Raw genomic sequence first — 144,179 nt, forward strand, 5'->3', positions numbered from 1 at the left:
TGATGTGTTATTGGTTGGAAAGAATATCAGAGGGTTACTTACACAACCAACTCAAGAAATGTCCACTACTGGCCATTGAGTAAACGGCTTTAGTTAATTGGGCTTAGTTTGTTTCTGCCCCTTAGCAGGATACATTGAACCATTCTGATTTGACATACCTAAGCTCACATGGCATCATGCATACATTACTCCAGAGTTGTGTCATAATGGATCTTATTCAATTCAGTTCAGTTCAGTTTCATTTATATAGTGCCAAAATCACAACAGTCGCCTCAAGGCGCTTGATGTGATGCAACCACTGTGTATTCCCCAACTGGTTGGCAGTGGCACCTGGAGATTGCTGGCATTTACTGGGTAAAATCCAATGCAACGAAGGTGCTGCATCCAAAACCTTCAAGTGATTGCTTTGATTGCTAGCAGATTGCCAAGGCTACCTATATATGGAATACTTCCTAACTACTAGCTGAGCAGTTGTAAAATTTGAACAAGTGGGACACAAACCAGAAATGGAGAAGGTTTGTCTTCAACACTGGAGCCAACATTTCACAGTTTCACTACAGCTCGGAGAGTGGCTGGCCATTGTTTGTAGAAAAGCCCACCACTTCTATTCAAACTACTACAGGAACATGCTAGAAACCAAAGCGATCATTAGGAAGTTTTTGCTAACTGGTTGGAGAACCTGACCCATTTGTTGTGCCGCATGACTGGGATTTTAGAAAATTCTTTGCAGCAACTGCCATTGTCCTCCAGCAGCCACTTGCAGTCAGGTAATATTCATTTTTCCTTCACAGCCAATTGTTACCAGATGGTTGCATTGATCCTGCATTGTTACCACAATATTCACATATTCACAAGGCCAGATAAGTTAACTTCACATAGTTAGTAGGTAGGTCAGGTATCTTTTGGTATGTTTTCAGGCATCTCATTTTGTTATGGTATTTTGCTTTGGCCTAGAGAAGAAAAAAAAAAGCTTTGCTGAAATGGACTCATGGGGTGGGTTAAAATAAATTCTTTGTTAAAGTTAGGAGACATAATGCATACTGAACAACTCATGCTGTAGACAGTTATGTCTTACCAGAAATGCAGAATATTTTTTTTTCATTCTGTGCACCTTTAGCGCCATTGTGCTATGCCATTTGCCTGAGCACCATAAAAGCCATCCATGTGTTGGGTGAATAAACCAAGGTTGGGCTTGTAAAAGGCAGAAAACTCTTAAGCTGCCATTCAGACACGTAAGACTTCAGCACCTGTCAAGGGGTTACTTAAGTGTCAGCCTGTAACCATGCAGCTAGCCTATCCTACATGGTGCTTCGTGTTATTTAGTACTTTATCCTGCGTGAGGCCATTGTGCCTTCTATTCAGAACAGAGTAGCACTCCATCTCTCATTTGAAATATTGGGCTGGGAGATGCTCTTGCCCCCCAGGCACGACTGTATTTCAAAAACTGAAATTTGAGTGAGTTTTTCTGAAGTTCCCTGTGGTGCTGTTCTTTTGGACCGCAACAGGCCACAAATCTGGCAGGAGCAGCTTTTGCTCAGTGAAAATACAGAGGAGCATCTACCCATTAAAGCACAAGAGGAATTTGGTTAGAGAAGGAATGCAATAAAGTATAAAAGAAAGCCAAATTTGACTTTACACAAAGGATCTAAGAATGTCACAGAACCAGAAGAGGGATATAAAGGAACAAATAGATCACAATCTTCTTATTTATGGGTTATAAAGAAAGGAGTGGTCACATCCTGCAATAGGGTGTTGGTTATCGCATAACATAGGAATTTTCTTTCTGCAGACTTCAAAGAAATGCACTGCACATAAGATCTTGCAATTTGTTAATGCTAATTTCCAACTGATTTAGAAAACACATTTGTTTTGGCAGTTTTATTACTTGTTATTTGCATGTGAATTAATATGTTATAACATACCACCCTCCCTTTTGAAAATCTGCAACACTGACAACTGAGAGAATTATAATGGAAGGCTTAAAACATCTGGACATTTGGGATTACTTAGCTCCTTTGTTTAGTCTAGTTGAAAAATGGCTTAAATACTGGGTAATGTAACAAAAATCCCATTGCTGGGAAACACTAAAATCTTGTTTATTGGCAACAATCATATGTATCCAATTACTGTTTTTAAGAATAATAACATTTTAAAGGAAAGATAAAACAAAAGGCTGTCAAAATGTGAGTCTTGATTAAGAAGGCTTAGGGATCAGTGGTTGAGACTGTGACTCTCTTACAACCAGTTTACCAGATCCGTCACTCCAGGTTTTTGCATTTCACACATGACATTCTTTCAATACTAGTTTTTAAATCCCATTCCTCAAACAGAAGCACTTTGCAGTCTCGACTTGTAAATTCCTCTGCTCTGGCTTTAAATGCATCTCAGTGCTTTGAAAATGAATAGACCACCATGTGCTTGGAACATACCTTCGCTTGCAACAGGTTCTCCTTTTTTTTCTGAGTCCTACCCAAACACTCACCCACTTACTCCTCTCCACTCTGTGACCAGAATAGCAGCAGCAAAGTGACATTGACGAGCCCTCTGGGCCTGCAGGCTGACGCTAGCCCACCCTGAGATGGGGCTGGTGGAGGACCACCCCGGCACTCAGCTAAGCCCAGGGTGCCTGGGCCAATTTATGACACCTACAAGGCGAGATTGCAATGTAGACACTTCAGAAAGCAAGTGGCTGAGTCATTTTTTGATTGTTTTAAAAGGCAAAACATTGCTTTATTCCTGTTCCAGCAATCACACTTGTGTCGTCTTGTAATGTATTATTACTCTTCCAGGCCACTTTTGGTGATTTATAGCTCAAAGTTGTGCTACAAATATTTGTCAAGCAGTTTTACACATTTTTAAACAATCCATTATTTTCATATAATGTTCCCTGGCCAGTTTGCTTACTACAACTTGCTAGTACCAGGTTGGGACCCTTTTACCTCCTGAACTGCTTTAATTCTTTATGGCACTGATTCAACAAGGTGCTGGAAACATTCCTCAGAGATTCTGGTTCCTGTTGAAGTGATAGCATCACACAGTTGCAGATTTCTTAGTTGTACATCCATAATGGGAATCTCCCAATTACACCACATCCCAAAAATCTCTTGACTGTGGAAGTCAGGTAAGTACAATACAACTCAATGCCATGGTCAAGAAACCAGTTTGAGATTGTGTGACATTATGCTGTAAGAAGCCAACAGAAGATGGGTATATGGAGATAGTCAGCAGCAATATTGTTTAAACAATGCTCAGTTGATACTGAGGGGCCCCAAGTGTGCCAAAAATGTCACCCACATCGTTACATCACCATGAGCCTAAACTGTTGATACAAGACAGCACAAATCCACACTTTCATGCTGTTTGTGCCAAATTCTGACTGTGCTATCTGGCTTCTTTCTTCATCCTGGCGTTGTTCCCGCTGGTGCAGGATCCGCTCTTTGGCAAAGGTTTCTCCATTTGGTTTTCTCCAAGGCATCCTCAGGTGATGTGTTGACGGTCTTAATGTCCTCCTTAATTTTCTCCATCCTATCTTCGGTCTGCCTCGAGGCCAGCATCCTTCTGGGTCGATCGTCATAGCCGTTTTTGCTAGAGTTCTCATCGCTTTGAATCACGTGTCCATACCACCTCAGGCGACTCAGGGACTCAAGCATCTTTTCCTTAATTGGGGCTACGCCTAGTCGCTTCCGTATGTCTTTGTTCGTAACACGGTCCCGTCTTGTAATTCCCAGGCTCCATCGGAGCATGCGCATCTCCATGGTGTTTAGGGCCTGTTCATGTGTGGTCAATGCGGGCCAACATGCGGAGCCGTACAGGGCTATAAGGCGGACCACTGTTTTGTAGATTTTTCCCTTGAGTCGATCTGGCATTCTTCTGTTGCAAAGGACACCGGTGACCTGTCACCATTTTAACCAGGCTGCATTTATTCGTGCTCGGTCATCGGAGGTGATATTTCCATCGTAGCTGATGACTGAGCCCAAGTAGCGGAACTCTTCTGTCTTCTTCAACTTTTCGTTGTCAATTATGATGGTGCCATCAGTTTGGGGGCCTCCTTCCAGGTATTTGGGTTTTTTTTCGTGTTGAGCCGCATACCATATTCATCGAACCAGTGTTGAGTCGGCGTTTGGGTCTCTTCTCTGTCTTTGCTGGCGAGGAATATGTCATCGGCAAAGAGGAGAGACCATGGATGAGGTAACTGGAGGTTGGCCGTGATGGTATCCATACATAGAATGAAGAGGAGGGGTGACAGAGCTGATCCTTGGTGGACACCAACACTAACTGGGAAGGGAGGTGATAGTCCAGCGGTGCATCGGACTGAACTGGTGACGTTGTCATAGAGGAGCTGTGCTATCTGACTTGCACTGGAAATCAAGACTCAGTTTTTAACTTCATAATGTGTATTTATTAGCATGCTATTATACTTATGTATTGTTTATGTCTAGCATATTTGGGGATACTGTTGGAATTTCTGAAATTCTCTCTGGGGATGAATAAAGTATGAATCTATCTATCTGAACACCAAACTATGCCTGTTTCCTATTGTTAGCTGACAGGTATGGCACCCAGTGTGGTCTTCTGCTGCTGTAGCCTATCTGCCTTAAGGTTCAATGTACTGTGCATTTAGAGATACTCTTTTGCGTACTTGGTTGTTATCTGAGTTACTGTTGGCTTCCTATCAGCTTTATGCAGTCCGACCATTTTCCTCTTACCTCTGACATCAACAAGGCATTTTCCCCCTAAGGACTGCCACTCAGTCGATATTTTCTCTTTTCTGGATCCTTTTCTGTAAACCCTAGAGATGGTTATCCCAGCAGATAAGCCTGTCTGTCACCAACAGCCACACCACATTCAAAGTCATTTGTATCATGTTTCTTCCCCATTCTCATGCTCAGATTGAACTTCAGCAGATGGAAAATGAAGTTGCGAACATGTGATTGGCTGATTAGATATTTGCATAATGAGCAGTTGAACAAGTGTAACTAATGAACTGGCCAGTGGCTGTGTATGTTAGCTATTGTCCATTGATATTTTATATTTATTGTACATGGATCAAATATATACACAAACAGACAAGCACAGGTGGTTTATGCGTTATTAGTTTTACAGTCCAGTTCATTACTGGCTATGGTGGGCCATTCAGATCAATTTTATATATAAGAGCACAGTATGTGTTGAATTGAAATCGAAAGTTCCACAAAAAAAGGGTGTTGGTCTAGCTTGCTGGGTTGAGCAGGCGATTCATATGCTGCAAGGATATTGCAGAGGCCTGGGTTTGAATCCACCCTGAAGCCATTTGCTTTGTGTCTTCCCCCTGCTGTCTCCAAGGTTTCCTGTCATCGCCAAAAATGAACATGTTAAGAATTAGTAAATTAACTGTATTTCACTTTGCTGCTGCCAGGTACATAATACATTACATGTCAGTGGCGCTTATTTGACTGTCTGCCACTCCAATTACCAGCAACTCAACTCAAAACTGAAAATGCTAGTCACGTATTAGTAAGCAATACACATTTACCAGTTCGTGCAATGATACAGGCCATTAACCTTAGTTGAATTTATGACCTCTAGATATATGAAGTTCAGCTTAATTACAAACACACACAAAAAAATATGACTCAATCGATTCTGATGACATGTGCAGTTTAATGTAACATGTATGAGGATAGCTTTGCATTTAAGCCTAATGCAATGGTATCTTAGTCTCCACTGATTCTGATTATTCCTGTAAGTCAATTAAATGTAGCCCAATGAGATATTTCAAACTGTCATTAAATAATCTAAAAATAATCCTATACTAATGCTTTACTGTTATTATTAGTAAATCCTGAAATGTATTAATTGCAGTGACTCTTCAATGGTATAGGCAGTAATCAGAAGCACCCCTCCAGTCTGACTGAACAAAAGCAGTGAAATTAAGACCAGACCAGGCTGTGGACAAGGCTTAATCCACAGCAGACTCTCCCCTCAGCTCGAATAAAGCTTTGCAGCACAGCTCTCCACTACGTCTGCTTGCTCTGGTAACAAGCCTCTTCTGTGACTGGGGAAGAAAAAAAAAAACACAAGTAAGGGAAAGGTAGGGATAACCTTGCTCCCTTCCTCTTCAAATAGAGGCATGCTGAGCTTCATTGGAAACGGTGGTGGTAGAGGTACACTGGGGAGCATTTGAGTCCCTCTCCCCTTCAATCCTTAGTTTTTAACCAGCATGTTCTACGAGTCAGTGTGCACGACAAGCCAAAAAAGGTAATGAGGAATGTCAGCCTAGAAACAGAAAATCACCTCTACCAAGACCAAACTGTTCCAGAGGACTGGCTTGCATTCCACAGCAACTCTGAGTGATTTATTGCATCTCACCCCTCCCCAAAAAAAGTCTCCCAAAAAGACATCTAGCTACACAGCTGGTTAATGCCAACTGGTTGTGACTTGTGATGAGTAATGACATCCCTTTGAGTCAGTAGCTTTGTTCTGCCGTGTCTGGATGATGGATCATTCTTTTAAACTTGTTCTCAAGATGTGCAGATTATCCGTTTCATAACAATCATTTTTTCTAAAGAGAGGCGAGAACTATAAGAAGTAATTTCTCCCTCCGTTAGGTCCGTGGTGTTATCACGTTTCTGCGAAGCACGAGTCGAAGCCGTAGTTGTCCACTTTTCACTGTGCTCATCAACAGTAGATCCAGGGTCCATACAAACCCAATTAAGAATCAATTTGAGCCAGTGTCAGACAGTCTGGCGCCTGGAGAGGGGTAAATGCTTTTAATATGAACATTTTATCGTTGTCTCACAGTTCTTCCATCGTCTAACAGTCTGGCATGTGTAAAGTATCTGTCATGAAGCCTTGTGCTTGAATCCTACCACAGTAGTACGTCCACAGAACTCAACACATGGCATGCACATGAAAGGAAAGGTAGAAAAACTGATATGTGAAACAATCCTGTTTGAAAGGCATAAATCATAGAATTTGCCAGAAGCCGTGATTGGCGTATTTATTCTGCCTGCTGTTCAGACTCAATTTACTTTCAGGACGAATGCCATGGCGTGAAATGCATTCTTGAATTATGTCAAACATGTTTGACTTGGGTCCAGATTGATACGGTCGCCATGACATCCTAGCTGCTCTTATCTGGAAAAAACCAGATAAAAAAGTAAATCCCTCCTCTGCTTCCTCCCACCTCACATCTATCACAGCTCAACCATCAGTGAGACTAATAGAGTTGATTATTTATAGAAAATGCATATTTTAGCTCTTTGCCGTTAATGTAATTATGATGATAGTAGAATCAGGACAGGCTGCAGAAATATACAGCAAGGTGCTGCCGAACAACCGTATTCGGTACTCAATGTGTTAAAGCCAATTGGTGCCGTTTATAGAGGAGCTATAAAATTAGTTTATGCCAGGTGGCACACCGTACATGTAGCTTCAATCTTTTTGTAGAACTTCAGATAACAACAAGAGCAGGCAATGAGAACAAGATGCCTGAAACCTGTACCACAACAGTCTCTTTAGGGCATCTCACTCAGTACTGACCTGTGGCTATGAAATGCTGTGATTATCACTTTAGTCAATGCTGCACAGAAAGGAGCTGTGCAGAGATGATGGCCTCTAAGAGATGAGTGGTAGTCAAAGAAACATGTTGTTTTCTTGATTTCACTTGAGCACGAAGGTAATTTTCACACAAAGCTTCCTACGGGCAGGGATGGTTTTCATGCAGTTATTGATTGACCAATTAGGATCGCTTATTGACTAGATGCATACAATTTGGCAAAAGAAAAAGCTAATGAGATATTTTACCCACTGTTATACATTTCTATTTCTAATATGGTGTTAACTGACATATTTTTGATTAATCTGTCTTGAAAAGTATCTACTGAAAACATGCTTTTGATACCCAGTGGTCAAGATAACTAGTTCTCCCGTTGATGGTAGACTTTAACTAAAACACTAAACATTGTGGTTTTTGGGTCCATATCCAAAACCAAGTAGAAAGAATTACTGCAGTGAAAAGAACCATTTATAGAAATGTAAAAGCATGAAAGCAAAAATGTAAGCCACCTCACTAAATACACACTTGGGAGAGCCCTTCGATCATCAAGTAAAGTCTCTACACTAGACCGAAAATAAATTGTAAATCAAATTATTGTGCATTCAGTTGTTATTGTCCCACTCTCAGAAATTCTTTTCCAAATGATGTAAGCTTTTCTACAACATCATTTTCTTTTAAAAGTAGAGAAAAAACTTATTTTTGTGTGGGCATTCAACAACTTTAAATTTATATCTTTTCCACAGCAGGCTTTTTGTTGCATTCATGCTGTATCATTTAAATGGTTATTATGTGCAGCTGAGTGGGTAGAACCGCTCGTATAATCTTGTTTTTAGTTATCCGGATGGTCAGACATATTGTAAATTTATGACACAGATGATATCTCCCAGATGGTGAGGAGATATGTACACATGCCAACCAACTGGATGGGTGCAAAAGTTCTAATAGTTTTGAGTCTTCCTATAAAACTTAATTTATTACACAATTTAAGTTTATGAAGTCTGTTTAAAAAAAAAGCCTAGATTAATCAACATTCATTTATTAACAATAAATTAGATTTGTTTTATATATTTCTGATATATCTGTCCTGGTGCAGATGTAGTCCTTTTAAAAGTAGAAAATAATCCTTGGACGTATTAAAATATTATATTTCTTTCTTGGTACTATTTGACATGAACTCTGGTTTTAGTTAAAGTTAATCGCTAAATTCTTTTAAATAGAACAAAGGATTATGCTGGTTTGCATTTTTTTTCCTTTGGCAGTTAATAGTCACCCCTCCCCCCTTAAAAAAATAATGATAATTTATGGTGTTCCCCAAGGAACAGTTGTGGGGCCTTTACTTTTTTTATTTTATGCATTTTATCCCCAGATAGTGCTATCAGGGGGTTTCTTTTCACAGCTGTACGGGTCCAGCCGATGCTTCTTTTAGATGTAGTTTAGATATCTGTGCTTGTACCCCCATAAAACCTTTTACAAGTCTACCAGGATTTCTCTGAGTGACACAGAGAGACTAACGTATGCTTTTATTTCTCGAAGGCGAGCATTTTGTAAAGCTATCCTATCTGGTCTACCCCCAAAATGCTATAAATCAGTTGCAATAGATTTAGAACTGTGCCGCACAGGTGCTGACAGGGATCACAAGGAGAGAACATACTGCACTAAGTCTTTACATTAGTTGCCTGTCAGTTTCCGTATTGATTTTAAAGTTGTGTTACTTTAAAGAACTTTCAGGTTTCACATCAGCCTACATGTCTGACATACCATGGACCAGGATGGTCTCTCAGGACTTCTAGCAGCAGTGTTTTAGTTGTTCCAAAGCTCAGGACAGAAACTTTTGTTTTAGTTTTTATGCTCTGAGCTGTTGGGACAGACACACTAATATATTATGAAGATTTTTAAAAATATTGTTTTATATCAAATTAATTCATTTTTATTCATATTTTAGCACCTCTCACTGATATTATTGTGTTTATTTTGTAAGTTTTATTACTTTATTACCTGCAAAGCACTCTGAAATGTACTAACCAGCATAACAAATACTTTACTAATAAAGCCACTGATTTAAATCCACTAATGCAATCTACTGAGTTAATTATAAAACTAGGTCTACACTCTTTGTTTGTGTCTGTTTTCATTTGGCAATGAACTGCTCCAAATATATAACACAACAGCACTTGCTAATTTAGGCTATTTATCTGGTGTCAGTTCAAGGTTAGCACTAGAGCTAATCACAGATATAATGACAAAATACAGTGATGTATCCTTTAGCATCGTGTATGCTACACTACAAAACACCTCCCATTTAATTCAGCTGAAGTCTAGTGGTGAACACGAATAAACTATTCATATATTATCAGAGATGGGACGTAATTTAGCACAAATGCACTGTTGCTGTACTTAAGTAGAATTTTCAGGTATCTACTTGGAGTATTTATTTTTCTTAAAATGATTTACTTTTCCTGCCTACTCTTGACATTTTCAAAACGTGTTCGTTACTTTATGTTGAAGACAAGCCTTCAAATATCAAAGCTATTTGGTCCTAAATGGAGGGAACAATAACATAAGAGACAATCCTGTTGGTGTATCCATCACCTAAGATTAAAGAGGCAAAACATATAGTTTATGTATCATCTTTACTCAGGGGTTAGGTTGGGTCAGAACGATCTAGAGTTCCATTTATTTTTGGTGCAGAAATTTGTGGTTGCAGAACTTCAACATCTATCTAGTGCCACAGAAGAAGAGCTAAAGGGAGTAAAGTGTGTTTTTTAAGTGTCAGGTAATTTTAAATGCATCATTTCTATCAGCTCAACAAATATCAGCAAGCCTACAAAATGTTTGTGTGCAGTTTGATGCACAGTGTGTCTGCTAGCTTAAGGTACAGCCTCTGTATTTCCCAGGGCGAGAAAAGAGTGAGCGATAACTTCACTCACAGATGGAGAAAGATGTAAGAAAGACAGGACAGGAGAGGAAGAAGAGAGGTTAGATTTAAAGGTAAGGACCGCTCGGTGACATTTGATAAACTGGAATTTTAAAGCTTGTAATGGCTTCATTTTTTTGAATCTTGCACCGGATCTTTATATGATGTGAAGTTATGTTTTTTCATGTTGTGAAACATCCTGCAAACCAAACTAATGTTTCTGCTATCATCCTGTTATTGCAGTACTGGTTGTGGTGTTCATGGCCAGTTAGGTCACATCAAGTGTAGCAGAGATCAATTTCAATTTCAGCTAATGATGGTTAAATTCATTCACTGAAATCAATCTTATATACTGTGTAGTATAAAGACAGAATAAGCAGTATACTGTCAGTGTAAAGGGTGGAAATCAGCCAAGATGACATCTGCTTAAATCTTCCCCTGACTATACTTTATGTTTAGGTGTGGAGGCAAAAAAAAAAGAGTTTTATTCCCATGTCTTAATATAATTTTATTATGATACTGATAAAAGGTTCAGTCATCTTTGCAGAAAAATAGCTGGTGGAAATGTCAATGTGGAAAACAAACTGAGATATACTGACTGTGTTATTCAAAGGCTGCATGAAAATGCTCAGCAGTTTAGTGCAGGATAAACAGTTTAGATTGCTGTATTGTGTTGAATTTACTGTAAAGCACTGCAATGGACTGGTGCACAGCAGTTGTGGTGTTTATCATCAGAACTACTTTTCACTCTTGTATTTTGGGTGCATTTCAGAGTCTGTACTTTTACAGTTTACTGACTTACTTGAGTAAAGAAGTCAAATCAGTGCTTTTTTAACACAGGTGTCAGTGCTTCTACTTAAGCAAAGCACGTCTGTACCTTTGCCACCTCTGTGTATTATTGCTCTTCTTGTGCAGAATTAGCCAACAATCCAATATTTGTAGCCAGGTGCATTCATTTTGTTGGACAAAAGGCTAATTTGAAATTGTGTTTATACAAAGGAAAATTCAGAAGTTGTTATTTTTGCCGTCTTTGGACCTGCAAGAAAGCCTAGCAGGAGAGTCAGAGTTAGTACATGGTCGTATGAGGATCAGCCAAGTTTAATCAGCCAAGTGAAAACACCTGTGTAGGGCTTATTAAAATGACACGGTGTTCAGATATATTCCATGCTGCAGCTTTTCAGAAAGGCTTATAAAAGCTTCACATTTTTGAGAAATAAATTGCGGATGCTAATTGAACCGAAGCTAGCATGGAAAGAGGTGGATGTTGCCTCAAAGTCCCACCTCACTTCAAGGCTAGCTGTGTTCCTCCTGCTTCTATTCCACTTTGCATTTTTGCATAATGGGTTTATTGCAACCAATTTTCCCTGTGAGCTGCTTTGCAAATTATTGACTTCCAACAAGCCGTGAGTGGATAATATCTTCCTGTTTGGTGGATTTATTATTTATTGCGTCTCTGTTTGTGTCAGTGTAACCGTATGGCATGTGTCTGTGCTTCAGGTACCAAAAATAGAGGCAGTCCCAGAACAGCAGCTTGAGTGACAGGATTCCTTTCAGTGGCACGCAAAGATGTCCCATTTCCCTATTCCCTAAAAAGTCAGCAAAGATATCTCAAAAATGTGTTACTGTATTGCTATTTAAATGATACAACAGCAGAATAAACTGCCTCTATTTGGAGCTAGTTATTTGAAATATATTTTTAGTGCTACGTAGTTTTCTCAGCAGCTCAAATGTGTGAAAAAAGTAACTCATCTTGAATCTGCTACTGTTGTATGGAATCATTAGATTCTATAAATCTTTTCTTTTTCTCTTCCTGTCCTTTCCCCCCCCTCCTGTCTGCCTTTTCACGCTGGGACAATGAGCATCTGTTTCCATTTTTCAGCGTTTTAGTCTCTATGTGAAAAAACTTGCTGCACAACAGAGGAACAACACATACAGCTACACATAAGATAAACATTCACCATTGGAAACTAAATTAAAACAAAATGTTCCGGAGTACTTTACCAAGTGCTTAAAAATGCTTGACTATAGATTGAGATGCCTTTTTCAGATAACCTTGTTTTCTGGGCTGGGACACAGTGATATTTTTGGAGCAAATTCACCCAGTTGGAAGGCAGTGGCTCTGGTGCATTACGTTTATTTGTTCGGGGTTTTTCCCCATATAAGAGCATTTTTACAGGCTTCCTAAGGACAGAGGAAAGGCAAAGTGTTACGAGCCAAAAAGATCTAGAGTGGAGACAAGTCTGGATCCATGTTGCTTGTCAGATTTTATCTATTGTAGAGAGCTGAATCTGCTTTCTATGCTTGATCTAACTTCTGTCAGTGGAGTTTGCAGCTGACACAAGTCTCACGGGAAACAACTGAGGACTATATAGTTTCACTGTGGTTCTACCAAGAATACAACATAGTTCTGAAACTCAGAGCTTCCTCTAAAGGACCTTTGAAGTATATATCTAAATGAAGGCATCGGTGAGTGAGTGTCACTCTATGTTATGATTCACAATATGCAGCTGCCTGTGTGCTTTTTACTAATTGTTTAGTTGACATTTTTATGTGAGCTGAGTTGCTTGCACATTTCCTTTGTCAAGTTCAAGCTTAGTTGTTACTAAAAAAAAAGTAGAAGCATACTTGCTGTTGTAAACCCCTGCAGGTGCATTCAGCCAGTAAAGGGCAGGTCTACAAGTAGGTCATTAAACTATTAATTTACTTCCTAATTTATGTTTAGTTAAAGTTTTTGCTAAACATAAATTAGGAAGGCTTCCTCCCCCAAACCAAGAACATTCATGATAGCCTATGTAACCTGTCTAAATTCTGGCTTTTACCCAAAGTACAGTGGGGCAAAAAAGTATTTAGTCAGCCACCGATTGTGCAAGTTCCCCCACCTAAAATGATGACAGAGGTCAGTAATTTGCACCAGAGGTACATTTCAACATGAATCCACATGGTAGGATTTGTAAAGAATTTATTTGTAAATCAGGGTGGAAAATAAGTATTTGGTCAATAACAAAAATACAACTCAATACTTTGTAACATAACCTTTGTTGGCAATAACAGAGGTCAAACGTTTACTATAGGTCTTTACCAGGTTTGCACACACAGTAGCTGGTATTTTGGCCCATTCCTCCATGCAGATCTTCTCGAGAGCAGTGATGTTTTGGGGCTGTCGCCGAGCAACACGGACTTTCAACTCCCGCCACAGATTTTCTATGGGGTTGAGGTCTGGAGACTGGCTAGGCCACTCCAGGACTTTCAAATGCTTCTTACGGAGCCACTCCTTTGTTGTCCGGGCGGTGTGTTTTGGATCATTGTCATGTTGGAAGACCCAGCCTCGTTTCATCTTCAAAGTTCTCACTGATGGAAGGAGGTTTTGGCTCAAAATCTCACGATACATGGCCCCATTCATTCTGTCCTTAACACGGATCAGTCGTCCTGTCCCCTTGGCAGAAAAACAGCCCCATAGCATGATGTTTCCACCCCCATGCTTCACAGTAGGTATGGTGTTCTTGGGATGCAACTCAGTATTCTTCTTCCTCCAAACACGACGAGTTGAGTTTATACCAAAAAGTTCTACTTTGGTTTCATCTGACCACATGACATTCTCCCAATCCTCTGCTGTATCATCCATGTGCTCTCTGGCAAACTTCAGACGGGCCTGGACATGCACTGGCTTCAGCAGCGGAACACGTCTGGCACTGCGGGATTTGATTCCCTGCCGTTGTAGTGTGTTACTGATGGTGACCTTTGTTACTTTGGTCCCAGCTCTCTGCAGGTCATTCACCAGGTCCCCCCGTGTGGTTCTGGGATCTTTGCTCACCGTTCTCATGATCATTTTGACCCCACGGGATGAGATCTTGCGTGGAGCCCCAGATCGAGGGAGATTATCAGTGGTCTTGTATGTCTTCCATTTTCTGATGATTGCTCCCACAGTTGATTTTTTTCACACCAAGCTGCTTGCCTATTGTAGATTCACTCTTCCCAGTCTGGTGCAGGTCTACAATACTTTTCCTGGTGTCCTTCAAAAGCTCTTTGGTCTTGGCCATGGCAGAGTTTGGAGTCTGACTGTTTGAGGCTGTGGACAGGTGTCTTTGATACAGATGATGAGTTCAAACAGGTGCCATTCATACAGGTAACGAGTGGGGGACAGAAAAGCTTCTTACAGAAGACGTTACAGGTCTGTGAGAGCCAGAGATTTTCCTTGTTTGAGGTGACCAAATACTTATTTTCCACCTTAATTTAGGAATAAATTCTTTACAAATCCTACCATGTGGATTCATGGATTTTTTTTTTTTTTTCACATTCTGTCTCTCACAGTTGAAGTGTACCTCTGGTGCAAATTACTGACCTCTGTCATCATTTTAGGTGGGGGAACTTGCACAATCGGTGGCTGACTAAATACTTTTTTGCCCCACTGTACATGAAGTATATGTATATTTTTATTTTAGTCAGAAGAACTATGCTCATAAGGGAAAGTCACCAGAAAGTCATGAGGTCTGCAGATTTGGTTGAATATGCTGGAAACCACCACAAAGAAAATGAAGCAGCAGTATATTTTGAGAAATTGCTGCAGTAATTTTTCATTCTCACACAGGGAGAGAAATATGGTGTGAAGTGACACAGTATATGTAGGTCATGAAACCTTCTAAAATTGTCAGATGTTGCCAATCTATGGTTACATCCAAACTGAAACCCCCAAATTGCTGAAATAACAGTGAAATAAAAGTGAATAGGGGGATATACGCATATATATGACACCTAAAGAACAGAGTTCACCTTCCTTTTATCTGTAACGTATTTACTTAGAAATAAAGTTTGGCCTGTGCAACAATCCTAAACATGCACAGTTGATTATAGTATTATTTTTAAGTTTGATTTAAAAGTTTCACACTACTTAGTACATTTAGTTTTACATGTTTTTCACCACCCAGTTAGAAAGTAAAATCACTCTCAATTACAGATGCACCTTTAGAATATAAACTCTCCCACAACATGTCTTTGTCCTGTCTTCCTCCCCTCAGCCTGAGACTGTTTCTTTCAGAGGTTTCTTCCTGTTAAAAGGGAGTTTTTCCTTCCCACTGTCACCAAAGAGCTTTTAGGTGTTTCTCTCTATTATTGTAGAGTCTTTACCTTACAATGTAAAGTGTCTTGAGGCAACTGTTGTCATGATTCAATAACATAGAATCAAACTGAAATGAACTGGTATCACCCTTACTCTGCCATCTCATTCAAATATCCAAAACTTTGAGCCGAAAAACAGCAGTATGTCCATTTTTTTTCTACTTACTCTAAATTGAATCATTACCCCATACCAAGTTGAAAACACGTGCTGTATTTCTCCATGGAGGTAAAGGTTTATCACCTTACTTGTCCTTAATTTTGGAAATTACATATTTGCTTTCGTTTGGATGCTCTTAAAAAATGTTTCCTTCGAATCGGGTGGCATAGTTTTCAGATATTTGAAACTAGCTGCTTGGAATCATAGGAAACTGGATGCACAATCTAAATAATGGGTTTAGGAATACACTGTGCAGACTGCAGTCCTAGTCCTCAGTGTGAATTAAGACATTGTCTTGTCATGAATGTAGTAGAGTTCAGTTGTGGTTGAGCTCCTTCCATCACGGAAACTGCCATTATGAGGATCGTGATAATTCCCATCGTTTTTCATGCTGCCCTGTGATTACAGAACTATAGAAAGCTGGTTTGTCCAATAAGCTCGGAAATTAATGCTGAAAAGAATTTCTCCTTGATGCGGAAGAACAGAGAGTGTTTATGTCTGCGTGGAACAAGAGCTTTTAACAAATCCTGAAGAAAATCCTCAAAAAGTCAGTTAAGATCCTTTGATTTTTCCTCTTTTTCTCAATAAATAGCTTTTCCCTTTTCAAGGTTTGAGATCGCCTTTGAATTTGTGGCTTTTGATCTTAATGAGTAAAACCATCTAATAATGACATATTTACCACAGCGTTCGCCACAGCATTCCAGCTACTCTCTTATTTACCACATGAATGTTTGCTGAAACACCCCACATTATTGCATGAGGTTTTTCACCATAATGTGAATGGCACTTTTGGAGAGGGAACACACAGAATGCATGAGAGGACAAAATCAAAGAAAAGATGTCGAGGTGGAAGGACTTGAATTCTTAAAATGTGCCTCTCTGTGAGGTCGCTGTGGTTGAAAAGCCACAGAAAAGTCTACCACTGGAAGGGAAAAAAAATTTAATTATCACTCCTATAATCTAAAATAACATCTAAAAATTTAATTCGCAGGAAATGGATTTGAGGTTGTTTTATAATGCCGTTGTTTCCTTTAATTTTAAAGTAGAGAAATCAGCAACGCAGGTACGGTTTTATAGCGTCGGATTAGTTGCAGCTAAACAACAAATGAAATGCATACACACAACATAACCACAAAGCTGAAGTACGGTATGTGTACTGATCAAAGTAAACCATGCCTGTGCTTGTTTGTTGATTAAGCTGCATTGAAGAGGGAAGCAGTAACCTAGCAATCATGAGCGATCCTGTAATGTGTACAGAGTATGCCTGGATGGTAGTAATTCTCTCCTTTGCTAATTAACAGCAAATGAGCAAGCAAGAGCTATAGTGAAAAGTAGCTAAGCTATGGCAAAACGTCAGCAGCCTATACAGGAAAGAAAAAAAAGAGCACATTGTTTTTGCTTTAATTTTAGCCTGGCTTAAACTGAACATTCATAAAGACCTGTAATTTACAGCATGGACACTGCTCCGATCTCTCACTGTGAAATGTATTTACACCCTTTAGATGAGTCAGCAGCAACACTGAGACTTGCTTCTTTCTTCTTCTTTTTTTTACTGCTTTTGTTTTATAACTCAGGGCTTTGATTGCACATTGAATACGGGCAAGAACGACAGGCTCCAGCGAAAAAGCAAAGCCAAGCGTTTTCTGACAACTTCATCAGTCCTCGAAAAGAAAAAGAAAAAACGTGGGGAGGAAAAAAAAACAGAGACGAGGGCCGGCTGTGTGTATTTACATATATACTGCGTTGACCACAATGAATAAAACACCAGCGAGCCAAGCTCTCCTGGGTCAGTTCAGATGAAATAGAGAGTTTACACTTGCTGTTGTAGGCCATACATAAACATTGTTTCTCTAAATAAAAATATGGGCCAGTAGATCAGCATCATTACATCTGCTTTCTTTTACTCTGCTTTTCTTTATTATGTAAAACTATGCCTCGGAAAACATGCGATCTCGGCACTAATCCTCTCGCTTTACACCTGGTGAATTTGACCCAAATTCACATTTCCCCTGTGCGACCAGGGGACTGTTTCTTTCTTTTTTTTTATTGAAGCCACGTGTAACAGAGACCACTGACCTAGCTATGTACTTTGGCTCAAGAGAAGACGAGATGAGAAGAGATATTTCGGATATTAATGCATCCAAACTTGGCAATCAAGCGTTTTGTTATATATTCTCATGCAAAAAAAAGTCCCTCGGTTGATTCTGCAGCACCGAGGTAGCTCTTTTATTACAATTCTGCAAAGTAAGGCTCTAAAAATAGGAGGAGTGGTATAACATCATGTTCAAAAGAAAGCCGCATGTGGCTGAACTTTAGAAACCTGAGGAAAATGTTACTATAAACCTGCCTCCAGCTGGGCAGATCATTTTCTTCCAGTGCATCGATTGTTGAGAAATGACAACAACACAAGCTTCGCATGATATTTAGAGGGAAAAATGACAGAGCTCAGACAGCATGTCAAAAAAATTGCATGTTGTCTAAGCAGAAGGATTGCTGTTCAGAGGCACCTCTGCTCGTATCGAGGACACAGCTGGTAGTACAGCACAGGTAGATATTACACGTCTCGTGAACCATTAGTGCACCGTGTTGCTTTGGCTTATCATGGGTGTAATGCTTCGTAATGATAGCCTTAGTGCAATGACTGAATAAATCAGAACATTATGAAATCCATTTATATCTCCTTTTTTTTGTAGTTCCTGACAAAAATATGTAGCCTGCAGCAGGCATATCCAGAGCAGTCAACAAATCATGACTTCATAATTGGGGATCTGCTGTGCACAAACTCGCTGTTGTCCAGTTTGTCATTAAGATTATATCATATTTGTCAGCAAATGGCAATTTAATGCTAATGTTTTGCAGCTTACAGTAAAATCCTAATGGGCTTTCAGCTTTGAAGTGTAATTTCATCGACAAAGCCGAATCATTTCCAGTCAACTCAGTTATAGTTTCATGTTTTTTGGAGGTTGCCAAGTCAGTTACAATTCGAGTCCCCGCTCGCGACCGTAAAATCAGGATTCAATTTGCCCCCCTCTCCATTGTGACCAAGAGAGCAAGTATAGTGTGCTTTAAAAATGAAGGCAGAATCAATGCAGTAGAAAATGTCTGCGTCGTACATCATTCTTAGTCAAGTCTCAGTGGAACAGTGACAATACATTACACATTATATATTCATCTTCCTCGAGACAGTGCCTATTAACTCCATGCCTTCTTTCTTGAGGATTTGAGTGAGGGCTTTCACTGCACCTGCATGACAAGATCTTAGCACCCTGATGTTTTTCTCTCCTGTTGCAATAGAGTATTACAACAGGGATAGCATGTAGTTATGTGTTTTAGAAGCCTCATGTGAAAACTGGAATTTAGAGCACATGTGCTTTTTGAGCAAACAAACGATTTAAATCTTTTCTTTTTTTTTTATGATTGCATCATTAGTGCAATTACTCTCAGTCTACAAGGCTTCATTCAAGCCAACCAGTTTGTAAGCCGTACTATTGTATTCTCGAAATCTGAGTCTATTCATTTGATTCGCTCTTGGCAGCATTGTTTTCCATTCAATTGTGTATACAGCATAAAAAAATAAGTAAACAAACTCTCGACTTTTTCTTGGGTTTTTGTAATGTCTTACACCGAAAACCAAATATGTGATTGTTGCTGTTACTGTCAAGGGCCAGTCGTTATTTGATTATGTGCTGTACAGAGATGAATGGAAATCAAACAAACATCCACGTTCTTTATCAATTTAGGGTTGTGGGCGGCAGGAGCCTAACCCCGCTGCCATAGGCTGATAGGTGAGGTTCACCCTGGACAGGTTGCCAAGCTGTCACAGTACAAGATAATATGCAGTTAACACTGTTTTCAAAAATGTGAAATACACATGATTTGTATTTGTGGAAAACAACACACCAGTATGGACTTTTGCATTTGCACATTTGAAGCTAGTGTAAAGTCAAAGTGGAGAAAAGTTTTCAGAGGAATTTCTGCAGCCCTGTGAAAAACTAAGGAGCGTCCATGATTTGGTAGCTTGTAGAACCACATTTGACAGCAATAACTTGAAATAATCGCTGGAATATTTTGCCATGCAGAGGAGTTCATGGTTGACTCGGTGACTGGCAGGTGCCCAGGTACTATGGCTGCAAAACAAGTCGAAATCATCACGCCTCCTCCACCGTGCTTCACAGCTGGTATGAGGTGTTCGTGCTGTGCATTATGATCTTTGATCTCATCTCATCTGTCCAAAGTACATTGTTCCAGAGGTCTTGCGGTTTGTTCAGATACAACTTTTCAAACTAAGCCATGCCACAATGTTCTTTTTAGAGACAAAAGGCTTTCTGCTGGTAACCCTTTCAAACAAGTCATGCTTTTTCAGTCGTTTTCCGACTGTACTGTCATGAACTTTAACATTTAACATGCTGAGTTGTAGCTCTTGTTTTTCTTTTTGCAGTTTCTCTGATCGCACATTCTGACCCAGAGGTGAATTTGCTGGGACATCCACTCCTGGGAAGACTGTGGCATTGTGTTAACACACTAGTCCTGCAAATTCCCAAAACTTCTGTTTTTATAGATGTGCGCACACTTACTGATGATCTGTTCATCAACTGAATTTGATTAGCACACCCTCACTTAATTCCAAGTCAAGCAGTAAGGGCAAACTTAGGACTTCATAGAGTCCTTTCTTTTTCTCATGACTGTTCTCACTGCCACAACATTAAAGCGGGGAGGAGATTCAATTAAAACCGTAATGTAATAACTCTGATCATTTCATTACAAAGCAATGTTCTGCTAGGTTCTTGCATTTATGTGCCTGTTACTTTTACGTGCACTTAACATTCATGCAGCCAGTGGCACTCCCAGTAGGCTGCAGCCTCATCTAAACTGTGATTTAGACTCACAGGAAATCTACATCGTAACTTATGACGTAACTGGAAACCTCTTTTAACCCCTTGCCTAACCTTCCACTCCATTCAGTCGTTGTGGACTGTGTCAACCTGACGTGTCGTTACAGTTCTCTGGAGGTGCACGTCAGGTTATGTGGAAGGTTACGGCGTAGGTTTAAAAGGGGTTTCTGGTTACGTTGTAAGTTACGACGTAGATTTCCAAATCAGGCCTGAGACTAAATTGTGCCCATCCACACCATAAAAACCTGCTTAGGACCTGCTTTAAGAACATGACAAAGAGCTTTACCCAGATCTCAACTGGATTTTGCATCTGTGAGATGCAACAGAACACACCCAATCCTTAGTGACCCCACCCTACAAACTGCAGCATGCAAGGACCCAGGTGCCCCACGCCACAGGACACCAGAGATCAATGCTCTAAAGATTATTGACGTAAGACCTCTGGTGTTTTGGCCCAGCAGAGGGCCTGCTGAGCATATGCCTAAATGCTCCATATGATACGTATTAAAGATACGCATATATTACATTTGAAGTGTGAAACTTGGGAATCCTTTGTCACATAAAACAAACTGCATGAGTTCAGAGCAGAATTTACCATGTGACATTTCGTAATGGACTCTAAATGAAATTAAATGTATTTGAATACGTCCCTGAAGATGTTATCATTAGCGGCATTACTCTATTATCCGAGGTTTCAAATGAGCATCTTCTTTCTGTGTCGACAAGATTAAAGGGAGGAACTGTACGCTGCAGTTTCTTTCCACGAGCATATGGATGGATATTGAATGTTTGCACAACATCTGCTCTGAGGTAGTGACTGAATATCACTGTATACGCTGGTAGTTTTGGTAGTTTTTGCTGGATTTTTTTCTTCTTCCATGATGCAAACTGGTCATATTTGAGCACACTTTGCTTATTCAGTAGATGCACTCTGTCCCTGTTTAATTAGATATCATGATTAAATGAGTTAGCTCCAGGAACTGGTTTGTAGTAGTTTACTAGTCTACACTTGAGTATGATAGCTAAAAGAGGAGAGAAGAAGTACAGAAACTGATTTTTACCCTTCAACTGTGAAAGCATGAACTCGAGAACAAGGGGACATACGATTCTCAAATTGATACCACAGATGTAGCTACTAAAAGTCTTGGCCAAGTTCAGATATCAGTGAACTTGAGCTGAAGGTAGACTAAGTTTTCTGAAAATCTTGGGAATGCGGTGACTTGAGAACAAGGCGACCTAGGATTTTGAAATCAATACCATAGGTGTGCCTGCTAGGAGACTGAGGGGTAACATTGGTGGTCAGTGGTCAGTATTTTTCTCTTTTTGACTGCTTCTATTTAAAGGTTTCTTATTCTGCTTTTTTTTCCAGTCTTTGGCCTGATTCAGTTAGAACAATTCTTGCTCCGGCCTCATTATCCTGTGTTGTTGTGCTGTTTTTATTAATACTAATGATCCAGGTGAAAACTACTGCCCACAATACTGAAATTCTAATAGGGTTAAAAATAGTATCGTATTTATATGCCTGGAATAAGGTGGATTTTGGTAATGAATGGTCTTGCACTTTTCTTTTGCTTTTTTGCTTCCTTTCTCCTGATTACACCGGGGAATGCTGATTAAAATATTGCGCTTCGTGGATTGTTAAAAAGTCCATCTTCACAAGCCGGAGCAAAAACAGCAGAACACGCTCGCGCTTTAACGCATGCATAAAATCTGAACACCCGGGAGATAAATGTTTAATATTAGCCTTAATGCGCGCGGTCATAATTGGCATTAGGATCCTAATCCGCGCGCTCCCTGGCGATCCGCTCCAGGTTTTGCGCGCTTTCCTCAACAGCCAGCTGCTGCAGAGCAGGGGACCGGTGAGCCGTTTCTCCTCGCCTTGTTTGCCTCCAGTCCGGCTGTAGCTCCGACTGTCTGCACGGCGTGTGGATAAGGCGCAGAGGGAACAACCGAGGGAACGCACTGAAAACCAGCCTGAAGAAGTCCTATTAGCCCCCTCCGTGCTTTATCTGCGAACCCGACCGCTGGAGACTTTAAGAAAGACTTAGCAGTGCGGGAGCAGAGCTCGGAGTTTGATTTTTTTAAACGAGACTGGGGCGCATCTCCGTCTCCTTGAAGTGATCCCTTTTTTTATGCAGTCTATCCGTAGCGCTCCCGTCGGAAGGAGCCTGGGTGCATGCACAAGAGGAGGAGGAGGAGGCGGGGGAGTAACGATCATTACTTTTGAACAGACCCTTCGCCATGGAGCTATTCGTCCGGTCCCGGGCGCGTTGGCTGGAAGAAGAATAGATACCTGGCACGGGAAACCCCACCTTTCTCTTCCACTGTGAGGAAAGTGGAGCATGCAGCCGAACCCCAGCCGTCTTTGTGCGACCCGCTGTTTAGTTTCTGGGGGCCTCTTCTGAAAAAGAAAAGAAGGGAGAGACGGAGAAGAAGAAGAAGAAGAAGGGGGCTCCTGGTGTTGATCTGAGATTCACATTCCGCGCCGGGATCCGTATTTTGGCACGGCGTATACCCTCTGTAAGTAGCCTTTAAAAGCGGATGTTTTGAGTCTTTCAGGGGAGATGCTGGGTTATGTCTCGCTGAATCAATACCATTTATTTACACTCCCAGGATAGGATAAGGCAAATGTCAGAAAACGGGCCCACGGGCTCCTCCGGTAGTTTAAAACTGTGGTGATGGGATCAATATAAAGCCCAGAGTATAGGCGACGTTATTTTTAGGTGGCTTTCGCATCCAGACTTTAAATTAATGTGAAGTTGCTTAGTTACTGAGATGTATATATAATCCCATGTAATTTACCTTAAATGCCCACTGAGAGGTGCTTTTTTAAAAAAACTATTATTCTATGACAGTTCTTGGGTTTTCACATTACAAATGGGATTTTCTTTTAATCAAGATTCACACATGACAAGAAAATCCCTTAGCATGAAGCTGAAGCCTGTTTTTCTTCATAAGGAAAAAACAAAGAGAAGTTGATTTATATTTATAGGATATTCAAGAGTGATATTTAAAAAAAAAAGAGAGCGCTCACACAAACATCTCCACCCAGTCCAGGACACCAGGAGCTAAGTAGTTGGATGTCAGTTACTGTCTCCATTTACTTCTCCATTTTGCGGCTATAAAATAAGATCATTTCACAGGGCATGTATAATTCACAGACCAGAGTCAGCCATGTGTGATGATGGGACACACTCACAAACACACTCACACTCTCTGTCTCTCACGTACACACACACACACACACACACACACACACACACACACACACACACACACACACACACACACACACACACACACACACACACACACACACACACAGTTTTTACAGGCACCATCTCCCAATCTCACGTGAAGCTTTTAGAGATAGGGAGGCACAGACTAAAGCAAGAAGCCAGAGGAGAGCATGACTGTGCTGGGCAGACGTGGGAAGGTTAAATAACGTTTGCACATAATCCATACTGTCTATACCAGATCAGGATGGTGGTGCAACATTATATAAGCTAAGTTGGGGAAACTGAGAGCTTCCCTTTCATATGCTTATATAACAGCTTCATGCAGAAAAGTATGGATGAGCTGGCCTTAAAAGAAACCTGACAAAATTCACAATTCAGTCACGAACTACAAAGGGGGGGAAAAAGCGAAAGGAAAAACTGCAGCATTATATAAGCTATATGCACAGTGTGACTAATTGTCTCGCCACCAGACAAATCCAGGCATATTTTGGGGCCGTGGCGGATAAGTTTTTTTGTGTCGTGTCGGTCAAAGACAAAAAAAAAAGTCTCCCCCGGCTGGGATGATGCTCAGAGCGTCTGGTTAATACTGACGTACCCATCAGTGATTGCTGAAGATGAAAAGGTCACTTCCTCCCCTGCCGATAGGAGGCTTTACTGTTGAATATAGATGTTGCGCTTAAAAAAAAATGCCTCAGTTCGGGGGGGGGGGGGGTCTGTGTCTTGAAACAAGTGCTTGGACAGTGAATGGTAGGAATTCAAGGAGAAGGAGGGGAAGGGAGGAGGAGGAGGGGGACAAATGGTCTGTTGCCTCCCTCTACCCTGTCTCTACCTCCACTCCATCTCTCGCCCACCCCAGACATGCTGGTTTAGTCCATTTGTCTTGTGTTTTCTTGGGAGGAAGTGCCATCTCATCTCACATTGCGCAAATGGTTTCAGTGCATGCTAGTGTGAATTCTAGCGGGTTTTTGTAACTGCCAATTTCCATATCAAAGTGTCTGCATTTCAATAGGGAGAACTTGAGCTACCAGCCCCCTTCCTCTAAGCAGTTTTGTTCTGATAGAGAATTGCTGCTGCTGCTGTTGGAAGCTACTGACAGGATTGCTGGACACTGCAGTTGGTCATGGTTTATGTGTGTGTGCGAGAGGCAAGTGTTTGTCTTGGAAACAGATTTAGTGTGGATTGGGAGAACTTGCTGGCCGTAAGCTTAACACCAAAAGCCGCGTATTTAGCGGAAATTTTGGACGCCGTTCAGAGACGTGGTCATGTTAAAAAAGATTTTGCCTGTTAAAACATTTTCGCTCAGTATTTCTCGGGGCGAGCGTAGACCAGGAACAAAGATCTGTGTTTCAACCTCTTTAGGAGAATGGGACACCATCAGAGCAATCATGGCGATTGGGGAAAAAAAGAAAAGAACAGAAGTTGCTGAAAATATGTTTGCTTGTTTTTCACTGCCGTTTTGGTCACCGCGGCCTGCATCTAAAAAGGCTCCAAAATCAATTTGCTTTCAGTCGCTTTCTGACAAAATAAATGGTTTAATTCCAAAACCGAGCGAGCGTAGATGTAATGACACGGAGCGTTCAAGCTTTGTGTACGACTCTCGAGAACCTAGCGGTGTTGTTTTTCTTGTCGCAGAGATAATATTTATTTCCAATTCTGTGCAGCTGTTGTTTGTCAGAGAAGGAATGCGGCAAGACGCTGTTTATTTTGATGGATTCGTCTTTTTCCCCCCCCTTTCCCTTCTCCTCCCTTTGTGTGAGGATACGTGGCCTAATGTTCACAGCAATTTTAGGCAGGTTAAGTAGATGAAAATAAACACTCGCACGTTTGCACTGCAAAGAAGGAGAGACACGGGGAAAAAAAAGCCATTTCTATGCTTTGTGCGTGCCCTTACTTTGAAAATAGGATCAGCATAGGTTAATAGTGAAAGAAAGTGCAGTGTGTGAGATGTTATTACACAGAGACAGGGAATGGAAATGCCATTGGAAGCGCGGTAGGGGTCGGTGGCCCCTTCGTGGTCATCCTGCTCCTGGGTAATAACATGAGCCAACCACTTCCCAACCTTCAAGAGGAGAGACCTCGCTGCTTCCTCTCCTTCCTATGTTTGGACAAAATATGATCACAAAACTTGTGAAAGAGGCGAGAGTAGGAGGCCACTTTTCCGTGTTGAACCAAAGAGTAGGATAGAGAAGGCTGAGGAGGTGGGGGGGCGGAGGTGGATAAAGCAGGACTTCACCTGCCATCTTCACTCACGGCAGGCGGGTTTGACAGCTGACTTGTTCTGTTCCTCTGACTGGCTCGCTGCGAAAAAGTTGGACAAACAAATGGACAGGAAGAAGGTCTGAGAGGGGCGCAGGTGGGATTATATTCATTTTAGTGGAGAAGCACACTTTAGATGCTTTTCTCATGAATGGTTGAATTCTCCTTCCCTGTTAGGACTGACTTACTCCTGTGTTGTCTACAATGGCTTCTGACAAAGCTCAGAGAGCAGGGCTGCCTTCATTGTGTATGTGTAGGAGGACAGGGCAGCAGCAACTGTGGTGAGTTTGGTGAGTCAGGAAAGAAACAAGAGTGGGGAAGAAACCATGCTGCGGTGTGCTGAGCCGAGCCCGGTTCTTCAAATTATTAAAAAGCTGCTGAAGAGGAGAAGTACATGCATTCTGCTCTGTTGAGGTTGCTATCAGTGGAGGGATTTGACATCAGTGCTCCTTCTAAGATGGATTTTGTCCTGGCTGAGTGTTGCTGCAAAATGGTCTCAGGTCTGGAGAGTAGTGTCTGAATCTTAGGGGCTGACACCAAACCTGATATTTACCGGTGATGCTCACATTGAAGCGGTACTCTTGCCTGTTAGCCAGAAGGAGGGAGGAAAATGCACAACAGAGGAGTGTGGGCTTAAAAAGAAGAAAGCAAAGGGCATTTTGTTTATTTAACAAAGTGCTTCGGGGTGAGTTTCTCACTCGCTGCAGAATCCTATCATAGCCATTTTGTGGCTCGCCTCAAAAATAAAGAGACAGATGACTGGAACGAATGATTATGTGTTAGGGTAGTTAACCCGATGGATAGATATACGGTCTCGCTCCTTTTCGCTGAGATCTGAGGGAGAAAAATTCTCTCCCATACTACCACCTCCTGCGTTTAAAATGACAGTTAACTTTCCCCCACTGGTTTAAAAATGGATGTTTAATGATCAACAGAGGCTTGGCGCTTAGGTCTAGTAGTCACGCTGGCTGTAGATGCGCTCACCGCGGAGAAAGCTACCTCCTCTGTGTTGTTAGGGGACTCTGCTCAAACAGAGACCGGTTCTTGAGTGATGGATCGTCAGAGGTCTCTTTGGGGTGTGTGTTAACCCTTTGGAGTGTGCAGATCTCGCCCAGTAGGGGAGCCGTCAGCGGCATGTGATGGATGTGTCCCAGGTCTTTAAGCTCCATATATCAGAAGATTAGCACTGACCTGTGCTGTCTGGGCAGCCCTCAGAGCTTCTTCTCCAACACTGGCTGGCATTAGCATATTAGGACACTGCTCTGTCTCAGGGGGATACGAAGATAGGGTTCTTTATTTGGTTCTGCCACAGTATAGGTCACAGGAAGTGTGCAGATTAAAGGCTGAAGGCTTTGTGTTGGTATTAGGTGTATCTGACAGGTCATCTGTCTTGAGCCGAGGAAGCGCTTCTCTCTTCTTCAAATTCCTAAATAGTATCATATAATTATCCCAGAAATTGAAGCTCAGGCCATGCTTCACTGCAGAAAGATCTCCTTGTTCATCCTTCATGGTATTCATGAATCACATAAAAATGGAAATGAGCTGATGTGGGGTAACATCGTTATTCCTCAAAGAGATCGGACCAGGTATACACCCACACCCATGTTTTATTTTCCAAATGAGTAATCGTCATGGCCTCCGCGCGTGATGGACAGCACGAATTCTGCTATTAAGTGCTTTCGCACAAACATCACAGGAGCATTTGCTTCCCGAGAAGCTACTTAGTGTATTACAAAGCTAAATTGAACATAATATTGGGGTTCTTTCACTTCCTTCAATTTTGCTGCAGATTCCTTCAAATGATCATAAAAACGCTTCCACCGTTAGTGCTCTCATGCAGTGCATTTTCTGTCCAACTCTTAAATGTCACCTCCCACGGTATTGCTGGCATTTGTTCTTGTTGTGTCTTTATGTACAGAAAGAATACTTTGAATGCCAATTTTTCAAGGAGCTGTTTTGCTACATTGGGTGAAAAAAAGAAAAGAAAAATAAGAGGAGAGAGGCACGGGATCACCTGTAGTGCGCCGGCTCTTTGTCTCCCATGTCTAATGGCTATTTGATGCCTACTTGGTGTCACTCGGTGCCTTGTGATGAAGCCAATGTATTTTCAAGGTGAGGAGATATTGTCAAAGCCCTTGAACGTTCCTCGGGCTTTGATTGGCAGGCGTTGTCACAGAAGATGAGGAGTGGTGGGAGTCGCACAGCAAAGAGAATCTATTACCTAGGATTGCGAGGCGTGCTTTCACAATGTGTCAGTGCAGTCAGCCATCTTGCGCTCTCCGTGTCAGGAACAGTCCCCTCATCGGCGCAATGAGGGAGCAGCTTTCAAGTTTAATTTTACTGGTTACCATAAGTGATGTTATTGATGTTTTTCTTCTTACTCGGGTTTCGTAGCATGATGAATTAGCTTGTGAAACCAAAAACATTTAGGCGTTCATCACCGTCAGTGTGTAATCTATTTTGTGATTGCTGGCAGTCAATATTAAAAAAGAGACAGAAAGAAAGAAGGAAAAAGAAATGCAAATGGCATTCTGGCAAAAAAAGAGAGAAGAAGAGCAATATAAAACTCAAAATTCAGCCGAGCCCTTTCTTGCTGATTTCCGACATTTCAAAAGCCTCCTTAATACACACTGAGAGGGGCTGCAGGCTCTCAGGGTTGCAGTGAGAGAAGGAAGCCTGTTGTTGATCAGCCAAGCAAATCAGATCTTGATATTTGAAGAGTGGAGTTGTGATTGCTAATCACTCCACTGCTGAGTTTTAATTAGGAGACTCATAAGCATTCTGTCATTTCTCAGCAGAGCATAGTCAAGCATCAGATGTACTTAAGAGAACAAATAATTAGTTGTCTTAGTAGTTGGGGCTACCAAACAAGCACGTGCACGGGTTTTGTTTTAGCTTTTTATTTCATGGATTAATTAGTATTTTATACTATGTACTTGCAATGATTAAAAATATTACTGCTAACTGTGCTTAATGCGAGCCCGTGTGCTTTTCACATCTTAAATCATATCTTGATCTCATTAAAGGATAAACTGGGGTTGTTTTGAGCCGAGCAGCAGCCGTGCGTGGACACTTTGTGCATGTGCTTATCACCAAAGGAAGCTTTAAACTATTTTCTTGGGGTTATTGCTATAGATTGGACCGAGCTTATTTTGAATGGGTAGGTTTCTGTCCTGTGCTCCTAAGACCTTTGTTAGGACATTTTAATTACAGCAGAGCTGGATGTAATTGATCTAGGCTTAGAGGGATTTCACTGTCAATGAGAATGAGCCTGGGCGTTAATACAGCCGAGCAAACGCTTCCACCTCTGTGCCACACTAACACACTCACACACACACACGGTGGAGACAAGAGGAGATATGCGGTGGCTGTCCTTTATTTCAGAGGGACCTCTGTGTTTTCCGTGTAACGGTTAAATCAACCTTGCGGGACTGGCTTACATGATAGTGCAGACGAGTGTACCTCTGCCTTTAGTTGAACATATCTGTTGCCCACATTGTTGGCACCTGGAGTGCTCTCTTACGGAGCACTTTCTTCACTGGTTCCATGTTGTCACCCACAACCTTGAAATTTTTATAAGGCTGTTAGATAATGCTTCCCGATGAGGGTGAATTATTGATGGTCTTGTTCGTATGAGTGGGACAGGGCAGGCTTTTAACTCTCTGAGCTGCTGGGTCTCTTATCCGGTAACTAAGGGACACCGCACAAACACCCAGAGGAATGATGTACTGGAGGGAGGAAAAGAAAAACGGAGGCAGGGGGCTGAAAATAAAATAAAAGAAGCATGCATCCTTTACGCTACTGTTGGGCTAAGCCACAGCACAAGGGAAATTTGGCAGCAGAGAAAAGCGTTGCATCGACTGAAGCCTTTTCTTTGTTTTTTTTTGTTTTTTTGAAGCATTGAAAAGTGATGTGGTGGCCGCGTATTTTTTGTTTGCAAGGATACACACAGAAGTCTGCCTTTTGCGATTTCTTTCCTTTTTTGCAGAAACACATGCTTCAAGTTTAGTACATGTGTCAACACAGGATGTGATGTCAGGAGAGAAAAGCGGACAAATAAAGTTTGTAACCCGGGTAAGGCTGCAGAAACGAGTTGATTAATTGATTAGGCGGTCAAATAAAAAGTGATAACTGATTGATTATCCCAGAGAAGTAAAAACACAAAGCATTCTTTGGTTTCTGGCTGGATGTTTTTGGCTTTTCTCTCGCTTGTAATCAGAGATAATTCGATGTGTTTTGGGCTTTGGACTTTTGATTGGACAAATCAGGCAATAAGAAGATGTCACACAGATGGATAAATGAATAACATAGACGGGATAATATACAAAACGAAGATAATGATCAGTTCTTTAACGGATGGTTTTAGCAGGCTCTTACCAAATGTGAAGTCCTTGTGTCCTTTCACAGTTTCAAATTTGATAAATGTGGCTATAAACACTCAAGGTTTTGGTACATATCTGCTCCAAGGCAGTGTAAACAGTATTTATGAATGCTCTTGGAGGCAGAAACCACACAGCCTTGAGTCTTAATTAGTTTTTTGGTGAAAGTGAGGTCTGAGCTGTTCATTTGACCCTGAATGGCAAACTGTGTAACCTGCTGCACACACAGAGCTCTTCTCTGTGTCTGTCTCTACTGAAAACGTAGCTGCATTCTAGTAAAATCAGTCCTCAGCCATTAATTGTACACCCGCACAACCTGACAGCTGTCCTGATTCTTATAGCTCGCACTTTCATCATTGTCCCAATTCATTCTCTCTCCTCTCAACTGGGCCTCGTGTTTGCATTACAATGGAGCGAGCAGGACGAACTGGTGGAAATACCGGTAAAGCGTATAATTTAGCAAGCAGAAATCTGCAGCGTTGTGCTTGAAGCTACATTTTGGATTTTATTCTAGCGTCTGCTTTTTTTCAGCCACAAAAAAATCTTAAGTTTGGCCTTAAAAAGCAGCCTGTCTTTTGTCAAATCATCGCAGGTTTGGTGCATTTAAAGCAAGAAATCCTATTCTGAGTTTAGAGACGCATCCAGCTGTTTAGAGGCTCTGCGTTAGTCTTTTTCGATGTGTTGGAGGTCATGTTGCATTCATTCGTCAACCTGCGGTGGTCCGTCTTCACAATGAAAATTTAAAGTAGTTTACAGCTCAATCAGCGATAGTCACTCTTGAATAATAACCCCGAGACTGTCTCAGCGAAGGCAGGAACAGCACAAGAAAGCAATTATGTACAAAGAAAACGAGAAAAACAAGTCCAACCAGCTTCCATGTCCCACTGGAAATGCTGTAGATTGATGCCTGTGAGTTGGTTTCCAAAGGAACAGACAGAGGGGGTGGACAAATTAATAGAAACCAATACTGAGAAAAAAAAGAAAAAAAAAGGATTTGTGAAGAAAACAAGCACAAAAACTGTCCAGGCCTCCACGTATGTGCATATTAAGTCCATGGCTCATTTCCAGCTCAATACAGCCAAGTTGTGAATGTGGGCAATATGGCTAAAAGATATTAGCTTGAGCATGGGTGAAATACTGAATCTCTGCAGAAGGATTTCTCTAATCGGTGCTTTAATTCAGAGGAATCAGTCTTCAATAAATGATGGTAGATTTGAACAGACAAAGTCGAGATTACTAGGAGTTTGAAATGATCATTATTATTATTTCTTTTAAACAACATTGATTAAAATTCAGATCTTGAGTCAGAAGAATATTCGGCTCCAAAACTGTCCCTTTGGGACATGCCGGGTGTCTGTGAACTTAATCATATTTTCTGGCTTCTCTCAAACACCGCCACAACTAACATGCCATCAATCATACCCAATTTTCTCTTTTGCTCTTTTTTCAATTAAAGTCTAACTAAATTTCAGTTGCTTCTCTGATGAATGGCGCTTAGCTGAATATACAGTAATGAGTCAGCTTCAAAAGAGACTAAGCACCACATTTGAACATGAAAGTAGCAGGTCTGAGCAGTCATTACTTGAATTAGCAGGTACTGGGCACAGAAAAGAAAATTAATGTTCAACACTGTGCCAGGTATTGTTCATAACTGTTATGGTTGTGTAGCGATAATGCATTGTTTTCAAGGTCTTTCCTGATTTTTGAAAAAAGACAACTAAAAACTATTAAAAGAAATAAGAAGCCAAACTGTGGTGAAGTAATTTAAACGCAAGAAACATGGGTCAAAACAATCCAATAATCAAAAATTTCATATCACAGCGGCTCAAACGACTGCATGAAAAACAAAAGTGGGCTCTTGTGCTCAGAAATCCCTTCAATTTGCTGAGCGTTGAGCATCTTTTAGATTATAGTGTTGGTTTCACAGCCTGCAACTTCACTGTTTTGGTCCACTCTCCGTGCTCTCATAGTGTCATTTACTGCAGCAGCAGACAGTTGTTTTTCACCAAAGAGGAAAAAAAAAAAACCCTACGCACACTACCTGCCCATCAACAAACCACAGACAGACAAATTTAGCAACTAGCCAATAATGGAGCATTTAGCAGCTTAAGAGCCAGATATTTCCCTCGGGAGTTTTGGAGACCACGGCAGAGCTAAAAGAGAGGGGTGTATTGGCCAGAAATGCGACTCCAAATGAATGATAATGCCGGGCTCTAACTGCTGGATGTGTAATTAGGCAGTTGTTTGCTAACAGATTGAATAAAAACACTTGGTCATCATATGTCAGTGTTTTGTTTACAGCTCCATCTGCGGGCCCTAATCCTCAAGTCGGACTAAAAAAAAAGAGATAGCAAACTTTTAATAAAAAGTGCCGTGGACGGAAAAAAAAAAATGTGGTAGTGAGGTTAAACAGGCTCCTATCAGATGTGAACAAAAGCACAAAAACTGAGATATTTACTAGTAAACAGCTTAAAAGTCTAAACCGTAAGTTCGCATGTTGCACACCATGATTCGAACAGGCACAAATCGCTTTCATCCAGTGCTCAGCCATAAACTTGCACTTAGCTACCTGGCATCGGAACGCAGACAAAATAAAACGGTGCTAAATGTTTTTCTCGAAATCTAATGAGTTTACCTGCAGAGAAAACCCGTATGTGTCTGCTGTCGACTGTTAAACATGGCGGTGGGTCCGTAATAGCATTGGCAGCCGTCTCGTGGGACTCATTAGGTCTGACGATTACTCCGCACAGTGGTGTAATGGCCAAGGTGTATGAGGCAATTTTACAGGACTACTGTTGCTGCTCCCCGTGTTGCGGCGGTTTTATGAATTAAATCAAATTCCTGGTATGGTTTCCCCTGTCACCGGATATAAACTTCCTTTAACATTGTGGAAAACCCTGTAGAGAAGAGTGTGGAGTCAGTTTCCACCTCCCTCCATTCTCACCCAGTCAGAGGCTTTAGTCCTATAATTATACACGTTCACGCTATAGTCTTAATATTTTCTCATATCAGCACATTTTTTATGTCTCCAGTCACTGAGCTTCAGTTATATAAGAGGAGTCCTTAAGGGTTATTTACTATTCCATGTGGTGCTTGATTTGCATTATGTGAGTGCGCACTGGAAAGTAGGTCAGTATATCAGTAATATTAAATATCAGCGCAATTGTTTGACAGTTTTGGCTTGTTCGCATTCATTATTGCAAGCTGTTTTTCTTTTTTTAATCAATCAGATTATTTTAGGGTTAAATTAGTACATTAGTGCTGCGCCTAACAATTATTCTCAGCATCCTTTAATTTAATATAATTTTCTTACTACATTATTGTTTCTTTAAATGTTTCATGTGTGTTGTTTTGCTGAATCTCGTGTATAAAAAAGCACAATTAAGTGATTATAAAACACCTGCTGTTAATGCTCTGCCAGGTGACTCATTGCTTTAGATTATTATTATTTTTTATTTATTTCTTGTCATATTGTGATTTACACCGAGTTGCCATTTTTTGTATTTTTACCTAAAACGGATGTAGCTAAAAGCACGTTTCTGTTATAACCCCCCTCCACCCACTTCATAAAGGCTGTAATGCAGAAAAGGGGTTTAGTGAGTGTGTAATAGTATCAGAAAAAATATATATGTACGTTTATTGGACTTTGTTTCCAGAAATTTCAGAAAACAGCAATTGTGTAGGTGTTTGTTGGAATAGGAGTAGGAAGACTTCACAATATCTGCAAATGAAATGGCAATTTTATTCACACAGTACACTTCAATATGTTACGCTTAACATAAAAGATAAGAAAATAAAAACCTGAATGGCTCTACTGTGCCTTAAGGTAATAAAAAACAGCAAAAAAGACTTTATAAAGAAATAAAGAATAAATAAAGAAATACAAGTTACCATACATACTACACACACACACACACACACACACACACACACACACAATAGTTATTAAGTGCAAGCCTTTGAGAATAAAAAAGGTTTTGAGTGAGTTTTTAATGTAGACACAGTTGAGTTCAAAGGTCACTTTTAAAACTGTAAACAGTAACCAAAAGGAGCAAAAATACTTCTTGTTTAACTTGGTTCACACAAATGCAGACTTTTACTTTGGTGTTTTACATAATAACTAAGAAATATATATATATATATATATATATATATATATATATATATATATATATATATATATATATATATATATATATATATATATATATATATATATATATATCCCAGCTCAGTTATTACATTGAATAAGGCGCTTTAGAGAATTTGCTTCTGGAGTGAATCACAGAAAGTTGATATTTTTTCTGTCCTGGCAATGACACCGATAATTATTTCATTTTTTATTTTGCATTTTTAACACGAGCATTAAAGAAAAGAAAAAGAACCAGTTTTCAAACACGAGTAGTGAAAACACCACCAGATTTTTGTGACTGTGACATATGGATTTCCTGATTTTAAACTGATTTGTGATTAAAAATCTGCCTATCATGAGCACACAAACAAACAAAAACTCCAAGATGATCTCAAAAAATCAATGTGTATCCGTGAATGTCACTGACTTCTACGACCCTGATCTAATAGAGACCTCACAGACGTCCCACAGCGGGGAAACACACCATGTGCTGAACAAACACACATTATGCAAAACAGACTGAATTTTTGACCAAAAAAAGCCCTTTAAATGCACTTTAAATTGGACAAACATGGATCGCGATGAGGCCGCAAGGATAGATACATCACAGTATGTGTAGTGAGCCATGAAGATCTCGTTGTGGCAAAGCAGGAACTGCATTAAATTGTTCCCAGTTGAGAGAATCCATATAACTTTAAATAGCTTCTAAAATCTGTATGAAAATGCAGCGAGCATGAAGTGTAAACCAAGATGTCAGGAGAGACATAACAGCCTGTTTGAGTGATGTACAGTGTCATGTCCTTGTGTTAAAAATAAGATCCGGCTCTGTGAGGAACATTAATGTAGCAGCTCTGTGGGTGAAACACAGCGAGGGAGGGACTGCACCACTGGCAGATTAGAGGAAACTTTAATCAATGTTAAATGAGGTTTAATCCAAAGTTAACTTTTTATTCAGTAATAATTAAACTAAATAATGAACTAATGCGACTGTGCCAGATGACAAAGTAGACATATAATCAATAATCATGATTCCTTTCATTTAAAAAAAAGTCAAAACACTTTCCCTTTTATAGTCTTTCCTTTGATTTAAACGCAAAAATGATTCCTTTCTTTTTGACAGTCCAGCTGAGAAAACCCGAGTGAGATGAAGAGAATACCTTTGCCCTGACTTTTACTTGTCAGGCTACACCCCTGCTCTCTGATCGGTAGTCTAGCGAGACAGGATGTGCTAGTAGAGGCTAGGAAAAAAAATATTGAGAACTCTGCTCTTTTATTTTACTCTAAATATTCTCTCTCTTAAAAAGGTGCCAAAACAGATCGGCATCAAAGACCAGACAGAAGCATACGTTTGATCAATAGCAACATACTATTATTAACATTTTTTAATAATATATATATATAAAAATTGATATAGAAATGCTTATATCTGAATCTATATTATCTTTGCTTGGCCAAACAAGTAGTGATGCAGTAATTTGCAGTAAAGGAACATGTTAGATGTATTTAAATATCTAAATGTGCCTACATGTGCCATCTCACTTAATAAAAAAACATATCAGTGCCAGAGAATTTTTTTAAAGCTTCTTTTACTGTAACATCTACTACTGGGGTGTCAACTATAAGGTTCAGGGGCCAGAATCAGCCTGGGAAAGATTCAAATCTGGCCCACTGGAAAGCTTTGGAAAATGTGAGGACTGCATAGGTTTTGAGGTTTTACAGTTTTTCCTGTTGATAAAGACTCCACAGTATTCCCATTCATACTATGCCAAAGTAGTAATAAACAATGAAATGACAGAAAAAAGCCAGTTTTTCTAGTTTTACTTTAGTGGATCCACAGTTAAAATATTACATATAAATGCTGGGCACTAAGCTGCCCTCCATTCATAATAGCAAGGCTACCAGAACTTTTTCTGTCTCTTTACACATTTATCATGTAAAAACACCGAGACATACTGTTAAAATTGCAGCTTCTTTTTCTTATATTAAAATATCTCACGGATTAAATGTTCACTTAAATGCCGTTTAAAACGGAGCATGTCTGTATATTTCAGCCCCATCTGAGTCTTGCCGTGTCAGTAACTTGTGTGGCTTTTAGTGGTTTGACCTACCAGTGGCGAGTAGAAATAAACTCTTGATAACACCTTAAGCCGGGCCTATATCCGAAATGACAACCCTCAGATAGTTTGCAAAATAGCGTGCCTCTCCCCTCGGTCTGTTCTGGCCCAGACCCCAAAGCTGAGATCACTTCGGGCCACATGTAGGATTTCTTCTCCTTTCTCGTTGTTTAAACAAGTTGTTGTCAGAGGTGGAAATTAATGCTGGATTATTTCGATTTGATGGCAACACATGAATGAAGTTTTGCAAAGCTGGAGGCTGATTGCGCCGTCACTCCTCGCCTGCATGTTGTTCATTAATGTCACAGATGTTGTGTGTTAGCGGTTAACATCCTACTAAAACCTAATGCAGTCTGAATGGAGCTACAGTGTGTAAAAATTTAACATCGAGTCAGTGCGCAACCTCCCCCCCCCCCTGCGAAAAGGTGTGAACATCAACATATCACCCAGTGGAAACGTGCTGAAAGTGAATGAATCTGTTGTGAATGCGCTGCTCGTGTGTAGTAAGGTTAGGTTGAGGGGTGGGGGGTGATATTGCCAGGCCAATCGCGTTTTCCCTCATAACAAATGCAGCTTTAATGCTGTACGAGGTGTGTGGGTGTGTTTGTGTGTGGATAAAGAGCGAACGGGTTGGGGGGCGGAGTGCTAGCATTATGCGTGGAGGAGGTGAGAAGTGAGGCCTTCAGTAAATTTATGAAGAGACTGATTGAAAGGAGAAACCGCTCTTTTTCGTGTCAGTGTCAAGCTGCTCTCTGCTCCTCTCCAGTGACCCTACTGCTCAACCAACTGCTCTGAGGTCAGCCTATTCATTTTGGTGCCAAGCAGGAACAGCTACGGCGCTCAGTAGTAGCCTGTAGCCAGATATCAGTGAATAAAACTGACACCTCGGTCATTGTCTCCCTCTGTTTTTCTTTGATCTCTTCAAATACGTGTGGTATGATGTAGCTTTTACAGATCCAGGGTCAACTGGGGGAATCGGGGAGCGTCACAGCAGTGATGATAAAGCCAGTGCTGAAGCGATGGCTCATTAAAGCCGTTTTCTTGGCAGAAAATGAATCTCCCAACAATTTTGATAATGTATTAGTTGTTTAAATCGGTTATCAAGCAGAATGCTGAACATGCACTGCCGTAGCTTCTCAAACATGAAGATTAATTAAGAAGAAAGAAGCAAGAGAAGCGCTCGCTGTCTCAAATGAATCTTTCAAAGCCACATTTTTCTAAAGAATTACAGTGTGGAAACACACAGTCCCCCGAAGACCCAAACAAACAATGCAATATACATGCAGACTGGAGCAAAACATCATTTTCTGTTACTCCTGTTACTCGCAGCCTTTTTTTCTTTTGATACTCCAAACAAATTCATCAAAACCCAGTGAAATTGTTCGATTGAGATATTGTTTGTTCGCTTTAGAAACACAGAACTAATCTTAAATCTACTCAGGACACTTGGAAGTCCTCACTCTTCTTTGTGTGTACAGCTTCACATCACTCACTTTTTTTTTTTTTTGCTTGTTTCAATATCGTCACCGTTAGACTCAACTGGAAGCTTTTTTTTTTTATCGGTGACATTTCATAAGCTGTGGTAAAAATAATTGTTAGGTGTTAATTTGATCGTTGACAGACAAAGCAGACCGGGGATGGTAATTATTTTAGGCAGCTGTCATTATTTGTTGACAGGTGATTTCAACTACCGGCGTCAACAGAAGATTCCACTTTTTACCCTTTATCCAAGTGTCTGCTCCCCCGCACGGCTCTTTTTGAAAGCTACACACCATCCTCTCTTCATTTTGCTTGACACTAACCTGGCTGTTCAGCCCGGGTCTTCTTTGTTCTCTTCACTTTGCTAAGCTTCTTTGCTCACCCCTCTCTGTTTCACCATGTCCATTTGCCCGCTGGCACTCTATCTTATCTACTGGCTCAATCTTTTGGCCAAGAGCCGCTGAACACACCAACTGTTGTGCTCTCTCAATAAAATAGTGAAGCTTTGCACCTTTCAGGTTTTCTTTTTGTGTGTTTGTGTATATGTGTGTGTTTGCACTTTTTGAGCTGCACCGACGACCATTTCTACTTAAAAGCATGCTATCCACAAAGGTCTCTTTTTAATCTGGAGCCATTTATCCCAAAAAGAAAACAAGACAGAAAGTGGAGCTGCCTTCAATTGCAGCTTTGCATATTTACATGTTACAGGAACGTTTTTGACCTCGTCATCTGCAAACCATCTTTAAAAAAAAACTACCTGTTGACATATGAATTATTTATGGGCACTGAGCCTGTTGTAATTATGAGGGAATAAGTAGCACGTGCAGCCTAATGGGAACTCATGCAAAGACATATTTTCACAAAAAATTAGCGTGTGAAAACACACTCATTTGCCAAAACATTCAAGCAAACTTCCCAACATCCGTGCGTCACGAAGCAAAGCAACCTACCGCTCTATCATTTCCTTTTCTCCGCTTTTAGAGATAAAAAAATAACTCAAAAAATTTGCTGTTACGTCTGGGCGAATCGTCAAAAATCTTATCTGTTTAGCCAAAACAAGATTTCGAAAACCCGCAAACGTCAACATTTGAGCCACATCTGGAACCAGCGCTTTAACGATTAAGAGATCATCTGAATATTTTGCTACTATTTATTGCTGCGGCTCCATGTTTACTAATATACGTAAGCATATTTAAGTACTTAAACTGCTCTTACGCTTTTCTACGTCCGACTCCCCGAACAGCATTCACCGAAAACACCTAAAAGAACAAACATTTGTAAAGCTGAAAACTGTAAGTTCTTGTTGTGCTTACAGAACGGCAGCTGAAGACAAAAAAAGGAAGATTCGGCCCTATTTGAGATATGTGTCTTTAATTGTTTCCTTGTGTGAGGCTGTAAACCCCCCTGTTTACTGCCTGTTAATCCTAACAGTGCTTTATCTTATCAGCAGTGTTGATAAAGCACGCTCTGCAGACTGCGCCCGGTGTCACCGCGTCTCTATTTCTGGCAGTTGACGGCAACTTCCCTACATCACTGGTGGAGCCAAGGAAATGACATCATGTCGCTGCAGGGGTTGAAAGCGCAGCCCTGACAGGACTGTCATGACAAAAGAGTTCCTTGGGAACATCAGGGCGCACCGAGGACAGAAAAAAAAACGAGTGTCTGGAGGCTCTGTTTTCTTAGTTCCTGTAGTTCGCATCTTCCACTTCTAGCTCATCAACAATTTTCTGATGTTTCAAATTCTCCTCTCACATGTGTGTCTTTTTCTTTTTTTTCCCTTTCTCTTTTTTGTCCTGAATGTAGGGCAAAGGGGCGGGCCAGAAAGTTCTTCAAATTAGTAGTTATTCAAAGAGTGGAAGACGGATCATTGTGTTGGGAAGATCCAGCTCTACAGGGCCGCGGCTCTATTTCACTTGTAGGTTTTGAGCTTACACTTGGAGTTGCGCATTAGTTTTGTTCCGCTCGTACTTGATATGTATGTATGCGCTCTTTATCTCTCTTCTCGGCGTTGACAATTGAAAATAAATTAACATTCCTGGGCTTTATTTTTGTCTTCGCTAAGCCTGTGGAGAAAACTTGGAGGCAAACCCAGGAGGTCAGGCCATACTCACAGCCTGTCAATCCTCCTCGGTGACCCCACCGCCCCTTTCTTTCTCCCCCTTCCATTCTTCTCCTCCTCTCCTCTTCCCTCTCCCATCTATTTAGTCCCTCCCGGCTTAGAAACTCCCAAACTCCCCCTCTTCTCCCACTCTCTTTCACTGGACGCCTCTCCAGCTTGAGTGAAGCAGATACAAGCTTTGTCAAAGGAGCCTCACATTCATTCAGCTGGCTGTTACACACAGCCTAGTATTTCATGTGAAGACATGTGGGCTGTCTCCTTCCATCCATTTATTTTAATTATGTTTTAATTGCTCGCCATCCTTTTTTCAATGCTTGCTTATTATTTCTATCAGGCTGATGTGAAAAATTTGCTGTGGACTGTGATTTTCTCCATTATCCTAACTGATGATAGATTTCTCTCCCTGGGTCTCCACACTGTGTGTGTGTAAGAGACAAAAGAAAAACAGATGTCGTGAATGTTTGCATAGCATTTTTCATTTCATTGGTGAAGTTTTTTGTCTCGTTTCCAGAAAGATATACTGTTAATAGAGGACGGGGAGGGAGAGAGGGGGGGAAAAAACCTCAGGGAATAGATTTCCTTGTATTTTTGTAGGAAGAGGAGCTTAAAAACGCAGATGAAAATTAATAACTTTTGTGTCATTTGTCTCCTGGTGTATATTATAGATTTGAGCTCATTAGATGTAGTGTAGGTGGTGACAGTTAGTCATAACTGTGTTCCCTTTTTTTTTTAACATATCGGCCTCTGTGGAGCATGATTATCATTATGCAGAAATCACTGGCCGAGTAACAAGTAACCTCAATTCCCCGGCTTCGAGGTGGGGGGTGGGTGTACATAATTCCTCGGCACGATCTCCGAGGGGTTAACGATGCCTCACTTACCTCTTAAAATCATTTTCTGCTCGAGATCATCTTAGCCCCCCACCCTTCCCCTTAGACAAACGTCAACCCCCTCTTCCCCGCTGCATCCCCTGATGTGAAATTATGATACGTCTGTCAGCGCTTGTGTAAAGCATCTCAGTGTTAATCGCCTAATCCCTTTATCTCAAGTCCGGACCGATTCAGTGCAGAAATCCCACCAAACAAAACTGTGTTTTTAGGAAGATGAGCATGGCTGTGTCCTGCACCAGCTTAAGGGAGAAAGGAGACATGTTACTCAGCAGGGCGACGGCTGATCGGGAGAAAGAACCCCAGGGTGGTGAGGGCGAGCGTTCAGCCGCGAGGCCTGGCGGGCTCTCGCCCCCTGGTGTCTGGAGGGGCCGAGTGGCTCAGCAGGCCCAGCGGGCCATAGGGGCAGGGGGGTGCCCCTCCTTTCCACCCCCCAACAGTTTGCAATCTCCTCCTGTCAGCCACCATTATGGTTACTCCGTGGCCCCCAGGACTCATATTTGTGGATGATAAATTGCTGTGGAAGACGTCACATGCTCTGCCCGGTATTGGAGCTGGTGGAAGATCCGAGATTATGAGAAGCCTGAGTAGACGTGGTGTGAGCTCTCCCATGGAGGAGAGCGAGTCCCCTCCACTGTGGCCCTTACCTGATCTGGTTTGGCGCCATTGGCAGGTAAACAACTGGAAGACAAATAAAACCACAATCCCACGAAGCCACCCAACTTTAACTGATAAATTATAAGCTAGCCGAGTGAGTGTGTGTGCGAGTTTCCTTGGTGCACACTCTGCAGCACAACTGCTCGGCCAGGATGACCTCAAATTAAAATAAATACGATCCGGCTCCAACAGGCTAGGTGGAGGCTTTTTTTGTTAAACTGTTATCCCTCCACCAGGCTTTGGACACGTATAGAACGAATCTAATAGTGGCTTAAATTATTGCTCAGTATGCTAATGTGGAAGCTTTCCATGTTTTGTGGGTTTTTGTGTTGCCAAAAATATCCAGGCGCATTGGTGAGGCCCAGAGAGCGATCAGAGCTGACTGCTCTGCTGCTCAAATTTAGGTTCATTATAAAATAATCAGGGCGGTTGACGGGTGGCTCTGAAGGAGCGGCGTTGAGAAGCAGGAAGCATTCGCTCTCCTTTGCATAGCGACGGCTGCAAAGTTTGTGTGGATATGTGTGCATGTCGTGGGGAGATGCTTAGATGGCAACCGCCAAGAAATAAACAAGATCTTCCTGCATGCTTGTGTAGGTGTGTGGAAGTTCCTGTGTGTGCGTATCCACGTCCTTTGCTGTACATTTGTGCATGAATGAGTCCATATGAGTTTTTGTGTGTGTATGTGCGTAATTTCACATATGACACAACTCACCCATCCTCGGTGTTTGACTTTGGTAAGCAGCTTATCTGTCTGCCGTGTTAGTCTGTCTCAGGCTCTAACCTTTCGCTGCTTTTGCAGACAAAGGCCTGTTTTTGCCACCCCTCGATAAGGAAGGAGACAAAAGTAGCTCTCAAAGCAGCTGTGTCTCTAACGGCGTCCTTTGCGAGCGTGTTGCCGGAGTGACAAGGTTTCTCCCGCGGGGATCCTGGGAGTAAATGGGGAAGGTGGAACGGGGACGTGTGGGAGAATGAGGCAGTGTAAACATTTAGTCGTAACATGCCGCCGCGTGCTAAATAAGCGCAGAGCATCAGGCGCGCTACGCGCTTTCATGCCGCTGCTCTCGAAATCGTTTTGAGAATAAAGTTTGAATATTTCTGTGAAACTTGAAATCAGAGAAATGCTCTGTTTGCTCAATCAAACAGCAGTCAGGATCTTCTCTTTTTTTTCCTCCTGTGGTGTTTAGATATTTGCTTAACTGCGTTTAACAAGCAACTCACACATGAACTGGTGTAGGATGCAGATTGTAGAAATTACGCCAATTAAACCAGCGAAGCGCTAATGATCTCATAGATCTCACCAACTTCCTCCATTTTTATGCAATCTTCCTCTCTTTTTTCTCCCCTTTTTTTCCAGATGGAAAAAAATGACTGGTGAGGCTTCTCCAAAAACCACTGATCGTTGACGTCGCTTCAGCCTTCAGCTCTCCCTCCGCAACTCGCCGAACCAGCACTATTAGCCATCAGGCTCCTGGATCGTTTGCATACAGCAACACAATGGCTTCTGCACTGCGGAGGTGTCCGGTGTTTCACTGCCTCCTGCTCCTTCTCTTTTGCTTTCACTGTTCACAAGGTGAGTTACCATGGAGTTGCACGGCAGAAAGTAGCGTTAATGTGCTGCTAGTCAACCTTTCAAGAAGCCACTTATTATTCAGCTTATGAATGTGTTGAATTTATTAGCACACATTGTTGTCGCCACACTAGAGAAGTGGAGAGCTGTTATGTAGCAAGGTTGCTGAGTTCTTCTTCAGTGGTTTTACCCTTGAAGTTTGAAAAAGGTGTTTCAAACACCTCGTATGGAACTCATTGAATATTCTTGGCAGCGCACGGACACTTTGACTGACACATTTCTTCACTTCCACAGTAACTCAAATGGTGTGTCCTTCCCCCAAAGCCTCATAACGACACCTTTTCTGCCGGATGAGCTGTGTAACAGATTATTTGAGTGTACTTTGAGGCACTGCAGCCGCAGAGGATTGATGCATTTTTTATTTGCACCTTAATCAGATTGTTCTGAGCAGCCTGTGTACTTGGAACCATCAAAAGCGGGGCACTTGATTCTGTGCCAGAGCGAGGAATTGGGAAGGAATGTGTCAGTGTTTTTAATTGTCTGCAGTGACATTTTTTTTGGTTACTTCCCTCACTTTTGATTAGTACATTTGGCTGTAATTACAAGTATTGTCACAAAACACTCCCATCAGTTCCATGCCCATCAAAACCACTGATGTTGGTATGTCTGCTTAATGATGATCATTATATTTTTCCCCCGTTTCAGTCCCATTGTAACGGGAGACAAAGTAAGCCAAAATCGCATGCTCGTGTGCCAAGCATTGATTACACATAGATGCTGAAGCACATTATTTTGGGGCTTCCTTTTGAATTTGGATCTTTCATTTTTCTCCCTCTCTCTCTTGCTGTTTTGTTCTGTGATAGATACACCCTACACTTTTATGTTATTCCTGGTTGTAGCGTACAGTTTTTTATTTTATATTAACAAAGGTAGCAGTGCAGTCTAGTATAGAGCAGGCTACCTCTTCAGTCTTTTTTTTTTTCTTTGTAGATTAGCAATTTTAGATAATATGGAAGAGAGTCTTACTGAGGTACTTGAAGAATAGCCCTCTGATTTGGCCTGGCTTAGAAACTGAGCTGAATAGTCCTGTTGAATTTCTTAAAGAGGAATACTGCTTTGGTATGCAGAAAGTGCGGGTTTTGGGTTTCAGTTGATGTGAGGGCTCTCAGGCCTAAGAATGCATATTTGCCCATCCGTCAATAAAGGAATGTGTGTGTGTGTGTGCGTGCGTGCGTGCGTGCGTGCGTGTGTGTGTAGGTTCATCTGAAAACAATATCTGATTCTATCCACATGCCAGTCACCTTCAACCAATGCAGCCCGGAGGGTTTTGCATCCCAGGGCTTATGATCTGCGTTTCCCTGAGAGTTCCTGCAAGCAAAACTCCACTTGATAATTACCTCCTGTCCCTCGCCAGGAGAGGCTATAATCAGGTTATGATTTTCACCCAAAACATTCCCCTTGCTTTGAAATGCTCGATGACATACCTGAAAAGAGGGTGATTTTTTTCACTCTACTGGTATTGACTTTCTCAGCCAGCGGGGAAGAAAAAACACCAGTTGAGCTCGGTTTCGGGCAGACTCGTGCAGAATCAAATGGAATTGACAGCATTATTTTTTTAAAGTGGCATTCACTTAGAGTTATATACAGCATATTTCTTTATTATAGTAATGTATAAAATGACAGTGTGTGTGTGTATGGGGGGGGGGACTAGGGAGTTGTTTCCTGAATCTGCAGCTCTGCACAGCTTTATCAAGTTTTATTGCATGTTTCAGCTTATTGTTTAGCTGCCTGTAATTTAACCCTGTAAAAAGCCTATGAACTATGAAATAATTACCAGGAAATGCTATTTTTTTTCTAAAAACGGACTGTTTATTGAACCTGCTGACATATCAGTTTGCATTTATGAGTTTTCATTTGCATCATTTTTGCTGCACCTGCCTTTTTGTGCTATTTATGGCTCGCATTTTGTTCATCTTAAACAAAAACATATGAGGGCATTAGGGTTAAAAAAACACAGATGATGGTGATCGGGGTTATAGGGTTAAATGTTAACTGCTCTAATAAAAGAGGCCAAAAAGAATGCTGCTAAAAAGCAATAGGAACCACTGATTCACCACCCAGACAGCAAACACAGAGTTACCAGAACCAAAAAACTAAAACAAGGCTAAATATTGGCTCTTACCACCCATAGACGATGAGGTGAAGAGGCAGACGTGAAGGCAGCAATGCTGGCTTTTATCCACACGTCACTTCCTGTGAATCTCTTATGTGTTTGTGTGTTTAGGTGAAGGCAGTTGTTTACTCCAACACTAATAAGAAAAACGTCTCTAAGCTGTGACCGAACTAGTGTCAATGTTTCAAACGCCACACTTTGCCTAATTCGCCCTGCATTTCTTCCACGATTATAAAACAGATCTATAAAATGACGCGTCTGCTGGAGTAAACTGGGGCATGCAGGTATCACGTTCGTTTCAGATGTTTCAAACCGCCTAGATTGCAGATATGAAAGAAGACGCCCGGATTCAAAGTGAGCAGCCACGAAGGTGGGGCGAGTGCACAGGTACACGCCTGCTGTGCCTGAATGAGAGCAGTTATCTAAGTCTTTAAAGTAAAGAGAGACAGATGTAAGGAGGGATTATGTCATGTAGTCAGTGTCAACACTTTCCGTTGGCTGTTGTGTTTGAATACCAAAGGAGAGCAGACAGCGCAGCCTTCGTATCAAAATATTGCACAAAAGAGGAATGTAAAAAGATTAAGTAGTTTATGTTTGATAGCTGTGCCGTATCTGCAGAGACGGAGGATCAGAGCAAAGAGGCAGTGTTTGTTTAGGTCCTAGAAATTGTTCCAGCATGACGAATGTGTGAACGAGAGGCATTAATATGCAGCGTGTTGAATAATCAAGTCGGCGGACTCGAGAGTCGTTTGTAAGGAAACTGCTAAATGGTGCACTGGAGTCGCCCTCCCTGCCCTAAAACAAAAAAGTTTTTTGCAACGTTATGCTTTTTGGTTTTCAGCCCCCGCTGCTCAGGATCACTCGCTGTTTGCTTCTCACTAAGAGAGTTTTTTTTTTTTTGTTTTTTTTTTAAACTGTAAAATATTACTTAGTCGAACACACCAGCATGCCTGCGTTTCTCCCCCGAAAAGGTTGTAAAGGTTAATGTTACGTCTCAGCTCAACATTTGTCTCAAGCAGCGCCATACATTGTGCTGATGGAAGACCCTCCTTCGTGCCACACTGGTATTTGCAGTCCTGGGGTTGACTGAAAGGGGGAAGCTATTGTGCTGCAACTCCTCTCTGGCCCGGGGCCATACACATCCAGTCTGTCATCCATTGATATGCTTGGCTTGCCATTTTATAATTCATATTGAATGCTGCGGGTCCATGGTAGGGCGATCATGAATTATCAGCTAAACCATGGGAGATTCACAGATGACTGGTCAATCTGTGTGGTGAGAACAAGCACAGAGGAAGGGAAAAAAAAATCTGATATATCAGGCTTGCATGGAAATTTTTGGCCAGCTGGAAGCATTTCAAAAAATAAGGCAGGGGTTCATCATTTGAATTGAATGGACTTTGCTTCGTATTGAGAGGCACGCTGACACAAATAAATCGTCCCATTTCTCAGTCGCTCCCTCTCATTTGCTAATACAATTCTTTCTGCATTTTTGCCACAATCTCTGGTGCACGCGGCGTTTCGCTTTTCCGCGCCGCGGACATATTTCTGCACGACACAGCATTACAATATACTGTTTTAATAATAACCGAGGACCTGGAAAGTTTTAAATCATAGGAGAACGCGAAATTGAAATGAGCCAGAGTCGCATGAATCTTCGGGATCAGGATTTCGCTCAGAGGAAATGAAATACAATATCGCCCTCGATGGGGTCATCCTAGATTTATTGCAACAGCGATTTCCTGAGTGCGTTTTTTTGAGAGCGAGAGCCTCCTTTCCTCCACTGTGTGTTTAGACGTGATTGTAAAAGTCAGGCCGACGAACAAACACGTACTTTATGGGGCCGAGAGCTGCACTTTTATGACAGTTTAATTTCAAATGTTAAGCGGGCCTTAAATTTCAATAGCATCTCAGAGTTGTTCACTTCACACCCCTTACGGTAACAAGTTGTATAAACAGCGGACCAGATGCCCACATGACGTCGTCCTTTCTTAAGTACTGTCTTCACGTGTATTCTTTCTTCTTTCCTTTATCGTTTTCTTTCCTCCGGGCAGGCTAATTCAAATAATAGATGAGCCCGACGTACAACCACAAAGTACTTTTCCTCCGATTCTAAACTTTTGGATTTGCTCAGTGTAAGTCGCTGCTTCACAGGAGGGTTCAGCTGTCATAACAAAGTAATGCATTTAATCTTGAAAGGAAGCAGAAGGGTTTCAAATAAAATCAATTCTACACTATAGGAAAGCAGCCGAGTCCCCCCCCCCCCCCCCCTTTTCTTTCTTTCTTTGTATGTGAGAAGGTGTTTTGGATCTGAGACAAAATTATTTACGGAGACAACAAGAACCTGTCGGATTTTAGTGTTCCCAACATTTCTGAATAGCTGGAAGGCACGTCAGGACTAATTTATTTGAACAAAAAGCTAAACAAACATGCAAAAACAAAAGCAGCTATATAGCATTAAACACCAAAGGGAGACTGTGCAAAAGCAACAAAAGCAGGTTGCTGCTATGAATACCTGCAACTTTTTTTTTTTTTTACACTGCCACTCCAGGCGTTTTTTCCCCCCTGTTATCACAGCATACATTTTGGGCACTAATTTGTTAAGGACAGCTTGATGATGGCGACGCGCAGTGCATGTACAGAACAAGGCCATTTGAACAAAAACCTGGTTGTTGTTAGAGAGCGAGGGAGGCTACAATTATAATTACCCTGTGTGAAAATTGTTCAAAAATGATGCATTTGTCTCTACCTGTCTTTGTCGCTCCTTATCAGAACTGTCACAACAGCTCAGGTCTCACATTTTTGTTACTGCCGCTTTACACAGTAAATGGTGGTGTTAAAACTAATGTTGACAGTGGGGAAGGGATGGCAATCAATAAAAGAAATTACAAAGGATTCGGTAAAAACGAGCTTTTCGTGGCTCAGTTGTGCGTTTCGCTGCCTTTGCCGACTTTCAGAAGCGTCCTCTGAAGTCAGAGCGATATTTAAATATGACCTGGAAGTGGGTACGCTGCCACTGGTCTTATTTAATTAATTTTGCATCGCTAATGGTCATATATGATGTGAATCAATGTGTTTGATGTGTGTTGGGGTTTCTGTCTCTCGGCGCCTGCAGTCTTACTCTCACTACAGGCCATGAATGCTTCTCTGTTGCATTCACTGTATTAGTAATCTCCTCAGGCTGAGGGTCTGTGTCATAGAGCACGACCGCACATTTTCTTTTGTCTAGGAATTAAATGTCACCTCAGGGTGGGTCACCTGCAAACAAAAGGCCACCAGCCGATTTGCAGGTATAAACAGTCTAAGATAAGGAAGCCCTCTCCTGCCGTGCAGGAAATTGAATAAGTACACTGCAAAAAAAAGTCAGAGAAACAGCTAAGCACAAAGAACATTTTTGTTTGCCTTGCTCTATCAGTATTGACCTCCTCCTTGTAGTGTATATCCCTATTGAATGTGCAAGGCACAATGCCCTCATCGAAGATGAGGTGCAGGAAACTGTCTGTCATCAAGCCTCCCGCCACCCCCCCCCCCCCACAGCAATCTGTGCATCTCTTATCAGTGCTCCTGTTTTCCACTCGCATTCAGCGGTATGCCGGTGGAAGGGAACGGGCAAGGTCATCACGCTCAAGTCAATCAAAGTGGTCAGTGTTGCAGTGATAGCAGGGGGCTATTGCTAAGGAATGTGTTCTTTTTTTTCATTGACTTTCCCGGTAAATCTGAAAGGCTTCAAAGGCCACAAAAGCTTTCTCTGTTGCCCAGTACAGTACGTATATATAGATCCACGACGCCCAGAAATCTTTTATCAGGAGTAATGGCTGCCAATAAAGAGGTTACTGCTCAAAGGCACTGAAGAAAATACTCAGAAAACATTTCTTTTTTGTGTCAAAGTAACAATTTTTCGATAGAACTCAATAAAGCAAAAAGACCTCAAGCCAGAGCATTATACAACCAAATACCCTAATAGATGCAGAGCCAGCACTTCACATGCCAGCAGATAAGCTAGTTTAAAAATTGCTAGCTTTGCCGCTTTTGTCCAGTGACCCTTGCAGATGGTGATCAATATTATGTCAAAACTGAAGTGAAAACAAGAAATACTAACAAGGAAGGCATTGTTGCCCATAAAATGCTAGCGTTCTGCTATTACATGCTTGGCGGGTTAAGAATTCTAATGTGGGAGATACACTCCCCTCGGTGGCACACATTTCTGAACAGAAACTTCAAAAGAGTTTAGGAGCGTGCTGATCCCAAATCAGTAGAAAACAAAAGAAGCTGCTTGTGTCTGGTAGCTTGAAATTCTTTGCTATTGCCTCATTTGATGTGCAGTATCCACATGATGAATGCTGTGGAGTGGCTGCTGAGGGTCAGTGATGCTTACACTAAACAACAACAACAGCATTAAAAAGAAAGTGGTCATTTGTCTTCAGTGTCACATTTTTTGGCATATAGGTAGTAGTATCCCGCTTCATTCTGGACCACCCCGCGAGTGGGAGTTCTCCCATGTTCAGAAATTTTCTGGTGCTGGTCTGTCAACGCTATTTATATTACCGCTTTTATTTTGCAAGCACACATGGGTGTGACCAACACATTTTTTGAATTATGATGACTTGATGTGCCAATCCAGCCCTCGTGCAAAATATCAAATAGAGTAGGAGCTCTAGCAAGATGAACACTGTTCAATGGATCTCAGGATGCATGCTGAAGACATTACTGATTTAAAAAGAAATCCCCCATTAATCTAACCCAGCACAGACTGAGCTTTAATTGCGTTAAAAACTGTATGTTAGTGTGCACTGACTCTGCACTAAATGAAAAACGCATGTCAAAATAAAAGATGCATGAAAGGGTTTTTCAAAAAAATATATTTTTCTCATGCACCAACAAAAGCCTCAAAAGAATATTGTGCTGGGATGAAACAGAGAAACACAATTTCATGCCAAAACGAGTACTAAAATTGCTCTGCACCACCTCATCTGCATAAACGCAGCCTGAGTTACCACTCCATCCACTTCGCCACAAGTGGGTTTTTTCAGATATACGAAAATACCAAAATGGACTTGTTACAAACAGAAGTGATAGAAGTGCGAATGTGTTAAAGACTACTGCAGGCTGGGAGTCCGCGTGAAGAGTAATTCCGCGTCTCTTATCAGAATTGTCGCTTCATTATCGTCTCAAGGCCCTGATCTCTGTCCCTTGTCATTCTTGTACTCTCTGACTCATTATTCGTGTCATCCGTGTTCCAGTTGCAGCCTTTTCTGACACCGTGTCAATGTGACGTCCAGAGTAAGCCTCCTGGGCTGTGCTCGGTACAGGCAGGGCTGAGTGAAGGAAGTAGGGGTTGATTAGGAGGGAGAAATGGGGAGATTCTGCCACAGCAAACAAAAACAGAGACACAAGCATGAGATGGAGACAATCCCACATCCTCCTTCATTTTCTCTTCCCCTGCTTCCCCCCCTCAATCCCCACCCTCAGGGGGGCACCTGACTTACTCCGAGACATTTTCTTGAGTGGAAAATCCAGCTGGGGTTTAAGTGCAGGGGTAAAATATGGGCTTTAAGGGGGAGTTAAGCATCACTCAGGGCAGATCAAACCTGTGAAACTATTCCCTCGCTGCACCAGGGAGACTTGCTTTAAGTCACCTCTCTTTCTTTGTGTTTCATCAACTCCCCTGAAGAGATGCAACAATATGTTAGATATTGAACAAGCAATGAACTAATTCTGTCAAAGTGGCACTCTCCCAGGAGCATATAGGATTTTTTTTCTATCTTCCGAGTCGAGCATCTTTTTCTAAAATGTTTAGCCTTCGTGACAGTTATTTGTAATTTCTAAGAAAAGCCTTGTTTGCTCAGTAGACAATACAAGGTGTCGAATTATGCTTTCCTTTAATCTGACTGATGTATCCATGGACCAAATAAAACAAGACATTCCATTTAGTTCCATCTCTCCAGCTGAAAATTCCCTGTCATGACGTGCATTACACGCTGACCCTCTTTGCATTTAGCAGATTATTAGTAATGTAATGATGCCCCCCTCTTCCCGAGCTGCTTGTCTTTGATGTGTGCCCACGGGGTCAGGGTTCATCCTACCAATCGACTGAGGAGCGAACCCTGATTTTCTGAGGCAAATTAAGACAGAGTCATTATAGCCTCCACTTTCTGATTTTTTTTTTTTTTCTTCAGTTCTTGCCCCATGAGGGAAATTCTTCATCTGCAGTCTTCTGCAGCTGAGCCGGCTGTTCTGAAGAGGCAAAAATAATCCACCATGTCGACTCGCATCACTTGTGGCAAAACTGAAACATTTTCTGAGAGTTTTGTAATCCCAGAGAGTGATTTCTGCAACATCAAAATAAAGTAGGCTGTGCATTTCAAGTATTTTGTTTTTGCCAGAAGTTACATCCTTAAAGGTACAGTCAGTTAATTTTTTTTTGAGGTTATTTAACAGAAAAAAAGGATACCGTACTAAAAAAATCTAAGTATTAATTACAAACTTGTAATTAATCTATTAAAAATTCATGGGTTGGTCTGCGGAAGGTGCCATGTTTACCCACCATATTTGAATACAGTGGCCAGGAAGGACGTCTCCTTTCTGACTGATAACGTTTTACTCATGTGTCTTGAGACCGACCACATACGCAGCAGGCCAAAGTCAGAGAAAAGAAGTCCTAGGTGTTTTTGTGCTGTAGAGGGACATTTAAACTCGTGCCTCTAACTTCAGACGCTATTTAGGATCATACCTATGTTTTACCATCGGAGAAGGACTTCCCTTTACCAAAGAACTAAAAATCCTAAACAGGCTTATTTATTCCTGATATTGTCACTATTTCTTATTGTTAGCAGATTAGACATGCAAACCTCCCACCCATCTCCGCTGACAATGAGCCAGCTAAACGACAACAGGAGCTATAAGCTAAAAATCCAGTTAGGGATGTTCTTTCCTCCTGATAAACAGTTTGATTATATTCTTATGTCACATAACAGTTTATTCAGTAAACATCAGAGTAAAATGTTAGATCCACTTCAAGACAGTTTCACTAATGCTGGTTAACAGCAGCTAACAGCAGCTAACAGAGGCTAACAGCAGCAAAAAAAAATGCCAGTGCTTATAAACAGAGAAGCTTTCATATCCTCATCAACACAAATCAGTTATTGTGAACTCTCCTGTTGCTCCCTCGCTCCTGTTTCAGGGCCAGTTGCATGCTGTTTGATTTATGGAGGACTGCAGACAAGCATGTTTGCATGGGTTACGTAGCCTTCTGTGCAGACAAATACCAATGCAAACTAACACAAACGCAGTGCCATAAAATAGACTTAATCCAGGGGTTTCCCCACATAGAGAAGTTTAGTAGTGCATTATGTGTCTCCGTTTCTGCTTTGTTTTGCATATAAAGTAATGGTTAACTTGAGTGTGTATAAATTGTTCTTACCAAAGCCTGCAGATGTGTACACGGTTGGTCAGTTGGACCAGTTTTGTGTTTAGATTCCTTGAATTCACAGAGGGGGGGAAGAGGCTTTGAGCCAGATGACTGGTTGTCTGCAGCTTTCTATTCAATTCAAATGATTTTGACAGACCAGGACAGGCAAATGGTTAAAATGATGGAGTGAACATGTTAGTCTCTACATGTTACAGTCAGTTTTAACAAGCAGGATGATATCAGAAAAAAGCAAATGAAGAATTATAATATTATTTTATACAATATGTAGCAGAAACAGCTTTCTGGCATTGATAAACATCAATAACTGTCTTTAAAAGTCACAATGTGTCATTTCCACATGTTATATATGGATTTAAAAATAGGATTGTTTTATTCAGTGGTCCTTGGTGAGCATGTTGACAGATTTTGTTAGTTTTGAAAAGAGCAAGAAAAATCTATTTAATTTTGTTCAAGTTTCAGTTGGTAAAGATGGGAAGCCAAGATATTAAGGAAGTCTTTTGGAGTGCATGGACCTACATTGCATTGTGTAGACTTCATCCTTTGCATGGGACTGTAAATGCACTGTAAGTGTTTTCTCCATGAAGAAGAAGCTTTGAGGTTTTCTGTTTTATTTGCTGTGGGATCTTGTTGGGCCAAAAGATGCAAAAGCCAGATCCTGCCAGCAAGTGTCTCTCCCACACACTCACACACACAAAAGGGTGAGAGGTTGGGTACCCTGGGAAAATCTTGAAAAGTTCTTGTGCAGCTAAATTTAATATACATTTTGTTCTGTGGCTGGCTTCCCTGGTTTGTGCCAGGTCATTTTTAAACATAAGCGGAGTCTTGCTCCATGTTAAAAGTGCGATGGTGTCATCACCTTTACACGGAGCGTCTGCATTTCACGATGTTTTCGTTATTTATTTATTTTTAATGAGAATTAAGACCGAGGCGAGGAAAAAAAACCCCTACTTTTTTCTATTTATGGTTTTGCTGCTCCCGTTACAGAGGAAATATTACATGGCTGCATCAGGTGTGATATGGATCTAGCGCACTCTAAATGGATCCACCTGAGGAGTTAAGAGGCAGCAGCGGTGTCTGTCACGCTTAGCCTCAGCAAAATGACAAATCCTTCTCCTTAAACCCCCTCAACGAGACATGCACCAACATGGAGCACGTGATTTCTTTTTCTCCCCCCACCTCCTCCTCCTGATCTCTTTCTTCGCCTCAATATAAGAAATAAATTTAAGAGATGAATCAGAGAAAAGGCAATGAGCAAGAATGCAAAAAAGAAAAAAAAAAAGTGGAGATTTTTGAAGGGGGAGTGCTGAATGCGTGTACCACCAAAGAGAAAAGGGATATGACTCAGAGCGCTTCATCTAACCACAAATGGACTCGGTCCTATATTGCCAGTTTCTATTTTAAAATTCTTATATCGGAATCAAGAGTGTCTGATAGCAGTTGTCTGGGAAAGGCGGGCGTGGTTTGTGGTCTTGTCTGACACTGTCTTTAGAAACACTTCCCAGCAAAGGTGGACCAGAGCTGGGACTTAAGTGTCATGGGAAACGGTGCCATATGTCCACGTTGATTTCCCGGTGTTTCAGCGCGTTTTGACAGTTGGAATGAAATATGATCTGCCGGTGGCGCAGCGAAGAGTTCTCGGGGTGTTGTCTGTATTTGAAAAGCAGGTGTTACTTTGTAAATCCCAAATCTCCTTTCTCATCTCCCACCTCGCTCCCGGCTTGTCTCTCACATCTGATGGGTGGTCATGTTCTGCATTTGGGAACATTTTAGGCAGCATCGCCGGATGCCTCACAAATTGAGGGATGGGGAAATAAAAAAGACTTTGCCTGCTGCCTTTGGACCGTGCAAGCTGAATTAGACCCAACTTTTGAGTTTGTTAGTTGAGAGGCATGTGCATAGACAGCAAAGGGTACTTGTGTTTTAATTAATACATGAAAGAATTACCGCAGTGGTCTCTTGATTTTTTTTTATGAGCTATTTTTTTCCCTCTCCTTGGCCAGCAATCAGAAAGTTCCCCTGAGCAGATTAGAAATACTTCAGTAAAGAACAAAGAAGCTGGGAAAAAAAGAGGCAAAATATTAAGAATTCAAATGAGACTTTATTATTTTCTCCCCCCCTTCCCAGTGAATATCTTTACTCCACTAGAGCAAAACCTGCTCTGTGACCACTCGGATATTGGATTATGGATGCATCTCCCACCGTTGGAGCAAAAGCTTGACTCTGAGATTTGCTCTTTCTTCCAGAGATGTCGGCTACCAGTAGTATGGGGAATGAAACAATATGAAAAGACAAACAATCCTGAAGTACTCCTGCTGTGACCTCTGTGGGGGCACTCTTATTTGACTAAAGGCTACACCCTCCTTTATGCTGTGGAGAAAGCGTCCCTGTCAAACCGAAGCCCAGAACAATGGGGGCCAGCCTCGGGGAAACAGGGCCATTTGCATGCAGCTGTTTGCCGTTTCCCGGACCACAAAGGCCAATCAAAGGATCCTTAATGGAGGATGACAAGCGTCAGCCAACGCCTTTGCTCTCTGTCTGTGCCAGCCCTCGCCGCTCTGTCTACCCTCCCAAAGTGGCCCACGTTTTGTTTTTTTTTTCCGATCAGGCATTCCTTAACTTTTTTTCTCTCTCTCTGTCCTGATGCCGTGGCCTTTGAAGGGTTAAAGGTTGGTCACGACAGCACTCTTGAGAGGGAATGCTCAGAGCAGCAAAGATCACCCCGAACATGTGTGTTACGGTCTGCCGCGTGCAGTCGCCAAATGGCGATACCTCGACACCAAACCTCCATTATCTTTTCGCTTCATCTCCAGGGTTTTAAGAGCCACGGAGTGTAAGTCTGTGGATGGTTTTAGATGCACCCATCTGAGCCACAGTGCCACTTCCAATTTCAAGGGTGTTGATAGAAAACAAAATATGTATTATGAGGGGGATTGTCACCAGTGAATTATAGGCTGTCAACTGGAGAAGCCAAAGAAGAAGAAGAAGAAGAAGAAGAAGGAGGGGGAAAAAAATCACCCAGAATGCAACATATTGAGAAGCAGTCCCAGCCCTTGCTTTGCTCTCTTGAGCTCAATAGACAGCTTAGCAGGCAGGTCAGGGGGAGGAATCTGAAAAGCTACTTTCCTCTCGCAGTCACTCACTGACCAGAATGCATGATAAGACTTCATGTCAACAAGGCCAGGAATAGAGATCACAGCCAATTATAGCCAAGTCAAAGTGGTTACCATGGCTAAACATAATTCAACTCTCTCAATAATTTTGCCATTTCAAGTTAATCTGAGGTACGGATACATTTGGAGCAGTCTGTTCTCTGCAGTGTTTGTGTTATGGATTTTTCCTGCAGTTTTCTCTACACCGTTTTTTTTTTCTTTTTTCTTTTTCCTGCAGCTGGTGCCCTTCTGTCGCAATCTTCAACTGCTGCAAAGTTGAACAGTCAAACAAAGCACAGAACGCGAGATGAAAAGCTTTTCATGCCTCCCTAAGACATTGACATTTGTGCACACAAACAGTCTTCCCCCTCCTCTCCAGAATCTCGCAAAAGTTGTTTAAACCGAGAAAATCAACACGAAAGGATACCGACACCCAGAAACCTCTTATTGCCACAAGGTTTTTCCTTCATAGCCGTGTTTAAATCCTAAGATCTTAAGCGAAACCCAATTAAGTCGACCGAAAATATTTTACTTTGAATTCGGCTCTGTTCTTCTTCCTACAGTACCAAAAAAAAATAAAAAAAATAAAAACCATTATATGTATTTTAACTTTTTTAGACAGATTTGTCATTACTTGCCCAATTACAAGTTGACAAGACGGTCATTAATGAGGCCGAGACTATCTACAGTTTGGAAAAGAAGCAATTTGTTCTTTAGGCCGCCAGTACGGTCTAGATACTCCCCCTAATTGATGTACTGTTAGCCTATAACCAGAGAAATCTATACAAGCGAGGGAGGAGGATGCCGCCGAGGCACAGGCCTAATCAATCGTTAGGCTTCTGTTGACAACAGCATGCTATCATGCCATAGCGGTCTGATAGATAGGCAGAGTAGTCAGTGGACAACCAGAGAAAGGAGGTTACAAAAGGCAGATGGCGTGTGCGTGCGTGTGTGTGTCCACGAGGGTGTTTCAGCCGAAAGACTCGTCTCCCTGCTTAGAATTTTAAAACCCAATGAAATGCATTCTTTCTGTCTGTCCTCTCTAGCTGCCGTGATAAACCCGTCACTCCTTCCATGAGGAATGGCAGGCAGACCGATCATTAGTCTTTGCAGCAAAGCCGACGACTTCTCTCTGTGTTTTATCATCCGCCATTCTGGACAGGTTTTCTGAAAGGTTTGGGTAATTGTAGTAGTTATTGGGAAAGATGGAGTGACCCCGCAGCCCTCCACTTATGGCTCGGCTACAATGACGTCTCCTAATGAGGTGATAAACAGTCCAGCTAAGCAGAATCTACTGGCCATTAGATAGATCATGGTATTATAATGAAATGTCTAGTGGCCGAATGCCAGAGAATTTATACCATTAGTTTCATATTTTGCTGTCCTGCTACCGCTTCTAGTGTGTGCAGGAGTTTTTCCTAATGCACAATGACTTTAACATTATATTCTCAACAGTGTGTGTTTCACAGATGTTATTTTTTTTGTCTGTTTGCTGGTGTGACATGTACAGAGTGACATAGAATATCATTATAACCGGGGCCAGGCACAGCGGGCTGGAATGGCTAGCAGACGTGTGTGTTGGGGTTTAAGGGTAGGAATTTCAAGCCCGAATCACTTCAGCTTTGAGCAGTTCAGACAATGCTAATTGCATCAGACCCTGACTGTCAAAAGTGTGAGGATAATTAGAGTGAGGGGGCAATGTGAACCCGGGGTGGTAAGTGTTAGTACATGACAATGCTCAGAAGCCAATGGGAGCATGGAAAAAGGTAACAGGCTGAAAGGAGGGCTAATTAGGAGAGAGCAGTGCAGAAAATACAAATGGTAGCTGCCCCCTCAGGGGCCCACCATTGCTGCAAACAACGGCGATTATTGGCAGTTCATGCAGCGCTCTGCTTGCACTTCTTAAATGGAACACATTTCCATGTTCTGCTTAGATTTTACCTAATTGTTTTCTCAAAATTGCAGACAGTTATGTTTTTTTTTTCTTCCTTTCTCTTTCTTTCGTTTTTTTTTTTTTTTTTTTGTAGTTCGGATCATTTTAACCCCACATAATGGATCTTTTTCTTTTGCTTTCTCCAGTTTTGTTCCCTCTCTCTTTGTAAATCATATCTGTGGCTCCACTCTATTCGTGATGCAGCAGTTTATTACTTAGGGGAAGAAAAAAAAGTTAGAAAACGAAATGCTGAGAAATAACCTGTCCCAGTGTAATTTGCTGAAAGGAGGCAGAGATTTGAATGAAATAGTTAATATTCCCCTTAAAGCAGAGCTATTTGGCTGCGCTCCATCTATAGATTTTTCCTCCTGTGTGGACTCCAGACTGTCCCCTGTTCGATTGCCGGCACTGTAAAATGGATTATATTACACTCCTTTCTGCTGGGATTTTTGCCCTTTTTCCTCTTCTTCTTCTTCTTCTTCTTCTTCTTCTTCACAGAGCAAGAAAAGCAAAAGAAACAAATGCTGGGGTGGAGGTCTCTAACGACCCTAAAACAAACTATTCTCTGTCCAGTTCAGTTTGGCTCTGCGGTGGTTGTTCTCTATAGGTGGAGACCTTCCGGATGCACTGTGGCCTTTGTATTTGCTCAAGAATTTATGAGGTTACCATTGGTCTCCAGTGATTCAAAATTTGATGTCTTAGCCAAAAGGCTTAGACCACAAAGCGATGGAGACATGAATTGTTTCGTCTTTCCCCGGTCCTATATCGCGTGTAATGGCCCTTCTGTTTAAAACTGTGGTAAACATTGGACTGCTGTTGCCTATTTATTTTGCGCCAGCGGATTTTTACTGCATGATGTGTGGTCTTATTGTATCAAGAGCAGTGATCCTTTTAACTCGTTCTTTTTTCCCCCCCCTGATTTAATGTGCTTCTTCTCTGTCTCCGTGCGTCTCACCCTCTGTCAGGGTTCAGCCGAGCTGCCTTGCCTTTCGGGCTGGTCCGGAGGGAGCTCTCATGTGAAGGATATGCAATTGATCTCCGCTGCCCGGGGAGTGATGTCATTATGATCGAGACGGCCAACTACGGCCGGACTGACGACAAGATCTGCGATGCTGACCCGTTCCAGATGGAGAACGTCCAGTGCTACCTCCCCGACGCCTACAAGATTATATCACAAAGGTAAAAAAAAAAAAAGACAAAACTCTGTCATGAAAGGGCGGATCTTATTTCACAAACACAACCAGGAGCTGAGGACTAAAAGTAAGGCTCTCGTTTTTTTGTTTTTTTTCCCGTTCCCCCTTCTCTCCGCGCCAGACATTCCCTCGCACAAAAGAACTGTTAAAATTATCGCCCCACTCGTGCAGCCACCTACATACCGGACAATTAATCGACATCTCACCCCTTGTTAAATGTAATTTGTTCGTCCATTGACGAGATTATGTAGGTGGCATTTTGAAATTTTCGAAAACTGGGGCGCACATTAATTCTTGACAGGCAGGAATTGACATCCGTGCTGCAGAGCTCTTCAAACCAGCTGCGCGTTGTTGCCTCTGTTTGAGTCATAATCAGCGTAGCTCAGAGAACTGCGAGTCACATGAACACCCTCTTAATTCCCTATCTGGAACATTGGGCTTGCTTTGTTCAAACACTTGTAGTGCATTGAAGTGGCTTTGCCTCAGGTAGTGAGCAATGCCCATCATCATGCCTTTTATCCTGGTTACCCTCTCACAGGATGCTGCCTCTCTGTCAAATGACATCACAGCAACACTTTAGCTCCACTGCTGCTTACCCCTAGAGGAGTGTGTGTTTTTAAAGGGCACTGGATGAACTATTCATAAATAGTAACCAGCACAGTTCATCTTCTAATGCACTGCTCTGTCTTTAACCTGCCCCCCCCCGTGCACTAGCTTCTGAGCATCATCGCCCACCATCTCAGACCTCTGGGATTTTTCCCTGCTTCGCTCTCTTCTGTATTTACTCCCATGAGGGATAGATCAAATCCAGCAATCTTATTCTGTCTTTCTAAATTTACAGCACCGCCTCAGTACGCTCACATAGTAACATGCTGCTGACAGTGTCCATGCCCCTCGGTTTGACTGCAACCTGCCACACTGTGCGCCACATCTGTTGACAAGTCAGACTCTCACTCGCCGAAGCTACACTTCAAACTTATCTCAATTGAAGATTCCCTGGAGGCAGTGTGCGAGTGAAGGCTTTGAGAAGAGTCTGCACCACAAGCCCTTAACCAGAATTATTCTAATGATTCAGATCAGAGGAAATGGGCTCCTGACCGTAATTAAAGTTGATGTGATAACTGGGGATGTTAAAGCAGTCACAAAGCTTTGGCAGACACTGATCAGCCCTCCTTCAGTCTGCAGGAAACCAGAACAAGAACAACTAAGACAACATTGACACAGACTCCCCTGCCAGAATCATCAAGATTAACAAAAGGCAATAGCTCCACGGACATAAACAAACATATTAAACAAGATTGGGGAGACAGAAACAGTGGGGAGCCTGCTGCACAGAGTGGCAGTTTTTGCCGGTTTGGAAATTGCGATAGAAAGTATTCATCAACCGCCTGTTTTTCCACAACAACAACAACAACAACAAAAAACCAACTAACAGGAATCAAATGGCTTGATTTTCAGCATCTACATCAAAGTGTTTTGTCAAGTGAAATGTTTTGTTGTTCACGCAAAAAAGTGTTTGGATGAAAGATGCATGAAGGAACTGATGGAACCTCAGGTTTGTAGGTCACTTTAATATTCAGGTGATCATCCCCTCAGAGATGTACTGTAAATGGACGGTATGTCTGACCTTTCTCTCTGTCTGCTCTTCTCCCTCCGTATCTCAGTTGGCCACCAGCACAAATGCAAAAATACGCCTGTTTTGCTGACTTCCATTACCTTATTTCAACGGCCGCCCATTCCGTGACCTGTTACAAAATGCCCGAATAAAACTTTTACCAGATCAAAGGTGCAGCGTTTTCATGCGAGACTTCAAGGACTTTCATTAGATTGTGCTCGGTGCAATAAAGATTGCATGCAGTGATTTCAGCTGCAGTTTAAAACAGAGGAAGACTGTCAGGATGCTTAGCAACAACACATCTGCTGTTCTCCAGAGCACTAGGACTAAAACTTAAAGCTGAATAAATGCCACAGTGGGTTCATTAGTATTTATATCCTTTACTTGAAGGTACACCGATCGATATTTTGTAGTTACAATGAATCAAGCGATAATGTGCAATGTGAAGGGTTTTCTCTTGTAACGATGAACCCTTCAGAGCATCGGCCCCCAACTCTCCAGTTATCCCTCCGTTCATCTTTTAACTCCTGGCTTTTGGTTTCCTGGACTGCACCAGACTCACTGCACGTCTCTGTCTGTAACCACAGGCTGTATATAAATGATGGAAGTAGCCACCATGATAGTGAAGTCCCATTATGAGGCTTTGAAATGAGCATCTTGGCCATCTTGACGTTCTTAGACCGGATCTGGATCTGACAGAGAAATCGACCATCCATTTATCTATTCATCCATTTTCTTAACCACTTATCCAATTCAGGGTCACGGCAGAGCTGCAGCCCATCCCAGCTACAGGGTACACCCTAGACAGTCCATCATGGCCTCATTAAGAGAGTGTTTTTACTGCGGTCATAAATCAAGCGAGCAGCGGGGTCATTTCAGTACAGTTTGACCTCTTTTTGCAACCAGGAATCACCCACTACTGACCGACCATTATCCAAAATGCAAGTTTACACGACAGCTACACTTTAGACAATGCTAAGGCACTTCCATTTTTATATACAGTCTGCATCTCCAACAAACGACTCAGTGAAACACACAAGTCCTCAGCTGGAGACCCATATAATTATAGCTGCAGGTAACAGAGACCAAAACAGCACTTAAAGGACACCAAATGATCTCTAATGTTTCAGCGCTTTGTGTAGTTAGGCAGGCGTTTCTGTATTTTTCTACCCTTATTTGACCAAAAAGTGGGGAAAAAAACAAAAAGTGGCACCCACGCTACAGCTTTTAAGAGCAGATCGCTTTTCATTTAGAAACTCCTGCTTGTGTTTGGGTAATAAGTAGGTAGATTTTCTTACTTACTGACCCAGAAATAATGTCCACTGATTGCTGCTTTTGAGCTCTCTTAAGACCAGGAGTGCTCACCAAAAAGTGAATGCCAGCCCAAGGTTTACTCGTCTTTTACTGTTTTGCTTTGTTTTTTTTGTTTTTTTTAAATCACTTTGCATTCTCTGCCTCCTCCGACAGCTGCACTCCTGTTTCCTTTGCCAGGTAGGGTTTCCAGCATCCGCTAATTCAGCTACCCGGGGAAAGTTCCTGATATTTGTGGAAAAATAAAAAGTGCTGTCCTGTTTCTGTTTTGGTTGTGCAGTCAAGCCTTTATTTCCTCTGGAAGATTTTGTACCACGTGGCAGACAGAACTCATCAAAGTGACTGTGCACGTAATGATAAGTTGTAATGATAAGCCCAACGCATGCAAGCATTGAAAATAAATGACTCACTGAAAAATGCTCACTTTCAAGGAATATGTTACTCTGCTGTGAATGTTTTTAGTGACTTGATATTGGTTACTCATCTATAGGCAACACCTAAATACGGTAGTTTTATCTCTCTGATATACTCTTGTAAATCCTCTGAAAATAAGTACAAGCACAAAATGAATTACACAAGCAATTTACAAATACCTGCAACCATATTACTTGATTAAATATACCCTCTATCACCGGGGCTGTCGTCGGTCCGGCTCATAAACTCATAACGTAGAAGTAGATCAAATATGTTGGGGTGCATTTTAATCAAGTGTGTTGTTCTTATCTGCCGTCAGTCAGTTCACATTTTGATGCAGTGACCCTTCTCCTTTGCAGCAGCCCTCTTGAGCATTCACTGCAGTGAAGCCACAAAAGCACCTCTCCTAAGTGCAGCTGGCAGCGTTAGTGTCAGTGATGTTGAAACCGTGGCCGATGATGCCGATGCTATTTGTTAACTCCTTAATGGGAGCCCCCACCCCCACACCGTATAACGTTTATAATCCATTAGTTTGAAGAAAATGGCTCTTGTTGTTAAGATGCATGCTCTGTCTCTTAATGCACACACATTTACCTTTACGTTCATTAATTCGACCAGAGCCAAAAAGTGCACTGTCATGGTTTCGTGTGGTTGCCGTGCAGCACGACTCCCATTTGCAGCGACAGGAAGCTTCTCGAATGACTAATGGTTCTTTGTCCGGTCTTCAAATGTACGTCCAACTTGAATTTGTGCTTCAGACCTTCTGAAAAATTTATCTGAGGCTTGCAAATTGCTTAATGTCCTATTTTGGTGCCATTTTCTGTCTTTCTTTCTTTCTGTCTTGCTTTTTTCTGGCTCGCCTCTGTCACTGGTGACATTCTCAATCCCTCCATCTCAGCAGAGCTTGATTGAAGTGGAGCCAATTTCAGCCTATGCAGTATTTAAACAAACTCAATCCACTGCTGTTCTTTTCCTTCCCCACCTCCCCTCCTTTTCTTCTGATTTACTCGAACTTTTTCAGCACCCAGAAACATCTGCTAACATGCACGCATACCGTCTCTGCAATCCGCACGTCAGACTCTGACTTAGGGACACCATTTCACACTGCAAGGCCTCTCATCGAAATGACGCTCTCGTGCCATGCAGAGGAGCTGCTGTTGCACTAGAGGCCAGCCATTCATGTCCACTGCATGTCACCGCCACCTGTCGCGTGTGTCTTAATGAATGTCTTCTCTTTCAATAGCGGTGCGAAGACTAATTCCCAACATGCCTTTAGCAGCTCTTTCGCTCTGTCGTTCATCACATCATGCTCATTTACTCTTCCTTAATGTTTTCATTCCTCTCTCTCTGTTTGCAAAGGTTTAAACTTGAGTGCATTTGTGACAGCTCCGGCTGGGATTTGATCAATTACAGTGTAGCTGTAACGATGAACTTTCTCCCCCCTCCCGGCCTCATCTTTGTTATTAATGTTATCTTTGAGGAGTGCTCTTGCTGTGGGTAGTCATGATGAAATCTCTGGTCAATCTTTTTTTCTTCTTTAGGTGCAACAACCGTACGCAGTGCGTGGTTGTCACTGGCTCTGATGTCTTTCCCGATCCATGCCCTGGCACCTACAAGTACTTAGAGGTCCAGTATGAGTGTGTTCCATATAGTAAGTACCGCTATCCAAATCTCATACTGAAATCTTACTGTGTGCAATTGAAAATGGTGTGATGTAACCGCTGTGTCTCATCATTTGCAAGTATTTTGCAGTTCGCCCTTACGGACGGTGCTCCCGCTGATGTATTTGAAACGGGATTGTAGCATTAATGACGCTAAGTTATGTTGAAATATGAAGTGTTTTGGTCATTTAAAGCTCCAGTTCACCCCAATAATGAAAACAAAAATCGAAATTACATTTAATGGAATCCACCCATGCAGGCCGTTTTAGACGTTTAAATCACCTTATTTGACATCCGTTTGACCCTAATTCTGGCTCTGGTTCCAAATAACTGGATTAATTAAAGGCTTCTTTTTTTTTTTGTAATGACCATCCTGCCTTAGTCTTATTCGGGAAACATTCAAGAAGCTTTATTCCTGTTTTCACTTGACCCTGCCTGATAAAATAGCAACTCTCACTGCTGGCAGTTTGGTTAATGTTAAGTTTGCAAGAGCAAAAATGTCTTTTATGAAGCTGAGGTCCACCAGGCGTTCTCTGACAGGGTCAAACAAAATGTTACACGCAACGCACAAAAAGCAGATTTGAGTCTGGTTTCGGATCCATATATAAAGCCCCATCCCTGTCTGCAGCGGTGATGTATTTGTGCAGCACGCGGGACTGAAAAGTCGTAATTAAAGTATTTCAATAGCAAAATCTCTTTCAGGAGCAGAATTGCTGTTTGTCTGGATAAACCGCAGCGCTTACTGTCAAGAGTTATCACTGGAACTACTTTCCACTGAACAAACAGCCGTAGTAAAAGGTTCCCCCCCCCCCTTTTTTTCCCCTTTTGTAAAACTGTCTCTTTTGTATTTGGCTTCTAGCAGAAATTTCAGCACTTTTCACGAGCAAAACAAAACACCTACAAAAAAAAAGAAAATAAAATCCCAAAACTATCTGCATGAGGCGATACCATTAGGAGTGTGGAAGAAAATATGTTTACTGGTAATTTCGTTGAGCTGACCTTCCACCGGTCTTAACTTGAGATTTATTGTCTTTCGCCGAGATGTTACAAATAATTGGGTACACTGGTTTTTGCTTTTGTTTTGTTTTTTGCATTCATACAGTGTGTTCAGTCATTTAATTTGAGAACACATTGAATAAGAGGCAGATTAAAAATTAAAATGAATGTGCATCTGCTCTTAGATTAAACCAGAACTCATGTATTCAGCTGTGAAGTGTCTCTAGTATTCCATTATGAAAGTGGCTTAATCAAATCGCTTGAGAGTTGGTTGGTTTGTTTCTGGTGTCTAGTTTAACTAAATCTACCTTAAGAGTGTTATAGACTAGTTTATAAAAAGTTAGTCCAGGCTTCATTTAAATCCTTCGTATTTAAATTGATGAAATGTAAACATATTCAGAAATATTCACTCTTTTTTTTTCTTCTTCTTTCAAACAGACCTCCCTTTCACCTCCTGTCTAATCCCCCCGACTAACCTCTTTGCTCTTGATTTTTTTTTCTCCTTCCTTTCAACGTTCGATCTCTCACATATTGTCTCCAGCCTCCCCCCACCCCATTCCTCTGCCCCAGTATATGCAGCTTCGACAGCCCACTAAAGAAACTCCATATTAGGCCGAATATCCATCAGTCATCTCATGTGCTGTTGCTCTCTTTGGCTCATTTGAGAGTTTGGTCTGTAACATTAGCACCGTGTCATGTTTTACGTGTGTGGGCGAGCGAGTTTGGAAGCGAGTTTTGATTTGTGTTTATAAAGTTTGAACAAATTCCACCCGCAGTCAATACAAGCCAAAAATAATTACTGTGCTGTTTCTCTAAGAATGTTATCCATCTAAATATGAGCCGAACTTTGAGATTTCTATTCTCCTGCCACTTAGGGGGAAGCATTTTTAGAGGGATTTGCTCTGCTTTTGCAGTGGCCAGTGCATTATTTTGTTGGCAGACAAAGACGACGAAAACGAAACGTTTAATGCACTGGAAAACACGGCGCGTAGCTCGTCTCTGGTCATATAACTTGTCTGTTTTTATATCCTAGGGACGAGAGGCCGTTTTCACTAACAAACATCCTTGTTTTCTTTCCCTCCTCCAGCTCTTCCTCCCTAAGCAGCGCTGCAGTTCATCTCATGGTCATTCCCTCAGACTAATTCTTCTCTTTGTACCTGGTAGTTGACTCATGATAACCTTTCTCTCCCTTTTTCGCACTCTTTTTTTGCTTTCTTTTCCAATGCCTGAAATAGAAGTGGAGCAAAAAGGTAAATGAGTGGTCTGGTCCTTCCCTCCCCCTCCTTTGGCTCCTTGTTCTGTGGTGTTGAGTACAGCTCCCCCTTCACGTCTTCCCCCCCTCCTCTCCTGATTGCCTCTCCTGTCAAATGCTAAACCCATAGGAGGATTGTTTGCACCCACGGAGTCCAAATGGACACAATTTCAAATGACATCCGCGGTCATTAAACGTAGTTTTTCCCTGACAGTGTGACAGAAATCACCAACTGTCCGGTGTCGATTTGTTCCAGAACCCTGAAGAATCACTAGTTGTGTGTATATATTCTTATTTGGCTCAGTCGTAGTTTGCTTGGCCCAACTTCTGCTGCACCCATAGCACGTGATGTGAAATAGCAGTGATGGCTGAGTGAGATTGGCACAGGCTGAACAAAAAGTTTGAAGAAAAAAACCCAAACAGCGATTCACTGTGTTCCCTTTGTTTTTTGCTTTTTTAAAATCCAGAACCAATTAATTTAAAAGCAGCTAAACGGGAACCTTGCCATGGCCTCCCTCACCCATCAGTGGTTACTCTGTCTTTTTGCCACAGAAGTAGTGAAAATCCTTTACCACTGTTGCCTCCCCCCTCCCCTCCAACCTCCACTTTCATTTTTTACCTTCTGCTTTGCTGCCGCCACCACCACCATTAACAACCTGTTGTTCACTCCTATCGAAAGACGTGAAGCCCGTTACCCCTTATCATTTCGGTTTATGACCTCAGTCATGTGAGTATGCATGTGCAGTGTGTCCATATACCCAGCTGTTCGTGTGCCATTTGACATCACAACAGACTGGTATTTTTCGAAACAAGTTCCAATCGAAACACTGTGAACCCTACTTCTTATTTCCATTTCCCACGTCTTTCGTTTGCAGGATTTTTCCTTTTTCTTTGTGTTCTCATTTTTGTTTTGTTTTGTCCCCGTTAGGATGTATCAGCAGACCCCTGAGATGCAAGTTCTCTCAACCACACGTTTCTCATTGTGAACAATCGCTGTTGATACATGCATTTGTTTTCTTTTCTTTTTTTCCCTGCTCATTAGCGGTAGTACAAAAGCACTAGTTTAAAGATTCCTCCAAAATCACAGTCCCTGATCTTTTTTGTCCTGCACTCAAGTCGCACAGCAGCGAGAATGATGCCTGTCAAATAATACTGTTTTTTTTTTTTTTTTTCTTTTCTCAAAAGTATATAAATTCTTGCCTTATTTTGTTTCACTCTCTTCTCTGTCACTAGTTTTCATTTGTCCCGGGACTCTGAAGAGTATCGGCGCCGCCACCTTCCTGTTTGAAGGCGAGCAGCAGGCCGGCTCGTGGTGCAAAGACCCGCTGCAGGCCGGAGACAAAATTTTCTTCATGCCCTGGACGCCATACCGCACTGACACCCTCATCGAATACGCCTCTCTGGAGGATTTAAAAAATGGTCGCCAGACGACCACCTATAAACTGCCGCACCGTGTCGACGGGACGGGCTTCGTCGCTTATGACGGCGCCATCTTCTTTAACAAGGAGCGCACGCGCAACATTGTCAAGTTCGACCTGCGCACGCGCATCAAAAGCGGCGAGGCCATCGTTAACAATGCCAACTACCACGACACCTCTCCCTACCGCTGGGGTGGCAAGACCGACATTGACCTCGCAGTAGACGAGCGGGGCTTGTGGGTAATCTACGCCACAGAGCAGAACAATGGCCGCATAGTGGTGAGCCAGCTCAACCCTTACACGCTCCGCTTCGAAGCCACCTGGGAGACGGCTTACGACAAACGCTCTGCCTCCAACGCCTTCATGGTATGCGGCGTGCTGCACGTAGTACGCTCCACCTATGAGGAGAACGAGAGCGAGGCGAGCCGGAGCCAAATCGATTACATCTACAACACCAAGCTGAGCCAGGGCGAGTACACAGACATCCTGTTCCCCAACCAGTACCAGTACATCACCGCTGTGGATTACAACCCCAGGGACAACCAGCTGTACGTGTGGAATAACTTTTACATCCTGCGCTACGACCTGGATTTCGGGCCGCCGGATCCCGCCGAAGGTGAGAGCTGCTTCATTGTTGTTTAGTCTTTGTCTAATTCTTCTATTGTTTGGCTGCAGTGTGGGATGTCACAGATGGCTGCCTTTTAATTTTGGATGCAAGTCAGGTGTGATATATAAAAAAAAAAAAGCGTTGCATTAGTCTTGGGGAAAGGGCTCATTTGCAGACAGAAATTACACATTCACCTTGGAATGAGGGATAGCTCCCAGTGGGGCTTGCATCGCAACCAAAAAAACAGCTCCTTTATTACCATGAGGCAAGCCGAGGCACTCCTTCCAGCTGAAGTTTGGACCCTATCAAATTCTTTAATCTCGGGCCTTATCCAAAACCATTATGAACACGGCCCTCCTGAACTCGCCTCTATTGCTGGGAATATGCTTGAGAGGTATTGTGCACAATACGACACAGGTTATCCTCTCCCTCTTTACCTCGGGTTTTCAATTTGTTGCCATGGTTACCTCATCAACTTCACAGAGGCCATTTTTGCAACAGATCAGAAGATAATCGCTACCCTATTGTGGGATAATATTTTTAAAAATCGCCAGACTGAGGTGTGGGAGACTTATGTACCACTCGGTGAATCACGAGCAGGAGAGTGGCTGGAAAGCGATTACGCCGAAGAATCTCGTCTCGGGGGCTGTGGGGTGGGGAGGGGGGGGGCTTAAATTAATCTGTGAAGTGCTGAGAGGCGACATACGTGTCACCACACTGCGGCCTTACATCCAGCTGATAATGGGTTTAATTGCCTGACTGCTGCCATCTTATCCCATAAAGCTCGGCTTCTCTAAGTCTTCTGTATGAAGTGTGGAAAACAAGAATCTTGACCTGACTCGACGATACGTTAGAAGCTCAGGTTGCCCTCAGGCAGTGGTCCGGATTAGGTTATGATTTTTTAACTTCTGGATATTCGGGAGGGGCTACGCACAGCGGTGGGGGAAATCTGATTCCTGACCTGAGCTGTTGAAAAGTGGCGAGGGGGGTAGGGTGGGGGCGGTTTGCCGCTGACGTCTCAATGGAGGCTGTGTGCTCCTGAACTCTGGCCTCTTGTCAACACGTCTGTTTGTTTTCCCGCTGTTCCCTGGAATCTCCCCCGGCATGATAACTCGACACCCAAGGGAGGCTCCGGGTTTGTGTCTGAGTCGCGGAACAACCAAAGCCTCAATTAAGAGTATGTTGGAGAAGATATGAAAAATACTCCCAACTTTAATGAGTTCGTCATGCATGCAAACTGCCTGCTCAACTCCTCACGTCCTGATGTATGTAAATGTAATTAACAACTGAATTATCATAATTACCCTCCTTGTCTCAAAAGGAGTCTTGGGGAGAGGAGAAAAGTGGCCATCACAGAGCATTTTCAATGAAGGGCCTAATGTGCTCCCTCAGCTACTGCAATGGCTCGGTAAACATAAATGCCACTGAAGCCTGGTGTTGCCACTTGCTGCAGCAACAGTGCATTTAATCAAGAAACCCCAAAGAACATAGCTGTTGATTTCACTCATTATTCGAAGTGCGGGCTTCCTGCCACTGTTCCGTTGTTGGGATCCAATCAGAAATGTGTCTTTGCAGCAGAACTTGTCAGTGTGGTTCATTAAGTGCGCCTTATGAGAACATTATGAAATGTTGCGAGCTCGAGTAGGAGAGAGGAGGCATCTGTAGATGCCAAGGCCAGCAGCAGCAGCATGCCAGATCCCGTGAATGGCACTTGAAAATAATTGGTTCTTGTTTATTAGGTTTTTTTCAGATTTACACCTTTAACTTCTTTACTGTGTAGCTATTAGGATTTATTGCTGCCCATGATATGCCGTTGAATTAAACAACCTATTCTGCAGGGTAATCTAATGGTGCTGAAATAATGTCTCTCTCTCTCTCTCTGAAACTGTGGGGCACTTGAGGCGTAAAGGAAATTAATTGTGCCCATTAAGATTCATCGACCACAGAGTGAAGTTACCTCGAACACCAAACCCAATGTATCTCTCTCCTTTTTAGAGCTCGTGTAATACAATGAACGTCGGTGTCCTTTTCTGTCAGAAGCATCAACCTTGGCCGTAGTGCTCATCCTACAGAGGCGCTGAAACGCTAGCAGGATTAGGGGTTTATATTAAGTTGTTTTTTTTTGTTTTTTTTAGCAAACTGATCAAAGCAGAAAATAATTGACCTTAGCAACTTGTCTATATTTCCTTTACCTTGTGTTGGTAACAGTGCAGGTTTCTTAATTCGGGCCCTGGGTTGAGGTGATTAGCTCGGATCATTCCCCAAATCGATCGCTCTCGCCTATTGCTCTAAATAATTTGCGCAAGTTTAGAGGAAACTTCTATGCTCTGCTAATGCGTTGAGAACACGAAAAGCTCTGGTCAATATCTGGAGAGTCTACCTTCTCAGTGCCCGTAGTTACAGAACCAAGAGGGACAGCGGTAATGTATTCTCTGTGATGTGCAGAGACATTAGCGGATTTCAGTCCGAACAGCTCAGAAGTCAATCAAAAGGACCAGTAATTGCAGAAAGCTTTTCATGCGAACAAGGAGAGAAAACAGAAAATTAATTTGTCTTTTAGGTAGCATCGATTTGAGGTCTTAAAGACAAGAGGCATAAAATTATTGGCTTTATCCGAAACGCTTAGCTCCTTGGAATAGCATGGTAGCAGTGAGCAATAAGTGGGCTCTCTGCTAAATTACAAAACAATTATTATCATATCCTGCATGCGGCGCATATCTGTCGGCTAAATCCAGCTGTGCGCCATGCTGCACTTTGGTTTGCTTTCATATCTCAGAACGACGCCTCCAGGTGTGCCTTCAAGACGGAGGACATTTATAGATGTGTCATGCACTAAGCCTGTGTTCCACCCTCTGATGCATGATGTTTGGCAACAGAAATAGGGGCTCCAGAGAATGAGTCGGGGATTTGGAACAGCTCTAATTGTTCTGCTTGGTGGATTATGACAGGAAAACTTTTTTCAGTGGACCTTATAGGCCTATATGACAGAGGGTTTTGGGGTGTTTTGCTCAGAGTGTATTTCTGTCTGCGCATATATCTTCCTGTCTGCATGCATGTGTCTGTATTGTGAGCCGCTCTGCCATCCTTCTGACTCAGAGACTGTCAGGTTGTGACTGTGCTATGTCTGCTGCTCCACAGTATTCAGTTTCAGGCCTCATAAATTACCCCACACAGACATAGGATATGTCGGGCAGAGCCTTTTTCTGTCTTCTGCTCTTTAAAGAATAAGTGTCAATAAAGCAGTCAGCCCTGCAACAATTTCATAATAACTCCACTTTTTGTACTTTTAGGAGGAATAATGACATGAACTTTGGCATCGGATCAGAAAGTACACATGGATTGTTTTGCGGTTTTTTTTGTACCCTGCATGCCAAGCTCAAGTCACGAAAGCTTGAATCAGGCAGAAGAGCATTAGTGCATATAAACAGCCTAATGCAAAATTCATGACTTCTGGGATTTGTTTCTGTCATTAATTACCAGCAGTGGCTTTAGGTAAAGAGGCAAAAAACCAACTGTAGCTTCTGCGTGGCTCTTTTCCTCCCCCTCGCTGTGGAGTCAGGCCAATCAAACCACACATGGATACACGAGGACCCCCACATGGAGTCACGGTGGGCTAAGCTACCAGCTGCTGGCTGCAGTCTTATTTTTACCCATCAGACTGTACATTATTTACCGTGCTTCCTTCTTCCATTCATTACAAATCTATCAACTCGTATAGCTCCGAAAAGGAATCCTGGTAATGCAAAGATGATTTCTAACCGATGGCAATGATTTCCTTTCAGCTGTGTGGGTCTGTTTGTTCGTCTACTGTGAGGATTAGCCTTGTAAGTGATTCAGCTTCAAAACTGAAAGCAATTAAAACAGCTTGATTTGACTGCAGCTGTCATTGCTTTTCCCTTAATAGCAAGTATTAGGCAGCTTATGATGCATTTATTCTGGTGTCTATCTGGACAGGTACATAGTTTTTACTGCTCTCGCTCGATGTGTGTAATTTGATATGGAAAAAAAAAACAAAAACCCAAAAACACGCTGTTTTAGTACAGCCGTGTCAGCTATAAAAGCAAGGACAAACGGAGTGTCTAGACCTCTGATCATCTGATTATGGTTTAATATTTTTTGTCATCTTCCTCTCGGATACGTAAATGACTCTGGGGGGCTATAAAGTGATAAAACTAATTCTGTTCCATCTCCAGTGTCTTGATGGATGATCTTGCATAATGGTTTTCCTTCCTTTTAGCTCTGTTTTAATTTACACACTCTGTTTTGACACTGGTGACAGTCATTTTTCAAGCATTCAATCTCAAACTCTTCCATTATTTACAAGAGGTATTATTCACCATATGTCAACAGTATGCCTTTGGTGTCAGATTGCCCATAAAGAGCGACTTCGCTGCCTCTCGAGAGAAATGGTAGCTAATTGGTGCAGCCCTCTCTTGGTTGAGTGCTATCAGAGGACACAGGGCTCTTACTGGAGGGGAATTTGCTCTTTGCAATCAAAGGAAAATTGTAGCGAGCATGGTGCACAGACATCAAAATAACCCCTCAGATGCATCGACATCTGATAAGCACATTACTGGATGTACTACTGAATAGATATTTGATGTTCTTGGTGTTATTCTCAGTCACATTGTGATATGAAACCCAAGACATGATGACTATAAGCAGCTACAAAGATGGTATCACGTCTTTGATTAGAATAAAAATCGCTCTTGACATCAGAGTACCACTCCTAATTACAGTGATACGAGTCCATGACTCTCCCTGACAGTCTCTTACAAGAGACAATGACCATCTAATAGTAAATGATGTATATGATCTAATAGTATGAAAAATATTTAGGGATGCCGGCTGCTATAGAGCTGTCGAAATTTGCACCCTGTTCCTGGATAATCAATTTAAAATGCACATGAACATAAACGAATATGACGACCCACAAACTCTGAATCCTTTTTTATAATTTCTCAACGTTACAGATGTGATGATCTTCTCTTTTTTTAAAAACCTTGGGCATTTTTCTTTTATATTAGGGAAGCTATAAGCAATTTAATCACTAATAAGAATAATCAAGTTACAGCTCTGTGTTGGAATACTGAACTGGGAATGCTTTATTGTTATGCGAGGGTTTTGACTCATATATTTGAAATGGCATTGTGTGATGAGTCATATAATCAATTAAGTGATTAACAGAAATAAGTCTGAAGCACTTATTATTAAATATTCATGACTAAATGAGTATTTGTATTGAATTTTTGCACATTTAAATCTCAGCTAGTCTGCTTCAGACTGTGTTGGAGCTAATTGATTGTGTTTGATTTGTTACAAAATCTGATTGGCATTAATTTAAAAAAAGCTATGTTAAAATATGGTAAAAATGCTAAAATAAAATAGTATTAAATAAATAATTGAGCTGTTTTGGTTCACGATGTGAATACGTAAAAGCATCGGAGCCATCAGTTTGAATACATAACATTTAATCACATCTTAAAGCTTAACCATTGCTTAAAATAATCGTTGACAGATTAATTCTGTCAATGATTTTCTCCTAACCTCATCATGGTTTTTCCTTTTCTTTTTTTTTTTGCTGCAGATCTAAATTGATTAAATCATACAATTGAAAACAAACAACGTTTATGAAAATGGAAAACAAACAGAATATAAATACCGAAAAGCAAACTAAATAGTTCTCAGTACAGGGTAATAAGTTTGGTGCTTTGGTCTCTTGAGTTGGAGAAACAGCGTCTCAGGAGCAGGTTAATCAGGTGAAGCAAGCATGCTGTTACAGCCAGATGCATATTAGAGCTTATATCAGCCTGTGGAAAAGCACAAGTTTGCTCAGGTATGGAGAGGTTTAATATTCTGAAACCTAATTACACTTGCCCTTGTATTGCATTATATGCGTATATTGAATCAACCAAGTCAGCCTATGAATCATCTCACTTCTCCTGAGTCAATAAAAAATCCTCATCTGCAATATATAATATATTTGAAACACCATTTTTTTTGTTTTGTTTTGTTGTTGTTTTTTCTGTAGCATTGTTTTTTATTATCTGATAGCCTCAAAGTTATTTATCTGTAAAGGAATAAATAAAAGTTTGTTTAATGCATCTTCCCAAAAGGTAGAGAGAGGGGGGGGGAAATCGGATGTCTGTCCACTTTTCTTTTTGATTGCTTTGGTATGTTTTGGCCGTCATTTTTTTAGCTTATTCTGCACATTGTCCTGATAACTGAAGGCTATGCTAACTGCTAACTGCACCTTAGCTGATGGTTGTGCATGTGCAGGTGTCAAACACACCAGGACCAAATGAGTCTAAGGTAATTACCCAGAGCTCCTGTCTGGAGGAAAGGTCATTGAGAGAATTGTCACAATTCCGGCACAAATGAGTAACACCCCACTCCACCCACTGTCACACTAATGCTTTTCTCCACTCCCTGCATCACCACATATAACTTATTTAATATATTTAAATATTTTTTTTGTCCAGTGAAAACGTACATATTCACCTGACTGGCTGATTAAAGTGGAGACAGTCACCATTCTCAGGAAATGGAGAAATGTGTCTGATGATGGACTGTCAGACAGGATGATATTGCGTTTTCCCATCAGCTCCCAGGGAAACTGAAGACAACCCTATGGTGCCTTTCACAGCGGCAGACCTCATTTTGGGAATCTGCTTTTATCTCAAAATACAATCAAGTGGTTGTGGGCAGAAATGTATGATCATTCATGCAGGAGACAAGTAGCCCAGTATATACACGTAGACCTGTGCACATACACACAATGTGTTTTCCTTTTATTCTTATTGGCTATTCATACTGTATAAAATTTATAGATTTCCCATTTCTGAACCCATTTCCCAGTTATCTCCAGGCTCTGTGCAGCAGATATCCATCTGTGTGCACACAGTGGTTTTAAACAGAGACACACCTGACTAATCGAGCAAACACAAGCACACGTGCACACGTGCACATTCACGCAAAGATTTGCTTCGCAGGGTAACCGTGGACTGAATACAGTGGAATCGCATTATTGCTGATGTATGGTTTTTGCCCAGAGCAGTGCAATTCTCCTTCCGCACACCAGCTTTATCTGAGTGAAAGAGAGATGAACAAGGCAGAAAAAAGGTAAAATGCAGACAGGCTTTGTCTTCATTGTTGATATTTAATCAGTCCAAGGTACTGACTCTGCTGGGAAGAAACTGCTATGTCAAAGGATGCCTGACTGCCATTGCCTTTTTGTTGTTGTTATTTATGGGCTTAAGTAAAGTATAAAATAGTAAGTGATACTGTTGTGTTTGCATGTTTATCTTGATTTCTTTTAGTAAATGAGCTGGGGGGGGAGAAAGTGGAAATAAAGAGTGAAAGCCGCACAATGCTTTTATTTCCAGATAATATGGGAAGCAGTAACTCTAGTAATACCAACAAACCATGAGGCTCAAAGCAGATGCAGTCCCCCCCACTGCGAGAAACAGCAGGGGTTCAAGGCGAGGACGTTTATGTCTCGAGCTCTAACAGCGTCACTGCTCTCTCCCTCCCTCTCTCTCTCTAGTGCCAACCACCGAAGACGCCTCTGTCTCGTCTGCCATGCCTAAGACCACAACAATTACCACCACCACTGCCGCGTCCACTGTGAAGGGGCGCGGTGACACCACAGTGGCAGGAGCAGATCCAAGAGATGGCAGAGATCCGTTTGAGGACAGCCGAGGCTTGAGTACCGCTGAGCCCACTATCCCAGAGCTGCCTCCAACACCCAGACGCTTCTGCGAGGCGACTAGGAGGAGAGCCATTGACTGGCCCCAGACCCACACTGGGACTACTGTGGAGAGGCCCTGCCCCAAGGGGACCAGAGGTATTTCCTCCACTTTTCTTGAAACATGAAAATTCAACATTTTGTCTACTGTGTGCCTGCTAGAGGTAGACGTTCTTTTTCTTTTTCTGTAAAAGTATTCCACTGAAGCTTTTAGCAGCCCTGTGACCATAGGGTTTTAACAGAGGAACAGTCTGACATTTAAAGAAATACTTATTCACCCTCTGAAGTGTGGACAAGAAAACCATTGTGTGTGTGTGTGTGTGTGTGTGTGTGTGTGTGTGTGTGTGTGTGTGTGTGTGTGTGTGTGTGTGTGTGTGTGTGTGTGTGTGTGTGTGTGTGTGTGTCTATATACAGTCCTCATAGGCATGAATGTTGCTGTAATTCTGGGCTTTTAGTTATTTCTTTATACTGTTGTTTTTCCTGGGTGCAGTGACTATACAGCATACACTTTTAACAAGTTAAGAAAAAAACAAGACAAGACAGTTCAAAAAGTTTGAATTTATTTTGAATTTTCCTAATCAACACAGGGTCAAAAATATACATGCATTTACAGTTTTTGATGCTTAAAGTTCTACAATATATTTTAACTTGACAAAACCAAGGTCTAGTAACTTCTTGTAAGTGGTCATAATTGATTACAACTTGTAATTTCTCTTTGCCAGCATCAAAAGGATTTGTTTGGCAGCACTAATTGGATTAATCAATATCAAAGCACTGGGAAAGAGTTTTAGATTTATATAAGTTTGGAAGGTGTCTTGGAACCAGCCAGTGTACTGCTATAGTTCCAGCTCCAGGCCTGGATAACTGGGGAGAGCTGCGTCAGGAAGGGTACCTGGCGTAAAGTCTTGGCCAACTCAAATATGCAGGACAACTGCAGATTAGAAAACTGCAGGTTCAAACTATTGTATACAACTATGAGTTATTAGGATGTTTCACCACCTTTGTAAGAGGAAATTGGTTAGGATGTTCAAAAACAAACCAGTAACCACAAAGGCTGAAGCCTGCCATGAACTGGAAACTGATTAAACACCGGCTGATGGAAGCCCCAGCTCCAGAATTAACACCTTCAAGCTTCACAAAAATTTGCAGCTGCCCTCACGGGCAAGCCAAATGTCTTGTGGAAGGAGGGTGGTGAAACTTGATGGGTGAAAATTGGACTATTGTGTGTTCGTGAAAGGCAATGATCCCAAACGCACATCAAAGTTGGATTTTGAATGGATAAAGCGAGCTAACATCAAGCTTTTGAATGACCTTTCAGAAGCCCCGACCTCAGCCCTGTTCTGGACTAGACTTAACCTCCTAAGACCCAAACTCTTTCATGGCATGCAATTTTAATTTCTCTATGCTATTTGGGCTGATTGGAACCTGATGAATGTAAAAACAAAGAATTACCGTAATTTTTTTTTTTTTTTTACCTGATTTTTGTTTCTGAGAAAAATAAGATCCACATATGAAGACATTTGTTTTAAATTTCGAGAGAACAGTGACAGTATAATGTCCTCGTACGTGGATATAAGGCCCCTGTAGAACAAAATTTAGAATTTTGGTCTAGACAACCCAAAATGTGATGTCCACATATGTGGACGCCAGGTCCTAGGGCGTTACAGCTGGGTCGGTGCCAGGGAATTAACCTATTTAAATCAACTCTACCAAGAAGAGTAGTCAAATATTCAGCCAGAATTATGCCAGAAACCTGTTAATTGGTTGCATTTTGTCAATGTGCAGCTAGCTAAGGGACAGTTGACCAAATATTAGTGGGGGTATACAGTATGTATATATTTGAGCTTGTGTGCATGATTGTAATCTTGTATGCATTACAGAAAATCCAAAATAAATGAAACTGTCATCTCTTATCTTATCTGAAGAACTAAGTATAGAGCAAGAGCTAGGAGCTTATTAGCTTAGCTTAAACTGGAAACAGTGCTAAGCTTACTAGCCTAAAGATGTCTCGTATTGCCTCTAAAGTTTAATAATCAACATTTTATATTTTGTTTTATTTAAGACATATACTGCTGGTTTTGTGAAAAATGTGTGTTTTCTTCTGTTATGACTTCTTACAAAAATCATTTGGTAATTTTATGCTAGCTTTTTTTCTGCCTATCAATTTGTCCGAGTTTAAGCTAAGCTAAAGTAATTGTTTCTAGGGTTTAGGTCTATTTTTATGACACGTCTAAAGATATGTATTAACAATTACATTTTGACATTAATGGTGTCTAACATTCACCATAAAGACAAAAAGATATTTGAACACAAATGTGAAAATATTCATTTAAATGGTCAATTAAAACAATGGCACAGGAACAATACACAATATTTTCATATATTAAAATATACATTTCTCTGACAGTTTGCAAAAGTTTACAGCTTACAGAAATACTGTTTCTGTTGAAACACTAATTCATAAATGTTTATTTTGCGTCTTATTCCAACTGCTTTGAATTTCCTTAATTGGTCCTTACTCTCTAGGAGGTTAGTGCCAAATAATTAGTGCCGTTAACAATCAGGTATAAACCAAACCTCAGAATGATCACAAATCAGTTTAGCAAAAAAAAGCAAAGCTCCCAATTAAACATGTTAAAATTGCAGAGTTATTTAGCTGTACTTATTTAGGTCTCGCTTCCATCTTGGTTTACTTGTCTTTTTTTTTTGTTTTTTGTAAAACTTCATAAAATGGACATGTCAGTCTAAAAATGTATTATAGCAGGATTTGAGCCTTTTTGACAAAAATAAGATTTCGAAATGTACCTAGTTACTGTAATTTTGAAGCCCATTTCTCCTTGAAAGGAAATCACACAGAGGGGGGAAAAACTATCTGTAACAGACCAAAAGTAAAAGTAAAAAAGATGTTGGACTGCTTCTATTAGATAGCCAGATTAAAAATCCTCCTACAAATGAAGAAATTTGGCCATTAATTTTGCAGGTGATCATCTGCCGTAATCTCACAAAATCCATCTAAACATCCCGTTGCAAAGATTGGCAACTGAAAAGACTCAAAAGAAAGTGGGAAAGGAGATGATATTGAGAAAGGAAAAAGATTTAGCTTTTACTAGTCAAGCTGCATGTTATCTGGAGGATTCGTGTTTTATTTGTACATGCATAGCAAGAGGTCTTTAAAATATTTGTTTACGATCAATAACAAACCACTGCGTCCACCTTTTCTTTTTTTCTGTGTATTTTCCCCCAAGCTTTGTAGAACTCTAATAGTCTTTTAGTGTCCTTTCTGTACTTTTTTGTACAGTCTACAAAGCTTTTAGGTTTTCAATCATTTAGAAATCTTTGTTCCGGGTGAAGAGTCTGCATGAATGAAGGATAAGCAGGAGAAACTGTATCTGAGCAACATTCTGGCTCCCCTCCAACTGTTGTTTTTATTCTGTGGTACTGCAGGCATCGCCTCTTTCCTCTGCACCATGGCAGGGACATGGTGCTCCAAAGGGCCAGACCTCAGCAACTGCACCTCCCACTGGGTGACTCAAGTGGCACAAAAGGTAAAAGGAGAATTTGTCGATCACAAAAATATAGCAGCAAACAACCACGTAAAATGGCTGCGATCCAACATACAGCGGTAATTTCTGACCTCGTTCCCTAGCTTGGTTTATTTTTCCAGCACAGAACTTTTCAAGTGTACACGAAACTTTCAAGGGTAACTAAAATGCTGTTTGGCAGCAGAAAGAAATGAGCTAAAGCATCAGGAGTAAATGCCAAGAACTGCAGTCTGTTAGTGAGAATCAAAGAGCCACGGTTTCTTTCTGCGGTGACATTTATGCTTTGATGTCATGCAGGTAGAAATGTAATGTAGATGTGCAGATAACAGTTGCTTAGATGCACAGGAATGTAAAACATAGCAAACCCTAAAGAAGAGATTATTGTTTCTCTTGAAAAAATAAAAACACCTACAGAATGCTGCAGGTTCAGGCAGGGTTTCAGTCTATTGTTGAAAGACATCTTGGCTAATGAACAGCTGTGTGTTTAAAAAATCAAAAACAAAAAAACAGTAGTAAGTGAAAAAGTGTTGGATACGCTCAGTTTTTACGCTAGAAACACAGCAAAATGAAGTGTAATAGAGAAAGTATGCACACTGCATTAAAACTGGGGTATGCAATATGTTTTCGGCATCACTGGACTAAAATCCATAATTACCTTTCAGCATACTCTAGTTTAGAGAGGGAGCTAGACTCATGTTCCTCATCTGTGTGGAGTCCTTGGAGACCTCATTGGATGAGGAATACTAAGCAGTTACAAATGGAAGTCAAATGCAGAGGTGTAATAGGCTTTAAAAAGGAAGAAAAGAGGAATTTCAGCTGGGAAAGTGAGGTCCGAATCCCGTGTTTGGACAAAAGTTAGCAACACTTACAGTTTCTGCTTCTTCCAGAATTTTCGTCATTCAAGTTTTAATGCAACATGTTTTTGCATATTTTTAGAAGCATTCAGTTAACAGTATTTTCCCTCAAAGTAACGCACAGAGATAGGGGGGAAAAAAACAAAAAACCCAACAAAACATTTTGCATCTTACGCACTGTTGCCAAGTCGAAAAACTCACACAACTCCATTACTCTCAGGCGATTATACACACTGCTAGCCTTGCTATGACATATAATAAGCAGGAGCTTTAGTTATCTGTTCTAAGCTTTGCATATTTGCTCATTAAAAAGTGAAACTAATATGAACAGCGTTTAATTGGCTGAATTGGCTGTATAAGTCCTGATGTTAGATTTTATTAAGATATAATTGCCAGCGATGGTGGGCCTTAGAGCTGCAATGCTTCTGGTTTGTTGACACCACTGTAGTACTTTTTAGTAAGTAGGGAGATATTGTAATGTAGCTACAAGATACTTCTGATAGCCCTGAATTATTTTTTTGGAGGCTGAATGGCTCAAGGATTAATGGTATGTTGGTTTTGCATTAGCTTCCTCTATTTGAAGTTTAATTGGCAGCGGCACTTCAAAGTCACATTTTGATTGATGTCGTTGTTGCCGCATTTTAGTGCAAAAAATTGATTCGTTTGTGGCAAAAGACACCTTGAACATTTTATATAAAATATGTACACAGTATTGTAGTGGTTCTCTGTTTGGAGAGAGTACTGCTGTGCATTTAATAAGACATAGTTATGTTATAACGTCCCTGGTTAATCATACAGTCACCATGAGTGCATTCCGTCTGCACACAAAGACAAATTCCTTCTAGATTTGCTGTGAATTTTCAGATGTGTGTGAGAGATATTAGTCCAGGTTCATATTGCATGACTCTGATCTGAGCGCTGCATCACTGACACTTTACTGACACCCCCGTGTTTCTCCCCGTGGTTGTTTTTTGTTGTTGTTTTTTTTAGATCCGAAGCGGCGAAAACGCTGCAAATTTAGCCAATGAGCTGGCACGTCACACACAGGGCCCGGTGTTTGCCGGCGACGTCAGCTCATCGGTGCGCCTGATGGAGCAGCTCGTGGACATCCTCGATGCTCAGCTGCAGGAGCTCAAGCCCAACGAGAAGGACTCAGCTGGACGCAGCTTCAACAAGGTGCTGTGAAAATCCTCCCTGGCCCTTTCCTTTTCTGACCTCTCGTTAAACGTTGTCCCTGTTTTGCCCTGGTTCTGTGTCAGCATGACTCAGGACATTCATTAGCAAAACACACACACAGATGCACACAAGCCGCTCTGCGCTTTTCTTACATGCACGTATGCATCATCCAAACACACGCAGTCTGAGGTGAGGGGGCTAGGGAGGCAGGTCTAACCCTGCGGGGGAAGCTCATTCCTCTAGAGTTCCTTGGTAATTACCAGCGTTGGAAAACACAGGCTCACCTGGCAGCTCCACCTTTAAGGAGCTAATGGCCACGAGCCCCCAACCAGCACAAAGAATAACTCTTCATTGCTGACAAGTGTGGAGGTGCCCCCTCCTGGAGCTCATGCAGGTGCTCAGTGGAAAGAAAGCAGGCCTGAGACAAAACTACATCTCGTAGCTGCTGGCAGTCCCGTGGCGATTTGAGTGACAGTTTTGAAAAATTACATTGTTATTCAGACTTTGGAGCAGTTGCTGTGTAAACAAAGTGATTTTGAACAAAAAAAACCCCAAAACAACCAAAAATGACGCCCATTGTTTGCGCCCATGTGTTCAGACAGCTGCACCGCTATTATTTGAAGATAAGAGCTAACAGGTTTCTTACTGCAATGCCAATATTGTTGCGGTGATTGGAACAATTCAAAGGCAACAACAACAACAACATTCAACTTAAAACTACCTGAAAATTGTGACATCCTGTCACAGAGCTGTTGTTTGTACCTGCAGTTCTGCAGCTGCAATGAAACACACTTTCACTCTCGAGCACACCAGGGGTGAATCTGACAGAGAAATACTACTACCGTGCCTGATTTTAAAGTCACTCTTTAAACAGCCTGCTTGGAATTGTGAATATAATAATTTAGTTATCCTTCCTTTGATCTCGTTGCGCTTCTCCACCAACAGTTTCCCCCTGTCTGAGCACTTCAGCCATGCACACATGTATTTGCAAGACCAAGAAAACTCAAAATCAAGATCTTTTTTAAATTCCTTGCCCTGATTTATAGAATCTGGCTTTCTTATGATTAAAGAAATCAGGTTAATGCAGAAGGCAGACTGAAACCTGTCTGCCAAATGATTTCCATGCCATACTGGAATAAATAGACACCAATGGGTGCCAGTAAAAGAAGAAAAAAAAAAGAAGAAGCCTGAACATCCGAGCCTACACACATGGGTTTGAAAATGTTTAGAAGAAATGTATTGCATACATGATTTGCATTCAAGAAAGCTGAACTGAGAACACCCCCCAACAAAAACAGAACGCGGTGCTTTCAGCTTCACGCAGCCCTTTCCTCCAAATAAACAAGTAAATGCCGGCGTCCACGGGCGCAATCTGGACTGCGTTGAAGAACCATTTCTGGTTTCCTGTGTGTGCTTTTTTTTTTTCCCTTTAAGTATGGTTGTAATTTGGACACAAGGAACATTTTTATCTCTTTGTTTCCAAATTCTGATGCAACGATATGTGAGTTTCTCTGGTTTGACTCAATTAGGAAGAGACACCAACTTATTTAAAGCCAAGAGCCTAACAAAGGGGTTTTAAAGAGAGCTAGCGCTGTATTATTTTCTCCATGACAAGAAATACAAATGACCTCATCCCACATTGTTTGTCTTCCGAATGTATTTTAAAGCATCACTAATGGGGAAGCTTCAGAATCTGGTCTCAGCGTTTTTTCCTCACTGCTGCTTTGCGTTTCTCGTCTCTCTCCCCTCACTTTGACTTGATCCAAATTTATACTTAGTATTCAAACACAGCTCCCCTGAAAAGCACTTATTACTCTTTGGGTTATAGTTAATAGACCTGTGCCTTTTCTTCTTTTCATTAACTCTGTAATTGATGGTAAGTGGCATGATTTAATGCTTCCTGTTTTCTTACCTCCTCTTTCTTCAATCCGTTTCTTGCACTTGATCGTCTGGTTGTGCGGAAAAGCTTCAAAAAAGGGAGAAGACATGCAGAGCGTACATGAAGGTATAACTGCCAGGCTTTCTGCATTCCTTTTTCACCCCGATCCCTAACGTCTGACTTGCAGCATGCCGCACTGTCTGTCTTTATGTCTTTGATTATTTTGTTACAGCGTGTGCCTGCTGATGTGTTTGTACAAAATGCGGCCACTTCCTCAGATTCGGCTGTCTGCTGCCCTGTCATTCTGTCCATCTGAGGATGCCGCCATCCATATTCTTCTTCACTCGTAAATCTTCCCTTCGTTTTTTCTTTTAAACTTTCTCCTCCTCCTCTGCCTCCGCCACTCTTTTTTTTGCCTCCCTCCATCTCTTCTGTCGTCGGCTCTTTACACGTCGTGTGAATAATTGCCTTCCCACGGTTGTAATTGCACCTCCCTGTCAGGCAGAAGTGTGATCAAAGTGGCAATGTGCTCAATTTTCACTTGCTTATATTGTAAAAATTCTACTGTCGCCATTGCAAATAATAAGAATAATAAAATTTAAAAAAAAAAAAAAAAAAACCTCTTGGCCCCTTTTTGATTTATCTGTGGGATTAATTTCCAACCCCATTAAATATGTTTGTGTTCCAGTCTGATCTTTGCAGGCTGTCCACCAGACATTTTACTTAGTGGAGTGCAGTACTGTTTATTTTCCCGGGCTTGGGTCTGCTGGAAGACAAGGCCGTGATGTAGACACATGGGAGAAGATGCACTGCATGGTGTTTAGATTTTGTGTCAGTGGTGGATTGACACAAATATTCATGGTGCCCAGTGGTTGTATCCCAGACTCTAGCTTTGCTGGAAGTACAATGGTTTGTAAAGATGGGCCTCTCCTTATGCAGTTCCTCCCATACACCTCCTGCCCGTATTTGGTTTAGATTTAGCAGCTTGAAAGTATGCATTATTATGGTCTGTTCTCCCCACATACTCGAATATCCTCCTCCAAAAGTTAAAGCAGCCCCAGCCTCCCAGAGTTAACAATCCAAAATGGCGGCAGTGAACATAAACAGTAGTAAAACCTTTAATCAGCACTGCCACTGTTGTGTATTTATGACTTACTGAACGAACAAGCCAGTTGCAGACCAGGCTCTGTCCATGAATCTGCTGCAGCGGTGTTTTTAAGCATAAAAAAAGTGTTATATTGTGTTGCTAGTGGTACTTGAATCACCTGTTGTTGTTGTTGTTGTTGTTGTTGTTGTTGTTGTTGTTGTTGTTGTTTTAGTTTTCACTTTTTCTGGAATGCTCTAAGTCGTCCCAATTCCAGAAATCTGAGTTCAGAGGTACCTGGAATTGGTTAGTAGGAGATCCTGTGACTGAAACACTGAACATTGCTGCTGAAGAAAACTTCTGAATACAAGGAGGATCATTTTTGTTCTCAGCAGATGTATTTTGCAGGTATAGAGAACAGAGATATTGAGAAATCATCAAGTCTGTACCTTAGAAAATGTACAGAGATTGGACTTGGGATAACGCAGGGCTGTAGCTCTGGAGGTAGAGAGGGTCATCTAAACAGAAACTTTGTGGTTTTATCCCTGGTTGCTCCAATCTCCTGTCTGCATGCCAAAGTATCCTCGGCCAAGATACTGAACCTCAAGTTGTTGCATTCATTGAAGTATAAATATGTGAGAACGTTAGATAGAAAGCACCTGAGTGTAGAAAAAAGTGCTTGTGTTAATGGGCGAATGAGGCATTGTAGAGTAGAAAAGCCTTTTATGCAAGAATTTACTATTTAATTGAGCAACATGCTGTATAAATGCTGGATTGTGTCACAGACACTTCTGACCATGTTTGGCCCCGTACAGATTTTTCTTTGGGCCCTTACCACCATGTCGTCCCCTGGGCTGTGCTGACAAACTACTCTGTAAGAAACTCTCTGCCAAACAAATTGTTTCACAGTTGACGTCAGGAGGTTTGCAAGCATTTTCCACAAATGACAAGAGAGAAGGACAGGAAATAAAAGCAATATATTGCAACATCTGTCCACCTTTATCTAAACACAGTGAATATGTGCATGCTGTGTAAAGCCGGGGGGGGGACTACTTGATAGTGATGTTGACTGGTCCCCTCTACCTTCTGGGCCCTGGGGCATTGAACCGGCTGCACTGTTATAAGTTATGTTTCTGGTTTTTCATTAAATATCTTAAAACCAAAGTCTGAGCTCTGTGCAGAAGCCTCATGCTAATGAAAGATGAGGAACCTACAACTAACTCCTAAATATCCAGAACCTAACATTGCCATATTGAGCACATTGGCATCCCGGCATTAGCAATTAGCTTAAAGCTAATGTGGCTGTTATTTTATTTTTCAGTGTCACTGATCATCGTCCATTGCTGTTTAAGTCAGAGCAGCTGATATGGGCAGCCACAGGGGCTCCCCTGGTGGTTGCACTCTTGTGATTTGTAAATTGACCACCACCCAGGCATGAATTAAATCAGAAGACAGATTCTTTCTGTGCTACACAAATTGGAGACAGACTTTTTCCCCCCTTCTTTTGGATTTCATGGGTCCTTTGAGGATGGCTTACCAGGGGGCAGGAGAAGACCATTTAGTGTCTGTCTGGTTGTAATGGCTCCAACCCCATAATCGCCACTTCTCTCTCTCTTGCTCACTCTCTCTCTCTCACTCTCTCTCACTCACACACACACACACACAGACACCACACACACACTTAACTCCTGTCATAGTCACAGTTGCCTGCAAGGTTAGGGCCACAGAGATTGATTTTTTGTGCTTGGACCCAAGATATAAAGACATGCTGAGCACTCTGTCTGGATGCAGCCATCACTGCTGCGGTTAACATCAGCTCGGTGGTTAAAACGTTGCGGTTAATCATATATTGGTGCAGACTTTGGTTCATTCCCTTTCTTGTTATTCCGAGCAAATGGATAATCCTGTCCTTGGTCAATTAGTGTTTTGGATAATCACAGCTGTGACTAATTGGTACAGTGAGCAAGGGCTTGTTTTGGTTAATTACCGTTATTGTGGTGGGTCTTGCTGTGGGTAATGGCACCTATGGTTAAATTGTCACTCTGATTTATCACACCCAGGGCTCGTCTAGATCTGTGTACAAATGTCTGTCTTTTTTTCGAGGGGGGTTAAGAAAGTTAATGATGTTGTTTCTTAATTGTGCCAGCCAGGAGTCATGAACTCACCCTGCCAGGGTCAAAGGAAACTCTTGTTTTATCAACATATGATACTTGTGTAGGTTTTGTGGAATGTTTTGCTCGCATACTGCTTATCAGAAAGCAGGAAATGAAAGGATTGCCATTTAAAACAAGCAGAAATCCCACCACCCTCCCCTCTCTCTGCTGTTTTCACTTGCACTACTACGCCGAACACGGATTTCACGATAATGCCCTCTTTCCTCAAGGAAAATTGTATCCAAGTCATTATGGTCAGATCCTGTTATGGAAATAAGAGTATTGTCCATGGATACGATTGCTTTCTTCTTCTTTTTTTTGGTTTGTTTTTTGAAAAATAGCTGCTTAAAGCAGGAAGGGCAAATGCACCATTCAATGAAGGGGGAACAAAATCCCAAAACATTTGGTTTGTATTTCTTTTTACCCTCAAGGATGTTTGCATTATCATTCAATAAAGACTCTGGCCCACGAGAGACTTCCCCAGATTAGCTTTATTCTTTTTAAACAGAATATTAAATAATACACACTAAATATTCCATCGTCATTATTATTTTAGCTACCCATGGCTTTCTCTGACCTTCATGTCTTCAGTTGGAATGATTTTGCTTTTGTGATCTTTTTTTTAAATAATTATTATTATTATTTGTTTTCCAGTCCCTGCTCTTTGTCATTAAACTCAAGTTATGATTTGGGGGTGGAGGGAGTGCAAGCTGACAAATTTGTCTTGTCTCCATGGATACAGGCGATTGTGGACACTGTTGACAACCTCTTGAGGCCAGAAGCTCTAAAATCCTGGAAAGACATGAATTCCACGGAACAAACGCACGCCGCCACGATGCTGCTGGATACCCTGGAGGAAGGGGCGTTTGTCCTCGCGGAAAACCTCATTGAGCCCGCCATCGTGAAAGTTCCCGCAGAGAATATCCGTAAGTTCCTCTCCAGTAACTGAGAAAACCACATGTGCACATCCATCATTCACAGTCTGTGATGTTGATGGCTTTTCTTTTCTTTCTTTTTTTTCAGTCTCAGGGAGATAGTTTTAAACACAGCGGTAAAAATTGTCTCACATTCAGGCAGCTATTCTTTAAGAAGAGCGTCATTTTGAAAATAGCCACATCTCATCTCGTTTCACTGACGTCATAAGAAAAGATTTGACTCAAAAAAAGTGGGGAGAAAAAAAAGCTAATTTGCCCTCAAAGGCAGGCACTTTATTATCAACATGATCTCATTCATATAAGTCAGCTGTGTGCAGTGAACTGTCATATTTCTACTCGTATCTCTTTGTTTCTATGGTTATGGTCCTCCACTTACCCTTTTTGTCTTATACCTCATTGATTTTTAATCTTTTTCTCGCATTGTAAAGTCACCTCACTGAATGGGTGCTGCCAGATGAACTGTCCAGACCTCTTGGGGGGGAAACAAAGAAACCAATTGAATGGCACTGCTCCATTCACATGGCACTCTATCTGTTCCCTCTAAGCCTTTCCCATTAATAAGTAGTTAGCCAAACTGATAAGGACTAGTTGCTCTGTCTTTACCAAAAGCACTGATTAACACATTGTGTAATATGTTTCACATTAGCCATTTAATCACCGCATTCAGACAGTTTTTATGAGCTTGTCAAGTGCTTGCTTATCTGCACAATATAGATAATGAAAAAAACATAACTAAATATGACGAAACCTCAGAGAACAGCCTACCTGACCTCTCTTAAAAGAGTCGAAAAAAGCCGAAAATGATTGTTGATTCTAATTAGCAGTTTCCTCGAAGCTCAAATGGCATCTCCGGGCGAGTATCAAGGGCAGGGCGAGGGGAAAAAGGGAGAAAGGGAGCTAAAAGGTAGATGGCGGGTGGTAGTGGTGGTGGGGGGAGCAGCTAGAGAACAATTCCTCATCTCCGTCTGTCAGAAGCCACCTATCTGAGGAAGTGAGGCCGTTTCTGATGGGAGGGAGTGTGCTGATACGTGTGTCCTCCTGACCCTTTAATAATTTCACACATCAAAGGGAGCACCACCCGGCAGCTGGCATACCAGAGAGAGGGGCTGCAGGAATTTGGAGGATTTTCAGAGATTTGCTCGTCGAGGCCCAGAGTTATCTGAACCCACAGGGGAAAGAAAAAGTAAAGTAAAAGCTCAATGATATTTTTGATCCTATGAATATTTGACATTCATGCCGCAGTAGGCTGCGTGCTTGAATTTGCTCATCTTCTATCGTTGCCCTTGTTGTTATTTTTTCTTCCGCTCCTGCCTCCAAGGCTTTCACAATGCCAGCCAACAGCTTAGTGACATGGTTTTTTAAGTAAATGACACTCGACGGGGTTTTGCCAATAAGACTGGATTCTGTTACTGGTACAATGAACCTCGAGTCTTTACACATACCCCACTGGGCCTGAGCGATAGAGTTCTATTAAACACCATGTAATGCTTCTCAAATGTTGCCTATGAGTAATACATCTCCCCCTCTCTCAATCTCTCTGTCGCTTTCCCTTTTACCTCGGCCATCTCTCAGTGTTGGAGGTGTGTGTGCTAAGCACCGACGGGCAGGTGCAAGACTTCAGATTTCCACAGACGAGCAAGAGCGGAATGACTCTTCAGCTGTCTTCCAACACGGTGAAAGTCAACAGCAAAAACGGTGAGAGAACGTCACTGCAGAAGAAACACCTAGCTGATCAGATGGTTCGATGGTAGTTCATAACCATGTCCTAATTCACATAGTTGTTTTCATTTGGGTAATTAAGTTGGGATAATGCCTTAAAGTGATTTTACGTGCTAAGGCATTTTGAATCGGATTAGTAAGACATTTGTGAAATATGCTCATTGATTTATTTATTTTTTGCCGGGAGTTACAATATGAGTCTCATACACTGCACTGTATGGGGTAATATAATCAGGAGGTTATTAGCTTAGCTTAGCATAAATCCTGGAACGAATTAGCGATGCTAAAAGGCAATGCTCCTTGGATATGGGTCAACAAAAACAACCGTTGTTTAGGTTTCATGTGTTTGTGCATGTCTATGCTGAAGTATTGCTTGACCTGTTTGTTCTCAAAGTTTTTTTTTTTTTTTTTAATTATATGTGTTATCTAGGACTGCTGGTTTAGCTTACTGGGTTGAGCGGTTGACTTGTGTGCTGCAAGGCTCATGCAGAGGCCTGGGTTCAAATCTGCCCCAAGGGTTTTTACTGTGTGTCTTTCTGCCAGTTTCTCTGTCTTACTTCCGCTGTCCAGTCACAATAAATGCTAAAAGCTTAAACACTGGGCATTTTAGCTATATATTCATGTATAATTCAGGTTTTGTGGACATAAATGGGATGTTATTGTCCTGAAATGAAAACTATCGGTTGCTTTCATAAGGTTTTAACGATGCATAAAGGCTTAAAAAAACCTGTTGCTCGGTGGTTGCTTGGAAGCATGATAACATCATAATATCTGATATAGATAAGAACCAGTGACTACGTAAAAGACTTACAGGGGCCTAAGATGTTCCTGATGATCTTAGGAGGAGTTTGTGAACAAACAAACACACGTAGATCTGAGATTAGTGATCTAATCTTAACATTTTGATATTTCGAGGAAGGGGGGAAAAAGTGTAACGATCACTTTTGCAGAAAACAGAACTTCTGCTCAAAATGTTTCAGAAGTTTCTGGTGAGGTGGAATACTAAATAGAGGACTTTCACCCAGGAGATTGGGACGCTTGTACGCATAACCATAACTCACTGCTCATTAGTTTTAGTCTTTGTTTGATGTTTGCGTTAATGTTGAGGCTTTCAGTTGGAGTATTGTTAGGCTGAACCAAACTACCTGGTCTAGATAAAGATCATGGTTTTGGTCAAAAAGCCACAAAGGCAAATGTCTCCCATGTGCACCTGGTTTTTAATCTTTTTTATCTTTTCCCAGTGACATGGTCGGTTAGTGGCAACAATGGACATTAATTATGATGTTGCTGGAGCAACGCAGCGAAAGCACATCATTTTGCAATGAAGAGTCTTAAGGTTGCCATTAAAAATAGTTTTAAAAACATGCAAAACATGAAGAACATGGATCAGATGTTTCATATTTTAAAATTAATCTTAATTATCACTGTAATGAGTAAAGCATAGTGCGCTTTGCAGCAGTCAGACAGATGAGTTGTGCACCTCATCTGTCTAACTGGCTCGACATCCTGTGTGTTCATTGGCAGAGGCACCAGTTTTAACAATCTATATATTTTATATAAAATGCAGTGAGCCGTGTTATTTTGGGGGAGTGAATTATTACTGTTTGGTAGATAACTGTAAATTATGTCTAATGCTGTACTTCTTATTGTTTGCTATAGGTGTAGCCAAGCTGGTATTTGTACTCTACAAGCACCTGGGTCAGTTCCTCAGCACAGAAAATGCCACATTGCGGGGAATGGGAGACCTGAACAAACACAACCTCTCTCTCACTGTCAACTCCCACATCCTGTCAGCCTCTATTACAAAGGAGTCGAGCCGTGTGTTTGTGGCAGACCCCGTGATCTTCACACTGGAGCACCTGGATGTAAGCCTCCCTCTGAGATTTACCCTGACCACACTATAGAGCCAGGCTGTCAAAAAACAGGATAGACTGCAATACCTTTTACAGTAAAGGAGAAACCGTGTGCCGTTAGTGATGATTAGCACCATTTTGATCTTTCTCCTTCACAAATAATTGAGTACGTTTTTTTAAAATCGAAAAAAAGGAGAAGTAAACACATGACTGACGTGCTTTAACTGCGCATATTCATAAATGTTTAATTTTTTCCCCCTCTCTGCTTTTGTGTTTTGCAGAAAGAACATTATTACAATCCCAACTGTTCCTTCTGGAATTACTCAGAGAGGAGCATGATGGGATACTGGTCCACTCAGGGTTGTAAACTGCTGGAAACCAATAAGAGCCACACCACTTGCTCGTGCAGTCACTTGACCAACTTTGCCATCCTCATGGCTCATCGGGGAAATGTGGTAAGTGGCCCTCGCCTTGTGGCTCGCTCAAGCTATTTTTCAGTCTCAATTACTCGTTCTTCCGTCTCACTTAAAGATTTGTGCACACGCGGCAAGAACAAGAATGGCATTTCAGTGGAGATAATTAGATTATAGCTGGAGGAGAAGGTAAGGGCAGGGAAGAAAGGGAGAAGTGGAGAAAAGGCAGCAGGGCTGTCGCTTTAAAAGTGCGAGTTTGTGTCAGGAAGTGCCATACCATTATCAGAAGTAATTATGTTCTACCTGTGATCCATGTCTAATATCCCTCTGTGCATATGTCTCAGAGAATCATGGGAAACAACATAACTTCAGCTTTAACTTGTGTCTCCACCCCTCTTGAAGTGGTGTTGGACCCATTTGGTCGCGAAATGCAATTACAATCCAATTACATGATAAATAGCATGTGCAGCGAGGACCTAGCCAGTAATAAATGTAGAGGATAAGTTTGTGGTTCGTCTAATAATACGTCCCAACTCATGAACTCTATGCCTGTCATCTGTCTTAACCTCAACCTTAACCACAGCTTGAAACCAGAGCCCTGAGGCTAGGCTTAGCCCCACCAATCCCCTACACATCACCTCAACTGTAACTCCTGCCCTCAATAAAATTACAAATATCACAGGAGGAATTGGCTCACTTTGAGGCCACCATGTCCTTGAGTGATATTTTTTTATGGTCGTGTCTGCTATTTTCACTTTTGCCAGGTGGCCGTCTTGAAATACGCTCAGTTTTGGACCTCCTGAAACGCAGCGTGATTCAACCGCAAAGCGAGAACTCGGATGCCACATGTTCACAGCTCTTTTTGCGGCATTTTTCTGTTGATGTCACTTTCTGCAACACTTTCTCGTGAAACTTCATGAGTTTTAATCAGTCAAGTTGTCATATGAACACCAAAACATGTTGTGGAGGCTCTAATCATTAATATCAGCAAGGTGATGCAACTTTCCCAGTAATAAGCGAGGATTAAACACTCCAGAGATTTCGATTCAGTGACAACATACAGGGTGCGTGTGTGTCCCCATTAGGCCAGCACAGCTTCACTCATTACGTGCTCAAACGCTGCCCATTATAATGAGAGGTGCAAAGTTTAAAGTCAGTCCGTGCTTTCTCTATTTGTCTGCAGAGGGACGGGAGCGTGCACGAGGTTCTCCTCACCGTCATCACCAGGATGGGCATTGCTGTGTCTCTGGTCTGCCTGGCCATCAGCCTCTTCACTTTCTGCTTCTTCAGAGGTCTGCAGAGTGACCGCAACACCATTCACAAAAACCTGTGCCTCAACCTGTTCATCGGCGAGCTTCTCTTTCTTGTGGGCATCAACATGACAGAACCAAAGGTACCGTGGAAGTGACTCTGCAGAAGGTTTTAATTTCACACTACTGATTAATAGTCTCATCTGCTGTAATTAACCTTTTGTACGCCTGAATTTTCCCTTCAGTTTTCCTTTGAAGTGGCAAACCAAAAAAAAAATCCACATTAGATTAAAATATCATATTTCTATTAGGAGTCTGCCAGTGGTAGAATTTAATGCAGATATTAAAAGCAGGAGTTTTATGGCAGCAACGTACAGTGGGGCAAAAAAGTATTTAGTCAGCCACCGATTGTGCAAGTTCCCCCACCTAAAATGATGACAGAGGTCAGTAATTTGCACCAGAGGTACACTTCAACTGTGAGAGACAGAATGTGAAAAAAAAATCCATGAATCCACATGGTAGGATTTGTAAAGAATTTATTCGTAAATCAGGGTGGAAAATAAGTATTTGGTCAATAACAAAAATACAACTCAATACTTTGTAACATAACCTTTGTTGGCAATAACAGAGGTCAAACGTTTACTATAGGTCTTTACCAGGTTTGCACACACAGTAGCTGGTATTTTGGCCCATTCCTCCATGCAGATCTTCTCGAGAGCAGTGATGTTTTGGGGCTGTCGCCGAGCAACACGGACTTTCAACTCCCGCCACAGATTTTCTATGGGGTTGAGGTCTGGAGACTGGCTAGGCCACTCCAGGACTTTCAAATGCTTCTTACGGAGCCACTCCTTTGTTGCCCGGGCGGTGTGTTTTGGATCATTGTCATGTTGGAAGACCCAGCCTCGTTTCATCTTCAAAGTTCTCACTGATGGAAGGAGGTTTTGGCTCAAAATCTCACGATACATGGCCCCATTCATTCTGTCCTTAACACGGATCAGTCGTCCTGTCCCCTTGACAGAAAAACAGCCCCATAGCATGATGTTTCCACCCCCATGCTTCACAGTAGGTATGGTGTTCTTGGGATGCAACTCAGTATTCTTCTTCTTCCAAACACGACGAGTTGAGTTTATACCAAAAAGTTCTACTTTGGTTTCATCTGACCACATGACATTCTCCCAATCCTCTGCTGTATCATCCATGTGCTCTCTGGCAAACTTCAGACGGGCCTGGACATGCACTGGCTTCAGCAGCGGAACACGTCTGGCACTGCGGGATGTGATTCCCTGCCGTTGTAGTGTGTTACTGATGGTGACCTTTGTTACTTTGGTCCCAGCTCTCTGCAGGTCATTCACCAGGTCCCCCCGTGTGGTTCTGGGATCTTTGCTCACCGTTCTCATGATCATTTTGACCCCACGGGATGAGATCTTGCGTGAAGCCCCAGCTCGAGGGAGATTATCAGTGGTCTTGTATGTCTTCCATTTTCTGATGATTGCTCCCACAGTTGATTTTTTCACACCAAGCTGCTTGCCTATTGTAGATTCACTCTTCCCAGTCTGGTGCAGGTCTACAATACTTTTCCTGGTGTCCTTCGAAAGCTCTTTGGTCTTGGCCATGGCGGAGTTTGGAGTCTGACTGTTTGACGCTGTGGACAGGTGTCTTTTATACAGATGATGAGTTCAAACAGGTGCCATTCATACAGGTAACGAGTGGGGGACAGAAAAGCTTCTTACAGAAGACGTTACAGGTCTGTGAGAGCCAGAGATTTTCCTTGTTTGAGGTGACCAAATACTTATTTTCCACCCTGATTTACGAATAAATTCTTTACAAATCCTACCATGTGGATTCATGGATTTTTTTTTCACATTCTGTCTCTCACAGTTGAAGTGTACCTCTGGTGCAAATTACTGACCTCTGTCATCATTTTAGGTGGGGGAACTTGCACAATCGGTGGCTGACTAAATACTTTTTTGCCCCACTGTATTTATTTGAAATCAAATATTCTTCCTGTAATTTAATCACAGATGTCTGAAATTATTTATGTTTTTGCTGAGGTTTTGCAAACATGTAACTGCTAACAATGGGATGTTAACTTTTGCAACACTTTGGGCGTGTGACAATCATGTTGACAGTGTCCCCCAGTTTCACCGGCCTAGAGAACAGTCCGGGGCCATCTGGGAAACACCGAGCGTGAGGCAAAAATGTCTATTCGCAACTTTTTGGCGAGTGGTTAATGGACGCTGCTGACAGTCACTGGGAAAGTCGGTTGCTAAAGATCCAGTTACACAGGCCTGGAGGCTGGTTAATGACCTGCCCCCGGCTGTGAGGAAACTGGTTGTTGAAACTTTGCCTTCCTTTGCGTTGAGAGCAAAACTAACACAAGAGGTTAAAGGGCTTAAACTCCAAAATATAAATATAGAAGCTTTAAAGTAAATAAAAGGCTTTGTTTAGGAATTATTTAACCATTTTATAATTTTACGGTTTGGGTTTTGGAACATAACTCTTCATATCATTTTAAGAGGATGTAAAAATTTAGTCTGCTGTAAGATTCCTCCAGAATATTCAATTTAAACCAAGTTTGCAGTTGAAAAATCTGCTTTCATGAGTGAGGAGCAGTTTGACTTGGCTAGCTGCAGTTGGCCTGCAGATTTACACTGAATCAGGTCCACAGTCAGGTACAGCTTAATCTCTTTCTCTCACACTCACCTATCTCAGAAGTATTTAAATTTATGTAAAAGATTTCTGTTTTGTTTACTAGCTTAAAAGGGGAATAAAGAAACTGGTTGCTTGGGGGGGAAAAAGTTATGTTTCCTTCCTGGTCTGTGTTTGCTCTGGTCTCACATTGCTGCAGTTGCCTGTAGTTTTCATGGGAGATGCCAACTTGTCTGCAAACACTCATTAACTAAAAGCTGAGCAGCAGTGAGACTTGGAAGAAGCTCGACACGAACTTGAAATGGAGAACGTTTGCCTCAGTCATACCTCAGCTAACACAAGGAGATTTTTGGTGCAGCATCCTCTGTGTGATCGATTTCACCTGACAGCCAGCAACCACACATGTTACACTCTTCAGAAATGTGCACGTGACATCATGCGAGAAACCTTACTACTTTGAGATCTGTGGAATCTGTTACATTTATAGGAGGAAGATGCAGATTTTTAAATTCTAATAAAGTGTGAAAAATGAGTGTTTGAACTATTTGATCAATAGAAAAATGAAAGTACCTCCAAACATCTGATTCTGATATTTATGAAGCTGATTTGTTGCTAGATATTTTTTTATATAAAAAGACTAAAATACATCTTTACTCACTGAATATGTAGCTTCTTAATTTCAAACTTTGACAGAAATGTGTATCTCAAAACATGTTAAAAAGCTTAATCTTTGCATCAGTTAACATCCATCTAAAAGATAAAGGTAATAATTATCAATCATTGCTATGCTTTTAGCTCTGGTTTGGTGTCCAATGACTCCCAGTGAAAGTGTTATTAAGCTGCTAAAAGCGTCGCTTCATCATTTCTAGGAGTGTGCAGCATGTATTTGGTCTTACTAAGGCACATTTCTGATCCCACAAATGACAACAACAAAGCTGTGGACTAAAAAACAAACATTTTCAGCTAAAAGATGCAGAAATCTGCTAGCATACATCTGCAAACATCTAGTCCTGTCTTAATAAAAATAAATAACTAGACTAACTTAAACTAACCACCGTTCTAAAGCAAAAACATACAGATTTGTGTTAAATACTATAGACAAGTCATTTTTGGTAATAATGAAAAAGGGAAAAAAATCTTTCTATTTATTTATCTTTTGACTTTTATTTTCAGTATAGAAAAATAATGATAAAAACATGGAGGGTGTGTGGAAAGTGCTGGCAAAAGCACAAGGTAAGGTCACCATCAGGGGGTTCCACAGGTTTCGCAGGGTAAGGTCATCTGGGTCAGGAGTGTTGTTTTGTAGCATAGAATTACACATTTATTATGGTTGCTTTGATTGGTGTTATGACACTCTGAATTCCTCTCAGCCCAGACAGCAGAAAGCTGACCGCATGAATAAACCTTTCCAAAGCAGCAGGGAGGGAAGCGTGTTCATCCAAGGCGCAGGGTTTAGTAAAATAAGCTCTTTCACTGTCCTTTTACCTCTGCGTGTAACGTCTGCTTGTATTTTCTCATCAGCTGGTCTGCTCCATCATCGCTGGAGTTCTCCACTTCTGCTTCCTGGCCGCGTTCGTGTGGATGTGTTTGGAGGGCGTGCAGCTGTACCTCATGCTGGTCGAGGTGTTTGAGAGCGAGTTTTCACGCAGGAAGTATTACTACATGTCTGGGTACCTCATCCCAGCCGTGGTGGTGGGCATCTCAGCGGCCATTGACTACAGAAGCTACGGCACTCAGCGGGCGTAAGTGTGGGATCTTTGCAGAGGCTCTTCTTCCCGGGATAAATATCACAAGCTTTAGTCCTCCCTTCTCCCCACTGCGACACACCCACACAGCATGTACTGTATGTGCTAATGATAGTAATATCACAAAGAGTAGTCCACCTCTGGCCCCTTGGCAAATTTACAGCCTGTCATTGCTAAAAGAAGAGGCTGTGAGCAAAGTAGCTGCATTAATGAATGTGCTGGCTAGCTGCACTCGCTCGCTGGGTTTTTAGTCTTGTGGATGTGGATAATTGCCGCCCATGTCAGTTAAAAGTTTATGCACTCCTCTGCTGGTCTTCATCCAAGCAGCAAGCTTTATGATTTGTAAAACGGCGAGTCCTCTCTAATTTATGGAATTTAAGTAAACCGCCTTTTTCAGACTCTATTTTCCATTCTGTTTCCCGGTGATAAACGTGGGCTGAGGTGCAATTCATTCTTAAACTGTCTACATTACAATGTTTACTGTACTGTACATACACACAGATATCCCACATTTGTAGACATTTGCAGACTGTGAAGTCATGAGTCCAGTAACCACTGGCTTTTACACTGCAGCTTCTCATGGCACGAGGCCAGCACTCCCTTAAGGTCGGGTTTTCTTCTTTGCGGTCAAAGGAGTTTCTATTCTGTTGCTGCGGCCTATCATGCAGCCGGCTCTGCTGGGCTCCGATCAATGAGAAGCAACTTTGTTTTCACAAAGAGACGATTTAATGAACTGAACACCACCTTTTACACCCTATAGGTGCTGGTTAAGAGTCGACAACCATTTCATCTGGAGCTTCATCGGACCTGTAACCTTCATAATTGTGGTAAGTTGTAAATTTGTGCACGCGTGTGATAACTTTTTGTTCTTTGAAAGAAAAGCTCAGAGAATAGTTTATAGATTTCTCTCTCTCCGTCTGTGCTGGCAGCCTCTTAGCTCTGCTTTCTCAGATCAATTTGCATGAAAGGAAAGTGGTCCCATTATAGCTGACACGAGGACATCAGTGTCCACTCAGCTATGAAATCCTCTGAAATCAGAATTGGTGAGCGGCAACAACTTGAAGCTGTTTGGTCCTTGCTGTACATCTAGAGAATACTCCCCTGCTGCAATCAGGAGGAGAAATCGTTTCAGGCATGAAGGTCATTTGCTCAGTGGGAAAACAAGGGTGATGGTGGCGGGGGGGGGGGATGGGGTGGTGAACATGGAAGTAATGAGTGGGTGGGCCAGACAACTATTACCACAGCTCATAGCCCTGCTGAGGATTATGACGTATCCCCAGCCAATCCTAGAGCGCGGACATCTCCATCTTCACCTTTTAATATTTCATGCACGGCGCTGGGTGTTCGCCATGCGCATAGACACACGCACAACGTGTGCGCATCACATGCACGCATTCAGCATGACCTAAGCAGACCCAGAGCACTTATCCATATAGGCGTATATAGTAACACGTATGTAAATCTGTCCATAGGCTGTAGATGGACGCCAGACCCCGTGTAGGCAGCCCCTGTTATATGCTCTTGATTTCGCAGGGAAGTACAAATTTTAGATGGCACATGCAGTTCGCCTCATCTTTCTGCAGAGTGCCCCCTTTACTCCATTCCTCACTGTCTGTCTCATCGTATCTGTGTCACCACTTACAGCTGTGTTAAATGCATCTCCAGCCTCTCGACTCAAGCAGACGTAAATCGGCCCCTGTGGCTGGGAGACAAAACACGGCATTACTCTAAGCTGTGATCTAAAAGCCTCTTTCTGTCTTTTTAGCCACTCCTTTTTCTTCCATCTTTCTCAACGCCGCTGTTGTTGGTTTCCATCTGCGTTCCACTCACAGCCTCTTTGTTTCCATTTAGGACCCTGCTTTTGTTGCCGCCTGTGTTCTCGGGATGCGTTCACGCGGGATAATGCCGGGGATCTTGCCGCTGATTTGTGAATGAGAATTGAAACTGAAATATTTGATAAACTGGAGAGCACTACATCTCGATCATTAGGGGTCTGTTTTTATGCCAACTCGTGCCTTTTATTATCCCCCGTTCACGCTCGAAGCGCTTGGGTGGGCTTGAAAAATGCACGCCCGGAGCAGGTTTTTGAGGGTAGAAGTTTTTCATGTGATAAGACTCCGGATCCATTTTTTTCTTTTTTGTTTTTCGTTGAATATTAACAGAAGTACATTTCAAAGGTTGAATGTGGTATCGTGCCAAATTGAAGTGCATCTCCTCCCTTTCCCTTTGTGGCTACAGGCCTGCAGTGCTTAGAGAGTTAGAGATAGAGACATCCTGAAAGCATCGAAACCTTTCTGGATGTATGGCTTGAATCACTTAAATGTTTTTTTCCTGGTCTCGGTGAAGCTTGTTTTTAAAACATGACATTCAAACTCTATACTTTCCCCACTAGATTTAACTTTTTTTCTCTCTCCCGGCGCTCTTGCCTGCACTTTATTAGATCTGTTTCATCAGATAGACGTCCCTTATTTTGTGGATTTGTACTCTGTGTTTGGAATCAGCTGTAATGACAAACATGAGGGAGAAATTTCGAATGTAGCCGATGTTGAATATCGAAGCTGTGTGAAGCAGACCAAGGCGATAACCTCTCACAGTTGTTTTTCCTCTTTGAAAGTCAATGTACTTTGTGATCTGCACAGAGGCATTAAATTTTCATATTCCTCTCGGTAAAGGTGTGTTTGTGTTGACACACGCCACGGAGCCAGCGAGAGAATAGCTTCAAAAAATATTCTGGTTGAAAATGTAAAACGTTAAGGGAGCTGTTTTCTGCACTGACTACTTTTTAATTTCAAGATTTCTATTTGCATATATAGAATTAAAGAAATCAAACACAAGGTCAGCGTGACAGTAAAGGATCGGAGCACTTGCTCCATTCGTTGGTGGTAACAGCAGGAATCACGTGACTACCTAAATGCGTTCTGTTAACCCTTATGTGGCATCTGTTTTGACAGGTCAATGTCATCTTCCTGGTGGTGACCATGTACAAGATGGTGAAGCATTCCACCTCCATGAAACCTGACTCGTCCAGGATCGGGGGTATAAGGTGAGGGAGGCGGGGGGGTGTCACTCTAGTCGATAAGGAGGCTGAGCTGTGGCTGCTTGCTGTTAGAGTGTGTGTGTGTTTGCTGAGCGGGGGGAGTGGGAAGAAAAATAATATGCACCATTACTGCTTTTGCCTACCTCCTGAAATTTCAAAAGCAGCTTCTGACCTACACGTTTATTTGATTTTCTCCTCTCTTAAACCCGACCAGACCAGTAATTTTCCCTTTAGATTTTATTTCAGTCCGTAGGTGGTGCCTTTTTAGTTCATTTTATGATTTCTGTATTTGCGCTACGCTGGGGTATATTGCCTTTTTTTTATTTTTTTATTTCTTCATAACTGCAATTCTGACCTTTGTATCTTTTTGCTCCTGTGTTGGCATAGTTTATAGGCTTCTTTGAAAGGCGGATTCAACCGCAATCTTTGCAGATTTGAAGTTTTAAAACAAAAACAGGGGGGCCTCAGTGTTTTCGTTTTCTGTCTGCTGCGTTTGGTTGTGAAAAGACGAAAGCCTCTGACCGTTTCTATGCCTGGATTCTTGCTCAACAATATGTTTGAGGGCAGGCCAACATATGTTATGTGGGTGTCTGATTCAAAGACATTCACTCTGATTTTGGTCCAAACCCAAGATAAGGCATTGAACTGGTTTTTGGATTTTTTTGCACAGACAAAACTCACATTTATGGATGCTGGATTTCTCACATTATAATAAGTACTCAGTAGTCATTAACTGTTATGGTCCAACTTGAATCTGCTATGAATTTGGTCTCTGACTCAAATTTAGGAACTTGTTAAACAATGAAATAACATCTTCGCTGCACTAGACAGCAAGCAGAATTAGGCGTCATTTTCAACATTGTTCATTGTGATTTTTCTCCCACCGACAACATGCTGTTGTCCCATTTATTTCCAGGCTCGTGGTATCTCTCTGGGGATGCCTTACTTCTCTCTTGTGTGTCAGTAACGACCAGGCATCGCCACTGAAACTGACTGTCGAGTTATCTTATATTCTGGAAACCACCAAGGAAAATCCTGCTGTGTTTGCAGTCTTGTTAGACAACAATTCAGAGGAAGACCAAGGAAATTTCCTAACTGTCAGACAGTGAACGTGCGCTGTCTGCAAAATTTGTATCAGCATTTTTACACTTTGCCACCACTAGTGCAAATTGTCAAGCAAAAAAACCGGTGTTTCAAAAAGGTGTTGTCCAGGAGTGGAGAAGCAGGGAATTTAAGATTTTTTGCTGTTTTAATGTTGCTCTTTCCTGTCTTTTGCAGGTCATGGGTGTTAGGAGCCTTTGCTCTACTTTGTCTTTTGGGGCTGACGTGGTCCTTTGGCTTGTTCTTTCTCAATGAGTCCTCAATAGTGATGGCTTACCTCTTTACCATCTTCAACACTCTGCAAGGGATGTTCATCTTCATCTTTCACTGCCTGCTGCAGAAAAAAGTAAGATTTGTCCTTCTGTGTCTCAGATATGCTGTAAAATAGATTAACAGTAAGGTGAAAAACTGTTTTCTTAGTTTTTTGCGTATTTGTCACATTTACATGCTTTAGATTGTCAAACAAATTTTAATATTAGACAAAGACAACCCGAGTTGATACAAAATGCACTTAAATGATGATTTCATTTATTAAGTGGAAAAAAGCTATCCACACCTAGCTGGGCCTATGTGGAAAAAGTAATTGTCCCCCTTATTAAATCATGAATTAACTCTGATTTACCAAAATGTTTTGGAAAGCCAGACCTGTTGAATCAAGAAATCGCTTAAATAGAACCTGCCTGACAAAGTGAAGTAAGCTAAAAGATCTTAGAAAGCCAAACATTACGGTCAGATCTAAAGAAACAGCAGACAAGCAAAGGCACTTACATCTATCAGTCTGCCAAGGATTACGAAGCCACTTCTAAGGCTTTGGGATGCCAGTGAACCACAGTGAGAGCCATTATTATCCACAAATGGAGAAAACGCGGAACAGCAGGCTATCAAAACTACTCCAAGAGTGCATCGACGGCTCATCCAGGAGGTCACAAAAGACCCCAGAGCAACATCTGAAGAACTTCAGGCCTCAATTGTCTCAGTAAAGGTCAGAGTTCATGATTTTACAGTTGGAGAGTTCCAAGAAGAAAATCACCGCTGACCAAAAAGAGGACAAAGGCTCGTCTCACATTCGTCAAAAAATAACCAAGGGAAGATATTCTATGAACTGCCGAAAAATACTTTTTTACAGAAGACTAGGGCGGTTTGGATGGCTTTCTAATAAATTAAATCACCGTTTGTATTTACTTTAGTTATCTTTGTCTAATTTCTTTGATGATCTGAAACATGAACATGTGACAAATATGCAATATTTATGCGGGAATTTGTTTAGTCACGATAATTGCACTCCCGGCATCTGTGTATGTAGCTCAGTGATAGAGTGTATTAGGCCCTGGGTTCAGTCCCCGGTATCTCCACATTTTGTGGCTTCGTTATGTTGCGGTTTACTCATTTCCAACCATAGAGACAAATGGCCTTTGCGATTGAGTCAGAAAGGGCATCCAGTGTAAAACTGCCAAATCAAACATGTTCAGTTACCTGCTGTGAATAAGGGAGCAGCTGAAAGTAGCTTTTAATTATCCAACATTGTGACAGCTATGATTTGAGTTGTCTTCTCTCATTTTGTAAACTAAAGGAAGAGAATTACTTAAACAAGTTTAATAAGTTTTATTAATAATTAATCACTCTAAGTGATTAGTTGATTGGCAGGAAATTAGCGAGGAGATATTAACTAGTTAACTAATTTCCCAGTTGGTTTATAGTTACTTTTTAGGACAAATATGAACAGCTTGTTGCAGGTTTTTAAATGTCAGGATATTTTTTTTGCCTTTCTTTGTCCTCTATGGTAATAAATTAATTTCATTTTAAACTGCTGTAGAGACAGAACAATATGTGTGTTAACTGCTATCTATAATTGTCTTTTTTTTAAATAGAGGAAACATTCAGTAATTGTTTCACCTTTTCTAAAAGGGGGAATTTTCTAAAGATTTAAGCTAAGATTTGCCTGCTTGTCACTGAATCTAAAGTAGATTCCAGGTGTGGCTATTTGTATCTCTTTATAGGAGCATTTCCAGTTTATTTTTTTTGTTTTGTTTTTTTTAACTGGTATTTCATATATTCATATGTAGCAACACTCATGTCAAAATGCTTTCTTGTTACAATATTGCAATATGCTGCACACTGTTTGTTATTCCTGCCCTTACACATATGACATTTAAACTGCTGTCAGCTGGATGGCATTTGATAAAGATTTGGGATTTGCATCTCTCAGGGGGGGGGGCTGCTGTCTGTGTCTGTATGCTGAGTTTGTCCTGATCTTTTATTCCTCTGCAGGTACGCAAAGAGTACAGCAAATGTTTCCGTCAGTCCCAGTGCTGCGGGGCGCTGCCGTCTGAGGGTTCCCACAGCTCAGCCAAGACAGCCACGTCTCGATCCACGGCCCGCTATTCGTCCGCTACTCAGGTACACACCAGAGAATCTGGCATATCAAGGTTTAGGATTTAGAGAACTGTACCTTAAAATAGACTGCACCGCAGAGAATGAGTAATTCATTAATTACTGAACATTTTACGGGCTTTTCATAAAGTATTTTTCGCTACCTTCTTGCACTTTTGAAGGCCAAAATAAAACAAAGTATTTAGCCCTGTTTTCTTAAACATATATAGACTCTAAGCCGTTTTTAAGACTGAGCTACAAATGGCCTTCAGGCTGAGTGCTTTTCCATGAGTACAGACAAGGTGTGAAGTTTGAGAGACAAAGTAACACACTCTTATCTTTTGATTGAAAATATAAAAGTGTTGAAAAGGATTCTTAAACGCTAAATTTGCACTTTCTTCCGTAAAGCCAAGCTTCTCTACAGAGGTTGGGCATTGAAATAGAAATGTCACAGAGTGCAGTGCGTTATGTCACATTTCAGCCTTCACATTGTAGCTTAAGTGTAGTTTTCAGATTGTTTGGCTGTGTAATGTTAAATGTTAGTGATCAAAGGATGGACTTGAAGTTTTCTTGTCACTTGTGTTAAGAAATCTTTCCTTTTTTAAAATCCCGAAAAGGCATTTACACCCAGTGCTTCTTTCATATGTGTGTTATCGTGGCCGCAGGTAGACCCTATTTGAAAATTGTAAAAAAAAAAAAAAAAAAAAAAACCCCAGATACATGCATGTGGTAATATCTTCTTTCTTGTCTTTGTGAGAGCTATCTTAAGAGCACCTCTGGGAATTTGGCAGATGCTCCTGCTCTTAGCATCTGAAGAAAAAAGAAAAAAAAATGCTGCTCAGGGCCGATCTCTCAAATTACAAACCGTAAGACTCTCAGCGTATCCATTTTTGGTTGGATCAATAGCACGTGAAGGGCTTTGTTGTACCTGAACACAAACATGTCATCAAGCGGTGAATGAGCTGGATTTTTTTTTTTTGTGTACAAGTGCAGGTTTGAAGCACAAACTCGCATAGCCACTCAACCCTTTGGGGCAAAAAAGCCTTCAATAAAAGTCGCGCCGTGTTGAGTCCTGATCAGTGGCTGCCTTTTTTCTCAACCCAGAGCCGCATCAGGCGGATGTGGAACGACACTGTGAGGAAGCAGTCAGAGTCCTCCTTCATCTCAGGAGACATAAACAGCACCTCCACACTCAACCAGGGTAAGCAGCCATCTCTCCTTCGCCACCGCCAGACGAGACACATACGCCATTCTCTTTGTGCTGAAGCTCTGAATTCACAATAAACACATCAATGGATGCGACCCACCTGGCTATGTGGCAGCTCAGAAAGGAGTAAGATAAGACCCGATTTAATGCCTCCGTTCTCTTAGCGCCAAGCAATCAAAAAATAGCATTAAATGTTACTTGTGTATCTTAAGTTCAGAGCTTTTTCCGCTACGCTCCTGCTCGCCGGGATCCTCTGAACGGAGGGGAAAAAATAGTGACAGAAAGGAGGTGCGATATTTAGTCTGGCATAAAAAGTTATAGACGAGGACTTGAGTTCAAATAACGACCCTGAGCGGAGAGACTGACTGCGCAGCAGCCCTCTAAATCATCTTCATCCTGGGGTGATTGTCAGCATGAAAGCAGGGGAGGGAGACGAGCAAAGTCAGGCTGAGGTCAGAGCAGGTTTTGGACTGATCCCAGCATCATGAAGCTCAGGCTGCAGACAGCGCCAGCACAGATTTGGCTCTAATTCTCAATTAGTTTGGATTTATTTTTATTTATTTTTATTTATTTTTTTTAGGGGATGGTTATTGCATTCCTAAAGATATACATAAGCATGCTGAGGATGATGGGGATGCTGTGACATGGTCACAACGCGCCACTTAGACGTGTTTCGTTTTTTGTCTCAACCGAACGAGTTTGTTTAGATGAATTAGTTCCATATAAACACAGCAGCTGATTGTGCAGCTATGCTTTTTTGGTTGACACTTGTCGCAGTAATACTGTTTGTCAGTTAGAGCAGATGACTGTTTGGATAATGGTTTGCTTTGACCGGCGTTTCTATGGCTGCCTTGTCCATAATAGAAGGCAGACGGATCGCAGGCTGTAAATCTTCTGCAGTGTGAGATTCTGGACAGTGAACGTCAGCTCCGTTGTTTATGTGGACAGCTAACCAACATATAACCACAGACCATGAGATACAATGACTCAGGCTCTCTTCTTCAGCTGCTTTTTCCACCCCTCCTAATTTTTCTCCCTCTCTGTCTTTCTCTTCCTGTTATTTCAGGGATGACTGGCAACTACCTCCTAACTAACCCTCTCCTTCGAACCCACGACACTAACCCTTATAACAACCTTCTGGCAGAAACCGTGGTGTGCAACACCCCCTCTCCACCGGCTTTTCACTCCCCAGGTGCACATCCGCCCTCCACCTTTTTTCTTATGCATTTTATCTGCTTTTTTGTTTTGTTTTTGCTTTTCCTTTTATGTTTAAAGCAACATTATGTTTCATTCAGTTGCTCATTTTTAGATGAATGACAAACAAAAGGATTGTAACAGCTTTCATTTCTGCCAGTCAACCCCAAAGCTAGCTTAGTTTAGCAAAAAGAGTGAAACTAGAGATAAACAGACAGCTTGGCATTGTAAAAAAAAAAAGAAAAGAAACCCCTCCAGCTTGCAACTAGAAAGCCTGCTAATTTTAATGTTTTATCTCTTATAATTGGAAAACCAACAGGTTAGCTTAGCTTAGCATGAAGAGCAGGAGAAAAAAAGCTTACACTCTAGCATAAAAAACTACCCTTTGTAACTACTGTGCAAAATTAATTTTATTTACACTGCGGATACGACTGCCATGGCTGATGGGTGGATGTCAGCACACGAGTTTGGTTTAACCATAAATGTAGAATCTATACTTATATAGCCTATGGCGGCGCTGTCCCAGCTAAGTTAGCGTTAGCTAAAACTTAGCCCCATATGATCACTTTTCACTCCAAAATAAGGCAGCAGCCTCCATAGGGCTTGTTTTACAGTACCATGTTTGTATTTGGCTACGCAAACGGATCTGTAACCAGAGCAAACATACTCGTGTCCTCCCAACATCACATAGTTCGACATGGATGACGCTAGGCTTAGGTTAAAAGCTAATTTGTTGAAAGGGGGGCGGGGGATTGAAGGGAGCGACAGCAGCTTTAATCAAAAGCGGGAGAAGTGCAAAAAATGAATTTGCATACATGAATATATATTTCATTGATATCATATTTGCTACATCTGGTATTTTCTTTGATATTTGCACATTATTAGTCAATGAAATTCAATGCACGGAACTTTTTACAGGACAGACTTGACAGGACAGCCCTGAGGTTGCATCCATCTTTTAACTACAGTCTGTGGTTTAAACAGATGGAAATGGCTAGCTTAGCCTCACAAAATGATAAGAAAATCCGCCAACCAGCAAGTGCAAGACTTACTAATTAACAGGTTTTATCCTGTCTGTTGAATTTGTGCAAAAGCAAACGTGTAAGAACAACAGGTTTCAGTCTTTGTGGCAAAACAGTCAGCCTGAGTTCCTTCAGTGACAACATCGATCTATCAGCACTTGGAAAGCACACTAATTAACGCTAATTAATCCATCTCATTTGTTTAATCCATACAAGAACAACAATTTGCCACTTCCGGGCAGGTCATCTGCCGGCTCTTTCTTTGATCTGAGCAGTTCCCAGGCAACGAGCGGAGAAAAGAAGTTACCGGTTAAGAGAGAGTTAAGCAAAAGTTCTTGCATGTATTATAATAATTTCAGATATCACATGTCTATCAGAGAGCTTTAGGGTTGCCTGTAGCCAGAGTTTGTTTTCTTTTAACAGAGCTGTCTTAATTGTTTACCCCTGCTTCCCGTCTTTATGCTATTCTAAGCTTGCCCTCTCCCGACTGCAGCTTCATATTTGAGAGACAGATACCGAGAGTGGTACCAGTCATCTCATTTAAGCCTCTGCCAGAAACGATTTCTCAAAATGTCGAACTGTTCCATTAAGTCTGTTTACTAAATTCACCAAAAACATGGAAACTGTTGAGGTTGCGGTTGTGACACAGCATGAATGGAAATGTTGAGAATAATTACACAAGGTTTCGCTTTGTTCTTCTTCATTCACACCTTCTCTGTATTTTTGTTTGTTCTTATCGAGGCAATTTTCTCCTTTGTAAACACAGAGGGAGATAAACTCCGAGACGTCAATGCTATCTTATCTCGTTCACTTAGCAGTCATAAGAGAATTGCCCTCTCTTGAATGCAAGGTTTTTGGTGACGATTCGGATCGTTTATACCATTTACGAGCGACGTATTTACGCGAGATCTTTGCATTCTGTTTAGCTAACTTAAAGAAAAACCCGAGCGTAAATTGTGTTAGTGTTTATGGTGACCTAGTTCCTCACTGGCAAAGCAAAGGAAACCTAATCAAAGGGGAGAAAGCAGAAGCACATGACGCAATGCGGGCAGAGTCACAGCTCTCAGATATACACACGCATTTGATGATAAAAGAGAATATTTAAAAAAATACAAGCTCTATGGCAAAAGTGTATAAGGAGCAAGATTTGCAGTAACATATAGCTTTAACATGTTGCGGCTGCTGCTCTCGTTTTGTGCTGCAAACTGGCTTGCAGCACAATGAGTGCACTTCACACTTAGAGATAATGAAGCAGGGTTGGGACCATAAAATGTCTGTTCAGGAACTCAAAGACATTTTTGTGATATATATTTTTGCCCTGCTCTCTAGAGCTCTGCAGCAGCGAAGCAGCTCAACACAAAACTGTGTGCGTGTGTGTGTGTGTGTGTGTGTGTGTGTGTGTGTGTGTGTGTGTGTGTGTGTGTGTGTGTGTGTGTGTGTGTGTGTGTGTGTAGACAGCATTTGCTTTATTGGCCTAAAATGTTTACCTGCTTAATCGTTGTTGGATAATTGCAGGTTAACACCAGAACAGAGCAGGCAGGTAAAAATGGCAATATTTAATTAGCAGATCATTTTGGGTCCAAGCTTAAATCTCCACTTTACCTGTAGAAACAGTTTATATCCCACTGCAGAGGACCGCTTTGCTGAGCTGCGTTTAAACAGGAGGGCAGCAGAAAGTAAAAAGACAAAAATATAATAGTAAAAGGATGTAAGGATCTACATATGGAAACTAGTTTGAGGAGAGAAGACAGCACTGCGACACACAAATGTCAAATCCCGGTGTGAAGATCACCATCCAAGGATGAAATAAGTGCCGAGAGAATGTCACGTTTAACTCAAGCTTATTCTAAATTTCCCCTGCTAGAGTCATTACACTTAGCTCCTGCAAAAAAGATGAGCATGTCTTTTACTATAAAGTGTATTAATACTCAGTAATACTCCACAGATGCTCATCCGGTGCTGTAAAATTGGTAAGGAGAACATCTTGGATGAATCTCTGCTGGAAAGCTTCCCAGAGTGCAGCTGTCTCTGTGTCCAGTTGAATTCTGTTCACATCATTTCCCTCCCTCACCCACTCTCCCGGTAGACAATACCTGTCTGCAACAAAATCGCCCAGCTGAGCATAAACAAATGCAAATCTGGAAGTCGGGCCTTTTGAGAGAACTGTCTAATAATCCCTCCACCATTACCACCACTGCCTTTTTGTGTCCTTTTGCACCCTGCACTCTTTTTGCGGGTTTTTTTTTTTTTTAAAGGAAATCTCTTTGATGTTGTTTTCAGAGCTTTTTTTTCAGGTACCATCATCATATTCTGACAAGTTTGAAAGAGTGCAGTTTCCCCCTTTTCCCCTTTTTATGTGTGCTCGTGACGACACAGCCGTCAGCCTACGAAATATCACTCGCAGTCTACCCAGTAAATAAAATCCTCATCAAATCAAACCAGCCCCCTCCTCCCTCCCTCTGTTTTTCCCCACATCCATCCTGCTACTTGAGCTTAGTCAGAGGGCTGCACAGAATAGGAGTAATCTGTTGTGTGTACGTCTGTGTGCGTGTTTCGCTCGTGTAAAATTGATAGATGTACACTTGAAAAAGGCGGAAAAATTTTGTGTTTCTCAGAAAGAAATAGTTTCATCAGGAAATATTTTCTTTGACTTCTTCTTTTTCTTTTTTTTCTGTCAACTTTCTTTCTTTTTTCTTTTTTTAAAGACTGCTTGCTGCTGAACCCTTTCACCTGCTGAGTCCAGGATTCAGTTGTCCATGATTTGTCCTTTAGCTCGCTCAAATTGGTAAACAAAATAATTTCTCCATCTACGTTCAGCGATTTAAGCAAAGCCTCTGCACTAAACTCGAGTTAAGCGCAAGGACACAATCCCAGCTGGGTCAACTGAATCCGGGATGGATGTTACGAGCTTCCACTTTTTTCCTATTTGAGTGATTTTATTGTTTCTGCTTCAATTGAAAAAAAGCATCTGTTTTGCTTTCTTTGCAAATCAGCTGTTCTTAGGCCAGGTAGCCTGAGCAGACACACTTGATGTGAGTGGTGGCAAAGTGAGTCATTGCACCCTGCCTGTGTGTTGTGGTGTTTGGGGCTTGTTGCTGTGCTTGTGGGGCCCCAGTGCAGAGAGGTGGTTTGCCATCTGTGTTTGACATTACTCTTTTGTTATGCCCTCGTTTCTTTATTTTATTTTTATTTTTTTATAGTTTTGCTGGAATGTTTTATTCATTGTTAACATCACTGCACTTCCTCATCAGCTTGTACTTCTTTCTTTCTTTTATTCCAGTTTTCTTCTGTTTTCCTGCTGCTTTGTTACCTGGTCATGAGCTACCTAATTACATGTTGCTGTACTATATTTTTGATTTCTAAGCCATCTTTTGTTCTCATTTCTTCAATATTGTTCAGGATAATCTCTTAGATTGGCTTTAATGATATTCAGCAGTAATGAGCTTGGACGTGGTGGGAAGCTAATTGGGTTCTCCTTTGAATTTTAAAAGTTTTCTTTTCTCTTTTTTTTTGGATATTTGTTTAAAATTAAAATGAATCAAGAGATCAAAGAGTACAAGAGTAAAGTGTCCTGAGCAGTATCAAGCACATGTGGATGATGTAGTGGAGACCGCCTTGTTCTGTGAAAAGCTGAAACGTTGCGTCTCACCTGCTCATTTCCGCCTTTCTTTGCAGGACAGCAGTCTCTGAGCAACAGCAGGGACATCAGTGCCATGGACACCCTCCCCCTCAACGGCAATTTCAACAACAGCTACTCCCTGCGAGACGACGACTATGAGGCCGTGGGCGTTCGAGCCCCGGGTGACCTGGGGGGCCTCAACCTGGACGATGCCGCTTTTGAGAAGTTGATCATATCCGAGATTGTCCACAACAACCTCAGGCCCCGCGGGGCTCCCAAAGGTCGCGATGCTCCACGGGAGAGGGACAGAGTCTTGCCTCCGCAGACCAGGGTGACGGTGGACCGGGGAGGGGGCGGGGGTGGGAGCGGGAGCGAGGATGACGCCATCGTGGCAGATCACGCTGATGCCTCATCCCCGCAGAGAGGGAGCGGAAGAGGAGGCCACGCCACCCTGGAGCTGCTCCTGCACCCCCACCACAAGGAGGTGCTGGAAGCCCCTCTCCTGCCCCAGAGGACTCATTCCTTGCTGTACAGCTCCCAGAAGGCCCCCAGGTGCCTGGAGGGCCAGAGCGGCCATGGCTCTGAGACTGTTACCGCAGAGGAGGACATGGGCTCCCATTCACCCAGCAACAATAGAGACTCCCTTTATACCAGCATGCCAAACTTGAGAGACTCCCCCTCGCCTTCAGCTTCCCCATACCCTCCGGAAGAAGAGGAGGAGGAGCTCTCCCCCTCACCTCAAAGCGAGAGCGAGGACGCGTATCACAAAAGCATGCCTGAGCTCGGCGATGCGCCGCAGCCGCTGTCCTACTACCACATAAACCGGGGCACCAGCGACGGGTGCATCATCCCACCCAACAACGAAGACTGTGCGCATGACGGAGAGGTGCCCGCCGACGGACAAATGCAGCTCATCACCAGCCTCTGAGCGGGCGACGCTTTGTTTGCACAGGTTTTAGCAGGACGGGTGCATCGGAGAGAGCCGGCGAGCCTGGCTCCGCACTTCACACGCTCTTTCTGTTCTTTGTGTCAGGACAAGAAGTGAAAAGTTGTTGGGTGGAAAAAGGAATGAATGAATACATGACTTTTGCACACAGATCTCATTAACACACAAAACACATCCCATCTGAGGCCAGACAAATGTGGACTGTGAAGGCTCTGCTGTTGGACTAAAGAGGAGCAGAGAATGACACGTAGGCCGAGATAAATCTGGCATTTCTGTTGTACTGCGAGAAAAATCGAAGAATAAGAGTTAAAAAAACAGAGAAAAAAAGGGGGGAAAGTACTCTAAGAACTATGAAACTCCTGACGTATTCCTGGGGGGGCTTTGAAGAACCGGGGTCTTTTTAGTCAAGAAGTGCAGAGCTAGAACTAGTGTGGCTCCACTACACAGTCAGGACTGTAAAGTTAAGAAACCACTAATTCAGACTCAGGCCTTATATTTTCTCTATTGCACATTTAACTGTTGTCAAAGTAACAGCTGAAAAAAATATATTTTGCTGTACCACTAGTGTAAAAAGTGAAATTAAAAAAGGAAAAAAGAAGAAGAAGAAAGGCAACCATTCAGTAGTTCTTGCCCTTTCAATGTTAATAAGATTCTTCAGACAAGGCTAATCAAAAATGGTGGAAATGTGCTTTTCCTCTCACACTTGACTTGTTGTAGTATGTTTGAATATGAGAAAATCATTTAAAAAAAAGTTTTTGGGAGATGCAAAATCCATATGAAATCATCATGCTCACGTCTCTGCTTGTGAAGTGCTTTTTGCTTTCATGAATGATGAGTTTTCGCCAGTAGTTAATATTTGTTAACACCGGGCCATGCACAGATTTGGAGTAAAATTGGATCCTCGTGTAATTTATTTTACTTGAAAGAAATTGTCGGGTTTCTGAGACTTTTTTAATGCGACGTAGATGCGATATTGCAGTTTTTGAGGACATTTCATCCTTTGACACGAATTAATTTATTAATTATTCCAAGAAAAATGTTAAAAAACAAAAAAAGAACATGGTTGGGAAGTGTGAAAAGTTGTTGCAGCACTGATTAGGTTCATTTTATTTCTTTTTGTAAGAGCCCATCATCAGCTGGTATTTAATTCAACTCCTGTTTGATATCAAATAAATGTGAAATTTTTTCTTGTTCGCAGATGTTTGGTTGCTTATTCGCATTCGGAATAATAAATCACAGACATATTTCACACTTTTATTGAAGGTAAAACCCACAAATAGACCCAAACTACAGACTCGTTGGTGGAAAAAACCAAGCATTTTTACATAAACATGTGGACACATTTATCAATTTTCTTCTTCGCGTAAATGGGAATAAATTGTGGATTTGTGTGGAAGTATTTTCTTGGGTGGATTAATGCACACGTGATTTGCTAGTGACGTCATATTGTGTTTCAAATATAAATAAATTCATGGATAACTTTATAATTCATGACATATAAAAAACAAAAATCCCCATTTTTCCATTCACACAGGCATTTTCTCAGCTGCTTAACCAATTCAGGGTTGCAGGGGAGGGCTCAAATCTGTCCCAGCTGCCCATTTGAACAGGTTGCCAAGCTATCACACTATCCCCCTTTTTCACTACATAAAGAATCAAATATTCTGTATGTTAACTGAATTAATTATCTCTTTAATACACTTTGTGTTGATGCTCCCTGATGGCAGCATCCTCACACACAGCAGGATAGTGCCCTCAGTTGAACCCCAGACAACACTGGAACGTGAAACACTGCAAAGTGCCAAAAGTCTTAACCCAGCATCCAAAAGAAAAAATCCTCCAAATCCCAATCAGATCGAGCAGCCGTGGCCCAAACCCTGCAAAACCCAAACACCCAAAGGACACGCTGCCAGACACCACAGGAGACACCCTGGAGCTCCCGCGTTCAACACAGACATGCTCTGTTGGCAAGAAGGCGCATCGACACAAGACTAGACAAATGTTTTGCATTTTATCAAAATCATTTGTAAATGTGCAAATAGTGTGAGTGCAACATTCAATCGGCATCGTTCTAACAGTCTGATGGTTGTCTTTCTACCCAGAGACTGCATGTTGTCTGAGTTTAGCCTTCCAGTGCACAAAAAAAGAGGAAAAACATCTCCTTTATGTGTGTCAGCCATGATGTTCTCACAGCAAGATGTTGTTTCTGTCCTCATTCTGTCTCTTCTTGCATCTGCGCTTGCATCTCGCAGCTTTGTACGGGACGTTTGTTGTCTCACCGTAATGCCTGTCTGCTCCGTGTCCAGCAGCAGCATCGGCGGCGGCAGAAGCTTCGTAAAAAGTCCCCCAGTGGTGTAAATCCGTTTTGGGGAAGAAGGAAAAGAACTCAGCTAAAGAGTTGCAGGTGTAATCTAAAGTTGACAGCGTGTGATAAATTGCAGTCACAACTCAGAACTAATTGAGATCCATCTGTTATCGCTTCTTTTTATAGCAACACCAACTCGGTTAGACAAAATGAAACATTTGCGTTTGGGAAGCTCCTGACAGTTGGCTCGAACGGGTTGGAGGTTATCCACTGAGCTTGTTGACGTGGATACATCTGAGATCGTCATTAAAGAAGAGGTTTAATCTGCCAGGACCATCCTAAAGCAATACGTCACTAGATTATTTTCTTCTCTTTAAATTCCACTACTTAATGAGCTGTGCTGCAGGAATGAACTGCGGATTTAAAAAAGCTGCGCCCACTATCGCGGCCATTTAATGATCGCGCCAAAGCAGTTGAAGCTTCGTGGCCTGTGTAGTTCTTTTTGTGGGCTTTATTGACCAAAAAGAAACAAAAAAAATAATCAGCTCGAGCTTCTGACTGCCACTGCAAGAATACGCTGTGACAGTAATTATGCAAGTTTAACAAGACGTGCCATAATCATTTTTGATCATCCTCTGTGTCTAAATCATTCCATGTGCTGAGCTGCTGCGCATCATCTGAGGAGAAGACAGAGTGGATGAGACTCCCATCACAGACTTAGCAAATATGGCATGCAGTTTGTCTTTCATCCGTGGCTTTTTCAGCTTGTACTGACCACACACATACACCCACTCAGCAGACATACGGTCGCAGCAGGATCTGGGTGGTGCACTTTATTAACTGGAGCTGGGTGCCAGTAGGCTGTCGGGAACTAACACGGAGGCCAAAGCAAAGCTCTGAGTCCACCGTGGCTTTCTGTCTTGTTGTTTGAACATCGGCCTCTCGGTTTACACAGGGCCATCCAAAAAGCCCCGCGGGAGACACCGAACCCATCTGCAAGTCATCCAGAAACTCTGCTTCCTTTCACTTAAGACTCGAATTAAATGCAAAGTTGATGACCTGCTCGCGGTTCACCGGGAACGAGCCCGCACCCTCTGCGAAAGCCGTCTTATGATAAACGCCGGACGTGACGAGCTCGCAGCGGGACTTCACACGAGACGAACCCTTCGGGACAGGCACGCGTGATGCAACTGCGAGGATGGCTTCCCCGCCTGTGATTCATAACATGCGAAATTGAGATGAATGGATGTGCTGAGCTCTCTTTGCCAAGCATAAGGCTCAGTTTTGCATGATGCATATATATTGGTTCATTATCACTAAGTCACCTGTGCTCTGCATTAGCTCTCTCACCCCATTATCTTAAAGAACATTGGATTTTGAAATAGAACAATATATAAATGATCCTGTACTGTTTGTGCTTGTCTGCCTGCGTGTGTTGGAGTGGGGTGTGCGTGTGTGGGGTTCTTCATACAAAGATCAGCATTTCCCGGGCACTCCTTATCCTGCTGCGATGATTTCCGACCATTCATCCTCTTCAAAGATATTCCTTCCACCTTTGACTTTTCATTGAGCTGCTGACATTACCGTCTCTCATTATCTGATTATATTATGATGCAGCGTATTAGCCATGCAGTGTTTGTGTTGCAAATGAAAAAGTTGTCAAAGTTTGTTGGAGATGAAAGTGCTTCATTTATCAACTCATCTTTTATCTGTTCGTAGTCAAAGCCCAGCTTCCATGGGGCAGTGGCAAATGAAGGCGCAATAAGGCTCAGTCCGAGAAGACATTACCGTGTTTTCATTTGGAACTGTTTGATGTTCCAGCCTCTGGTGATTTGGACATTATTTCATGTCCATCATCAAAAAGACATCAAACAAGATGCTGCATTCAAAATCAGATCACAGAGCCTCAGCCAAATGTGGTGTGCTTGTGTGTGTGTGTGCAATGACTGCCTATATACTGTATACTGTGTGAGTACTTAGAAAGGAGGTACATTTTTTTTCTTAACAAATTCCCCCCCAAAGCTTTCTCAAAGCTAACATGAACAGGATGTTTACAGAGACAGCTTTTTGACCCACTCCACCAAAGTCTGTCTTTTGGAAAGGAGGGAGGAGCATTATTATTAAAATTAAAACACATTCTTGCAGACAATATTTATATTCTTGGATAGCAATCTTTATTCTTTAGCTAGTGCAGAAACTATGCATGATTATATTATCACAACCACAATGCAGGGGGAGAGTTGTGTGTCCTCGGGGCCTCTGTAAATGTAAAGCTTGCATTCCTCCATATTTCACTGCTCTGCAGCATGAAGATAAAGAATATCTGAACCGCTCCTGCATCTGCTGCCACCCATCCCACCGAACAGCGCCGCACTGCCTTGGCTCACTCGGCTTCTCTGTGTGACACAAACCTGCCTGCAAAACAAGGCGAAATCAAGCTGCCTTGCATTTTTATGCTGGTGGAGAATAGATGTGAAAGGTGTGTTGAATAGGAGTGGGGAAAAGAAAAATCTGTTTTTCCTGTGCAGTTTATGGCACTTTAACCATGCTGTGATTCTCTTTTAATTTTTTATTTTATTTTAGCCCCTTGACATTTCTAGTTTGTTGTTTTAAAGCTTGTTAGAAAATTACCACAACTAGCCCTCATCGGTCCCAGCAGAGGCCCATTTAAATGAAATATGGGCTTTCACTCAACTTTAACAAATAAAAGCTATTATGAGAGATTAAGACTTTTGGCTTAAAATATGCTCAAGAGTCCCTTTTCCTGGCTGGCTGGCTCAGAAAGCCTGTATATAATTTGCAGGGAAAGAAAGAAATGGAGTGTGTTTCAGACCGAGTCAGGGAGGCTGAAGAGGAGAAAGCGAAGGGGAAAGATGGTGAGACAGACGGCGAGCAGCAGCAGTCTAACATGTCAGAAACAATCTGAGTCTGAGCCCCGCAGTTGTAAAACTGTCATACCTCGTAGGAAACACCAGCAGTGACCTCAGAATTGGGCTAAGGTAGCCTGTCACACCCATTATACAGTAAACACTCTGTAGAGGGCTGTGTTTTGGTTGGGTTGTCTCCCTTAAAGTAATATCAATACATTCCCGGGAGGCACAAACACAACACACGACTGCCATTAATCAAACGGTCAAGAAAGGAATTTTCCCATATTTAAGCAATTGGTCCCACATTTTTTGGCCATTTGAGACAAAACATAATGATTGTAATTATTTTTTCTCTTTCTGTTTTTTTCTTTTTTAAATCTAGGACTAGAAAGGTGAATGTGTGAGAAAGCATATCTCACTGGAGTCTAGACGTGGAAAAAATAAATACATTTGTGAAGATAAAATGTAGTCGATTCTGCTGTGTGTCCCAGTTCAAAGTGTTGTTTGATTTGGCAATTCAGAGAAACAGTATTCTCAAAAGACAGCACAGAGAGTATGGAGGACCAAATCTGCCAAAATCTCAACCAAATAAAATCCTTGAAAAATAAAAATGCGAGTGTGAGTTTGGGAGCAACTGGCACAAGGTTGACCCTTTAATGCACTGTGAAGGACAACCGTGCATGAATAGGTCCGAGGGAAACCATACAGGGAGTGCAGAATTATTAGGCAAATAAGTATTTTGTCCACATCATCCTCTTCATGCATGTTGTCTTACTCCAAGCTGTATAGGCTCGAAAGCCTACTACCAATTAAGCATATTAGGTGATGTGCATCTCTGTAATGAGAAGGGGTGTGGTCTAATGACATCAACACCCTATATCAGGGTTATTAGGCAACGTTCTTTCCTTTGGCAAAATGGGTCAAAAGAAGGACTTGACAGGCTCAGAAAAGTCAAAAATAGTGAGATATCTTGCAGAGGGATGCAGCAGTCTCAAAATTGCAAAGCTTCTGAAGCGTGATCATCGAACAATCAAGCGTTTCATTCAAAATAGTCAACAGGGTCGCAAGAAGCGTGTGGAAAAACCAAGGTGCAAAATAACTGCCCATGAACAGAGAAAAGTCAAGCGTGCAGCTGCCAAGATGCCACTTGCCACCAGTTTGGCCATATTTCAGAGCTGCAACATCACTGGAGTGCCCAAAAGCACAAGGTGTGCAATACTCAGAGACATGGCCAAGGTAAGAAAGGCTGAAAGACGACCACCACTGAACAAGACACACAAGCTGAAACGTCAAGACTGGGCCAAGAAATATCTCAAGACTGGTTTTTCTAAGGTTTTATGGACTGATGAAATGAGAGTGAGTCTTGATGGGCCAGATGGATGGGCCCGTGGCTGGATTGGTAAAGGGCAGAGAGCTCCAGTCCGACTCAGACGCCAGCAAGGTGGAGGTGGAGTACTGGTTTGGGCTGGTATCATCAAAGATGAGCTTGTGGGGCCTTTTCGGGTTGAGGATGGAGTCAAGCTCAACTCCCAGTCCTACTGCCAGTTTCTGGAAGACACCTTCTTCAAGCAGTGGTACAGGAAGAAGTCTGCATCCTTCAAGAAAAACATGATTTTCATGCAGGACAATGCTCCATCACACGCGTCCAAGTACTCCACAGCGTGGCTGGCAAGAAAGGGTATAAAAGAAGAAAAACTAATGACATGGCCACCTTGTTCACCTGATCTGAACCCCATTGAGAACCTGTGGTCCATCATCAAATGTGAGATTTACAAGGAGGGAAAACAGTACACCTCTCTGAACAGTGTCTGGAAGGCTGTGGTTGCTGCTGCACGCAATGTTGATGGTGAACAGATCAAAACACTGACAGAATCCATGGATGGCAGGCTTTTGAGTGTCCTTGCAAAGAAAGGTGGCTATATTGGTCGCTGATTTGTTTTTGTTTTGTTTTTGAATGTCAGAAATGTATATTTGTGAATGTGGAGATGTTATATTGGTTTCACTGGTAAAAATAAATAATTGAAATGGAATTATTTCAATTATTTACACTGGAAAATAACTCAAAATGTTAGAAATATTCCAGTATTAGAAAATCAGCACTGCTCAGTGTTAGCCATTGTTAATCTTCATAACTGACTAGGTTACTTTTAAACATATAACACTGTCAAAAGTGTTAAATTAACACTCAACAGTGTTGTATTTAACACTCAGAGGTGTGGACCCATATAGACACTCTCCAGTGTTAATTTAACACTGGAGATTTTGCTGTGTATATTTGTGAATGTGGAGATGTTACATTGGTTTCACTGGTAAAAATAAATAATTGAAATGGGTATATATTTGTTTTTTGTTAAGTTGCCTAATAATTATGCACAGTAATAGTCACCTGCACACACAGATATCCCCCTAAAATAGCTAAAACTAAAAACAAACTAAAAACTACTTCGAAAAACATTCCGCTTTGATATTAATGAGTTTTTTGGGTTCATTGAGAACATGGTTGTTGTTCAATAATAACATTATTCCTCAAAAATACAACTTGCCTAATAATTCTGCACTCCCTGTATAGGTGAAAGTGTAAAGAAAAAATAACAGAGTAGGAGAACTGAAAAAATAAATAAAATGGAAAAATGCAGGAAAATTAATGCATACAGTTATTTTAAAATAGATTCATTTTTAATTATTAAATAATAAATATAATTAATCCATGTAATAATTTAAACATTCATTTGTTTAATTAATAAATTTTTTTTACATCATGTTTAAGTTAAAATTAACAGCTTATTATCTCAAAATGTCAACTTCAAAACTCAAAATTTTTAAATACTAATTTGAAATTTCAACTTACCTTTTTTTAATTTCTTTTTTTTCCCAGTGGCAAATATAAGCCTCCATATAGAAACTTTTGTTTCCTCATCATATCATTTAAAGCCTTGTTCTCATTTGAAATCACATATATTTCTCATGTATGGCAGCCATTTCTAGTCATTTTCTGACTGAAAGCGTGCCCTGCTTTTGTTTGGCGCCAACTTCGCAGTTGGAATACTGAGACGTTTTATAGCATTAAACTGCAGGGTGCCTTTATTTAAAAAAGGCTTTCATTCCCACCCAGGATTGTGCCCAGCCTAGTCTGGATGTGAAATACAGTGGTACAGTAACATGTGGAGATAATTATGAAGCTAAGATAATCAATGTCATGCTTGAAGTTACATAGATGCCTAAAGCAATGTTTTCTTGAGCCACTAGTTTGAAAATCAAAGTGATGGGTTTAAAAAAAGAAAGAAAAGAAAAGAAAAAGAAAGCTTGGCCCTGGCTTTGAAACTATACCGAGCTGCGATGAACTGAGCTACTACACACGGTGAAATGCTTTATTATTGCCTTCTTGTAGCCACTAAATGACCTTTTATGCAGACTACATCAACAAGGGTTCATATTCCAGCAAAATATTTGGTTTAGGAGTTAAGACAGACACACATGCTCCAAACCACCCGCAAATGCATTAAAACAAAAGAAAAATGAGGACAGAGTAATAAAAATGCTTCATTGTGACATTTGTTTTGGAAATATTTTGTTATCTAAACTTCCTGTCAGAGTCAGTTTGGGCGCACGGTTTGATGCTCAGGGAAAACGTCCTGACACTTTTATGGAGGTACAGATCAAATTTCAGAAGGAAGCTCCTCAGTTGTTGCAGCTTCCTACTATCAGCGTGCCCCAGAGCAAGGCGAGGAAGATGCAGAGCTGTGAGCCTCGCTTCTAAGGAGCCCCAGATCTCCGAGCCAATTAGAAGAAAGCATGTCCCCAGACGTGGGGGGACTTTTTCTTTTCTGGCACAAGAGTACAAAAGCGGAGAGGCTACTAGTTTCACGGTCTTTAACCCTGATTTGCTCAGAATGAGAGGATAACTTGTGTAAAAAGATGACTTTTTAAGTAAAATAAGCCATAGAAAATCTGCTGGTACCGCTGGGCTGATATGACTTTAGCTTGAGTCTTTTATATCTGACAATAGAAGGCAATAAGAATAAGAGACACGAGTGACAATTAGGATCCACAGTTTTTTCATTTCTAAATATTTTGCTGTTTTGAAGCAAGTAGTTTCTGTGCACGAAACACAAGAAAAGGTTTATTTCTCATGTATTTCTTATGCTAAATCCCCGAGGATATTAGACTGTGTTTCACATTATTTCACACCACTATAAATACCAAAGCCCTTAATGCAAAATAACCAGGCTGTATTTCTTTCCCACCTAACACGCTACATGAATAACTATTCATTCTGCATTTTTACCCGACAAAAGCGTTGCGTTGAAAGGTTGCTCGCATACTATGGGCACCCCGACAAGAGGCCTGCAGTTCAGTCCACTTGACGTCTCCTCCAGTGGCTCCACGGTTTCTCCATGTGGTGAATGACTGTGTGAAAAAAAGAAGAGAGACCCAGAGCTCTTAGTGAAAAGCAAGTATCCTCAGTTGACTCACTAGTCTTGCTGGTTTTCCTGAAGAGGAATGATTTAAAAATGTAAGACATATAACACTGCTAAATAAATAATAAATACAGGGGCAAATATCCTCTCTGTTGTTCTGAAGCATTTCCTTCATCTCTCTATTTTTTTCTTTTCCATTTGTGCAATGCAAGAAAGAAAAAAACATTCAGAAGCCGACAGCAAAAAAACCATTATGGAAAGTCACTCTGAGCTGCTGCTCTGTGTTCTCTGTTCTGTGTGAGCTCACACTCAAAAAAGCTCCAGGCAGCCCAAAAAAATCTCCCAAGTTTTCACCCTCCACATGTCTTTCACATTTCAGTCTTTGTAAAGCGCAGAGCAACACTTGTTCCTGCCTTGGTCACATTACTCCTTTTTTTCTAGCCCCCCCCTTACTATCCATAAATAAACTTTTTCATGGACGTGCATTTTAGCACATTAGCTGCATTTCAAGAACTCACATCTTGTTCAGCACAGTCAAAAAGAAAGGGCAGGAAGGGTCTTTTCAGTAAATGCATAAAGGAAAATCCCACACTGCGCTCAGGGCCTCTGCAGTGAACCCTCTGTTCCTTTCCTTATCGCTTTGCTTCGTCTACACCCTGAAAGGTCTTGACTCGAGTCTGCTTCGAGAGTGCCGAGAATGTGAATACTCTGTATCGAGACGTTTAGAGAGGGAAAAAAGATGATGGTGGGAATAAGAAGAGTACACGGCGGTGGCAAAAGTTTTCTCTCCTCTCATAAAAAAGAAAGATTAATAAACAGCATGTTGCCCTGATAGTGACCCATTTTTCTACCTGCTGCAAACCTGACCAGTATCTCAAAAACAGGAAATATCACACATGACGAGTTTTTGCTGCTAGTGTGGCTATGTGATTGAAATAGCCCAGAAACTACTGAATGTTACTGCAGAAAAATGGTAAGTTACCAGGCTGATGGGAAGTTTTCATATTATAACAGAATGTAACGCCTTCATTTGAAGTTTTCCTGTGTTTTATCCGTTAGACTTTTATTTTGAAGGATGCCTTTATGAAATATACTGCTAAAAAACCTTAAGAAAACTTTACCTTGATCTAACAGCAGTCAGCAAATACTGAGGTCATCGGCCTTTTGATAAAAAAAAAAAAATCAAAAATAAATTTTCCGAGCAACATAATGTGTCTAAAAAGTCCAGTAACAATAAAACCACAATGGGAAATGAACGTTCACATTTTATTTAAAAACAGCAGTTTAACAGACTTCATTGTGGAATTTAAAAGTTTTTACTTTGCTTGAAGTTTATCCCATTTATGTATTTATTTGTGTGTGTTTGTGTGTATGTGGTGATGATGGTTTAGGGTTTTTTTTTTCAGAACCACTCTTATTTTGTGTTTTTTTCATTTTATTTATATTCCTCATGACTGGATCAAGCTGCTGTCTGGACTTGGATTCTGGATTTGGACTGAGCTGGACTGAGCCGGCGGTTTGGTTTGGTTTCCAGCTGTGTTTTGCTGTAACTTCACATGTGGTTTCCTTTGATTTTTGTATTGGTGTGGCATAAAAATCAAATGCCAAAATACATGTCAACATGACATACTCTGGCTTCGCCAAACATTTAGTTGCTGCGCTTTAGCTCTAACTATGTATTTCTGTGATCCCCTGGCTTTCCCCCTTGCTGCGCCATGCGGCTGGCATCTGTTTTTAGTAAAATATCTTAATAACTACTACATTGTTATGAAATTCATGATTTTACCCCTGGTACTTTTGAACTTGGATTTGTTTTTTCCCCCATAATTGCCCCCCTTGTGATCAGCTGTTACAGTGATCTCTTTATACTTCGGCTCAGCTTCATCGTAAAGCTGCATTAGATTTGCTAAATTCTAATAAAGCGAATCAAATATTGTCAGCCTGACTAATTAGCAAACATCTGCTAACACTCTGAGCTAAGATAGTAAATATGGTCGGCATCGTCCTCGCTAAACGTCAACATGTTGTCACTGTCACTCTGGGTAAGTTAGCCTGCTGGCATTAGCATTAAGTCACTGCAGCGCGCCGACTACAATTTTCCAAACATGCCTGCTGTAATCTTTAAACCCTGGTGCAATAATATGAAACATTTGCTCATATAAGAGTAATTATCTTCACATATGAGAAAATACAAGTGATGAAAAATTCCTCAGATAGCTTAAAGTGTTACTGGCGCTTGTTTGCGGCCTCTTTGTTGGTGACTTAGGGGTTTAATATGTCTTTTTTTCCCATCTAAAGTGACCTTAAAACTATATCTGCTTTTTCTCTTTGCACGTCTGTGTTGCCAGAGGATTGTACTTGACCCTTCCTTGATTTTCAGACAGCATTGCTTGTTTTCCCTGGTGGATTTTCTTTTTTTTGAGGGGGGGGGGGGGCTGGGTTAACTGTCGTTTAATGCACCGTTAAAAGGCTGCAGCTGGAAAAGTGAACAGGAACATTTTTAACAACCTCACAAAGCCCCTAAAGCCTAAACCCAGAGCTGTCTCTGACCACCTCACGCAAAAGAGGAAGCCGTCCCTCAAACCGCCAGGCTCCAAATGCTGCATGTCAATCTTCCTCGGCGCGGAGAGGCAGTGGTCATTTCACTTTCATTTCTCTGACCGAGCCTATCAACTATTTATTCTGAAAGCTTCTCCTGACCATGGAAGAAATGTACTGACATAATTCAAGTTTGGACAAGGGTTCTGTGAGATATGGTGAAGACCTTGAAGACATCCAGGAGAAATGGGGAGGACAGGGGTTGCGTTTTAGTTTATTTCCACGGGGGGAAGAGGGGAGGATGGGGGAGTGATCTGTCCTGTAGGAGAAGTTAAAAAAAAATCATCATAAAGACAATGGATAGCTGGGCTGCATCCTTAAGTTGTACCATTTGATAATATATCTGTCTGAAAAATGAATCAGCTCACCTGGGGAGGGAAGCAATGATTTCCGTTGCTTGTCTTTGTGTATGGTAGCATGCACAATCTGCCCCCGGGCCAATTAAAGGCAAAGAGGAAATATTTAGAGTGACTGAAGCACGCACTCGACGTGATGAGCAAAACTTTAAAGTGAGTAAAAGAAAATCAAACTGTGAGATGCAGACAATGTGGTAAACACGCCAACCAGGGGTGCCATCGTTCATATTAGATCCGGGACCCTGGAGTATCATTGTGCGTTATGAGTTCAGCATTAATTGCTGCCTTTGGGAATGTTTGTTCTTGACGTAATTACTTGTCAGAGGGGGAACCTTGACTTTCGATGAAGCGTGAGCTGCAGAGGAGCGTCTTTTGTGACAAATAATTCAGGTTTTTAACAAGACAGAGTCGATTCCCTGCTCTATAAAACAAGAGAAAGAGAGAAAAAGAGGGAATTTGCTCCTCTGCTAGTGGTGCTTACAGTAATGGCAGCTCGAGCAAAGACCGGGCCAGAAATGAGGTGATTTTATAAACCAGCTCATTAGCTGATGAACAGATATTTGGATATGTTTCTTTTTTTTTTTTTTTTACTACGAATGCCAAATATGTTCATTTCTGAATATTTGTTGCTTCTCTTTCTTTTGGAGGTTTTAGGAGCCCGAAGATATGAAACTGGACTCTTCTACTCAAGGGTGATGTCTCTAAAAAAATGTTTAAAATGAGTCCAATCAACCTAAAATAATTAAAAGAACCAAGTGATAAATATGGGACTATGAGAACAAGAGCTAATGGAGGGCTTTATTGCCTATGAAAAGAATACAATAAATAGCAGCACCCGTCCTTACTGCTGCTTCAAGAAAGTCAAACAAACCCAGCAAGAATCATTTTCAGACTCAGGCAAACATAATTAGTTAAAAATAAAGACGTTCTATAATTTAATAGACTGCTCTGCCTGAAATGGAGCTAAAACTGTACACAAACAAGTTTTTGATGTCAGATTTTGAGTGTCACTTTTCACATTTATTGCTCTGCTTGACCGTTTGACAAGCGTGTGCACGCGCGTCAACACTCTGGAACAGTCACTCATGCACATGCACACACGCAGGCACACATGCCCTGTTGGACTCAGAAGCCTTGCGACCGTCATGTCCATCTTTTCAAACACTGTCCAGACAGGAGAAAAACCTTGGCCATCAGCTCTCCTCTCTGAACCTGTCCATCACTGTCACTCTGGATCAGTGGTGCAGAACTCATCCTTCCTCTCCCGCTGGTCCCCGCCGGACTGGACTTGCTCAGCCTAGCCCCTCATATCGCTGTCAGGGGTCCCAACTGACAGCCTGCTGCTGCAGCTGATTCCAGTTTGTTGGCCCTGCTATGGGCTGATGCCAGCAATCTGTGCTTTGGCAGTGGGTGGCCGTCTGCTAAGGCGAGGCTTTGATAGGTACAATGATGGAGTTATTCATATGGGCATCTTAACACCCCTCGAAAGCACTATCATATGCATGAAATAGCAACGTGTTGGAATGACAATCCCTGACTTTGACGTGAGAATGCTCAAATCCTGCAGTTCACAGGCAGAGGTGGTGATGTGGGTAAAACACGCACACATGCTGCAGTGTCTCAACTTCTCGACCAGACCGGATGTCACACCAGTTCCCGCGTCTGTGCGAGAGCAAAGGCCTTTTCTTTCTCCCTCTCTCTGCACCACATGTGTGAATTCTATCGTAATGGCTGGGGTTTCCAGAGAACTCTGGATCTTTCAAACAAACCACAACAGGCAGTAAGACCCAGCTTCTCAGCCTCCCACAGAGACAGGGACAGTCAGTGGAGAAGTGAGAGTGGGGATTGGAATTTAATTACAGCCTTAAAGCCCTCAGAGTCCAATATGAGAGAGAGGGATGAGACATAAATCTACAGGGGTGCCTTTGTTTGTACGGTGGCTACAACAAGAAAATCATTCAAAACCCACTGCGGAGACACAGAAGTCTGTAGTACGGCGGTTCAAAGTTTGACGAATGGACAACTGGGATTTCAAAGACTGTCATTCACTCATTTATCCCAGCTTTCTTTAATTAAAGTGCCCATTCTTGCCTATTATGGAAAACAGTGCTTCAATAAACAGCTGGAAGTAACAAAGACAAATATAGATTTGATTGCACGCCCTTGGGCAAAGTGCCAACCGCTCTGTTCGACTGCATGTAAAAGTTATGTTGAAATTTCAACAACTGACAAAAAAAAATGGAAAACTATTTTAAGTGTTTACTAAACTATTGCTGACATGCAATAGCAGAGATTGATGACTAAAAAATCAATTCATCTTTTTTCCACATCGCTTCGAACAAACGCAATTCTATTGTGTCCAAGTGAGGGAACATGGACGTACTATTACAAGGGAACCTACGGCCTTATGATTAGATTCAAAGCTGCTTTGGCCCTCACATCAAGGGGCTTTTCTGGGCTGCAGATTGGCCAGACTGGCGGCAGAGCATAGAATCTGCAGAGTGAGTTAAAAGTCACAGGCCTGCTCCCAGTCCATTGTATTTCAGCCAGGGTGGGGCGCGGAGGATGAAAACCAGATTGGGTGCTCCACATACTGTTCCACATACAGCATGAAGAATAAGACCCGAAGGACGCTCTGTGTCTCTTTCTCCTTCGCTTCACATTTGTAAGAGAGATGCAGCGAGGAAGTGTTGTTTTAAGACTTAACCGGACTCTGCTGTGATATGTGTGACAGAGAACATTTAAGGGTTGTATTCACAATTGAGTGTCTCGCAGTGGAACCGCGGAGAAAGGGAGAAAAAAAAATCTGGCTTGTGGCTCTGTGAGAGGCAGTCAGGGGGTGGGGCACCCTCTAGTGCAGAAATCCAGATGTAGGTCACTGCCAAAAAATTCCAAAATCCTGATGTTCTGGCCAACAGGGAGGCTACAAAACCTTCTCCATGTAAATAACGTCAGCAAATCACCCCCTACAAGCCGTTCCATAAAAAATCTGGAGACATTTAAGCTGAGACAGCCATGAGAATACAAACCGCATGTCTTCTTCTGTTAGGGTTTCTTAAATCACCTAAGCTCTGTTAAAACAAAATATAAGGGTAGAATTTGACGGGGGACGAATCAGGCGGTAGGCGCTGAGGTATGACGTTTGCGAGGCTTATATAGGGAAAAAGTTGGGATATCCTACATGTCAACCATGATTGCTTTTGGCAGTAATATCATGCAAATCTATCTCTTCAAACTGACACGGTTTGCTCAACAAATTGCTACAAAACACTGCGTTCATTTCGTTTGCCTGGACAAGTCTTCAAGTATCTCTTTGAGTAATTGAATAAAGTTGTGAGGCGAAGTTTCCACTGATGTGACTGGGCTTGCTCGAGCCTGAGATAGAAATGTCTCAGTCCTTGGTGTTTGAACTAACAGGATGAGTCTGGAAAGGCCGCGTGGAGGCTCTGAGACTGTGAACAAGTCTAAAAGAACAATTCTCCTCACCGAGGGAGAAAGCCTGAAAAAATTAACACTATAAAATTGTGTCCCTAGTGGGTGCATGCCGATTCCACCCGTTTTCTATTCTTTTTGTGTAATCGCAGCCATGTGCATGTCATTGTTCCCTCATTTCAACCGACTCCACCACCGACTCTTTATCCATTTTTCTGACACATGCGATCTCTTTCAGCAAACTTTAATGCCTTTTTTCTCTCTCCAGAAGCTGTGAGGTGTTACCGTCCAGATGTTTCAGCCTCAGTTCAGTCATAGGCGTTCTGATTAGGACATAGCTTTTAAAGATCTAGCTGAAATGTAGCTACGTGTGAGATGGCGGTGAGAAATATGGAAACGTTAAAGAATCGGGAGAGCGATGCACATAAATGTTTATGTCACTCCATAGACTTAATAGTTACTTGGGGCTGCCACCTCCTAGCCTGACATTTTCTCTCCATAAAAATCGCAGCAGAGTGACATCTGGATCTCATGCAGCACACTGATTTAATACTTCAGGCATCGGGATGGTTTTCACTACCTATCTGCTTTAAAACTCAATAACGTATTCACTCGCTAGCCATTCCAGTGAGAAAATGTCCCCAGTAAGGCTGCAAATGACAATTGTCTTCAAAATCTACTCATATGTTTTTCAAAATTAGAAAGCTAGGGAAAATACCGTATTTTCCGCACTATAAAGCGCACTTAAAATCCTTTAAATTTCACAAAAATCGACAAATCCAGTGCGCCTTATGTATGAATTCTGTTGTGCTTACAGACCTCGAACCGATTTTATGTGGTACATGGTGCACAAAAATCTGTCAAAAAATGTTTTAGCACGACTTTGGTAAGCTACGAAGCCGCACCGCTTGATGGATTGTTGGAGCATTATGGCTGCCGTAGTCAGGAGCCTCACGGAGTAATCTGGGTCCAAAACTCCGTCCCAATGTCAAACGAACACTGTGACATCACTAAGAGTTAAAAACTGTCTAAATTCTTTTATCTTTAATAAAATGATCAGCGTTGCTGCTTTACCAGGTGTAACAATTAAGTTTAAAATCCAGGTATTCATGAAAACAGAATTTATTAAATTTAACAGAGTTAGAAATTAGCAGGAAGTTAGCTCGCGAGTTTCCACCTAGCATGTTCTGACTGAGAGATTTCTGAAAAAATTTAAACGGACAGCTCTGCTATCACTTCCAACATAAATGAAGACAGAAAAATAAACAGTAGTGACTTTTGTCAAGTTACTGAAGTTGGACTAGCACATAATGATGTGCTACATGATCGCTAGTGACACAGCTATGTTAGCATAACATAAACAGAGTAAAGCTGAAGGATGAATGCTAACTTTTTTCCACTTGATAAAAGTTAACTAGAGAATTCAACATTAATGAATCAATGGTACAGAAGTGGAGGAAGCAAGAAGAATCAGTTGAGTAAAGTTTGAGTTATCTGACTGTTTTGTTTCACTTAATGCGCCTTATAATCCAGTGCACCTTGTGAAAACAGACCCGTTCATCGACAGTGCACCTTATGGTCCGAAAAATATGGTAAAGAGAATCCCCAACAATCATGAGCAAGCACTTGGTGAAAGTGGGAAGGAAAAACTCACTTTTAACAGGAAGAAACTTCCAGCAGAATCAGGGTTGGCGAGGGGCAGCCATCCGCTGCCTCCGGTTGAGGGTGAAATAATTTCTTTTACGACCAAAAGGTCAAAAGTCAACTACACCAAATTTAAAATGCCCCACATGCTTTCCATTGCATATATATATATACTGTATATATATACTGTATATATATACATACATATATATACATGTATATATACATATATATATATATATATAACATGTCAACTATTGTTGCAGATTAATTTTCTGACCTTGGTCTGAACTCATATTCAGGTCCACATTGTTTGAATTATTAGAAACATTTAAAATGTTTCAAATCTATTTTTTATTGAAGGACCAACAAAATTCACTTAACCTTCTTTTGGGGTTTGGGGCAATAAAACCAAAAACTATTCACATTGCCGGGACATGACAAGACTGCTTTTTCTTTTCCTCTCTCATGTCAAAAACCTTTGTTTAATTCTAATGAATAATATAATATTTTCAACAAAGGGTTGTAGAAATACCATTTTACAAACTTCTTGAGTTAATTACGGACAGACACAGAGACTTCTGGCGTGTTTGCATAACATTACGGCTGTGCACAAATTCACCCCCCTCCTCCATGGTGAAAATCCCCTGTGAACTCAGCTCTAAACAAAGTGTAAAGGCTGGCAGTACACACATGACATGTATGAACTTTGACATGTCAACATGACTGGTTGCATTTATCCCCGAACAGCCTGCGACTGACCAGCCACGTAAGACTGCTGCACCAGCCACCGAGGTTAATTAACTATCTGGAAACTATTTCGGCCCAGCCAAGTTTGTGTCACTTCAGGTATGTCTCCATTTAATGTCTTCCGCTCTAAGTATGCGCGGCTGGTGCTGGCTCTGAGCACTTTTCCGTTGTGTGGAATTATAATGACGGGACAGAAAAGGCAATAATGTGGGCACAGACTCAAAAAGGTTTCACTCAAAGGGTTCCCAAAGAGCATGTGTGTGTTTTGCCAAAAAAAGAATGAAAACATTAAAATTATACCCTCGCCTCTTTTACATTAGCATTTCCATCCAACATACAGCCTGCAAAACAAAGGATAAGAAACCTGAATATTAATATTTTACCTTTTTATATAAAACCCTATTAAGTTATTAAAATATTTATTTTTGAACAAACAATAATTTATATTGCAATACACATTTTGCATAGAAGCAAACCAGTTGTAGTTATTGTGGTTAAAACAAATGGAAAAAGGATTTTTGCACTGATTACTCACAACATGTAGCCTGCCTTCATTCATTCTTCATCTAAGTCAATTCCACATTTAAATAATAAAAAAAAACCCAGCCTCACTAAACTGACAACACACAAGCAATTGTACATATCAGGTCCTAATCAAATCCACTGACTAATCATTCACATTTTGGGTTGACTCATCAATCTAGCAGAACCTGCTTCAGCAGCAGCAGCAGCCTCCCATTAGATATTTCCTGCACCATGATGATAAGGAACATTTTTAAGATTTCTCCCTGCTAAACTCTGTCTCTTTCTCAGTATTTTTGGCTTGTCTTTATTTACCCTAAACCTGTTCAGGTCATGCCACAGTATCTTTATTTATTTAAGGTCACCAGTCTGTCTGAACCTGACTTTTTTTTCCCTTTTCACATCCTGTGACTGATTTTGTTGTGTCGTTTGGGCGCTCGTGTGGTTGCACCATCCAAGAGCTCCTAAGCTCAGGTCATGGACCATTACCCTGACATTTTCTGTAAAATTTCTTGATACAAATTTAATAAAGCGTTGAAGATCTTTGCCAAAAAAGTTCAACCTTTGTCTCAGCGAGGCATAAATAGTGTCCCAAAGATTTCTGAAGGTGTTTTGCTTCTATCGCCTCCTTTGCACACCGCAGGTTGTGTGCTCTGTGATCGTTCAGAGGTGCCCACACCTGGGGAGAGCAGCGAAATTCCTGATTTTTCTCTATTTGACATGAAATGTATTTCTGTGAACCAGAAAGGTGTACTGAAAATGAGATTGATGGGTTAGTGAGCTATGTTGTTTAACTTAAAGTCAGAGTTTTATGTCTTATGAAAGTGGCTCTCTTTTTACCTGGTTAAATCACCGTGGTAACTGATGCTGCGCACAGTGCCACTCACGGATCCTTTTTTCCCAGCAGGTTTTAAGCACTATGTAGATTCTCCGTTGTAAGAATATGTTATATATGTGGAAGTTGTTAAGATGTACATCCCCCAAATAATTGACTGTAAAGTGAATTAACTGTGCGTGGCAATGTCACATTCAGCTAGTGATGCAAAAAAATATATACATGTTTCATATGGGCTTCTAATGTGCTGTTAAGTCTGTTTTACAGGTGGAAATGCACAGATTAGAAAAACTGATCAGGTTATTTATCACCAAAATTACAGATCAATCAATACAATTACTTTCACTTTGATTTGTCAACAAACAAAATCTATTTCTACGTCTCCTCTATTAGATTATGGGACACTAACCTGCAATGTTTAAATGTATCAAGAACATTTTCAGAGCTGTAATCTGCAACTTGTCGCATTAGAATAAAAACCCCAGCAGCATTAAAAAATTAACTCAAGTTAAAAATGTTTATTTTTCTGCTCTGTGCGCTAAACCCAGAGATTATTTCTGCTGCATTAATTGTCTATCTAATTTGCAGCAGTGTTGCATTTTACTTTTATAACTTTACACGCTGGCTGAATTTAGCTGCCATCAATTTACATACTGGTCTGAAATTAAAATGGTAATAAATTTTTTTAAAATAGATTTTTATCACCTTTTCATAGTCATTATCATCTGATAACATCTCTGGTTGGAGTAGGTTTATTTTCTGCAAAAGAAAAGCCATATGATGCGTGAAATGTTCCTTTTTTAATGTGAGCATGTCCAAAGTCTGAAACAGAAAGCCTGGCTTAACAGAGGATGTTGGTGACACCTGTTATCTCTGACTTGGATTTTAGGTTGTGCAGAACCATCTAAGACAAAGAACGGTTGCACTATACCTCTCTGGCCATGAGAAATGCATCTTTTTCCAGCTTCTTGCATCTCTGTAATGCTTCTTTAACAGCGCCCTAAAAGTTGGTGTGAGGCACGGTTATGACCTATCTTTGGTGAGAAGAACAGACTCTGTATGTCTGTATTCACAGCCCACACTTACAGTGTCAGCTCCTTAACTGGAACACTTGACTCCAAGTAGCTTTTGGAAAAGTCATTAGCCGAGAGGTTCACCTACTTTTTTTCCAGCCTGGAATTGATTGTGCATGTGAGATCACCCGAGATAACTTTTGTTAAAGCCAAATGTCTTCAGTGTTCTTTTTTCTTTCTTTCTTTCTTTCTTTTTTTTGAGTGGAAATGAAAAAGAAATTATCTTCATGAATGACAAAATAAGAAACTAAAATGCAACTCCAGTGAAAAAGAAAGAAAGAGAGAAATTAGAATATGTTATACTGGTATAAAATTAATTGGTTGTTACGATGTTGAATATTAAATATATTTATTTCAATAGTTTTATCGACATCTGTAAAAAGAATTAATCTGCTGTAATTAAAATAATTTTTGTTTTAACCACCTTAATAGTCATAAAACAGCTGAAACCATTCAGTAAGCTAAACTAGTGCCCCTATTTGTGTAGGTTCCATGTTTTATTATCAGCTCAATAATTAAAGACTAGCCCACCTTAAACTCTGATCCCTTTTCTCAGCACACAGTGAATCTGTGCTATCTTTTCTCATTGCTGCAGCTCGTATCCCATCAGGGGTCTTAAAAGAAGGGCTCTCAGGCTTCCGTTGGGTAAAGATGAGGGATATTCTTCTATGTTAGTAAATCAAAAATCACAATAATCACTTCTGTAGCTTGTAGTTTGTCTCAAAGGCAACGAACAGACATATTAAACTGCTCTTTGGCGCCTACATTCATGCCGGATCTTATTTGTTTAGTGCATTAGCATACCCAAACACTGCATGAAACCCAGTTGTCATATTGTTGCATTTGCTTTACCTGTGATGTGTTGAGATGTCTTCTGTTGTTATTGCGGCGCAATTCGGCGGGGGACATCAAAGCCTCGTTTTTTTCATGTAGAACAGCAGAAGGCTCTCAGAGACTTCATATCTGTAGCTCAGTCAATTGCCGCCACTCCAGGATGGAATTTATTCCACAACAACAGCAGATACGGACATGTCATAGTGTCACATTTATCTGCAGATACAGTGATGCTCTACAAATATGAACTCATCATAATGTTAAATTAAATATCTCTGTGCGGAAGGCTTCTGACATGTAACCAGCCTCTGTGTGCGAGTGTTCCTGCATATCAAATAGGCAAGCTGATATTGCACAGACTATTACGCTATTATTGACAGCATTCACACTTTCATGCATTACATAAAACATTCAAACATCAAAAGAGGTGTGCTCCCTTTGCATTCAGCATTGCGATTATACGACCGCCACAGGATGTGCTGCAGAAACAGCCTAACCAAGTGTGTTTATGCAGGGTGCAGCAAACGTCCCTTTGCTCGGTGTTTCTGACACTCACACTAACTTTCAGAAATAACTCGGGCCGCTGTGAGATTAAAATCGAAGAAACAGCATTGTTTTGTTTTCCTTTCTGTGAAATAATTTAATGTTTAACATTCAAGTGCGCCTGTGTGTGTGTGTGTGTGTGTGTGTGTGTGTGTGTGTGTGTGTGTGTGTGTGTGTGTGTGTGTGTGTGTGTGTGTGTGTGTGTGTGTGTGTGTGTGTGTGGAGCTAGTAGGGCAGATAAATTCTGGTACATGGGTGGAACTGGATTATTGCCAACAAGTTCAAATTGAAGACTATTTTTGCATTGTTCACTGTGAGTGATTGCTGAGTGTGAGGCATTAGTTATGCTGACTGCGGAGCCATAAATAATATTTTACTGTGGTGCGGATGTGTGTGTCTGTTAGCGTGACATCTGGGTTTTAATTCTCAGAGAAAAATCCCATATCTGCATGATCCTACTAACGCAAGCCATCTGAAGAGAATACAGATGAGAGATGGTCCCTCTGTTCTCCCAGAACCTCCTTCAACAACACAGCATAGCAACATACACAGTGACCTTGGCTGATTAAACATTCCTCTCTGGTTTGGATTCAGAAGAGAGAGAGAAAAAGCAGCCTTTCCTATGTGTCTATAGTGTGTCTATAGCGTGTCCCTGCAAGGTGCTGCACAGTGAGACTGGGTTTCAAATGAATTATTTTAATAGTGGAGTGGTTCCTTGTGCTTTTGCACCGGGCTTGTTTGTGCTCTCATATGTATGACACGAGGGATACGAGTGTGCATATTTGCAGATAAATATGATTTCATTGAACGTGGCCTATGGAATTTATTATCATCACTCATTTTAATGAGGTAGCAACTGATAGGGTAACAAGATCACTAAGAGTAATGTTCCACGGGGAGAGTGCAAAGACCGCCACCAGATGGTTTGGTTGGGAATGACCGGAATACCAAACAGGCTTTACAAACAGAATCATTTTACTTGCAAGGTTAGGCTGCATAATTTCTGCCATGTTTACAGAAATAGACTTGAAACAGCCTATTAGAGGGTTTGAGCCAAAAGTGGAAAGCAAAACGGATGATGTAGCACACTCCAGTTCATGCCACATCCTCTAGAAACACATCGTGATTTATACACACGGTGAGTGAACAGAAGTCTTTCACATGAATGCCACATTGGACTAATATCTACAAGAAAATGATGTTGTTTAGAAGCCGCTGCTGAGTGCATGCTAAGTGCCTGAATCACAACATTTCACTCGTGGATCGCTAAAGATATACTAAGGCATCATGTGGGTCAGACAGATCCCAGGTTTAATTTCATAGCAAATTGGTGGCTCTTTGAAGCCTCCGGTTACCACATGGTGACACTGGAAATGGTCTATTTAATACCTGTTATATTGTCACTAGACCCACCAGTCCTTCAGCTGCCCCAAGCCCTCTGTGAGACTGGAGAGGAACAAAGGGAATATGAATTAAGTCTGTAACCGAGCTGGCCCCTGGCATACGTCTGAATTCAGCAGTGCTTTATGAGCCTTTCATCTGATTCCGGTCTGATAATTCTTGGTCTTAATTACAATGGTATGAGGCAGACCTTAGCTGGAAAAAGATGTTGAACATAGGAATCAGAACTATCAAGAGGGTTATAAAAAAAGCCCCTGAGATGAGCTAAGAATACCGCTCCCACATTCTTGATTTATAAAGGGAAAGTTGGAGTCAAGTTGAATATGGTGAGATCAGAAAGCCCTCCTGGAATCAACCATGTCTTCAGCGCTATGTGTGAGGAAGCCTGTGCAGACTTCTCAGTTCTGATTTTTAAGCAATTTAACAACACATTCCCTGCTGAACACTCGCATCGCGGGCCAGAACTCGTGTCCTCTCTTTCATGTCCAAGACAAAAAAAATGTAGAACTATTTGAAAACTGCAATAATGTGAACGGAGCTAGATCCAGAAACAGTCACATCTTATTAAAGCAGACACAGAGCATGAACTGCGTGTTTGCAATGGCTAAATATTTAGAGCAGCGGCAGCAGACATTTTATTTGCTTGAAACACACAAGCACAGTCTGTTGTGCTCATGCCAAAAAGTAATTTATTCAGTACTCAGGAAACTAAGAAGAGGAAAATAGAACAATAGAAAAGTTATAAACTGAACTGTCATAACTGAAGAAGCTCTATTGATAAGACTAATAGTAAAAATAATACAAGACTAGGCTGAAGATAAAAATAAACAGCAACTTGTGCATTACTGGGAGAGTTAAATTCGAGTTAGAAATCTTCCCGCAGTATGGACCTGATAAGACCATTATCAGCTGCACTGTCATTTTCAGTTTGACCTATCTTTTCGGAACAAACCAACCAACCCTCCCCCCAAAACATAGTTTGGTCTAATTAAATTGTAGATTTAGATACCATGGAGATATTCAAGGACAGCAAACATAGCAAAATACTGCTATGAGTCACCTGGAGTGAAAGCTTTTGCAAACCAAGCAAGAGTGCAGCCAAAAAGAAAAAAGGGACCAAAAAAAAAACTTCAAACAGATTGATGAAACATCATCAAAATGAAAGTTCCCCCTCAGCGGGCTCATCTCTGCTCTCACAGACATTATAAGCACTCGAAAAGATGCTGTCTGTGGAATTGACAAGCAGGGCCAGGTCGGCTGTTTGATCTCACTCGTAATCATTGCGATGCTCCTAATTGATACAAGTTTGTCCCTTGCTGCTGCAAGTCCAGTTAAAACATTTGATCCACACGGTAAATCTCTCCCTGAGAGGTCTCCCGGTGTACCTGTCACCTCTATCTCTGAGGCAAATGGAAACGGGTGAGGCTGAGGTCATATGCAGAGTCTATATCTTTCTGGCCTGTATTTTATTTATATAGCGCTTTACTAGTCCCTAAGGACCCCAAAGCGCTTTACATATCCAGTCATCCACCCATTCACACACTGGTGATGGCAAGCTACATTGTAGCCACAGTCACCCTGGGGCGCACGGACACTGGCGCCACCGGGCCCTCTGACCACCACCAGTAGGCAACGGGTGAAGTGTCTTGCCCAAGGACACAACGACCGAGACTGTCCAAGCCGGGGCTCGAACCGGCAACCTTCCGATTACAAGGTGAACGCCCAACTCTTGAATGAAACACCGATCAATGTGTTTCATTCTTTCCGTGGAGCCACTGTTTACTGTCGAGTGCAGTTTGAAAATGAACTTGCAGAGCTTAAAATCTTGCTCTGGACAGTTAATCCATAGGAGCAAATACTCTTAGATATTTATGAATATTGACCCATTGTACTGTATCGCAGTGCGATAATACAAATTATTTACCTGCGGATCGGTGAGGGTTAGGCGATGCTGGCAGGAACCTTTGATTCGAAATGAAAAAGAAGAAAAATACAATATTCGTTAATGTAACATCCAATTCAACACATCCCAAAAACAATTCAGGTTTATAGAATACATTATCATTAATGCAACCGCTACTAAAAAGAAAGCTGAATGCCCAGGGTGGCGGATTAAATTTCTCAAGCAAGGCTCCGTGCTCTGATATAGATTTTCATACCACACTGAAATAAACTGAAACCAGTAGCTGTCTGCGAGGAAGAAAAAATGCATCCATCAATCTAAAACCACATGGGCAAATGTCAAGGAGGTCAAATGTCAAAGGCTGAAAAGTTAAGGAGGCCTGACTTTTGAAATATGGTGATGCATCAATAGATTTCTGTAGCCACCGTTATATAGTATCAGTGGGGATTGACTGATTGATTGATTCTCTTGTTTGAATGTGCACTGGCTCTTGTCTGCATTTCTCATATGGAGGTAGCAGCACCACTAGAGGAAATTTGGAGTAATAGAGTTCGTGCTCAATTTAAAAAAGAAAAGAAAAGTTAATTGAAAAATGATATCAGTCCTGCATAATTCCTAAAAATACCGAAACAATAATTAATTCAATTCTGCAAGTTCAACAAACCACATGTAACCACTTTTGATGCAGTCTCTACTTGTCAAAGCAATTCAACTGCAATAAAACCGCACAAAAAGAGAAAGCAACAAATGTAATTCCTTCATATCTGTATTCAAAACGGATTCATGTAATGGCTTCACTGTAGCAGTGCGACTCAAAACACGGAGAAAAATAGCAACCCACTTATTTATGTAAGGCCTCCTTTTCTGTAATAACCGATCAAAACAAAGCAATGAAAAAGACTGTGTCTGGAAAAGAGATCACTGCGGTCGCCTCCCTGCTGCTCATAATGACAAAGCACAGGAAAATGCAAACACATGTTTCTCACAAATGTTTAAGCGCAACTTTCGCAGTTTAGTAATGCATTTGAAATATTTAAAATGCATTACTTTACTTTATTGAGAAGGATTAAGGCCACTTTAAAAAAAAAACAACAACTTGGGGGCTGTGAATTTTTTCTTTTTTTGAATTCTGAGAAAAAGACACATTTCTGACAAAATGTACATTTATCTATTTTATTATCTATATAAATTTAATCTCCCAATTCTGACCTTTTTTTAAAAAAAAAATATTTTTGACTTTTATCTTAGAAAAGGTGAATTCTGACTTTGCTGTGACTTTTCAGAGTGTGGAGAAAACAAAACTTTAATCTCTGAATCCTGATTTTTTCAGTGTTCTGCGAAAAAAAAAAGTAAGTAGATTTATTTATGTAGCCCCTTTTAAGATAGAAATAAATAAATAAAATGAACAAAACCTTAAGCTCAGAATTTTGAGTCTTTTTCTTTTATCCGTCTTTAATTTCAACATATTGACTTTTTTCTATTTTTATTTAAATATTTAGATTTTGTGACATATTTGAACTCTTTCATATGTATTTATGGCTTAAAAACATATATTATTTAAAAAACTTTTTAAAAAACCTTTCCTTATAATATGACTACTACACTTGTACTAGCTGACCACACTAAGGTGGGTATCTGTTCACTATTTTCCTTCTAAAATCTGAAAAGGGCTAAAACACCGAATAACATAAAAGTTCACAAAATGCTCAATGTCCAACATCTGCAGCCTGTAGAGGACTTTTATACTTTTATACCAGTTTGAAAGAAGAAAGGAAATTAGAAATGAACTTAAAATATTTTAATTAGTTATTACACTTTTAAAGGGTGACTTATTACATTTGAGAAGTAACCCAATCCTCTATAGCGTAATCTGTTCTGTGGGAAAGTGGGTCAAGACAACTCTGCTATGATGGAGCCTGCACGAGCCCCATGGTTACACTCTTTCATGTAAAACCATACATGAGTCATGATAAATCGTTTGTCATGACAATCTTGTACAGCCAAATCCTGAACCATAAATGATTATGACCAGTGTCATGTCTTATCAGTATTGGCATTACACAGGCTTTACAGCGCGACAGCTCAGGTTTAATATTATCATAGGTCATTTACTGTGTTGTTTGCATTGCTTTGAAGGATTTACGTCCGGCCTACTCACTGTCCAGTTTTCAGTCAAAGGGGCTTATGTCTGCCCCAGAAGAGGAAAGATTGGGGATGGAAACAGTTGAGTCGAGGGTAACACTTTTGCTCAGTCGGGGCGGAGTGGGGGGAGCCAGACATTTAAAAGAGCTTACTGCTGTAGCTTTCACTCTGGCTTTGATTGTCTTTGCTTTGATCTGGTTTTGGGGCGGCCATGTTGTGCAGTGTTATCCTCCCATAATCTCTGCCATCGCTGAAACACTGCAGTGGAAAAAAACACTGACAGGGTTTCTGTGTCTCTGCACTGGGCAATATTTTCACCCCGCACAGTAAGCATGAAACACCTTATCTATTAATAAAAGCTCAGGGAAGAAACAGTTCTGAGGAAACCCTGGATACATCTTGGAAAAAAATATATAGTTTATTCATCTGAAGAAGAAAATATTGCAGTTATTTGAAATGAAACAAGCAGGATTCTGGCAAGGTGACCCAGAACACTTTCTTACTTTGCACTTGGACTTCCACGTGCACGCCCTGTTTTGTTAATGAATAAACCTTCCACTTAATCAAATGCAACATTGCTTTCCCTTCAGCAACTAAAACAGTGCACAATAGAGGAGCTCTTATGTGCTGCTTTCTAAGGGGGAAATTTTAGAGCGCTAGCGCTAAAGCAGAACTTCAAAGGGATATTGTGCATCTATCCCAAATTAGCTGCCTTTGCAACTGTCTGAGCACTTTGAGACCATCCTCTGTTGGTAAGAATACATTATCTTGCGGTTGGGAAATTACAGGCATTTGTGTAGTAGTGCACCATGAAGGCTGCTAAAGGACAAAAAACTTGAATATTTCCCACATAAAGACACAAAGGAGACTTAGCACAGTGAACAGAGAACCAATAGAGAAAAGCCCTTATGGTTTTCAGATCAACATTCCCAGACAGACGTGTTGTAAATATATGATACCTCTTCATGCCCAGTGCTCACCCTGCTTGGAGCTAACACAGGACTAGGGTGCCAAGCAGCAAATTCAAGCATCAATACTTGATGGCTGTAAAACTAAAACGGGAAGTGAATATACAAAATGTGTCCTGCATTCTTGCAGCTCATGTCTGACATTTTATCACTGTAATAAAAATGTTAAATAAAGGCTGATAAAAAAAAAGGACCACATGTTAGCTCACAAGCGGTCTTTGCAACAGGTTATTTAAGCCTCTTGTTTGGGGTCCAAAGTACATATTCAGCAAAAATATATTCAGTGGGAGAGCTGTCACGTTTGTTGACACACTCTTGGAAGACCTTCGGCAGTTTGCACTTGATTTGTATCACCTGCATGTCATTAAACCATGAGCATTTGCTAGCAATGTGAGCTACAGTAGAGACAGGACCTACATCATACTGAAATATCTGATCGGACTGCAGCTGAGCACAATACGACACAGTCTTTGGCGCTGTTTTTTTTTTTTTTAAATCTTAATTACATAAACAAATGCATGATTAAAAGTTGTACCGAAGCTCTGCGCCAGCTGTTTGAGGCAAGCTGACACAGCTGTATACATGTGTCTTTGCACACTAAATCAAATGTCCCATTGTGCTCATCTGGAGTAAATTAGGGGGTTAGAGGGAGGGGCACCTCGAGGCTTTGATATACAGAGGAGGAAATGGGTAATGTCCTGGAACCACATGCAACATCCTAATAGGAGCTGGTGACTGATAAGAGGGAGATAACCAGAACATCCGTGTCTGTCTGCTACCTGTGACCTTTTTCTTTCTCCCTTTAACCAGCTCACAATGTTAGAATAATGCAGATTTGAACATATTTAAGCATACACGTTGATCAGTTTGCCCTCGTTTCATGTGAGGCTTAATAGTAGCAATATTCATACAATCACTCCCAAGCTCACCACTCACGCCCCCTGCCTAAAGAAGAATAGGCGATTTTTAAGCAAAATGGGTCCAATAACTTCACTCCCTAGGTTTTAGCGGCCACAAAATGATTGCAGTGAATGTGGTATTCCAATGTTGTTGGTTTGAATCCCAGCAAGTGGAAGGAAATTTAGGGATTCAGTGACAACCAGGAGCTGGAGAGCTGCAAATATCACACACCCTACTCCCTATAAATTCAGCTGATGTGCTGTGGATGAAGGCACTCAAGCCTCAACCACTGGAGTAGAGCTGGTCGGTTGCCAACAGAGGAAATCTGTGGTTGTACTAGGCAGCTCCTGTGTGAATGTGTAGCAGGGCGTGTCTGAAATACAGCCACTCTACCCAATATTTCAATTGCTTGGACAAATAAGCACCTAGAATAGAATTATCATTGTTTTACAATGTCATCAAATGAGTCGAGAGTCGCGGTTACAGTATAATTACAATAATCATTGTGGCTATTGTTGTGATTAAGATAAAAGAAGGCTGAAAGAATGCAGCATACTCTCCAGTCACAGGTCTGAGGCGATCAAATCTGAAAACATGGAAGATATGGCTTTTCATTCATTCATTTAAGGGCATAAATCATTCCCTTTGAAGCGCAGCCGAGACTGTTTGCAAGAAACATAAGAAAGCCAATATGGAGAGCAGCTGGTCAATCGAGATGAATATGACCTGCTGTTTGCTGAGAAGAAAAGAGAAAGAAAGGGAAAAAACGAGGAGGTAAAAGAGTGAAAACAGATGAATGTTCCATTCAATAACCAAAATATCTCTTTACGTGCTTGCACGCAATTTCTGTGAAAAACACGATGAGGCACCACATTTTCAGAGAGAAAAACTCTTGGATAGCTATCAATCCACAAAAAACACTTCTTTTTTTAACCTTCAGACACGCCACAGCTCTGTAAGGACACACTGTCACATGTTTGTTGCAGAAAGTGCAACTTACTTTGGCCACAAGAGAAAGCCTTGTTTGTAAGTCTTAAATTCACACAGCAGACAAGCACCAAACTTTACATCAGCCAAATGCAATATAAGCAGACTCACTGAACCGAGTTTGCAAAGCTGACCGCAATGAACTAAAATCAAAAAATTAAATCAACTCCCTCTGACTGCGGTCAAGGCAAAACATGAGTGCACAGAGAATTGGTTCGGGTGTTTATCACAGGTTATGCGGCAGAGGTCTGCTGCCCTCTTGTGTAGTGAAAGATAACTACAGCTCAAAGTTTGGCCTGATGCAATACCGAGAGAGAGAGAGGGAGCACAGTAAAAGCTGTATTTAATGTCACACAGTAAAAGCTACTGTTGGCTGCTCCCCTCATTCACAAGGGGTCACCCCAGCAGGTAGCTCCCATTATTTTGCTGTTCCTGCAACAAACCCCGAGGGATTTGTGTCCCCTCCCAGGATCAAAGCAAGGATCTTTCACTCAATGGGCAAACGTGCAATACACCGCCCTAGGAGCCACTCACACAGTATTATCAGTATTCTTATGTCAGTCATTCTGTTGTCTTTAGCGACTTTGAACACATTTGCGAGATAAAGCACATAAATCTGGTTTTCATCTTGCAAAAATAATGCACACGTTCACATTTCCAGGTGTCCAAGATATATTTAAAATCAAACAATTCAGGCAGCAAGGTCTTGGATTTGAATCCACCAGCCAGCTGGCTGTGTGTGTGTTTTTGTGTGGAATTTTACACTCTCCCTGTGTTTGCCTGGGTTTCACCCAGGTACTTATGCTTCCTCCCACAGTCCAAGCTCAGTAAACCCATTAGAAGAACTGGTGATTCTAAATTGGTGATAGATGTGAATGTTGGTGTGAATGGTTATAGGTCTACCTTTGCAGTAGACTGGCAACATGTCCAAAATTTACCGCACTTTTTTGCCCTACAGCAGCTGGTCTCCAAACTCCTCGTGACCCTGAATCGGATAAGCGTAAGAAAATAGATGGATGAAATTTGCATTTGAAATGCCAAAGACGGCACAAATATTTCAGTGTAAATGTAAACAGGATAAATTCCACACTGGGATAAGAGTTCAAACTAATCTTTTAGTTGTCAGTAATAAAATAAGTAGTGTTGTTAATAGCAAAAATCACCTGTCTTAATCACTTTGCTAGCAATAATTGATTTCATTAAAATGCCAGAATAAAATTGGTTTGTAGGTTTTTCAGCATTTTAACATATGCTATAAGTTGCATAACAGCCCCCTGAAATGCAATCCAAAGGTGAATACATGTAAACCTAACTGTGGATCAGTGCAGCGACAACAAATGGTGGGGATATCTGGTTACAGTATGCAGGAAGGCTGCAGTCGAACAGGAAAAGCCAATCATCAGACACCTTATCAAAATATGACAGCTGGCTGAGTCTGTCAGTGAAGGGGGGAACCTCCCACCCCACATGCTGGCGATAATAAGACCCTTGATATCTGCACTAAGCCAAGCAGTGAGTTCTGCTATCTCAACCACCTCTGCTATTGGTCTTAAAAACAACAGGGCGGGCAGGGTTTTGGGATGTGATCATTAGAACAGTAAGCAACACTGC

The 144,179-nt window shown here is 41.5% G+C and overlaps 1 protein-coding gene across 12 annotated transcripts; it reads left to right on the plus strand.

Annotated features, from left to right (window-relative positions):
* The first annotated feature begins 22,460 nt into the window (after positions 1-22,460).
* adgrl2b.1 (adhesion G protein-coupled receptor L2b, tandem duplicate 1) lies at positions 22,461-113,284 on the plus strand. 12 transcript variants are annotated; one of them, XM_026150952.1, is made up of 24 exons: positions 22,461-23,132; positions 43,229-43,444; positions 59,091-59,304; positions 64,200-64,309; positions 66,551-66,565; positions 67,801-68,601; positions 76,139-76,438; positions 79,784-79,884; positions 81,726-81,911; positions 83,878-83,916; positions 87,770-87,953; positions 89,535-89,657; positions 91,341-91,546; positions 91,816-91,989; positions 93,131-93,340; positions 97,368-97,588; positions 98,352-98,418; positions 100,543-100,634; positions 101,907-102,075; positions 103,998-104,126; positions 105,204-105,300; positions 106,373-106,498; positions 110,516-110,569; positions 111,198-111,259. In XM_026150952.1, the coding sequence occupies exons 2-23, from the start codon at positions 43,369-43,371 to the stop codon at positions 110,551-110,553; spliced, it is 3,678 nt and encodes a 1,225-aa protein (XP_026006737.1). In that variant the 5' UTR covers positions 22,461-23,132; positions 43,229-43,368; the 3' UTR covers positions 110,554-110,569; positions 111,198-111,259. The 12 variants fall into 12 exon arrangements, with proteins under 12 accessions (XP_026006737.1, XP_026006736.1, XP_026006735.1 ...); XM_026150951.1 differs by having other exon boundaries at positions 110,516-110,554; XM_026150940.1 differs by lacking the exon at positions 110,516-110,569 and adding an exon at positions 40,015-40,126 and having other exon boundaries at positions 22,463-23,132; positions 111,198-113,284.
* Positions 113,285-144,179: the final 30,895 nt, after the last annotated feature.

The sequence above is a fragment of the Astatotilapia calliptera genome, chromosome 18 (assembly GCF_900246225.1).
Source record: "Astatotilapia calliptera chromosome 18, fAstCal1.2, whole genome shotgun sequence".
NCBI classification, from domain to species: domain Eukaryota; kingdom Metazoa; phylum Chordata; class Actinopteri; order Cichliformes; family Cichlidae; genus Astatotilapia; species Astatotilapia calliptera.

Excerpts from the sequence above, each read along its gene's own strand:
- adgrl2b.1 (XM_026150940.1), top strand. The coding sequence starts at position 43,369 with ATGGCTTCTGCACTGCGGAGGTGTCCGGTGTTTCACTGCCTCCTGCTC. Across the intron at positions 91,990-93,130 it reads TGGCTCATCGGGGAAATGTG|AGGGACGGGAGCGTGCACGA; the intron begins GTAAGTGGCCCT and ends ATTTGTCTGCAG. Across the intron at positions 104,127-105,203 it reads GCTATTCGTCCGCTACTCAG|AGCCGCATCAGGCGGATGTG; the intron begins GTACACACCAGA and ends TTCTCAACCCAG.